The following is a 119,028-nucleotide window of genomic DNA, read 5'->3' on the forward strand; positions in this document are numbered from 1 at the left end:
GATAACGCCTACGTGAGCTGTGCGACTGTTCACCTGAAATCAGCAGGCTATTACTGAAATACATGTGCTATATCAAGAACTATGATATAAATAGGGAGGTCCTATTAACATGTTTGGTTTTAAAGGACACCTTCCTGCCTTTAGTCTCATTCATGAGCAGTATTAGTTTTCTTCTAACATCCAGAAGTCTGCACGATGTGTTTCATAGTTTGTAACAAGCCTTTGACAGGTAAACATAACATGACCGAAAAAGCAAAAAAAAAAAAAAGAGAGAGAGAGAGAGAGAGAGAGAGAGAGAGTGTGTTGACATAAGAAGAGAAAATGCTCTCAATTATGGAGACAGGCAAATGGTTCATTTATGTTTGATGTGTGTTTATTCCTCCCTAAATATCGTCGGTGAAGTTTGCCATAGAGATGGCACGATACCACTTTTTTATGTCCGATACCGATACCGATATCATAAATTTGGATATCTGCCGATACCGATATGAATCCGATATAGTGTTTTTTAATCAACAAAACTGTTTTTTAAAATATCTTGCTGCATTTTGCAAGTCTGCAAGTTCATACTCAAGTTTAAAACAACAACTACACTAAAGCTATTCTGTTATACCTGTATACAAAAAAAATATTTCATAGTTCAGCAATACTGATCAATCTAATAAACTTAGACCTACACCATCCTCCCTATTCTGGTATTTTAAAGAGTACTTAGCGTAAATATTAAGCAACCTAACTAATAGGGTTCCAACTCCCAGCAACAACAAAAATAAATAAATAAAAAATAGGGAACCACCCCTCACGCTCCACCTCATGATGCTTAATCAACGTAATCAACCTTAATTTGATGCAGTGTGAAAAAAAATGCACAGAAATCAATTATTTTTCAAGAAATATTAAATAGATTCAACATCTTTCTTCAACAAAATTGCAGACTGCACAGATGGTACCTTCCCAAAGGAAAATGTACTATAGCTTACTAGGGTATATATATTAGACTTAATAGTCACTATATACAGTAATTGACTTCTATTCATTTTACATCAAATTAAAACTTTGGGTGTCAGATAATTATTTATTAAAAGCTAGACATTTTAAATGAGAATAAGAAAGAAAAGTATGTCTTTGTGCCCCCTTTTCCCAGTTAATGCCCTATCGGCCCCCCTGGCTAAACTTTGCTAGATCCGCCCCTGCACAGTTACCAGCCGTCAGCTACGTAGAAAAAGATCCTGGTGTAGAAAGTAATATTAAATAAATTGTAACAACAGCTTATCAAGCTTAAACGTGCTGCTGTTGTTCAGCCGCTGGTTTGCTCTTTCTGGCGCAAAGTGGACCAAAAACAAACAAGAGAGACTCACGACAGAAAAGCCGATCAGCTGATCATTAGCAGTTTCACGATTGAAGTAGCAGCCGGAGAGCGAGAGGCAGTCGCTCGTTAAGCTTAACGTGGGAATGCTTTACAAACATTCAGAGATGGACTTACACACTTGCTTTACTTCTCTCGGGGATAACTTTGTCGGAGATGAAATGCCAGGTTGCTAGCGAAGCTCCAAATGCTATCCAGACCACCGACAGGTCCCGCATGCCACAGCTGCTCTATCACGTGATGCATACTGCTCCGACGTTCTGAGGCGAGTTACGGCGTGTTGCAAGTTTTGTGAGGTGCTTTCGTGATATTTAATGGATCGGATTACATTTTTTATTTTTCTCCGATATCCGATCCAGTAATTTAGGTCAGTATCGGACCGATACCGATACGTAATATCGGATCGGTCCATCTCTAGTTTGCCATGCACGTCAGATTTTCCTGCGCATTTTTATACCTCTGCCAACAGAGAGAGAAAAAAAAAAATCACATTCTAACAGACAGCTGGTGCTTAGAATACAGTTGAATAACTATTAAAAAACAGATAATATTTAGATGATAGTTCAGTCTAACACATGTGCCAGTGAACCATTAAACGTCTGTGAAACTATGCAGTTATGAAACGTAACTTTAACCTCAGCCAAACCGATTTGCTCAGTTGTAAATAAAACAGCGAAGTAAACGTGACCCGACAGACAGAACCTGAGTGAATGAAGTCCAGCGTTTAACCACTGAGAGCTAAAACTCAGCTGAGGTTTGAAAGCTGTGTGCCGGTGATTGGACATCAGCCGCTGATGAAGCTGGTTCGCCTATAAAGTGCTCTGTGAGGAAACAAGCTCCAGCAGCTCTGCGCTCGGGGAAAACACTATATTTACTTATCTTGTGCAGAAAAATGCGCTGACATTGCGTTATATCGAGCACCGGCTGCCCAGTTAAACTGTGACTATCACCAGGTAACGTAGGCGTGTTTCTTGAATTAGCAGCAGGTGTTAAACAGCTGACAGATGAGGAGGAGGATGCATGCAGGTAAACTGAGGGTCTGTTGAGCTGATCGCTGGTTTCGTGAGAAAAATGTCAGCTCGTTCTTTATGTTACAGAAGCACAGAGACACAAGACCAGGCGGAAAGAGACGATTGTTCGGTGAAAATGAGAATCTGCGAATGCAACATGTGGAACACGGAGAGTGGAATATGTAAACAAACCGGTTAACGTAACCCCCTGGGTGCACTCTGCATGCTAATTGTTAGCAGAGCTAGTGAAATCTCTGAAAACATGTGAGCACTTTTGCAAACATGTTCTATGTTGACAACCTGACCAGACATACGGCGCGACATTCGCGGCTAAAACACTGTTAAAAGTGTAGGTGGTGACAGAAAAACGGGGTATTTTAAAACTACACCACCACCATTGCTGCCTGTGATTTGATCTGCATTCTGAGATACCTGGCTGCCCCAAGTCTACACTAGCAATCGATTATCTAGGATCGACCTGTTTTGACTTACTTTGCACGGCAACCAATCAAATGTTAGAGAAGCTGCATGGGCAGCGTTAACCCCGCCCCCTGAGTTTGATGGGTGAGGCTGACAGATAATATTATTTCATGATGAGAGCCAGGCGCCAGGACTGCCAAAATGAAATAAATAAATATATCATTAAATAATTAATTACATGTGTCAATAATTAATTAATTACATTTGTCATAACTATTTATTTAATTAATTAATTCCAATTTTAATTAATTATTGCCACATTTAATTAATTATTTAATGGTGTATTTAATTAATTCATTATGGCAGTCCTGGCGCTCCATACATTATAACCTATAGCACTTTTAAATGGTAAATGGAAGGTTCTTATATAGCGCTTTTCTACTCTGAGCATTCAAAGCGCTTTATACAACTAATTCTTTCACCCAATCACACCCATTCACACATTTTTCTAAACTGTTAGGTGCTCCCTATCCAATGGCGTGTCCAGCAGGGTGGCCTGGGGGGGCACAGGCCACCCCCCCAACCAGACTGGCCACCCCAGGTGCCACCCCAAAGGCAAAACAATAAAATTCAATCAAATATCAAATGTCCGATTATGTTTTCACGGTGACGCTCAGATATCCGAGTGTAAGTGAATGCAGCATCGGCTTCTGCGCTATGTGCATCACGTTAGCAAAGGTAGGAGAGCCAAGCACGAAAGACGGCACTGCAGGAAACAATTTTTCGGTGAAAGAAAATGAGGACAGAATAAATGTCCCGGTAAGTAATATTAAGTTTGTTGAGTTTAGTAAACTTCGGTGAAATTAGAATACCAAGGAAAAAAATAACACTTAAAGAATTATTGCAGCTGATCAGCTTTTCTCTCTTGTTTATTTATCGCCCACTTTGGGCCAGAAAGAGGAAACCAGCGGATGTCACGCTAAACAACAGCAGCACGTTTAAGCTTGATCAGCTGTTGTTAGAATGTATTTAATATTAATTTCTAGTATCAGCTGATGTTTGCTGGAGCCACAGCTGTAAAGCTGCTGGTCATGATGTCAGTTTGGATATGTGGTGAGAGGGAAACATGAAACCAGGAGATGTCCTTACTGAATCATCAGAGCTGAACAGGTGATGGAGAAACAGGTTTACCTTTTAGGTGACATGAATGAGTTGAAGGGAAGTTATGAACTGTTTCTGAGAGACAAATAACACCAGGATCCTTTTCTAAGTAGCTGACAGCTGGTAACTGTGCAGGGGCGGCTCTAGCAAAGTGTTGCCAGGGGGGCATGTAGGGCATTAACAGGGAAAGGTGGGCACAAAGAAATACTTTTCTTTCTTATTCTCAATTTAAATATCTAGCTTTTATTAAATAATTATCTAAATCTTACAACCAAAGTTTTTATCTGACGTAAAATGTATAGAAATCATACATATACCAAAAAGACTGTACATCACTGTCACCACAGTGTTTGTTTTCATTCAAAGTCTTTATGGCTTTAATACCTGGTGGGCCGGTCAGTAGTCAAAATGCCCGATTTTCTGTCCCAGTCCAGCCCTGCAGGTTATACTGGCAGTGTCACCATGCCAGCTGACTGTATTTCATCATCAGCCAGTGCTGTTCTTTATCAATATTACCAAAGTTTACCATAAGGCAGCATAGAAAGTATTTACTTGCTTTCAGGTTTTATTCAAATGTTAGTCCTTTCAGTTGTTTCTCCACTTTTTTCCTGTTTCAAAATCAAACACCAGTTTGTGAGAAGATTATCTTCTTTTTTTAACAGGCAGAGAAAGTTTTACATTGGCATTGGCTAATTTGTCAATTGTTTGTTACAAATGTTCGTATTTTAATATTCAAAAATGTTTTTGCCCAAAACATATGTGCACTACATGTCAGTAAAAATACTATGCAAATATTGATGTCCTTGAATGCTGAGTAAACAATGACAAAGCACTGATTGTATCTCTTGTACTTTATCAACGCAGTATCTAAAAACTTTGCACCGTAGTGGTTAAAATCTCATTCTAATAAGAGTTAAAAGTGCATTTGGTTATTAGGTTTATAGGATTATTGAATTATGGTTAATGGTTGGTAGAATTTTTTTTTTAAAACATTATCTGCCAATTAAATCTGCCACCCTTCTCCAAATCTGTGCCCCTACCTGGCCCCCCCAACAAAAATTTTCTAGACACGCCACTGTCCCTATCTAACATTCATACACATTCACACTGGAGGCATTGGAGAGCAACATCGGGTTAGTATTCTTCCAAAGGATATCTGGAATGCAGACTGTAACAGACTGGGATCAAAACTTCCAGTTAGTAGCTGACCTGCTCTACCACCTGAGCTACAGCCACCCCTAAACCTTTAACCGTTTTAAACAACAGATGCTGACAAGTCCTTTAAAGAGAAGCACATTTACATTCCAGGTCTCCAAAAAATTATTGTACAATGTAATCACACCACTGTCTTTTGGTGGTCATTAAAATGTGTTCAGAATTTGGCAAATGCAAGATGATTCAGCTCACAAATCACATTGCTCTGCCCAAAATAAGATCCATTATAGGTTAAAAGTATCGGTACATACTGCCCTTAATTTACTTGGTGTTAAAGCCCTGTTCATTTTTTTGTTGTTTTTTTTTACAATACAATTGCAACTTGTCAGCACAAGCTTGACTGCTACCACTTGAAGATGTCTCCACACCCATTCAATCCAGGTTCAGTGGTGCTCAGGTGTGATAAGATGGGACAGTTTTTGACCATATATCGCAAAGCTCTGTCCTCCACTCTACTGTCGGACCTGCGGTTTATCCACAATGCGCATGTGAAAACCACCAGAGAAAAGCTGCTTAAAAGGGAGATGGACACACCCTCAAAACAAATAATCTCAGTTTTCAGCGACATCCAACTACGACCATATGGCAGCAATGTAAAGGATGGATCCACATGTTAATTGACGGGAGGAGATTTACGATAGCGCTGTCTGAGAAGAAAGGAAAGAGATCGCTTTACTTTAAGGTCAACGGTAAGACAGTCAAATGTCAGTGAAAGGTTAAAAAGCATAAGAAAATTAATGAAGGCTTTTCAGAGAGATTTAGACAAAACCAAAGAGTATTTTCAATATCTAAGGAGAATGAGTGTACAATTTTCAGATACTATTCATCTGTAGACATTTTTATACCTTTTTTAAAGACTCATCATGCCAAGATATGCCTGTGAAATGGTGGGATTGTTGGGATTTTTTTTAAGGTTCAGCTAGAGAAACTGGAGCAAATTATGTGTCACTGTTGAGTCATTGTTAACTGGTTTTCTGTGCATTCACACAAAAGATCCAAACTAGTCCAACTAGTCTAGTGTTACATTATATTTACTGTAATGAACCGCTGATCTGTACCATAAGTCATCCTTGCGGGGGTTGTCGGAACCAATGGCGTGTCCAGCGGGGTGGCCTGGGGGGGCACAGGCCACCCCCCCAACCAGACTGGCCACCCCAGGTGCCACCCCAAAGGCAAAACAATAAAATTCAATCAAATATCAAATGTCCGATTATGTTTTCACGGTGAAGCTCAGATATCCGATTGTAAGTGAATGCAGCATCCTTCTGCGCTATGTGCATCACGTTAGCAAAGGTAGGAGAGCCAAGCGCGAAAGACGGCACTGCAGGAAACAATTTTTCGGTGAAAGAAAATGAGGACAGAATAAATGTCCCGGTAAGTAATATTAAGTTTGTTGAGTTTAGTAAACTTCGGTGAAATTAGAATACCAAGGAAAAAATAACACTTAAAGAATTATTGCTGCTGTGGAATATTTCAGACAGTTTGCTGCTGTGGGGAGCTAACATAAGAGTTATGAGTTATAAGATATAATCTAAGTCGTAACATTGCTGTATGGAGCTGCAGATTTGGTTGCAGGTTAACATCGCTGGACTGGCCATCGGGCTTATTTGACTTATTTTTTATTTTTTTTGTAACGGCATGAACAATGAGAGGTGGTGGATTGGCCAGATGCAGGTCGATGTGTAGAAATAACTCCGTTGTTTGGTGGTGGCTATGGCGGGGCTTCCACAGAGGCCAGCAGGTGGATGAGGGAAGGGGAGGCAGGAGGAGAGCCCCGAGGCGGCCACCAGTCCGAGTGTCAGGTGAACTGAACTTCAGGTAAGAAGTTATGACCTGCAGTCTCTCTGGGTCAGATATAAACCAAGTTTAGGTGGAGTTTATTTTAGTTGTGCTGACTTTTTACCGTCAGTTGCAATAACTCATACTGCGTTCTAGCCAGCTTGATGGAGTTTTTAGGTGGGTGGGTGCTATGATGTTACTGATAGTGAACTTTATTTTATTCATAAGGTTAGTTAGTAGAGTTGCCAACGGCTCCTTAAAAAAATGGAATGGTCCCTCATTCAGAGAAAATATTACACGTTTCGTATTGAGCTGAGAAGAGACGCAGTTTGTCCCGAACTTCAGCTAGGATGGAAAAAGACACAAAGCTGGATTTATTCTGTCGTTATGCGGCACAGCTGCTTCTTCTCTCATTCTTTCCCCCTCCCTCTCCTGTTGCTACTTCAATCATGAAACTGATCAATGATCAGCTGATCAGCTTTTCTCGCTTGTTTATTTATCGCCCACTTTGCGCCAGAAAGAGGAAACCAGCGGATGTCGCGCTAAACAACAGCAGCACGTTTAAGCTTGATCAGCTGTTGTTAGAATGTATTTAATATTAATTTCTAGTATCAGCTGATGTTTGCTGGAGCCACAGCTGTAAAGCTGCTGGTCATGATGTCAGTTTGGATATGTGGTGAGAGGGAAACATGAAACCAGGAGATGTCCTTACTGAATCATCAGAGCTGAACAGGTGATGGAGAAACAGGTTTACCTTTTAGGTGACATGAATGAGTTGAAGTTATGAACTGTTTCTGAGAGACAAATAACACCAGGATCCTTTTTAATGTAGCTGACAGCTGGTAACTGTGCAGGGGCGGGTCTAGCAAAGTGTTGCCAGGGGGGCAGGTAGGGCATTAACAGGGAGAGGGGGGCACAAAGAAATACTTTTCTTTCTTATTCTCATTTAAAATATCTAGCTTTTATTAAATAATTATCTAAATCTTACAACCAAAGTTTTTATCTGACGTAAAATGTATAGAAATCATACATATACCAACAAGACTGTACATCACTGTCACCACAGCGTTTGTTTTCATTCAAAGGCTTTATGGCTTTAATACCTGGTGGGTCGGTCTGTAGTCAAAATGCCCGATTTTCTGTCCCAGTCCAGCCCTGCAGGTTATACTGGCAGTGTCACCATGCCAGCTGAATGTATTTCATCATCAGCCAGTGCTGTTCTTTATCAATATTACCAAAGTTTACCATAAGGCAGCATAGAAAGTATTTACTTGCTTTCAGGTTTTATTCAAATGTTAGTCTTTTCAGTTGTTTCTCCACTTTTTTCCTGTTTCAAAATCAAACACCAGTTTGTGAGAAGATTATCTTCTTTTTTTAACAGGCAGAGAAAGTTTTGCATTGGCATTGGCTAATTTGTCAATTGTTTGTTACAAATGTTCGTATTTTAATATTCAAAAATGTTTTTGCCCAAAACATATGTGCACTACATGTCAGTAAAAATGCTATGCAAATATTGCTGTCCTTGAATGCTGAGTAAACACTGACAAAGCACTGATTGTATCTCTTGTACTTTATCAACGCAGTATCTAAAAACTTTGCACCGTAGTGGTTAAAATCTCATTCTAATAAGAGTTAAAAGTGCATTTGGTTATTAGGTTTATAGGATTATTGAATTATGGTTAATGGTTGGTAGAATTTTTTTTTTTAAAACATTATCTGCCAATTAAATCTGCCACCCTTCTCCAAATCTGTGCCCCTACCTGGCCCCCCCAACAAAAATTTTCTAGACACGCCACTGGTCGGAACTGTATGCGCAGTCGCACTAAGGACAGATGTGCTCAGAGGCATGCCCCGTAACGTGTATAGAGCAGTCTGTCGCGGCAGGAATAAGTTGTACAAAGTCCATGTAAGTTACGATAATACTTTGATAAGTATGATAAGTGTGTTTCTAATGTAAGGTATGTTGCTGTGTTTGTATTGTGAGCTATCTGAAAACGTTTTTATTCTGTATTTACGTTACTTACATCCATGTGCTATTTTTTAGCTAGACATGTGTGTCATGCAAGCTAGCAGCACCCCATGAGAAACGGGCCGAAGTGTTTAAGTGTTCACCGGAGTTTTGCACCCTTGGCAAGCGGACTGAGGTATGTGATGAGAGATGATCTGTTGTTATATTTTATTTAACTGAACTGTGTAATCCCTTGATGCTGTTTGAAGTAACCCCTTTTGTTTTATTTAATCTGTGACTGTATATCTCAGAATTACTTGTTTGAACTTGCCTGAATTAACTTAAGCTCATTGTTGTTATTGCTCATTGTTATAGTTCAAAAGGTACTGTACGGGTATCAATTTTTTCTTATTTTATAGTTTTCACGGTGCTCAACGTCCAGAGAATGAGCCATGTGTGGTGAGGAAATAAATGGCTGCACCCGTTAGAGACTCTTCTGTCGTTCTTGATGCCAAGGGCTGCTACAGTGAAAACTCATCGCTGCCTTGCAGCCATCTACACTCATCTTGTTCTTTCGTCGAACTGTGAGTAAAGGAGTGTATCGCATCATCCAGAGACTGCTGGATCAATAAAGGAGTCAAAATAAGGACATTATAAATACAATGTCATGCACACCTTCATCTTGTAAGCTGTGTGAGCAAATGATCTTCAACATGGCAGTCTAAAGTAATGCAAGAAAGACAGACCTCTTCTGTATTTAACACAGTAGCATGTAAAGTTGTGATGCTGAATATCCCACATTTCTTGCATCAGAATGTCTAAGACTGAATCTGGGCTTATGCTATCAGTTGTACTTCTGCAAAAACTTAAGTGGCAAATTGTCTGATTTGAGGGCATCATCAGTATTATTTGGGTTTTGTTGCCAGTCTGTGAGGTTAAAGGTGTAAATATCTAAGTTGAGTGTTAATAAGTTTGAAACCACCACTCAACCCATTTAAGTTCAGATATATACACTTAAAAGGGCAGGTGCAACAACCCAAAAATAAAATTAATAATAATGTTGTCCCCTGTTGAAGAAATAGACAAATCTACAGAGGCACAAGAGGCCAGGTCCAGCTCCAGAGAGCGAAGACTAACAGAAAAGGGGCAGGAGATGCATGAACAGGAAGCCAAGAAAAATGAAAGGTCATTTAGCAAGGCATATGAGTCCTGGAAGGAGTTAGCAAGAGGAGTTAGAACAAAGCTGAAAGGTTTCTGCTCAAACGAAGACCTTGTTAGAACACAAACGGACATTAAGGCTAAAGAAGCATTAATGCATGAACTGTATGAGCCTATCCGACGTAATCATACTTCTACTCCAGATGTTGTCAAGAAAATGGATGCGTGTGTTGCCCTAACAACAGAAATTTGTGATCTCATTAGTAAACGACTAGAAGATATAGATAAGACTTTTAATGACAGGCTCGAGAAGGAGCGTGTAAGGATGATATTAAGTAAGGAGGAGTATGGATCTGTTTTTGGGAAAACTGAAACAGAAACAGTTATTTCAGAGCATTCAAAGGGCTCAGATTCATACTCTGGAGCCACCTCTACGACTTCTAGCAAACGTGTGGATGCCGAAGCTGACCTTGCAGCTAAACTAGAACAGGCGAAGGCAATGCAACGAATACATGAACAGCAAGCCAAGTTGAGTAGCTTAGAGCATGAGTGGAAAATCAAGGAAGCACAAATGATTGCAGAAATGACAGCAAAGCTAGAGGAAGAGAGAACTAAACTGCAACAGCTACAGGCAGAAAATGAGGTAAAAGTAGCAGCAGCCAGAGTGAGAGCTTACAACAACTTCGATGGATTGGAAAGCCTTAAGTATGAAGCAGATGACAAATTACAACTTGATAGCCAAATCATTGAATCTCAGAATCCATTGAATCCACAGGCTGAATCATTTCGACCTCAGTGTGCACCACCTGAGATTTTGCAAAATCAACAGGAGGTCAGCTTAACACAGGAGCTTGCAAGCTTGTTCGTCTCCAACCGTCTGCCTGCACCTGAACCCACAGTGTTCACTGGTAACACTTTAAAGTTTATAGACTGGAAGATATCCTTTATGGCATTGATTGGCCACAAACCCCTCCCTGCAGGTGAAAAAATGTTGTACTTGAAAAGTTATCTTGCTGGTGAGGCACGGAAGGCGGTCGAAGGATTCTTCTATCGAAACTCAGAAGATGCATATCAGGGTGCCTGGGAGATTCTTCAGGAGAGGTATGGAAGTTCATTTGTCGTCCAAAAGGCTTTCAGGGATAAACTGATGAAATGGCCAAAAATAGCTCCCAATGACCCAGTAGCCCTCAGAGAGTTTTCAGATTTCCTTCAAAGTTGTGCCGAGGCCATCCCTCATGTTAAAGGGCTGGCAATTCTAAATGATGGTGAAGAAAATCATAAACTTCTCAAAAAACTGCCCGAATGGCTGGTACGCAGATGGGGTCGCGTTGTTGTGGATGAACTAGACAGATGTCAAGAGTATCCACCATTTGCTCATTTCACCAGATTTCTACAAAGGGAAGCTAGAATAGCCTGCAACCCCATTGCTTCTCCCTTTTTATTAACCACTAAAGTAACAGATGAAAGGCTTCCTAAGAGAACCAAGGCACTCAGCACCAATGCTCAAGCTAAGCACTCTGCAGGTAAACCAGGGACCTTAATTTCAAAGCCAAGACCACCATGCTTCGTCTGCAACGATGAAACGCACGGTGTCGCCAAGTGCCCAACCTTTGCCACAAGGCTTCCTGATGAAAAGAGAGCTTTCATTCGTGAAAACCGTCTTTGCTTCGGCTGTTTAAGAAAGGGTCACACTAGTAAAGAATGCAAAAGAAGGCACACATGCACTATATGTGGTCGAAATCATCCAACTTGCTTGCACATAGAGAGAATTGAGGGAGCCAGTGAAATGTTAAACAGTGATTCACCATCTGCAGGAAATGAGACAAAGGAAGTCCGCAATGTCATGTCACACACATTGACAAGATACTCCTCAGCTACGTCTAGCATTGTTCCAGTTTTTGTGTCATTGGCAGAAGACCCCCACAGTGAGATTCTCACATATGCTCTGCTCGACACACAGAGCGATTCAACTTTCATCTTGGGAGATCTGGTCTCTGCACTAAATGTGAAGACTCAGCCAGTGCAATTAAGGCTCAGTACAATGACAGCAGTAGACACAGTCATAGCTAGCAAAGTGGATTGTGGATTGCAAGTTCGTGGGCTCCATAGTGAGTCGCATGATTCAATCAATCAATCAATCTTTATTTATAAAGCACTTTTCATACAAAAAATGTAGCACAAAGTGCTTTACATAGTTAAAAGCAGCCCACCCCACCCTCCAACTCACTCCCCACACTCTCATTAACATAAATGATGTGAATACACACATCTCCCCCCCCCCCCCCGCCAGGCATACACAAGGGAGCTACGCCAGGCATACACAAGGGATTTCATCCCAGTCGATAAGTCTCACATTCCTACAAAGGACACCGCACTTCAGTGGCCGCATCTGAGGCAACTGGCAAACAAGCTGCAGCCACTTCAAGACTGTGAAGTGGGATTGCTGATTGGCTATGATTGCCCATCAGCACTGGCCCCTCTAGAAGTCATTGTAGGGTCAGAAAACCATCCATTTGCTCAAAGAACCGTGCTTGGCTGGAGCATCATAGAATCAGCAAATCCATATCTTGATAGAAAGGAACATCAAAGCTTTGTACACAGAGTGGCAGTAAAGGAAATGCCATTGCCTCCGGTCAATGATGTGTTAAAGGTCCTAGAAATGGATTTCAGCAAAAGAAACTATCAAGATAAATATGTTTCTCAAGATGATGTTCATTTTGTAAAACTCCTCGGCAGCACAATCACAAAAAGGAAGGATGGACACTATGAGATGCCACTTCCTTTCAAGGGCAGCTCTCCACCCATGCTGCCAAACAACAAGCGACTGGCTGAAGCTCGTTTGCAACACCTCAAGAGGAAGTTAAGGTCCAATAGGCAGTACCATGACCATTACACAGCATTCATGGAGGAAACCATCAGCAAAGGTGTTGCAGAACCAGCCCCCCCAGCACATGAGGGAGAGACAATTTGGTACATCCCACATCATGGGGTGTACCATCCTAGGAAACCAGATAAACTTAGGGTGGTCTTCGACTGTTCAGCCAAGTTTCTGGGCATCTCTCTGAATGACACCTTATTGACTGGCCCTGATCTGATAAACTCTCTAGTAGGAGTTCTCTGCCGCTTTAGGAGGGAAGCAGTAGCCATCACCTGCGACATTGAAAAAATGTTCCATCAGTTCTATGTTCCACCCAACATGCGGAACTACCTGAGGTTCCTATGGTGGAAGGGCGGTCAGCTGGAAACAGAACCCCAAGAGTATAGAATGGCGATGCACCTTTTCGGTGCTGGTTCCTCTCCAGGGTGTGCCAATTTCGGCCTTAAATATCTTGCACAGCAATGCGAAGCCGATTATCCTTCGGCTGCTGCTTTCATTGAAAAGAACTTTTACGTTGATGATGGACTGACTAGCGTCCCATCAGTCACAGAAGCTACAGACCTGATTATCAATGCACAGCAGCTGTGTAAGACTGGAGGTTTACACTTGCACAAATTTAACTCGAACAAGGTGGAGGCGCTATGTGGTGTTCAGAAAGGGCAGTAACCACTGGACCTCTCAACCTTAGCCTGGATTCAACAGCGGAGGGTCACGTACTTGGCATTCAGTGGTCAATAGAAAGTGACACCTTCAGCTTCAACATTGACAAAAGGGACCAACCCTCAACTCGTCGTGGTATCCTGTCCGCTGTCTCCTCCCTCTACGACCCTCTTGGTCTTGTAGCTCCCTTTATCCTGAGTGGTAAATGTATTCTCCAGGAGCTGTGTCGCATGGGCATAGGTTGGGATGATCAGCTTCCCGATAGCCTACATGCACGGTGGGAGCAATGGAAAAGGGATCTACACAGGCTAAAGGAAATAGCGATACCCAGATGCTACCATCCTCCAGACTTTGGCAACATAGTGAGGGTGGAACTGCATCACTTTTCAGATGCCAGTAACATAGGTTATGGTGCATGTTCCTACCTCAGATACAAGAATGGAAAGGATGAAGTACACTGTAGCCTTGTGTTAGCCAAAGCAAGAGTTGCACCAACAAAGCTCATGAGCATCCCAAGGCTGGAGCTTTCGGCTGCAGTAATCTCTGCAAGGCTAAGCGTCATGTTAAAAACAGAGCTCGGCATGCAGATTGACGAGGAATTCTTTTGGACTGATTCCCAAGTTGTATTGGCCTACATCAGCAATGAGGCACGGCGATTCCATGTGTTTGTCGCAAATCGTGTTCAGCTAATCCGAGAAACCACAGACCCTGCTCAGTGGCACTATGTGGATACGGCAGAAAACCCAGCTGACCACGCTTCGAGAGGTCTATGTGCAGGGGACATTCTGTCAACGAACTGGTTATCGGGTCCTAAATTTCTATGGAAACCTGAGATACACCCAACACTACATTTTTCACCAGATTTGCTAGTCTGTGACCCTGAAGTTAAATCGGTGAAAACCTTTGCCACCCATGCCAATGAGCAAAATGACATTCTGAACCGTCTAAGCCGCTTTTCCAGCTGGACAACGCTCATCAGAGTAGTTGCAAGAATTAAGAGACTAGGCATGAAGTCAGATTGTGTCAGCAGCATTGTGACGGTAGAGGAAAGGAGAAAAGCTTGTGAGCTAGTAATCAGTCTGGTTCAGCGACAAGCCTTTTTGCAAGACATAAAGACACTTCAGAAGGGCAACTCTCTTCCATGGCTAGCCCCCTAAGTTGTCTTGATCCCATCTTAGATGAAGGACTTCTTCGTGTCGGTGGAAGACTGACAAAGGCAACGCTCAGTCGAGAACTAAAACACCCGGTTATCCTTCCAAAGGAAAGTCACATTACAAGACTAATACTGTCTCATTACCATGCCACCATCTGTCATCAGGGTCGCAGTCAAACCCTAGCAGAACTCAGAGCAAATGGGTTTTGGGTGCTTGGGGGAAGCAAAGCAGTTGCCAAGTTAATACATAAATGTGTGCAATGTCGAAAACTTCGGCGCCCCACCGAGGAGCAACGCATGGCAGAGCTCCCGAAAGAAAGGACTGAAGCCTCCGCTCCTTTCTCGTACTCTGGTATGGATTGCTTTGGTCCATTTTCCATCAAGCGGGGCCGTAAGGAGTACAAAAGGTATGGGCTTATCTTTACATGCCTGTCTTCACGTGCTGTTCATATCGAGATGCTAGAAGACCTATCAACAGATGCATTCATCAATGCCCTTAGATGCTTCATCAGCCTCAGAGGAGCTGTTTGCCAACTCCGCTGTGACCAAGGCACAAACTTTGTAGGAGCCAGAAATGAGTTCAGAGAGGCTCTCAAACAATGTGACATGCAGGCACTGGAGGCTTTCCTGGCAGACAAACAGTGTGAGTTTGTTTTCAATGCTCCTTCTGCAAGTCATGCTGGTGGCATCTGGGAACGCCAAATTAGGACCATTCGTAATGTGCTAAATGCCACTACTGCTCAGTGTGCAGGAAGACTAGACGATGCCTCTCTTAGAACTTTGTTTTATGAGGCCATGGCTATTGTAAATAGCCGCCCCTTGACTGTGGGCAGTATCTGTGACCCAAAGGCACCTGAACCTCTTACTCCGAACCATCTTATACTGATGAAGTCCAAAGTTGCTCTACCACCACCTGGGAAATTTGTGAGAGAAGACTTGTATGCAACGAAGAAGTGGCGTAGAGTAAAATACTTAACTGAGCAGTTCTGGGGTAGGTGGAAAAGAGAATACCTCATGAATGTCTCCACAAGACAGAAGTGGCACAAAACCCGCCGTAATCTAAAAGTGAATGACATTGTTATCATCAAGGAAGATATGTTACCAAGGTGTCAGTGGCAACTGGGGCGTATCGTTGAAACTATCGAAGGCGATGATGGTTTAGTCCGTCGGGTCAAAGTTCAAGTAGGAGTCCAAAGTCAGACCAAATAACAGGACCGTGCTTTCAAGCCCCCCATCATCGAGCGGCCTATTCAAAAACTGGTGGTTCTTGTTGAAAGAGAGTAATAACAACCATGTTATTATCTGAGAGGAACTGACATACTGACATAAACAATGTAACAGTCCAGGTGGCACCTGCTCTGTGATGTTTGTACACCTGTATATTGGTTGAAGTGGTCTCATTTTGTTGTTGTTCAAATCATGTATGATTAGCTAGTTTGTAAATCATAGCATGATTGGTGGGAGTGTAATGAACCGCTGATCTGTACCATAAGTCATCTTTGCGGGGGTTGTCGGAACTGTATGCGCAGTCGCACTAAGGACAGATGTGCTCAGAGGCATGCCCCGTAACGTGTATGGAGCAGTCTGTCGCGGCAGGAATAAGTTGTACAAAGTCCATGTAAGTTACGATAATACTTTTATAAGTATGATAAGTGTGTTTCTAATGTAAGGTATGTTGCTGCGTTTGTATTGTGAGCTATCTGAAAACGTTTTTATTCTGTATTTACGTTACTTACATCCATGTGCTATTTTTTAGCTAGACATGTGTGTCATGCAAGCTAGCAGCACCCCATGAGAAACGGGCCGAAGTGTTTAAGTGTTTACCGGAGTTTTGCACCCTTGGCAAGCGGACTGAGGTATGTGATGAGAGATGATCTGTTGTTATATTTTATTTAACTGAACTGTGTAATCCCTTGATGCTGTTTGAAGTAACCCCTTTTGTTTTATTTAATCTGTGACTGTATATCTCAGAATTACTTGTTTGAACTTGCCTGAATTAACTTAAGCTCATTGTTGTTATTGCTCATTGTTATAGTTCAAAAGGTACTGTACGGGTATCAATTTTTTCTTATTTTATAGTTTTCACGGTGCTCAACGTCCAGAGAATGAGCCATGTGTGGTGAGGAAATAAATGGCTGCACCCGTTAGAGATTCTCTTAGGGCAGGGATAGCTCAGTAGGTAGAGTGGTTGCCCCATGATCGGAAGGTCGGGGGTTCGATTCCCCTTAACAGCTACCCTGAGGTACCCCTGAGCAAGGTACCGTCCCTACACACGGCGCCCAATGGCTGCCCACTGCTTCACTGAGTGAATGGGTTAAATGCAGAGAGCAATTTCCCCACGGGGCTCAATAAAGTACAATAATGTACACACTTTCTTCTTCTTCTTTCTTCTGTCGTTCTTGATGCCAAGGGCTGCTACATTTACATTGCATTTTGATGTACTGTGCTCACGCACACACACACACACACACAGATAATTATCATTGCTGTCACTGTTGAGTCGTCGTTAACTGATTTTCTGTGCATTCATACGAGAAATCGTTACTGGTTTTTCTTGCACCAGTCTGCGGATTACGTGTGTGTGTGTGTGTGTGTGTGTGTGTGTGTGTGTGTGTGTGTGTGTGTGTGTGTGTGTGTGTGTGAAGGAAGTGGCATGGAGAAAAGAACCATGTGATTGAGCAACGTATCTTTTAAAGTAAGAGCATGTTATTTCTGTCAGGTGCAGTATACTTATTCCTGCTATGTCGGCTAGATAAGTTTTACTCTTGGTGTTAAGGCTGCGGGGAAATAGCACTGTAATTGCCTGAGTACGTTAAATGCATTTCTGTTTGCTATAAGATCTCTGTGGTATATATTTGTTTAACACATTCTTGTGATGACTACAAATTCTGAAGTACGAAACAAATATGTCTGTTAAAAGAGATGCCATCGCTTACCAGTTTAACTGAAGGACCAAAAAATTGTCCTGCAGGTTTGATGCATCAGATAACTTAAAAGAAATGCCAGAGCGCAAAACATCCCAGACAGGAGATAATCACTTTTACTTTCAATTTCAAAGCCAGTAAAAGGTGGTTCCTGTTTTAGATTCCAGATTTTAATATTTTCACAACTGTTTTTAACTGTTATGCTGGTTCTTTGGTGAGATGAAGTTGACTGACTTCCTACTTGTAACTGGGAAACCATTGACATTTTGTGATCCCAAATTAAAAATTTAGTTAGCCTTTTTTACTTTCATTTGTGATGATGATGGTGAATATTAATATTATCATGATCATTATTATTATGTCTCATGTTATCATTTATATTTATTAAGTGTTTATCAACTTATGACAAACAATGTTAAATAATATCTAGGACCAAGGTCAAACCGAACCTTTGAGATTTTTTTAAAGTTCTTCTTCTCTTTTGTTTCATTTGATCGTTAACTCTAGTTTTCTTGCTTTTTAGCTTGTATTTAAATGGTTATTTGAAATTAAATGAACTACATTAATATATAAGCAGACTACCATTGCTAATCCAGCTTAACATGGTGATAATTTAATAACCTAAAGGTAAAAAATGCAAAAGTTTAGTTTTACAGAGAAATTGATTTTGGAAACAGCAGGCAGGGGAAATTATTCAATTTCCAGCAACTCTATGGCCACAAACATAAAGCGTAACCTACCTTATTACATTAACTTGACCAAATGTTTTCTGAACTCTTTGCTCATGTGGCTTGCATAAATAAAAACAGGAAATGTGTACAGTTTAAAGATATTCTGTTCTACTCAGTTAAATGTTATTTATGTATTTACTGTATATAGCACCAAGCACTTGGATATGGAGGACCACAAGAGTCACACGCATCAAAATACAGAATTGTGTGCTTAAATAATGAATTGAAAGATAAAATACGCAATTTAAATTCATTTATTTATTCAAACATTATTAAAGTAAATTATTATCTGATAATTTAATTTAAATAAAAGCACTACTTAAAAATCAATATTTCAAAATGAATTATTAATCCATTAATAAATAATCAAAAATGAATTTCACAAAAAAATAATGAAAGTGTCAATAAAAATTTCACAAACATTTTTGAATTCCAAACTAAAAAACTGATTCTATAAATCTTTTTTAAAACACAAAAAAAGAGAAATAAGTAAGTACATTCAAAAATCAAAGATTTATTTTTGACTTTGTTAGGAATAAAATGAGCTCCTGCTCAGGCAGCGCGGACTCCTCCAGCTCACTGAGCTCCTCCGTGAGCGGGGCGGGCTCCTCCGGCTCGCTGAGGTCCTGCTCGGGCGGCGCGAGCTCCTCCGGCTTGCTGAGCTCCTCCAGCTCAGGCTGAGCAGGTCTGGGTGGCGCCGTAGCCGCAGGTGGTGGAGCAAAGAGTGGTGTGGAGACCTCAGACTGAGGCGATGCCAGCTGCACTAATGGCTGGTTTACAGAAGCGTCTGCGGCATCACCGTCCACTGTAAACAAAGAAACAGATGGTGTGAGAAATGAAAAAGTGTCCCCATTACTCACCACAGCCGGCAGTAGAGCTGTCTGGGGATCCGACTGTGGTGAGAGGCGCTGGCGGCATGAACGTCGTTTCCATGTAGACGACTGGGCCGGTGAGCAGCCTAATTCGGAGAGTGGAGGTGGAGGGTTGAGAGCAGGAAGTCCATGAAGTCCCAACCATGGGTTGAGACAGTCAACCAGCCAGGGAAATTTAAAAAACGTCTCCTGCAGCTGCCTCTCCACGGCGAGACGTGACGCAAGACTTCCCCGGGCTTCTCCCACCACAAATCACATAGTCTGTAAACTTTGTTCATTACCTCCCTCCTGAGCCTCTCCTCAGAGTCCGCTGGGCCCATGTTTGGCTGGGTCATTCTGTCACGGTTGACGCTGGCCAACCATGGGGATGTGAGGAAGGAGGACCCAGGTGGGTCGATTGTGTCCAACTTCCTGATGTACTCGTGGATGTTCGTTGTCTCATCCTGGACAGTGATTCTGACTCTCGCTAATCCTTGGCCTCCTTTCTTTTCGCTTAGCATACAGTTTCAGGGTGCTGGATTTGCATGGTCAGGAGATTCCTTGTCTTGATGTCAATGATCTGTTATCTAATGGGTTATCTGATGTTGATTTCCTGATTCTTCTTCTTTCCATCTAGCTGACTAGGAACTTGCCTCACCCACTGCAGGTATTTGGAGGCTGTGGCTTACAGAATGTCTTCAGTTTGGTCTTCCGTAACCAGTTTAGCTCAAGGAATAAAACGTGCCCCGAAGATTTGATGTATCAAAAACCTTAAAAGGAATGCCATAGATAACTATGAGAATAGAAAAAAGGATTTGCTCTGCCAATGAAAGATCCCAGGTAGGAAATAATCTCTTTTTCTCTTGATTAAGTTAGGAAAGGTACAAAACAAACTACAAAACACAGTGGTTGTGCAAAGCAGTTATTACGCAATGTATGCCTGTAGTATAATGAAGTTACATGATTTTTACCTATCAGAATGTTTCATTTAAAAACAACGGCTTTTGCTTTATTTTGCCTAAAACTATTCAATTTAAAGTTTTATGTTGGTTCTTGTTCTGAACTTTAGACGTAAGAAGTTTCACAGGCCTATACTTAAATTTCTTTTTGAAATATTCCATATATCATGTTTTTTCACTACTATCCTCATGTCATCTCTTGGTTCCAGGTTCAGTAACAGATGCACTGATCAGCATAACTCCATGAAAGGAAATTGTCTACATATCATAAAACATTAATCATTACTATTTTATAGTGCCAGAGGTTACCATAAAATAAATATAGAACATTTTTAGCAGCTCTCACACACTTTAATATTATTGTACTTGAGATTCTCCCATTACTGTAAAAAAAAATGTTTCCAAAACGAGGCTGGCAGCTATGGTTATTGCATTTCATTGCTGTACTGGGACTGCTATGGATTCTTTCACAACTTAGTCAACTGAAAACAGGCAAAAGTGCTGCCTACGTTCTCAGGTATCAGTGGCTACAGTATACCGATGATGATGAGAGCCCAGAGAAAGTTTGCAACTGCTCAGCAATCCTGCGGGGAGAGAAGGAAGAATTTCAGAAAGCCAAATTACTGACCATCAGCAAAAACTTCCAGAAGATTATTCAGATCCCTGATGAGTATTATATCAATGCAACCAAAGACTGCAGGTTTGTAGTTTTAAATCACAGGTTTTAGTAATTACTGAACTCTTAATCACGATTTACAGATATGGACTTTAAAACCAACATTGCGTCTTGAAAACTGTGAATTTTTAGGAAATTCAAAATAACCAGGAAATACATAACATTCCCATTAAGCAAGGAAGAAGAGGACTTTCCTCTGGCTTACTCTATGGTTGTACATCACAAGGTAAGCATGTTATATAATTTACTGCAACGTTTAGCAGTAGGTCTAAATATGTAAAGTTCTAAGTGATTAAATGTACAGTGCATGGTGTACAGTACAGGGAGCATGGTGTGAGCTTGATCTTTTGAAATTTCTTATCACAAAATTACTGTTTTAGGTATGATGGATATCTCACATTGGTACTTTAGTTTTGACCGTTTGTTAAATAACCATGAAAGTGCTCATTTGAACATTTTCACCAAAAACATTTAGGAAGCCAATTAAATTGTTCTTATCTTTAGGTGCAAAACTTTGAGCGACTACTGCGAGCTATCTACACACCTCAAAATATTTATTGCGTCCATGTGGACAAAAAAGCACCGGCCTCAGTCTTTATTGCCATCAATGCCATTACTTCCTGTTTCCCAAATGTGTTCATGGTCAGCAAGCCTGTGGATGTGGTCTACGCTGGATGGACACGTGTACAGGCTGATCTTAACTGTATGGCTGATCTCTATAACACCAGTACAAACTGGAAATACTTTATCAACCTCTGTGGTCAGGATTTCCCTCTAAAAACTAACTTGGAAATTGTGCAAGCTTTGCATTCACTGAAAGGAGGTAACAGTTTGGAGTCTGAAGAAATGCCTCAAGGAAAGAAGAAGAGGGTGATGAATGTTTACCAAGTAATTGATGGAAAAATGCAGGTACTTCTTTTGGATATTTTTTTCATAATGTATCATGTTGCCATTGATCAATTTACTTTGCTATTGTAAAAAAAACATTGTTTCAGACTTACTTACGATCATACTAACTTTTTAATTGTCCCAGCCAGTAGGAAAAACAAAGGATCCAACTCCCTTCAATCTCCCTATACTATCAGGAAATGCCTACATTGTGGTCAACCGAGGTTACATTCACAGTGTGTTGGAAGACAAGCGAATACAGGCCCTCATTGAGTGGGCCAAAGACACCTACAGTCCTGATGAGTTTCTGTGGGCAACAATACAACGAATGCCTGGTGTTCCAGGCTCAACATGGCCCAACCGTAAATTTGACATCACAGACATTAATGCAATTGCACGGATGGTGAAGTGGCAGGGGCACGAGGGGTCAGAGGGTTCTCTGCAAGCAGTATACCCAGAATGTAAAGGCCATCATGTCAGATCAATATGTGTGTATGGTGCTGGAGACCTGCAGTGGTTGATTGAACAGCATCACCTTTTTGCCAATAAGTTTGATGCAGACAGAGATCCCATTGCTATCTATTGCTTAGAGAAATATCTGAGACACAAGGCACTGACTGAGTTGGATTAGTTGGAGAGTTAATCATCCACTATGAAAAACAATTCAAATGGATAACCAAAAGTATAAACACATTCTTGGATAGTGTTGGATCATAACTTCATGTGGACCTAGATGTGTTATAAAAGTTGTGGAGTCTGAATTTGTACGACAGTTACTAAATGTAGCAGTGTTGTCACGCCTTTTGATTTAAGTTTTGTGATAGTGCTTTGCTTAGTCAACTGAACTCCCACCTGTAACTGGGAAACCATTTAGTTAGCTTTTTTTCATTTTGATTTGTGACAATGATGATGATTATTATTATGTCACATGTTATCATTTGTATTTCTTAAGTGTTTATCAAATTGCAGTTGTGTCAAACAGTGTAAAATAACATCTAGGAGATGGGTCACACCAAGCCTGTAGGGGTTATTCTTTTTTAAAGTTCTTCTTCTTTTTCATTCTATTTTATCATTTACTATCAGTTTTTCGGCAATTTAAGGTTGTAATTAAATGGCTATTTAAAATTATATTAAGTACATTACTATTTACATAGACTATCATTGCTAATCTAGCATGGCATGTGATAATTTCATAACCCAAGGGTAGAAAATGTAAAACTTTAGTGTTTGGCTGTGTACTATAGAAAATAGATAGAGAACCTACAGGTAAATTGATTGTGGAAACAGCAGTCTGGGAGAATGATTCAATGTCCAACAAAATGGCCGCAAACAACCCATGTAGGTCTGGATTTGGAGTCACACTCAAAATTAAGGTGGAAAAACACACTACAGGCTGATCCAACTTTGATGTAATGTCCTTAAAACAAGTCAAAATGAGGCTCAGTAGTGTGTGTGGCCTCCACGTGCCTATATGATCACCCTACAACACCTGGGCATGCTCTTGATGAGGTGGCGGATGGTCTCCTGAGGGATCTCCTCCCAGACCTGGGCTAAAACATCCACCAACTCCTGGACAGTCTGTCATGTAATGTGGTGTTGGTGGATGGAGCAAGACATGAAGTCCCAGTTGTGCTGAATTGGACTCAGGTCTGGGGAACGGGCAGGCCAATCCATAGCATCAATGCCTTCGTCTTGCAGGAACTGCTGACACACTCCAACCACATGAGGTCTAGCACTGTCTTGCATTAGGAGGAACCCAGGGCCAACTGCACCAGCATATGGTCTCACAAGGGGTCTGAGGAGCTCATCTCGGTACCTAATGGCAGTCGGGCTACCTCTGGTGAGCACATGGAGGGCTGTGCAGCCTCCACCCGAAGAAATGCCACCCAACACCATTACTGACCTACTGCCAAGCCGGTCATGCGGGAGGATGTTGCAGGCAGCAGAACATTCTTCAAAGCATCTCCAGACTCTGTCACGTGTGTCACATGTGCTCAGTCTGAACCTGCTTTCATCTATGAAGAGCACAGGGCACCAGTGGCGAATTTGTCAATCTTGGTGTTGTCTGGCAAATACCAAACATCCTGCACAGTGTTGGGCCGTAAGGACAACTCCACCTGTGTATGTTGAGCTGTCATGACACCCTCATGGAGTCTGTTTCTGACTGTTTGGACAGACAAATGCACATCTGTGGCCTGCTGGAGGTCATTTTACAGGGCTCTAGCAGTGCTCCTCTTGTTCCTCCTTGCACAAAGGTGAAGGTAGCGGTCCTACTGCTGTTTTGTTGCCCTCCCCCACGTCTCCTGTTGTACTGGCCTGTATCCTTGTAGCGCCTCCATGCTCTGAACACTAGGCTGACAGACACAGCAAACATTCTTGCCACAGCTCGCATTGATGTGCCATCCTGGATGAGCTGCACTACCTGAGCCATTTGTGTGGGTTGTAGACTCTGTCTCATGCTACCACTAGTGAAATCACCACCAGCATTCAAAAGTGATCAAAATATCAGCCAGAAAGCATAGGTACTGAGAAGTGGTCTGTGGTCACCGCCTGTAGAACCACTCCTTTATTAGGGATGTCTTACCAATTGCCTATAATTTCCACCTGTTGTCTATTCTATTTGCAAAACATCCATCCATCCATCCTCATCCGCTTTGTCCGGGGCCGGGTCGCGGGGGCAGCAGCCTAAGCAAAGAGGCCCAGACCTCCCTCTCCCCAGCCACCTCCTCCAGCTTATCCGGGGGAATACCAAGGCGTTCCCAGGCCAGCCGAGAGATATAATCTCTCCAGCATGTCCTGGGTCTGCCCCGGGGCCTCCTCCCGGTGGGACATGCCTGGAACACCTCACCCAGGAGGCGCCCAGGGGGCATCCTGAGTCTATCAAATAAAGCTGAAAAATGCCCCCAAAAACCCAATTTGAAGCAGCTAATATGTTTCTTTGCTATGTATTTAATATTAATTACCTTTAATATCACACATTATTTCTTCTATTGGTCATTGTAATAAAAAAAATGAAGGCTCTCATTTTACATATGTTAATTAACATATACATACTTATCACTTACTTTGCTGCTGTTTTTCTATACACTAGTATAGATGGTATAGACTAGCAGATGGGTAACAGTATCGAACGCTGCTCAATATTGGCTATCTTTGTTAATGCATTCTGAAAATTAATACTCAAAACTTGCCTGTATGATGAATTCATTGAATCCCAGCCTTTAACACAGTATCCTGAATCTCAGCACTGCATGTCCAGTATATGCCAATGTTACGTGTATAATTTTAGCATTCACTGCACTTACAGTCTGTACACTTAGTCAAATGTGTGGTAAAGATGCAGATAATGAAATTTAATTAATAATATTATTAATATTAAATTAATAATATATACATAATAATAAACAAAAGCTGAAATATATTTCGTTTAGTATTTTTGTCCGTATTCTCTGTGCTGTGATATACAGTATCGAGATATATAGATCTATACATCCCCTATTGCCCTTGCGGGTGGTCCTGTGTAGTATCTATGCTGTTCCTAGGACTGCGTTCTTCCGGAAAGAGATCTCTGATGTTGTTCCATGAATTTGCTGGAGCCTCCTGCCTAGCATGGGGGTCACTACACCAAGAGGTCCGATTACTGTTGCATTCACCCTCTGCATCTTCTTGAGTTCTACTCTCAGCCTTTGATATTTCTCCAGCTTCTCATGTTCTTTCTTCCTGCTGTTGCTATCTCTCGGTTAGCTACATATATCACTACATCCGTCTTCCTCTGCTTATCCATCACTACTATGTCTGGTTGGTTAGCCATCAACACTATATCCGTCTGTATGGGGAAGTCCCACAAACTCTTGGCTGGGTCATTCTCGACCACCCTAAGAGGCATCTCCCATTTTGACCTCGGGACTTCCAGCCCATACTGAGCACAGATGTTCCTGCATACTATGTGTACTATGTATACAATTGGTTATGGTGTTCCACGTATACCCTGCCTGCTAGCATACTGCACCCTGCTGTTATGTGCTGGATTATCTCCAGTGTTGGGCAAGTTACTTTGAAAAAGTAATTAACTCATTCACTGCCAGCCATTTTCAAATCAGGTAACTCCCCACTGCCAGGGTTTTTGAGCATTTTTACTCATTTTTGAAGAGCCACAGAAAACTGTGTGTTATGATCATATAAACGCTGAACCTACCAAAATGAAGAACAGACTCTCTTCTTTCATCCAAAAAAAAAGCTTGTTTGGCATTTTACACACAGTACTGGTATCTAGAAAATGTGGGAAAATACTGGCATCATATACAGTACTTAGCTACTTCTGAAGAAATTATGATGGGACCCTAAAAAAAATTACTATGTACAATTATGGATTTCTATACATTTTACATCAGATGAAAACGTTTGTTGTAAGATTCAGATAATTATTTGTTAAAAGCGAGACATTTTAAATGAGAAAAAGAAAGAAAAGTATTTCTTTTTGCCCCCCTTTCCCTGTTAATGTCCTACCTGGGCCCCTGGCAAAACTTTGCTAGACTTGCCCCTGCACAGTTACCAGCTGTCAGCTACATAAAAAAGGATTCTGGTGTTATTTGTCTCTCAGAAATGAATGAGTGTGGGAGGAGTTCGGAGAGGCCATGGAAAAAGACTTTCGGACTGCCTCGAAGAGATTCTGGCAAACCGTCAGACGTCTCAGGAGGGGAAAGCGGTGCTCTACCTGCACTGTGTATAGTGCTGGCGGAGCGCTGCTGACGTCGACTGAGAAAATTGTCAGGCGGTGGAAGGAATACTTCGAGGACCTCCTTAATCCCACTGACACGTCTTCCGAGGAGGAAGCAGAGTCTGGGGATGAGGGGAATGACCCGCCAATTTCCGGGGGCGAGGTCACTGAGGCAGTTAAACAACTCCTTGGTGGCAGAGCCCCTGGTGTTGATGAGGTCCGCCCCGAGTTCCTGAAGGCTCTGGACGTTGTAGGGCTGTCCTGGTTGACACGCCTCTGCAATGTTGCGTGGAGATCAGGGGCAGTACCTGTGGACTGGCAGACCGGGGTGGTGGTCCCCATCTTTAAGAAAGGGGACCGGAGGGTGTGTTCCAACTACAGGGGGATCACACTCCTCAGCCTCCCTGGGAAAGTCTATGCCAGGGTGCTGGAAAGGAGAGTTCGTCCGTTAGTCGAACCTCGGATACAGGAGGAACAATGCGGTTTCCGTCCTGGTCGCGGAACACTGGACCAGCTCTTTATCCTCTCCAGGATACTTGAGGGTGCATGGGAGTTTGCCCAACCAGTCTACATGTGTTTTGTGGACTTGGAGAAGGCATTCGACCGTGTCCCTCGGGGTGTCCTGTGGGAGGTGTTGCGGGAATATGGGGTGTCTGGCCCATTGCTACGGGCCATTCGATCCCTATACAACCGTTGCAAGAGCTTGGTTCGCATTGCCGGCAATAAGTCGGACTCGTTCCCGGTGGGTGATGGGCTCCGCCAGGGCTGCCCTTTGTCACCGGTTCTGTTCATAATTTTTATGGACAGGATTTCTAGGCGCAGCCAAGTGGCAGAGGGCTTTCGCTTTGGTGGCCTCAGAATCTCATCTCTGATTTTTGCAGATGATGTGGTTCTGTTGGCTTCATCGGGTGAGGGCCTCCAGCTCGCACTGGAACGGTTCGCAGCCGAGTGTGAAGCAGCGGGAATGAGGATCAGCACCTCCAAATCTGAGGCCATGGTTCTCAGCCGGAAAAGGGTGGAGTGCCCACTCCGGGTCGGGGATGAGTTCCTGCCCCAAGTGGAGGAGTTCAAGTATCTCGGGTTCTTGTTCGCGAGTGATGGGAGAAGGGAGCCGGAGATCGACAGACGGATTGGGGCTGCAGCTGCAGTAATGCGGACGCTGCACCGGTCCGTCGTGGTGAAGAGGGAGCTGAGTGTAAAAGCGAAGCTCTCAATTTACCGGTCGGTCTACGTCCCTACCCTCACCTATGGCCACGAGCTGTGGGTAGTGACCGAAAGAACGAGATCGCGGATACAAGCGGCAGAAATGAGCTTCCTCCGAAGGGTGGCTGGCCTCTCCCTTAGAGATAGGGTGAGACGTTCGGCCATCCGGGAGGGGCTCAGAGTAGAGCAGCTGCTGCTCCACATCGAAAGGAGCCAGCTGAGGTGGTTCGGGCATCTGACAAGGATGCCCCCTGGGCGCCTCCTGGGTGAGGTGTTCCAGGCATGTCCCACCGGGAGGAGGCCCCGGGGCAGACCCAGGACACGCTGGAGAGATTATATCTCTCGGCTGGCCTGGGAATGCCTTGGTATTCCCCCAGATAAGCTGGAGGAGGTGGCTGGGGAGAGGGAGGTCTGGGCCTCTTTGCTTAGGCTGCTGCCCCCGCGACCCGGCCCCGGACAAAGCGGATGAGGATGGATGAATTGCTGTGGTCCTATTTTGTATGTTGCCTAAAACTATTGAATTTAAAGTTTTATGTTGGTTCTTTTTCTTCACAGATTAGTACACAGATTTACATGTGAAAGTACTTTAAAAAATAGGTTTAAGAAGTTTCACAGGCCTATACTTAAATTTCTTTTTTAAATATTCCATACATATGTATGTGTGTTTCCCTGCTATTCTCATATCATCTCTTGGTTAATGGTGGAGTAACAGAATTTCAGAAAGCCAAATTACTGACCATCAGCAAAAACTTCCAGAAGAGTATTCAGATCCATGATTATCAATGCAACCAAAGACTGCAGGTTTTTAGTTTTAAATCACAGGTTTTAGTAATTACTCAACTCTTAATCACGATTTACAGATATGGACTTTAAAACCAACATTGCGTCTTCAAAACTGCAAATTTACAGGAAATTCAAAATAACCAGGAAATGCACAACATTCCCATTAAGCAAGGAAGAAGAGGAGTTTCCTCTGGCTTACTCTATGTACATCACAAGGTAAGCATGTTATATAATTTACTCCAACGTTTATCAGTAGGTCTAAATATGTAAAGTTCTAATTGATTAAATTTACATTGCTGCTAGTGGCAACCAATGACTGTATAAAACATGGACGACGCAACAGCTCCCCAAAAGTGAAAAGTGAAGCCAAAACATCTCTATCGCCCCCTGGTGTCTGGCTGCAGTATAGGTCATAAACTCCGCCTCCTCCATGTTAGCGGACGGGACTGGGGTCAGACTAAAATAAATTTATTCTCCTCAGATAATTTTTTTCCAAAGATTCTTTCTTTTGTTATCAATAGTTTTCATCACGCTGATTGATGTCCAAGGGGTCTTCTCGCCCATAAGTTTGATTCTAATTCCTACCGCGGTGATGTTAAATTGGGGTGAAACGTCATCATAACAGCTTTGACTGGCAGCTGCAGTCACGGAGAAACTTGCGCATCTCTGTTCGCGAATAGCAGATAGAGCGTAGGCTCTGAGAGGAGGGCCAGCGTTTACGCTACGAAGACACGACCGAGTGTTTTAACCTGACAGCCTGAGGTGTTCTTCAGTAAACTGGACTACCCGACAGAAGGACCCGAGGCCCCGCTGCACTTTTTCGGTAAGTTAAACGTGTTTGTAAGCTAATCCGTAACTACCGACCTTAGCTCGGTCCTGAGACCTAGCTAGCTAAGATGAGGACTCGGCTGTCAGGGTTCGTTTAGCTAACCCGTGCAGGTGAATGAATTTACCCTGACTAAAGAAATCAAGAGAAACGCTCCGGGCTACTCACTAATTACTGTACTTTTAGTAGTATTATACTGGAAAAGCAACAGGCTGCATCCTGCTTCAGCTCCTGTGCAGAGCTGATTATTAAATATGTGCAAACAACAGCATGTTTTCAGTCTCTTGCCACGTCTATAAAAACAGTAACTTTAAAAAAAAAAAAAGCTTGTACCTTGTAGCTCCTCATTACTCGGGAACTATGGATTAAAGTACTGTAGTGTACTGTAATACTGAAAAAAATGTAAGAGAAGAACTTCAGATCCTGAGTGTGTGAGGACAGAAGAATCAGCTTTATTTCAATTTTGAGGGATAAAATTTACATTTGAGTTTGATGGTTCTGTTCTCTTTGTGATTACAGGAGCTGCCCTCAGATTCAGACCTCAGCACCACCCAGTGACAGCAGACAGATCATCCAACATGTTAACTGCAAAATGAACTGATGAAAACAGTACAAAGGTTAACGTACCACATGTGCTGCAGTGAAAGCTGCAGCTGTTTTATTGATAAAGTTAAACACAAAAAAACAAAAGGATTAATCACCCCTGTAACTGTGTCACTATATATCAGCATTAACAGGACCTCAGTTTGTATCTCAGACCTGCACAGCTTCCATTTTAAACACTTGATGTACTCAGCTGCATGAAGAGCACGTTTGAGTTTCTCTAACACAATTAAATAAAACCTGATGAAAGTCAAAGGTCATCACTTGTATGTTGGACTACAAACTTGTCATCTGGAATTCTTTCACAGTTTTTTTTCACATAGTGGGTTATTTACCATAAAGTGATTCAGTTATTCATACCAGAGTAACCAAAGAGGATCATATATTTTTAAATATATAACTTTCTACAGGACTGAATATAATATCTTTATATAAAAGTCCGGAGCCTCTGGGGAGTATCCAAGTATTTATAACATTGCACAAACCAAAGGTCTCCATCACAGTGTTCATGAAATGCTGGGTTTATCCATCTTCTGGGGCGGGCCTACGGGGGAGCTCTGAAGATTTCCCTGTGAGGGAGCTGCTGGTGAACATCATGAGTCCTGCTTGATCAATGCGATGAGCTTCAGTGTTCCTGGTGTTTCTTAAATGATGCCTCTCTCAGTGGGTCAACAGAACTTCTGGCACAGGACAGCTGTGATGAAAGAAAGGGAAGAAGTTTCTCCAAACCTCTGGACCCAGAAACCCAGCCTGGTCCTGATGGTCTCCCTAGTTTCTCTCCAGGGTGAATGTAGCTGTTATACATAATATGGATTATTATTAAATGAAAAGAACACATTAGACTACATTACTGAAACGTTCTGCTGCTGTTTTTAAAGTTTCCATGTTACCAGGCTGTAGACTAGAGATTTAAACAGTTTTAGATCCATTACACTCAGTCTTATGTTAAAATCTCAAAGGACAGCATTATATTTTTCATATTAACAGTAACTCTGGGCCTCTGTGGAGTGTGCAGCTGATCTCATCGCTGTCTAAAAATGGATAAAAAAACATAAGTGTTGAAGACTATTAAGAGTAGCAGGTGTGTAGCATCGCTAACTAGCTAGTGTAACCGGTGTGATTCTGCGTTGTATCTGATAAAAAAGGTAAAAGAAAGAAAGACCTCCAAGTAAATAATTTGCCCACTCCAGCTCCTCTCCCACAGGGGAATTGTAGGAAAAGGGCTGGCATTTATTTTTACATTAAACATAAAATATGCATTTACACGTAACATATTTGACATAAGATAAAACAAAAACAACAACATGAAATCCGACATACCTGATAAAAAAGGTAAAAGAAAGAAAGACCTCCAAGTAAATAATTTGCCCACTCCAGCTCCTAGACCAAATACAAACAGTGGGGAAGAGGGTTAGCTCAACCCACCACAGCTCCCAAGCCAGCAAGGAGTATATATTCATGCTAGCATTTATGGCGCCTAAAACACATTTATGATACACACATACTACACACTTATAACATCTTACAAAAACAGGCTTAATAATGACAATAACTGAACTAACATCGCAATCATAAACATCAGGGTGGCTAAATATGAATTATGTGTGTTTCAAGGTGTTGGAAAGAAATGACACCCACCTCTCCCACAGGGGAATTATAGGAAAAGGGGAGAGGCAAAACGGGTACACTGTATTTATAGTATTGCACCAAAGAAGAAGAAGAAAAGAATGAGGAGGGGCTCTAACTGATAATGAACACAACTACAGGCTTGGAGGTCCTAAAAGTCAGGTATAAAAGGAGCAGTTTGGGGGTTTAGAACACATTTTGTGTAATTATAACAATGTGATTTATGACTCTGTTACACTAGCAACAAGCCTCCAACACAGTGCGTATGCTAGCGGCTAATCTAGCAAACGAATTAACAACAGAGCGATTGTAGAACTATAAGATGATAAACTGTGTGTCTTTCTTTTTTTATAACAATGACATGGTTGTATTTACCTTAATTAAACGAGTCGTCAGTCGCGGTAAACCAGCAAAAAACTCGAGCCACAGGTGCTACGTAAAAAGTGTAGGGGGGCGTGTTTGCGGTCACGTCCAGTGGGTGTGTGGGCGGGAGTGTTACACAGTCGCTCCACCTCAAGTCACTACTGCGCAGACTCTGGCTCCAAATTTGCAAGATGGCAGCCTCCACAAGCGGGATATTTTGGCTTCATTTTTACACAATGGTAGGAGGCGGTGTCGCGTCGTCCATCTTTTATACAGTCATTGGTCGCAACACATACAGGAAACTGTTTCTCACATAACATTATGACAGGGAAAACCCTGAAAAACGTCTTAAGGTTCCGGGGTGCAACGCCTCCAAACATACATTAACAACAACACTGTCTTCAGCAGTATGTATATCCTATAATTTACTGCAACGCTTAGCCGTAGGTCTAAATATGTAAAGTTCTAATTGATTAAATTTATAATGTATCATACAGGGAGCATGGTGTGAGCTAAATATTTCTATTACCAGAAAATTGGTGTTATAGGAATGATGTATATCTCACATTGGTACTTTAGTTTTGATCATTTGTTAAATAACCATGAAAGTGTTCATTTAAACAATTTCAGCAAAAACATTTAGGAAGCACTCTCCAAAAGTTGATTCTGTTCATCTGGATGTAACGTTTTGTGGGAGAAACGTTTCGTCACTCATCTAAGTGACTTCTTCAATCTCAGCTGACTGCAGGTTCCCCCAGTCTTATAAACAATACATTTGCATAATGATGGTCATGAGAATTTGCATTATTAAGAATAAGGAACTGTCCTCCCAGCCCATTGTTCCTTCAGTGGGCTGGTTTCAGTCATTATGCAAATGTACTGTTTATAAGGTTGGGGAAACCTGCAGTCAGCTGAGACTGAAGAAGTCAATTGGATGAGTGACAAAACATTTCTCCCACAAACGCTATGCCTAGAATCCACTTTTGGGGATTTACTTACCTGGATGATTGAGCATGCATCAAGACATTTAGGAAGCAAATTAGATTGTCTGTATCCATAGGTGCAGAACTTTGAAGGGCTACTGCGAACTGTCAACGCACCTCAAAATATTTATTGTGTCCATGTAGACAAAAAATCCAAAAAGTCTTTATTGCAATCAATGCCATTACTTCCTGTTTCCCAAATGTGTTCATTGTCAGCAAGGTTGTGAATGTGGTCTACACTGGATGGACACTACGAACTCTATGACCCCAGTAGGCACCCCCATACTCCGCGACCCGCCAGGGAAAGGGGGTCCAGGCCCATCCAGACCGGGGCCCAGTGCAGCAGTGCCCCCACAGAGCCCGGGACAGTCCACCCAACCCCACCACAGAGAAAACTGCACCCACCCCATCATCCACTCATCTTCCAGACTACATAAGACAATAGACTCACGCCCAGGCTGAGATCTTCCTCCACCTCTCCTGTATCTCCCCCTCCTGCAGAGAGAGTTCCTGAAGAGCGGAAAGCTCCTGCAAGATGTGACAATCTCCCCCACCAGTTGAAGAGCCCCCCAGGTGGCTCGACGCACCAGCGGCACCCTGCGCCAGGGCTGGGCCCCCATGCACCCACCCGCCCACAACCCCGGCAACACACCAACCAGGACCCAAGCCCCCGAGGCCTTGCCAGGGCCCCAGCCCAGAGACGGAGCGCCCCCAGAACCTCACGCCCATCCCGGACCCACCCAGGGGCAGCCAGGCTACCAGGTCAGTAACCCACGTCCGTCAGCACAGACCCTCCCCTAGCCCCGCTGCACGCAGCCACGAGGAAACAGTCACCTGAGAGCCAAAAGAGCCCCTAACCGGACATGACCGCTACCCCGGATTGAGCCCCCCAAGGAAGATGCCTCCGGGGAACCCCCCCACGCCCTAAGCCTGTCCCTACCCCCACACCAATCACAACAGTGAAGGCGGGACCAAACTATGACCCCCCACCCCCACTAGGTGATGGAGCTGATCAAAGGAGCCCAGAGCAATTGGTCTGATGTGGTGGCAGAGGCTGTATCAAGACTAATGTAATCTAATAGATAATTTCTATATTGGTTAGAATTAAGATTATTTTTATTTTTCCAGTTCATGAGGACTGTTTTCTTGGCTATGCATAGGGCAGTGAAAACCATATGGGCGATAATCTTTTCTGAAGTGACATTATCTAAGCTGCCCAACAAACACACTAAGGGGGAAGTTGGAATGTTACATTTCAGACACTTTGATAAGTCTTCACATATCTCGCGCCAAAACTTCTGAACTGGTGGACAGAACCAAAGAGCATGGATATAATTGTCCGGTGAATTGGTTTGGCAGTGTGAGCAGTTGTTGGTAGACGTAAAGCCCATCTTGAACATCCGATGACCTGTATAGTGCACTCTATGTAATATTTTGTATTGAATTAATTGAAGACTGGGATTTCTAATTAGATGAAAGGTTTTTAAGCAAATCTGAGACCAGAAGTTTAGGTCTAAGTTAACTGATAAATCCGCTTCCCATTTTGCAATAGGAAGTGATATTGATTCATCTGTTTTAGAAAGCATTCTGTATATTTTGGATAGTAATTTGGGGGTTTTAAGAGTAAGAAATTGAACCACACTTGGTGGTGTTTGTAGTTCAACTTGACCCGGTTTAAATTTCTTTTTTACTATGGATTTAATTTGTTGATATTCTAAAAATCTTTTCTTGTTGATCCCATATTGTGTAACTAGTCCATCAAATGAAATAAATTCTGTTCCTTCTGGTATATGTTCTAAATATTTGATTCCTTTACCACTCCAATCTGAAAAGTTTATCATATTATTGTTTTGTAATATGTCAGGGTTGTTCCAGATAGGTGTACGTTTGCATGGGATTAATGAAGACGCCGTCAATTTTAGAAACTCCCACCATGCTGTCAGAGAAGAGCTGATGTTGACGCTTTGGAAGCATTCATGTCGTTGGATGTTTGAGCTGATAAATGGTAGGTCTGAGATCTCTAGATTATTGCAAAGTGCTTGTTCTACATCTAGCCAAGGTTCATCTAAGAGGGTATGTTTTAGCCATCCTGAGATAAACTGAAGCCTGTTGGCTAAGAAGTAGTGCTGAAAGTTAGGTAGTTCTAATCCTCCTTTATCCTTGGTCTTTTATAGTGTTTTTAAGCTTATACGTGGGGGTTTATTTTTCCAAAGGAATTTGGACATACATGAATCTAGAGATCTGAACCAATCTTGTGGCGGTTTAGTTGGGATCATTGAGAATAAATAATTTATTTTTGGTAAGACCATCATTTTTATAGCGGCAACCCTTCCCATGAGTGATATGGGTAGACATTTCCACCTGGCCAGATCATCTTCTACCTTCTTTAAAAGTGGGATATGGTTTAATTTAGTTAGATCTGCAAGCTTGGGAGAAACATTAATACCTAAATATTTTATATTTCCCGATTGCAGTGGTGTAGAAGAGGAATTATGGAGGGAGCAATTAATCGGTAAGACTGTAGATTTTGACCAGTTAATTGAGTAATCTGATATTCTTGCAAAAGAGTTTATCAATTCAATCACCCCAGAGATATTGGTTTGTGAATTTTGGAGAAAGAGTAACACATCATCCGCATAAAGGCTGATTTTATGTTCCACGTTCTTGCATTTTATGCCCTTAATTACTGAATTCTGTCTAATTGCTGCTGCTAGTGGTTCAATAAAAATTGCAAACAGCGAAGGGGAGAGTGGGCATCCCTGCCTGGTGCCCCTCAAGAGACAGAAGCTGGAGGATGTCTGGTCATTTGTTCTGACACAAGCTGTTGGGGAATTATATAATATTTTTAACCAGTTGATGAAAGAGGATCCAAAACCAAATTTGTGTAAAGTTGCAAATAGAAATTTCCAGTTAACTCTGTCAAATGCTTTTTCTGCGTCTAAAGAAAATATTGTAGTTTCTAGGTTTTTACTGTATGAGTAGTCTATCAAATTAAGTAATCTGCGTGTATTTGTTGATGAGTGCCTACCTTTTATGAAACCAGTTTGGTCAGGATGAATTAAGAGGGGGTTATTTTCTCCAGTCTCTTTGAGAGAGCTTTGCAGATTATTTTAAGGTCTACATTTATAAGGGATATTGGACGATAGCTTGAGGGATATACAGGGTCTTTGCCTGGTTTTAGCATGAGATTAATGTTTGCAGAATTCATATTTGATGGAAGTCTGCCCTTTTCTTTAATTTCCAACAACGTTCTGTAGAAAACTGGTGCTAGAATCGACCAGAATTCTTTGTAGAATTCTGCAGGAAAGCCGTCTGGACCTGGAGCCTTATTATTGGGCATACTTATCAGGGCTTCCTGGAGTTCACCTGGTGTCAGTGGTGAATCCAGTGCCATTGCTTGAGTGTCTAATAATTTTGGAAGAGTTATGTTGTCCAAAAACTGATCGATTTCTTTTTTAGATGGGTTTATTTGTGGTGAATACAGCGTTTTATAGAAATCCCTGAAAATGTTGTTTATTAGTATCGGTTCATATATTGTGTTCCCAGATAAATCTTGAACAGCACATATAGTTGTTTTTTCTTTATTTATTTTTAGCTGGTTTGCTAGAAATTGACCAGATTTATTACCATGTTCATAATTTTGTAAGCGTAGTCTTTGTACTAAGAATTTTGTTTTTTTATTAATTATCTCACTTAATTCTAGTTTTGTTTTGCGTATTTTGTTCAATGTTTCCTGATCTTGGTGGGACGCGTAGGCTTCTTCTAGTGATTTGATGTTTTTTTCTAATTCCTGAATATTTTTGTTTTCTTTTTTGTTTTTATGTGATGAGAAAGAAATTATTTTACCTCTCATCACAGCTTTCCCTGCTTCCCATAGAACAGAAGCTGATGTTTCGGGAGTGTCATTATAGTCTAAATATGAAGTCCACTCTTTTTTAAAATATTTAATAAAGTCTTCATCTTTAAGTAGTGATATATTAAATCTCCAGTTTTTTCTTGGCGTAGTATTATTCTTGTGCATTAGTGTTAAAGATACAGGACCATGATCTCTGACAGCTATAGGGTGAATCTCAGTGTCTGAAATGTCGTTCAGCAGTGAGCTGCCGACCAAAAAATAATCCAGACGAGAGTAAGAGTGATGAACATGTGAGAAAAAAGTATATTCCTTACTGGTGGGGTGAAGGGAGCGCCATGCATCGCAAAGACCAAAGTCGCTCATATACTGTTTGATTATATTTGTGGACTGCCAATTACGCTGAGTTCCCGCTGTATTGAGCCTATCCATGTCTTCATTTAGTCCAAGGTTGAGGTCGCCTCCAAGAACAATTGTGCCATCTAAGTGTTCAGAGAGTGCACTGAAAAAACCGTGAAAGAATGAGGGATCATCAACATTTGGACCATATACACTTGCAATACTTTTTACTTTTTTATCACGTATAGATAGTTTAATGATTAAGAATCTGCCCTCTGGATCTATAACTGTATCGATTACTGTGAAATTAATATTTTTATGTATTAAAATTGCTACTCCCCTTTGTCTAGAATTATAACAAGCTGAGAACACATTAGGAAACTCAGGTGTTTTAAGTTCATTCGAACCTCTAAGAGGTCTGTGGGTCTCTTGTAAAAGGACAACATCTGCCTGTAGTTTTTTGAGTTGGTTAAATATTTTTAACCTCTTTTCTCTGGAGCCAGCTCCATTTATATTCCATGTAATGAACCTCAGTGTACCCATAGATGTTTGTGTATAACTAGGGATGTATGCTGTGTGCATCGCTTAGACAGGTGGAGAGAATACGTCACTTGTTCATAAATAAAGAGAGGGAGGGAGAGAAAAAATGTGTGGCGAGATGCTCCCTGAGTCTGACTATGTGTTTGCATATTTACTAATATGAGTAGGCTTGGCTTAAGTGTGTGTATCCTAAACGACTGTGTGCGCTGTCTGGCTGAAGTAAATGTGCTGCCGTTGAGCGCATGGTGCGTATGTGTCGAAATAAAGGATGTTTGTGGATGAGTTTCGAAGCAGGTGATCAAGGCAGTGAAAGGAATAAAGAAAGAAACCAAGGACAGGGGTGAGCAGCATAAAACCAAGAGGGGGAAAAGAGAGGAGGAAAAAAAACGAGAAGAAAAAACAAACAAAAACAAAACGTAAACATTCCAATTAAATCACCGACGGAGAGTGACAGTGTTAATTCTGCTATGAAATCACACTTTAAGATGCGATTTGATACCGGTAAGTTAAACAGATGTTAATGCAAGTTAGTGTGAGTGGATAGGGAAAGGGTGCAGCTGATTCTTATCTGGTGTGAGGTTAATACAGCCACGGAGTGATGTTGGGGTCGCGGTGGAGCTGTCCGGCCACGTACAGCCGGGCCACAGCGATGACAGCGCGGGAACCCTTCTGGATGAAGCCGCGTCGGATTGGGAAGAGGACCCTGCGTCGTTCCAAGATCTCTTTGGGGAACTGGTCGTTCACGCTGAAGTCCGTTCCTTTTAATTCCCTGCCGCGGCTTTTCACATGTTGCTTTTGTTTGAAGTGGCCGAATTTGGCCACGATAGGATGTGGTCTCCCGGCCGTAGCCCGAATGGGGCCGAGGCGATGTACCTGATCGAAGACAATGTTCTTCACAGTGTCCTCCGGCAGCTTCAGGTGGTTTTGATGAAGCTTTTTACCGTGGTCTCCGCGTCCTCTCCAGCGGCTTCTGGAATACCAGAAAATACCAGATTATCACGCATGCTACGAGCTTGTAGATCAATAACTGTTTCTTTTATTTTTTTATTTTCTCTATTGAGCTGTGTCGCGAAATCAATCAATGTAGAGCAGTGTCACAAACCACGGAGGCCCCAGAAAAGTGCAATCAAACGATGAGTTTATTAACACACAGGAGAAAACATCAACATATGTCTTCTGACCAAAATACATGTTGTGGATACTTATAAAGCAGTGGGGTACCCGCCCCCTCATGGCGTCAATGATAGATTAAAATAGGTTCCAGACATTAGTCACAGTTAATCGTACATCTTTAATAGCTATAAGCAGACATAGAACTTCTCTTTTCTATAACACCTTCCATACAAGGTAATAAACTTCAAGCCCTCAGGGTCTCTGAGGCTAATTATTGACTCTGATCATCTGTTACCAAGTAGAATAAAATATAGTAAGACACCAAATGAGTTGAGGCCTCAGGCCGGACACATTCCTAGATTATATGTATTATATGTACTGTAAGCATGCATTGCAGTTATCCTTCTATGTTCTAGTTTCCCTCAGCATGTATCACCTGGACAGTCACGCCAGTGAAGCTTAAGACCCTTAATGAACTGAACATCAACTCAAAATAAGCACAGATATGCAATGTGTATAAAATACTTCTAACCGTACTTGTAATAAAAGTTAACATAATGGAAGGATCCTCAAATGGACATCTTCAATAAACAACTGTAATGCAGTATTAATACTGTGAGAAATATTATTAGATGAAATAATGCTGTAAAGAATGTTATTAATGCAATTATAATGATGCAGATTATATGGCAGCAATAAAAGAATTTCTGTATCTCCACAGCTGGGTAACATTTTCTGTGAGACATTTCACCGACTCCCTTAGCGTGGCATTTTCAGCAGCAAGCGTTTTCACCTGCTGCTGGCTGAACTCCAGGGATTCTCGCAAGCATTTAAATTCTCGGTGAAGAATCTCCACCAAGGACAGCCTTGCGTCGAAACTGGACAAAAGCATTCAAATATAATAATAACCACAGCAGCCAAAAAGAGTGCCTGACAAGCCCAGTTGTATGTAAGTTAAACAAAACATACAGAGGGATGAATTAACCAAGAGGGAGGTGAAACACTGGTCTGCCCAATCAGAAGATCAGAAGCTACAGGACGCGCTCAATGATGTAGAGTGGGACATGTTCAGAGCATGCAGAGTCGACATCAACGAGTCTACGGATGTAGCAGTAAGTTTTGTTAGCATGCTGGTGGAGGAGATCATCCCAACAGTCCCAACAGTCATTTTTGCACAGCCGAGGAGCGTATCGGCACACATTTCACTGCATGTTGTACTTTTTCTTTCTTGGCTCTTGACGGAGGCAGTCGCACTTTCTCTTTCTCCCTCTCCCTTATCTTTCCTGCTTGGCTTCTCATGTCTTTTGTATAGTCTCGCTTATTCTCTAACCCTAAGAGAGTCTCCCAGACTTGTTCTCTAAAAACCTAAAGAATTATGGATTTGATCAACTGGTCCCTGAATGCAATTGACACCCTCCTCTCGACGAGAAGCCTTGGTTTGGGAGCACCTTTTCGGAACCATGATAACAGGGTTCTTGCTGATCAGCGCTGGCTTGGCCCTGGCTTATCAAAGGATAAAGAAAGCGGAAACGTGTGTTCAAATCCTCACAAGGCTGCCTGCTATGTTGATTGGAAAGATGGAGCAAGCTGTGGGTTCTCAGAATGGGCTCATCGGGTGCAGTACAGATGACATCTTGGAGAAGCTTGTGGCTGCTGTGAGTACTGTGACCATCTGACAACATCTCGGAGAGGCTCACAGCTGTCGTGAACACTCATGCCCTATGAGCAAACTGGATAACATCTCGGCATTGATGGATAACATCGTGGAGAGGCTCACAGCTCTCCAACGAGAGACTTGTGACCAGTGATGGACATTAGACAACTGTAAAATTGGAAGCAGTTTCTTCGCACTAACCAAAACAGCTACCATCTTCATTTCATGTGGCCCCCCTGGTGCCAGCTGGATGCTCAAGGCAAAAGCTGATGGGAATAACAATTCTCCCTTAAGACTGTGACTGACTGTGTTGTGACTTTCTCCCTCCTCATTCAAGGCCACCCGCATCGACCAAAGACTGTTGGCTTTTGCCTAATCGGGTGAAGGGACACTTTCTCTCGGTGGAACACGGAACACACTCACACGCACGCATATGCATGTAGACTGACACAGACCTACACTCACCCCCCATCCCATCCAAACGCCTTCTAAGCTTATATCTTCTATGTTGTGAGATGTGCTGATTCATGTGCTGTTTTTTTCTGTTCTCAAACTGATCTCCCTGTTGGAGCTCAGTCTGGGGGGAGTTATTTTTTCTCCTTGTCTTTCCTCATGTTGTGCATTTTCCATTGTTATACACCTCTGACCTGTCTTCCCCATGTGATGTTTGTGTAATGTATGTATGGTCGGAAGGGTAAGATGGCGCTGGCAAAGGTCGGCAGCCTTAACAACAAATTTCCCACGCGTGGGACTAATAAAGGTTATCTTATCTTATCTTATCTTTGTATAACTATGCATGTGACATAGTTGCTTGGCTCCGCTCAATTCCTTTTTTAAACTTTACTTTCCTAACCTTTCTTAAACCACCAGTTAGGCACATACCTGTATCCCCCTATGGTGCACTCTTATGGTTTCAAAATCGACTTCAAAGAATAAGGCAGGTAAAACAGACGACTCATCTCCTGACCTAATGGTGGACGCCATTGCTGAGCTGTTATCCCAACAAAAAGAGGAGCTAGCAGCAGAACTCAAGGCTGAATTTAAGTCTTCCTTCACCTGGCTGGAGGCAAAGTTCGATCAAGTTTGCCTAGCTGTGGATGAACATGGCCAGCATTTGTCTTCGCTCGAGCTGGCAGCGGAAGATGCAGGTCAGCGGATCAAAGAACTGGAAGAAGCATATGGTAACCTTCCAGGGTCTAACTCCAAACTGGCCATCAAAGTCATCGACCTAGAAGGCAGCAGCCGTTGGAAAAATCTACGAATACTTGGCTTAGCAGAATCCACAAAAAGCATCTGCCCAACTGACTTTTTTGGCGCTGCCCTATGTGAAATCTTTTGCAATGATATGCTGTGAATACCATGCCATAGTTATATCAGACCATTTCCCCTTTAATGGTGACTTTGTCTATTCCTGACTTACCTAGAACAGACAGGAGTTGGTGTTTTAACCCCACACTACTATCTGATAATACCTTTCTGGAATTTATAAATAACCAAATTAAACTCTTTTTTGACACCAACCTTTCCCCGAATATTTCTAGCCTTTTAGTTTGGGACTCAATGAAGGCCTATCTCTGAGGACAGATCATTTCATATACAGCTAATATGGAGAGGGTAACCTTAAAAGAAAGGCAAGAATTAGCCAATAAAATAAAAGACTTGGACCATCACTATGCACACAATAAGGACTCTGAGGTTTACAAGAAACATTTTGAACTTCAAACCAAATTTGAACTTCCTTCAACTCATGCTATGGAGAGGCAACTCTTAAAGAGTAGGAGTACATTTTTTGTGCATGGGGGGAAATCGGCCAAACTCCTAGCTAACCAAATAAGGGGTCTAAATCCACGTCAGTGTATAACCGCCATTAACTCAGATGACGGGCTCGTTACTGATCATGCCAAAATCAATGATGCGTTCAGGGAATATTATCTGAAGCTTTATTCCTCTGAATCTCACACCGACCACTCACTTATCACAAATTTTCTTAAAAGCTTGGATTTTCCTGGGCTGGCAGACACCCACAGATAGATGTTGGATGCACCATTTTCCAAAGAAGGGATTACCACTGCAATTTTCTCCTTACAGTCAGGGAAGTTCCCTGGCCCAGATGGCTTTTTGGTTTAATTTTTCAAACCATTTGCCCCAAAGCTTGTACCTCTACTCCACTTGGTTCTATCTGAATCATTCACACAGGGCAAACTGCCAACTTCCTGGTATGATGTTTCCATACCTTTAATTGTGAAAATGGGGAAAGATCCAACTGAATGTGCATCATACAGACTAATTTCGCTTTCGAATGTTAACTTTAAGATCCTAGCTAAAGCGCTGGCCTATAGGTTGGGAAGGCTCCTGCCAGCAGTCATATCTGAAGATCAGTCTGGCTTTGTTAATGGACGCTGAAGAGAAAATCTCCGTCCCGGTTTCCCTCCAAGGCGTGAGCACCGATAAGCAGAGTTTTGTCCTTTCCTTATAAGATTCCTAATTATTCAAAGTAACACTCAGGTATGCCGCTCAGCTGGGTTAGTTACGACGTCGGGAGTAGCTTGGGAGAACAAGGAAACACAGACTGCTTCAGGTTGCCTTCCCAAATCGACTCAAAGGTTTATTTAGTACATAACAGCTTATATAGAGGAAAAAAAAGGTTCGTGTGTCAGCAGGTTCTCAGTTCAAACCAGTACAGACCAAATAAGGAAACGTCTTCCTTCCTTGTGAGCAAAGAAGTATCCTTTGTGTAGTTTATCAGTTCAGCTACAATTTATGATCATCCCAGCAAAATACACTCCTAGACATAGAATACAGAGTTCTTTCATTAGTGAATTCTGAAACGAACCACCTGGCCTTTAACAAGCTCTTTTCTAAACCATAAGGAAGGGAGGATGGGAGTAAGGAAGTGGTCTCGTCTCTGTGGTATTTTCGACCTTGGGGTACCAGCCTGTGAGTCTTACACATCAATACATGGGTCAGAGAGAAAGAGAAAAACAACTTATTGAGTAACAGTTCTCCTGTATAATATTACTACAAAACAATATCCTGTAAATGCTAACCGTAGTATCAAAATATCACAACAGACGCTACCCTTTTTCAACATCAAACTTGTTCAGGGTATACAAAGAGGTCAAACTGAACACAAAGTCTCTCTCTATGCTGATGATTTATTGCTTTTTATTTCAAATCCACATACTTCCCTACCGTCTGTTTAGCCAAGTGAACTAATACTAACCCTGGAAAGGGTTTAAAAAGAGGGGATTGTGTTTTTGACTGGTTGCCTGTGTACCAGAGGTCTGTTGTAGGGTTGTCATGGTGATGATTAGACCTGGCGTTTTGGGGGTGTACTGTCCCTTTAAGAGCCCCCGTAAGCCAGAGCACGCATGCACTCAAGTTTGTGTCACACACTGGCTGTGTCCCAATTCAGGGTCTGCACGCTTGAAGTACGCACACTACGCGTACTACGTACGGTGTGTACTATAAGTACGAGAAGTGCGGAAGTGAGAGGCTTGTGAAATGGGACGGTATACGCTTCGTCGCGCTGTTCAGGTTTCCTAGCAACCATGATACTAACCGCAAGACACGTTACATACAGCATTGTTTGACAGAAATGAAGGAGGAAAATGTTTTGTTGGTCATTCATTTTTGTCATGACATCACTTTGATTAGTTGAGTATCTGAGGCTGAGACCACGGGACTGTAAAACATGATTGTTAGGCTTCATTTCTGTGCTGAACAGTTATTTAAGATTAGTTAGTAAATAACAATTAGTTAATGTTGTTCATGAGACTAAAGTCATCTCACTGTGGTAATGTAAATATAATATGGCCAATATTATTGTATTGTCAGATTATTATGATATATATATATATATATATATATATGTATATATATATATATATATATATATATATATATATATATGTATGTATGTATGTATGTATACACACATATACATATATACATATATCACTGACTTTCAGCTTGTTGTGTTTGTGGATATATGACTGACTTTAATTATTAAACATTCGCACATAAATAAGTGACGTCAAATTCAGTACTTTTGACAGTTCCAGCTGCTAACTTACTGGACGAGCTCCTTAATTTGCAACTATCAGGCAAAGGTGTAATATCTCGCATCTATAATAAACTGCAGTGTAACCCCAGCTCCCGTTTTAGGCCTCAAGTCCACATGGGAGAACGAGTTGGGTATCTGGCTATGTCAGATGACGTCTGGGACTCAGTTCTCTCTCTTGTAGATTCTGTATCACTCTGTGCCCGTCATTACCTATTACAATTCAAAGTAATCCACAGGGCACATTTGATAAAATTTGGGGTCTCTTTCTGAAAAACTTCTCTAAACTTCAACTTAAGGATGTTCCAGCTGACTAACGGATTTGCTTTTTTTTTATTTTTTATTTTTTAAATTTAATCAACCGATTTGCACTACAACCTGGGTTTGCCTCTTATCTGTAGTTAATTTTATTTAATTTAATAATGGTACAGTACTTTGTTTATAGTAACCATTGTCCTTAATGTAAACATGTAAGAAAAAAAAATGTGTATGTTTCTGTTCTGTGTCCTGGGTACTGTTTGTTTGTATACGTGTCTTTCTGGCTGCTGTTACAACCAAATTTCCCCTTGTGGGACAATTAAAGGATTCTTCTTCATTTAAGAACGGGTTTGTCACGGCTGGGAAGGCGAGCCGTGTGGTGTGGAGGAAGGAGGACCCAAGATGCAAGCAGTGGATGAAAATGCTAGTGAAGTTTATTTACAAGGTGTAGTGGCAAACAAGCAGTGGGGCAAGACAAATAACTGAACACATCTAAACTGGGAGAACTAAAATAACAGATCTGGGAGCATACGACAAAGGGATGAGAGGATGAGAGGCAGACGATGAGCAGGACACGAGGAACACAGACGGACACGGAGGAACACAGACGAACCTGCAACAGGCAGGAGAACACACAGGGCTTAAATACACACACCAGTAATCAGGGGATGAGAGACAGGAGGGCAACACAGCTGGAAGAAATCAGAGCTGACAGGACAGGGGAAATGTAAACTGAACACACTCACATCAGACAGAGACCTTCACAATAAAACAGGAAACTCAGACACGGAGAACCAAACAAGACACAGATCTAAACAGACAGCTTCACAAACAGATGGGGTGACACCATAGACAGACAGAGACACAGACGCAGACTCAAAGGCAGACCGAATATAACACATAGAACTCAAACAATAATAATCATCATCATCATAATAAACTAGAAAATGATAATAAACTAAAAGTGCTGGGTCACCGACCCAGGACCATGACAGGGTTAAAGATACCTTAAATACAATACCTTAAAAGGAAAGATAGAAGACAATAAATGAGGAAGAAATTGTTTTGAGCGAAACTGTGTTTGACGTATAGACGAAGGTGATATCAGAATAACAGGAAAGGTGGGAGGTAAATAAGGAACTTTGGAATAATATAAATGTAACAGTTCGAAGGACTGCCCTTCGAATCTGCAAGAGGCTTTATGCTGACCTGATTCCCTCCTGCGTAGGGGTTGAAATAAAGAAGTTGATTGAATTGAAGAAGTCTGTCTCGAGTCATCTGTTTTTCACCAGGTCAGAAAAAAAAGGATCAGGAGCGGCATCAGTATGCCCACATAATATATGAAATGCCCTCCATATTTATAATAGAAATAGTTTAGAGTCATGTGATTCTTTTACACTGTTTTCGGGTCCGTTTGCTCTGTGGAAACAGTGGCATTATGTGCAGAGAGGAGAACTATCCGGAAGATCAACTTATCTTTCAGAATAAAAGCATTTCATTTCTATTAGAAGTATTATCCTGCTGGCTAGATGGGTTTCACTCCCAAGGTCAGGTCTACAGGGAAATATACTTGCCTGTTCTATCCTAAATATATTTCCATTTGCTCTTACCAAGATCTGTTTGGTATATATTTATTTAACAAACTCTTGTAAGGGCTACAAATCATCAAGTGTGAAATAAATGTGTCAGTTGAAAAGATGTTTTTACTCTGAAAAATACTGACAGGATGTTTTCAGTTTGTTAATGCCTCACCTACTAAACTGATGGAAACGTGTCCTGCAGGTTACATTTGTCAGAAAGCTTAAAGGAATGCCAAAGCACACAAGGAAAGAAACTGAATAATAGAAAAATAGATTTATTGTGCCAAAACTCCAGGTAAGTTCAAACATCATTTCATGATTTATGCCTGTTTGTAGTGTAGTTCAATTACCTCATAGAATATTTTTACTTTTAAAAAAAGAACCTTTGCTTCATTTTCACAAATTCCTGCTGTCTTATTGTGCATGTTACCTTAAAAAACCTATTGAATTTAAAGTTTTATGTTGGTCCTTGATCTGAACTGCAGATTTTTATGTTTTGCTGCAGTGGCAGATTAAATACACAGAAATGTTAAATTTTAGTTCACAGATCTAATATAATCCAAATTGCCACTAGGTGTAAATGTGTGAGTGAATGTGAGTGCGAATGGTTGTCTGTCCCTGTGTGTTGGCCCTGCGACAGACTGGCGACCTGTCCAGGGTGTACCCTGCCTCTCGCCCTATGACAGCTGGGATAGGCTCCAGCGACCCTGAAAAGGATAAGCGGAAGTGAATGGATGGATGGAGATTTAAAATAAATTAGATTTTAGACATTTAACAGGCTTATACTAAAAAAAATCTTGGAAATGAAGGGAAATGAATACTTTTATCCATAAAAGGAAAAATACTTTAAAAGGGCTAGAAAGAAAAACTGACTTGGCCTTTGTTTTTAATGAATCTAAATCTTCAGTTGCCCCGTTTGTGGTTACAGTACACAGAGTGCTAGGTAACAGTGAATGGAATGTAGTTAAACAACAACAGCAGATGTGTTGTAAACCGGTTTTATTCAGCGGGAGACCTCGGTGCGAACTGTAAGGAGGCGCTATCTAACCTCTGAAGTGGCTGCAAATTTTACCAGGGTTTTAGACGAATGCCCCCCTGTGATTTTACCTGCACCCTGCGATTTGATTTTTAATCATTTCAACAGCAAACTGAAGAAAAGCATTGACTCCGTTGCTCCACTCACCACCAAAAAGATTAACGTAAAACATGCATCACCCTGGAGAAACGAAGAAGTCAAAAAACTCAAAAGAAATTGCAGGGCAGCAGAAAGGAGATGGAGGAAAAATAAAAATACTATCAACCATCAAATATTTTGCGAGCAACTTAAAATGTACAATAATACATTAAGGAACTCAAGAAATTCATACTTCGCCAAAATAATCAGTAATAACAAAAATAATCCCAAGGTCCTCTTTTCCACCATAGATCATTTATTTAACCCTGATTTTAACAGCTCCCAAAGAACCCCCACAGACTCACTCTGTGAGCAGTTTGCAGACCACTTCAGGGGAAAAATCAGCGCCATCAGATCTGATATTTTATCTAATCGCGATATGTTTGTAAACACATCTGAGGGCTCGATTGTACCTGAGGAGACACTGGACAGCTTTGTCCTGGTTAATGCTGAGAACCTTCAGAAAGTTTTCTCCACAGTGAGACCCACCACATTTCTTTTAGATCCAATCCCTTCTTCACTCTTTAAAACACTTTATGGATTTTTCGAGGCTGAGCTTTTATACATGATGAATTGCTCTCTTCAGTTGGGTGTCTTCCCTGCTGCCTTTAAAACGGCGGTGGTGAGACCCCTTCTGAAGAAGAGCAATTTGGATTGTAATGATTTTAATAACTACAGACCTGTATCCAACTTACCATTTTTAAGTAAAATCTTAGAAAAACTTGTTTTTACTCAGATTAATGACTTTTTGAATGATAGACAGATCCTGGAGATATTCCAGTCTGGATTTAGGGTGAACCACAGCACAGAGACGGCTCTCCTAAAGGTTTTAAATGATCTTAGATGTAACTGGGACTCCCAAAAGCTCTCAGTCCTGGTGCTACTGGATCTAAGCGCAGCCTTTGATACAGTAGACCACGCTATTCTTTTAAACAGACTGAAACACATGGTGGGCCTCTCTGGTGCTGTACACAACTGGTTCACTTCCTATCTCTCTGACAGAACTTTTATGGTGAGTATGGATACATGCTCCTCTAAGATCCATAAAATGACATGTGGTGTGCCTCAAGGGTCGGTTCTAGGCCCTGTACTTTTTAATTTGTATATGCTCCCTCTCGGCGGTGTCATCAGGAGGCATGGAGTGAACTTCCACAGTTACGCTGATGACATGCAGCTGTACATCTCTGTGTCTCCTGATGACACCAGACCAATGGATGCCCTTTTTAACTGTATTTTAGATATAAGATCTTGGATGGCAGAAAACTTTTTACAGCTTAACCAGGACAAAACTGAAGTTTTAATCGTCGGTCCTGAGGCTCAGAGAGAGAAACTCTTGTCTAAATTAGAGGCATTTTCACTATGTCCTTCGCTACAAGTGAAAAACCTGGGTGTTATTTTTGACTCTGAGCTTGGTTTTATCCCACATATTAAACATATAACCAAAATTGGATTTTATCATCTAAAAAATATAGCCAGAGTCCGCCCTATTCTCTCTTGGGCCAACACAGAGATGCTGATGCATGCTTTTATTACCAGTCGCATTGATTACTGTAATGCCCTGCTCTCTGGTCTTCCTAAGAAGAATATTTCAACTTTACAACTTTTGCAAAACTCGGCAGCTCGTGTGCTGACGAAAACCAGAGGGCGGGCCCACGTTACACCGGTTTTAGAATCGCTGCATTGGCTCCCCGTGTGTTTCAGGATCGATTTTAAAGTTCTTTTATTGGTTTTTAAATGTCTTAATGGTCTTGGGCCTTCTTATCTCTCAGATCTGCTTTTACCATATTGTTGCGGGAATTGCTGTCTTGTGTGTGACTGGGTGCAGTAAGGAGTGTATGTGATGTGTGTGTGAGCATGCGCGTGAAGGAAACGCGGGGAGCGAAAGAGGGAAAAGAGAGTGAGAAAGTGTGTCATGGGTAGAGAGGGCGACCGGGAGCAGCGTTCTAACGGGCTACAGGCTATGCAGTGTGTTTCCGAAGTGTGCAGTACTGTTATTAAAGCCTCATCTCTTCAGTACTCTCCGGTGCCTCGGCTGATTTCTGTCTGTCTCACTACTCCACAAAAGTGAAGGGAGTTAACCCCGAAGGAGGACAAACTTCGGCCCTGGAGGAAGCATCTCCCCTCGTGTCTCCTGACCACGGTCAGGGGACTGACGGCGAGGAACGGTTAACACTGGCGACCACGAAGGGACCCTCTCACGTTGTCAAAGGAGCCGAGTGACCGTAATTACAAGTGTATTAGCCGTAGCTAAGCTAACTAGCGATGGCCGCTGCTCGCCATTCTCGTGAAAAGTACGGACTTGAGACCAATTACTCCAACCCGTTCATATCGCTGACCAGTGTCTCCGAGGGTGCCGCGAGCATTAGGGAAGCTAACAGAGACAGAGCTGTGACTAAATGTGAACATATGAACCCATTCCTGTGTGCCGAAAGTTGTGCTAACACACACGCTAATGGAGAGTGTGTATTCGCGCCGCCCGATGGTCCTGCCCGGCCGCAGTTTTCCCGCACGAATCCCTTCGTTGATGCTGAATGCCGCAGCTACGGCCGTGAGAGAAACACAGGCAGCAGCATGAACTATTATCCAGCTCCTACTCCCCAAATGAAAATCCACTATCCAGACTCAAACCCATTTTCCTCCGCTCACATGGACAGTTTTGTACACAGCACACCGGCTCAGTTTAACGCAATGTTAAATACACCCATGCAATGTATGCCTTCCAGTAGCCTTAATGAAGCCATTAGCTATGGGGAAATCACTGCACAGCATAAACCCCGCTCGAAACCAGGCAAGACCCGCTGTGTGCCCCGACAGCCCCCATCTGACAGTGAAGAGGACGGTGACACTAGAGAGAGAGTCCCCACCCTACGTCCGGGCCAATATGACGGCACCACACCGTGGAAGGAATTTCTGCACAGGTTTGAGAGCTGCGCTGAAGCCAACTATTGGTCAGAAAAAACAATGACAACTCAGCTTAAATTCTGCCTAGTTGGAGCAGCAGGGGCCATTATCCACAGAAATCCCCGCTCATCCAAATGGGATTACCGCCGCCTGGTGGACGAACTGGAAACTGCATATGGCCCTTCTTCTGACCATGCAGCTGCTGTTGCTGTAGAACTGAGGCAGCGAGTGCGTAAACCTGGTGAGGCCCTGCATGTTTTCAGAGATGACATTTATGGGAAAGTGGCTGTTGCATATGGTAATAGAGCAGAGATTGAACAAGACTCTATAGCTGTTGAAGTTTTCACCAATGGGCTGGGTGATGCAGAAATAGTACAGAAGTTGCTAGAGAGGCACCCAGCCACACTTGCCTGTGCATACGAAATAGCCCACCGACACGAAACCACTAAAAGGGCTGCATCTTATGTAACCAGTGCCATGCAGCAAGGAGCCCGTAACGCAGCTGAACGCCGGCCCCGAGCTGCCGTCGTCAGAGAAAAAGACAGAGATGAGACTGTTGCTGAGCATGCACCTGCAGCTAGCCCCTCACCGAATCGTTTTGCCCCACACACACCCTCGACAACACCGAACAATCACAGAAACTTTAAAAGGAGTGGGGTTCGCTGCCATAACTGTCAAGGTTGGGGCCATGTCCAAAAGCAGTGCCCTTCCCCTCACAAAACCACCAAGGCCTTAACATTGAACAGTAGCCCTTGGGACAGCCCAAAACCCACTGTGCTCCACCTTAAGTGCCAAAGCCAAGAAATGAGTATCCCCATGCGCCTCTACGAAGTGGAGGTATGTGCTGTTTTGGACAGTGGAGCCCGGAGGAGCGTGCTGCCGCTGCCCTACTACAACTCCATCTACCCAGACGTGAGACCACCACTACAGCCCTCAGTTGTTGAGACCTTGCTTGGTGTGGGACCTGGGGACGTGCCGGTGCTAGGTGAAGCCCAGATACCTGTCAATATCAACAATCGACAGGTGGATGTTGATTTCTTGGTGGCAGATATAGCAGGAAATGAGGTGCTGCTTGGGCATCCCTTCCTCACTCAAGCTGAAGCACGTCTTGATTTTGGCAAACGCCGCATCATCCTTTTCGGTGAAGAGGTACTCTACTACCAAACCGAAGCCAGTACAAAGTCACACGCAGTGAGAATAGCTAGAACTGTGGTGGTGGAACCGGGGGCAAGAGCAATGTGCATCCTGGTGCAGCAGCTCGAGGTGACATGATGCTTAGTCCCACCAAAGGTTTTGTTGAGAAGCACAAAGTACTTATCGCCAGAGTCCTAGTCAACGCACAGCCTTCTAAAGCTGTCCCACTTCGCCTTTTTAACCTTGGCAATAAAGCAGTAACAATTAAGGCGGGATCCATTGCCGGGCTCCTCCAGCCAGCTGAGGCCGTGGAACCCTCCATGGTCTCCCCAGCTGCAGACTCTCTGACCAGCCCTCCTGTGGTTCCTCTGCACCTGCAGGAGCTCTATGCCCAGAGCTCCACAGACCTCAATGACTATGAACAGCTCCAACTGAAACGCTTGCTTTGCACTTATGGACATGTGTTTTCTACAGGGCCTGCTGACCTGGGCCGAACCAGCCTTGTGCAGCATGACATCATAACCCGTCCTGGTGCCCCAGTCAAACAAAATCCGCGAAGAATGGCAGGGGAAAAGCAGCAAAATGCTGATCAGCAGATCTACGACAGTCTACAGAGCGGTCTCGCCCAACGCAGCTGCAGCAGCTGGGCCTCGCCCATCGTTATGGTGCATAAGAAAGATGGGACATACCGTCTCTGCATTGACTACAGGGCTCTCAACGACCGCACCATAACAGACGCCTACCCGCTGCCCCGCATCCAGGACACGCTGGACACACTCTCAACTGCCAGATGGTTCAGCACATTAGACCTCGCATCAGGCTACTGGCAGGTTGAGCTGACGCCTAGAGCACGCAGGGCCGCCGCTTTCTGCACTAGGACAGGCCTCTTTGAGTGGAACGTCATGCCATTTGGACTATGCAATGCCCCGGCAACGTTCCAGCGGCTGATGGACCGCGTCCTGGCTGGCATGCAGTGGGAGACCTGCCTGGTCTACTTGGACGACATCATCGTGCTGGCTAAGGACGTGTCGGGGATGCTGCAACGGCTTGGCCAGGTATTCTATAGACTTCAACAAGCTAACTTGAAACTGAAACCTGCCAAATGCTGCCTCTTTCGCCGCGAAGTTGCTTATCTTGGCCATGTGGTATCCGAGCATGGTGTGGCTACCGACCCCAGCAAAGTTCAAAAAGTTCAGACGTGGCCCACACCTACGTCCATCCAGGAGGTCAGACGCTTCATCGGCCTGGCCTCATATTACCGCCGGTTTGTGAAAGATTTTGCCTCTATAGCCGAACCCCTGCACAACCTGACCAAGAAGAATGCACATTTTCAGTGGCATGCTGAGCACCAAGCAGCTTTCGACAAGCTGAAGTGTCGACTCACCTCTGCCCCTGTTCTTGGCTATCCACTTGACCATGGAGAAATGACACTAGACACTGATGCCAGCGACACTGGCATCGGCGCGGTGCTGTCACAGATGCAACAGGGCGTGGAACGTGTGCTGGCATATGGCAGTCGTAAGCTATCAAGAACTGAACAAAACTACTGCACCACACGACGTGAACTACTAGCCGTCGTGGATTTCACGTCCCACTTTCGCCAGTATCTCCTTGGACGGCCTTTCAAAGTGCGCACAGACCATAGCAGTCTACGGTGGCTAACAAAAATGAAAGAGCCAGAGGGACCATTTGTCAGGGCTCTGTGTGCGGGCAGGCGGAGAGGAGGATCCAAACGCAGGACTCAGACACAAACGTGAAACTCAAAACCTCAGCTTTATTGCTGGTACAAAAACAAAACCTGAAGTGAACACGGAATATGGAGAACAGAAACACACAGGCATAATCTGAGGGTACGACGTGACACTGACACAGAGAAACACAGGGCTTAAATACACAGATGGCAGTAATCAAGGGATAAGAGACAGGAGGGGAACACACCTGGGAGAAATCACAGCTGACGAGACAGGGGAAACGTAAACTGAGCACACTCACATACGACACAGACCTTCACAATAAAACAGGAAACTCAGACACATGGAACCAGACAAGACATTGAACTAAACAGACAGATTCACAAACAGACGGGGTGACACCATAGACAGACAGATACAGACGCAGACCGAATATAACACGTAGAACTCAAACAATAATAATAATCATGATAATAAATTGGAAAATGCTAATAATAAACTTAAAGCGCTGGGTCACCGACCCAGGACCATGACACAATTAGCTCGATGGCTCGAGAAGCTTGCCGAGTACAACTTTGAGATCATCCACCGTCCAGGTCGAGTGCACACCAATGCTGATAGCCTCTCCAGAAGACCCTGTCGCCAGTCCTGTCCATGCAGAGTGCAGGACCCCCCCAAGCATCTCGGGGGGGCCAGTCATCAGGCAGTTCAATGCGAGTTGGACTCTGACACCAGCTCCCTGTTGCTGAGTCCGGTGAGGGTGGAGGGACAACCGACTACTACAGCGGTGTGTCTAGTGGGGGTAAGTCATAACACCACCACACCAGAAACAAAGACTTTAGACCAAACTGCTCTTACAAAGTCAGACATTTTATGTCAAAACACTCCTATCAACACAGACATCTCAGAACAGACAATTCACACTAGAACAGACATATCACACCAGAACATGTCCACTAATACACACACTGTAAAGCTGACTGAGAAAGTATATGTGGCTAAAACCCTTGATACTGCTTCTCTGTTTCATGGCTGGACCATGGGGGAGCTGAGCCAAGCCCAGGACGCTGATGCAGACATTGCACCCATACGCGCCTGGATGGAGGCCAGCAGTGAGCGCCCCCCATGGACTATCGTTTCACCATGCAGCCCAGCCACTAAGACATACTGGGCTCAATGGAATCGGCTCTACTTCAGAGATGGAGTTCTGGTCCGTCGCTTCTACTGCCTTGACGAGACCCAGTTCTATCCCCAAATCGTACTGCCACGCAAGCTACAACCAGAAGTGATGGGCCAGATGCACGAAGGGCCAGTGGGTGGACATTTTGGTGTCGAGAGGACTGTGGCCAGACTACGAACCCGATTCTATTGGTATCACATGAGGGAAGACGTCGCTCTTTGGTGCCGTACTTGTACCAGCTGTGCATGGGGTGTAACAGTTTGGGGGGGGGGGGGATATGTGTGTATTCACATCATTTATGTTAATGAGAGTGTGGGGAGTGAGTTGGAGGGTGGGGTGGGCTGCTTTTAACTATGTAAAGCACTTTGTGCTACATTTTTTGTATGAAAAGTGCTTTATAAATAAAGACTGATTGATTGATTGATTGATTGATTGATTGATAGAACAAATAAGTCTAGAGAGTTTTATGGTGTTAAAACTACAGAGATTCTCACATATATGGTGTTGCCTGATATTTCAACATGTCATTATTATTTTCTAAAGTTCTTAAAATTTTAGAAGGCAGAGTTTGCAGAAGGGATTTCAGATCAAACAAAAAAAAATATCGACCTTGCAGAAAGTGTTAGAGGTGCTCTTTAACATATTTAGATTTTCTTATCGCTTTATGTTGGTTTGAATTTGATAGGGATACTACAGCTAAAAAAAAGTTAGCGATTGCTAATTTCTTACTCTTGTTACTACTTTAAAATGTTTTAAAATGGCCAAAAATATAAAAATTACAGGTGCATTTTAAAAAAGCAACAAAAAACCCCAAAACAAACATGTTGTAAAGGCTCACCTTTCAGCACATTCACTTCACCAGATGCACCTTGTTTCTTTCCTCACCTTTGATTGGGTCTGGTGCTTGGCCTTAAGGACTGCACTCACCTGCAGCTCACTCTTTCCTCACTCCCACATGGGGCGGCAGCTGAGAGATAGCAGTCCATGTGTGTCTTTCCTTTACCCATTATTCAATAAAACGACAAAACCTGCAAATGATTGATGACTGCTTATTCTCATTCTAATCGGATGAGCCCATGATGATGACTACTTAAACCCTGAGCCTTCTTTCCTCCAAAACAAAACATATATTTCTTTCCTACTAACTCATGTTCTCTCATCGTTCCAGGTGCAGTGATGGACAGACTAACCAGCATACCTTCGTGAAAGTAAACTTATCTATGCATTATTAAATATTGTTCATTATTATTTTATGGCACCAGAAGTGTCTGTCAGACATTTTAGCAGCTCTCACACACTTTAATTTTATTATATTCGAGATTTGATTACTGTAAATAATGTGGTTTCCAAAACGAGGCTGGCGGCTACAATTATTGCAGTTCATTGCTGTACTGGGATCACTGTGGATGTTTATCCTACTTAGTCAATTGAAAACAGGCAGAAGTGCTGCCTACATCCTCAGGTATCAATGGCTAGAGTATACCGATGATGATGAGAGCCCAGAGAAAGTTTGCAACTGCTCAGCAATCCTGCAGGGAGAGAAGGATGAAATACAGCAAGCCAAATTACTGACCATCACCAAAGACTTTCAGAAGAGTACTCAGATTCCTGATGAGTATTATATCAATGCAACCAAAGACTGCAGGTTTGTGCTTTAAATCACAGGTTTCACTAATTACCTCTTAGTAACGATTTAAATATATGGAATTTAAAAGCAACATTGCGTCTTCAAAATTTTGAATTTACAGTGAATTCAAGATGAGGAGGAAATATATAACTTTCCCATTAAGCAAGGAAGAAGAGGACTTTCCACTAGCTTACTCTATGGTTGTCCATCACAAGGTATGTATTTTCTATATTCAAAGTTTACTGAAAAGCTCAGCAGCAGGTGTAAAAATTTTTAAATTACTAATTGATACATTCAATTAAATTCTTTTTATTCATAGGTTCATAGCTTTGAACGACTACTGCGAGCTATCTACGCACCTCAAAATATTTATTGCGTCCATGTGGACAAAAAAGCACCGGCCTCAGTCTTTATTGCCATCAATGCCATTACTTCCTGTTTCCCAAATGTGTTCATGGTCAGCAAGACTGTGGATGTGGTCTACGCTGGATGGACACGTGTACAGGCTGATCTTAACTGCATGGCTGATCTCTATAACACCAGTACAACATGGAAATACTTCATCAACCTCTGTGGTCAGGATTTCCCTCTAAAAACTAATTTGGAAATTGTGCAAGCTTTGCGTTCACTAAAAGGAGGTAACAGTTTGGAGTCGGAAGAAATGTCTCAAGGAAAGAAGAAGAGGGTGATGAATGTTTACCAAGTAGTTGATGGAAAAATGCAGGTACTTCTTTTGGATATTTTTTATAAGGTATGATGTAGCTATTATCAATTCTCTTTGCTATTCTAAAAACCTTCAACTCAGACTGACTCCCCATCATGTTAACCTTTCAATTGTCCCAGCCAATAGGAAAAACAAAGGATCCAACTCCCTTCAATCTCCCTATACTATCAGGAAATGCCTACATTGTGGTCAACCGAGGTTACATTCGCAGTGTGTTGGAAGACAAGCGAATACAGGCCCTCATTGAGTGGGCCAAAGACACCTACAGTCCTGATGAGTTTCTGTGGGCAACAATACAACGAATGCCTGGTGTTCCTGGTTCAACATGGCCCAACCGTAAATTTGACATGACAGACATGAATGCAATTGCACGGATGGTGAAGTGGCAGTGGCACGAGGGGTCAGAGGGTTCTCTGCAAGCAGTATACCCAGAATGTAAAGGCCACCATGTCAGATCAATATGTGTGTATGGTGCTGGAGACCTGCAGTGGTTGACTGAACAGCATCACCTTTTTGCCAATAAGTTTGATGCAGACAGAGATCTCATTGCTATCTACTGCTTGGAGAAATATCTGAGATACAAGGCACTGACTGAGTTAGTTTAGGTGAAGTGTTTATTAATTATTATGAAAGACAATACTAAAAGATAAACTATAAACAGATTCTTCGGTAGTGTTGGGTCATGATTGTCAAAGATGTGTTATAGGTGTTGAGGAGATTTTAGGAATGTACAACAGTTTCTTTATATCTGTTGCTTTAAATGTGGTGTCAGTGCTTTCCTGAGTTGAGGATAAATGGGGTTGGCTGCCCCTATCTCCGTCGGCTGCTGGGGATTGTTATTGTGATTTCCCACCCACATTATCAAGTACATTTTGTTACAAAGATACATACAAAAACACTTACACATAACAGGATTTGTTGATTTGTGTATCTATCCTTTTTCACTTTTTTTTTTCCTGTTTCAGGTGCTGTATGTTTTTTTTCCTTACATGTGCAGCAGTTGACAATCCATCACACTTTTCTATTTGTGGTCTATCCTTTTATATTTTTGTCTATTTTCTCCCCTGTTCATTTCTTTTCCTTCTTTTTTTTCTCTCCTGCATTTTAAACATTGTCATATTACACATACACTGTAATAGCAGAAATAGCACTAATAGAAATACATAAATAAAAGAAACACACGAACAAGAAGAGCCTATAGAGTATTTATAGACCTCACCCTGCAAAAGCCTATGTGTTTGAAATTCAAATCATAAGTTTATACTGGTGTTTTTAAAAGTTATGTTTGAGTTTATGACTTTCTGTGTTGTTTCTGGGATGCTTAGTACTCATATTGCACTGCTGGAAATAGTTTGTTTTGATCCACATGCTGGTTTTTTTTGCAAATTTGCATTATAATGTTTATTTTCGTTTTTCCTGCAGTATATAAAAATTGGTGTATTTCAAAAATAAAAACTATGAAGACACTTAAAATAAATTTCCTGTGGTGGGAAACTATTTTGTGCAACTTTTTTGTATTTACAGTTTTGAGGGATAAGCCTCTTAAATTTCTCTAACTAGAAATATATGTTAAAAAAACAAAAACGATTTTAAATTTTTTTTGTAGTTTATTGCACTTTTTTGCAATTTATGTAATTACTATGCACTTAATGCAGACATATTATTAAAATTTGGGCTATAATGGTTGTATTGATGTATATCAACTTGAAATGCTCCCAAAAATGGCACTACAGCATGTAAAAATATAATTTAAGCTCTGGTGGACTTGGTTCTGTGGTAGGTCTTAAAGGGTTAAGTTCACTTTCATAGCATTTGTTTTGTGTCTCACTATCGGAGAAATACTGACTCCCGGATTGCCAGACATGCCTGTTAAGAAGACAACTGTCCCCAACATCACTTCACAGGGGAGAAGCTCCCACCTGGGAAGAACCTGCACTGAGGACTGAATGCGCTAGGTTAGGTGCTGTTACATCTAACCTGTAAAACCTAGCAAATGTGTGAGGTGAGGCCCAGCATGCAGCTGCACACACCTCCTGAATAGAAACTCCCCTAAAGAGAGCCCATGAGGTCGCCAGACTTCTAGTGGAATGCGCACGCAAGCCAGCAGGAGGCTGAAGGCCCCTGCTACTATAGGCAGGGCAATTGTTCCTACTATCCAATGGGAGAGGCGCTGTTTAGACACAGGCTTTCCCATGTGTGGTTGAGCCCAAGACACGAACAGCTGGTCACTTTATCTGACACTCTGGGTTCTGTCCATATAAATGCGCAGAGCATAAATGTTTACAGAGTCTTTTGTTAACATGAATGTTCAAGATGTTCAATAAAAATGTTAAGTGCGTATATTCTCCCATTTTCTGTTTGCTCATGCAAAATAAAATGCGATTAATATAGAATAAAAATGAATGATATTTAATCCTGATTAATCAAAATTAATCCACAATAACCCTGTGATGAATCTGATTAAAAATTGTAAGCCATGTGGCTCACATAGATAAAAACAGTGGGAAGAAAACATTTCCTTTTAACAATAAGAAACTTCTGAAAAGAGGGGGTGGTAGAACATTCCAGGGAGAAATGCTCCTGCACTGAAAAAATGGGAATTGGGAGGCTTTTGAATTTGCACAAATGAATTTAGTTAATGCTACACAAGCCTTTCATGTTTCTCTTATTTACGTGATTAAATAAAGTACTATTTACTTGATTATAAACAATACTGAGACTACTCATTTTTCTTGCATTGATTTAAAGTGACTAAATTAGAATACTAAAACCATTGTAATCATGTTTGACCACAACCGGAAATGATGCAATATATTCAAAGACAACAACTAAATATGATTGGATAATAAGACCTAGAGTCTTATCCAATAAGACAACAACATAATTTAAGGAGAGCGCAATTGATCGCCAGATTCTGGAAGACTGTTTAGCCACATGCAACCTTTGGCACCGAGTCAGGCATACTGAGAAGGTAAGTAATTTAAATACATTTGTTTTAGTTCGGTACGTTTTCACAGAATTGTTGTAGTGCATGCATGCTATATAAAAAGTAGTCTGTAATGCATCTACATGTTGTTTTTACAGTGCTAGCTAAAGTTGGTATTAGCTTTGTGGCTAAAGCTGAAAAATAGTAACAAATTGCACATAGTCGGGAGAAAGCAGCTGTTGTCGGTCAGATATGGAATTTATGCATGTGACAGAGAGCACTGACGTTTTTGATGGCTTAGCAAGTTAAAACGTCACTGAGAGAGCGCAATAGTGTTTGTGTTACTCGTGCTAGCTATGGCTACAGTGGGTAATTAGTCTGGCTGTAACCGTCAGAGTTTAAGAAGCTGGGAGCACAGTGCCATACCTTAATTCTTGCTGAGGACACACACTCAAGTTATAATAAGGATCCTGCCACCTTAGACGTGGGTTTAAGAACCTGTGCCCATAAATGCCAAATCATTTTTCCATTTAGTCATTGTTTTAGGTGTAGTGTCACTTGACTATTCTATCGGTCATGCCCAAATAATACAGCAGATATCTACAAGGAGATAAGTTTGTTCAACAGAGTATGTCTTATTAAGTGATGTATTGTGAATTTTCCAACATTGTCCTAACAAAAATTAGGACCCTTTCCCCCGCTTTTTTTCTACTTTGTGTAGAACATATGTGAGCTGCTTCTCAAAACATTATGTATAAATGAGAGAAAGATTGGTACTTTAAAGAAACCATTGATGCTCTTCTGGACTGGAATATCTTTTTTCAATTAAAATGAATGTTTTTTGTGATGGTGGAATTTTTACCTTTATGATTACAGAAGTCAAAACATCAGATGATGATAGCTTACCATCTAAACTCCCCATCTCTTGGCAAGTCTGAATTAGAGGTCTCAGCTGTATCTGCCTCTCTAGTAGATTTGCTTAAAGAGGAGATAGCTTATTATTATTAGGTACATATTCCCTGACATTCTAGAGGTCAACCTTGCACAGTGTGTGACATTAAAGGGCATAACTTATAGAAATGGAATGGTACTGGCCCAAAGGGCAGCAGGTGGATTGCCAGAATACTGAAAAACCATATCTGCATTGTACCACAGCATATTCTACATTGTCAGAGAGCTTGGTGGCTGGTACAGAGAGCACGACACAGCTTTTGAGCTCAGCCCAGTATCCACAAGAATATACACTCTGTGAACTCCTTGATACTTATCCATTGGTTGGCTATGAGATTGGATCAGTCCACATTGTAACTTTAAAAAGGCATATAGAATTAAAAGGTGTTCATATAAGTGTAATAGCTTCAGTAGCATGTATTTCATTAAATAAATTCTTCTTTTTTTTATGTCTGATCTTTATAACTTTGAGTATTGGGTATGGATAGCTTTATGAAAACTAAACTGAAATGATTCTTTCTGAATGTCTGATATTTAATTCTTTTTTTCCTACAGAGTCCTATGGGGAGTCCTATGGTCCTAAAGACTGTTTTGGCTGACGGAACCTGTCGAAGGCTCGCTCTCTAATGGAGCGCCTGAATCAACTGAGGATCTCATCGTTGAAGTCAAGAGACAGTGTTGTCTTCAGGGCAGTTTCAGACTTCAGTTTATGGATTTCTTGCTTGGGAATGAGTTTCCTAACCTCACCTCAGTTTCAGAAGTAGCAGACAAAGGGACTCTTAAAGCTATTGACATGTCAAAGCCCACCACATGGACATAAAAAAAGAGTAACAGAGTTGGTGAAACTCAAGATGGAAAAGACTTTTTCATACAGAAGACATGAAGTTGTTCGTGATGCACCAATGGTGGAGGCTTTCATGGCAAGATGGCCTGCTCTAATTGATTTCCATGAGGTAAGGTTTGCCTCATACACGGTGTTCTTGTGGTATTAGCCTAAAATGGTTAAGGCACAGTTGTTATTTGACAGCCCATTTCTTCAGCATGAGTGATTGCAGCCTTCTTCCAGGTATTAAACCTTTGAAGCTCATTCCTCTGTGCTCATGTTTTCAGATCAACGCTGAGTTTAAGAGAATTGCCACCATCCCCCCTCAGACAAAGTTCGTGGCTCAGCTGGCTCTCCACTTGGACAACCTGGTGAAGTTGGTCAACAGAAGATGAGAGCTTGGACTAATACTGAAAATAATTGTGGCATAAATGGATAATGTAAGTGATAAAGCCTCAACATTCACTTAACATGATCCTCTTTGGATGAAACTTTACAATTGTGGAAGATTTCAAATGTTTTCCCATGATAAATTCTCTCATTTTGTATTTTTACATCTGCTTGTTTTTTTAACCTTCACTTTGTCAACTTATTATTAATTGCCAGTAAACCTATTATTAATTTGTGTGCCTTTACTTTAAAAACATTTATGTAAAGTACACTAGTAAAACTTAAATGAAGGACAAGGGCTGAATGAAGATGCTAATTACATACATTTCATTTCAGTGTGAAGATGTTGATGCTGAGTGTGTATCTACATGGGTGAAGACGCTGGCTTATCCAGGAGTATGTGGTATGTACTTGTCTTTTTTTTCCTCTTTTTTCGGACTTTCCACAGTGTCATATTACTTACTTGGCATGAAATGACTAACATGGCTTCTTTTTTACAGGGCATGGAAGAACGTGCCATCAGTGAGATTGTTGAAGACACCACTGTTTGAATTTATCTTCTTAAAGAGCAAGCTTCAGCAGATAAACAAGAGTTGTCCTTTCAGGCATCAGGGTGGCGAAGAATTTGGATAATGTAGCATTTGCTGTGATAATGCTATTTGGACTCATGTATGCATTAAACCTTGCCTACCCTGCGGACCTTCGCTACAACTTTGATGTTTTCCAGAAGGTTTTCATGGAACTGGATGGAGCTAAACTCTCTAAAGTTCTTGCTTTAAAAAACCCATCTGTTTCATTGAGAAGTCAAAGACTGCACTTCTGCAATTCTTTGCAGTTTTTCATTTTGTGTTCAGTAACGTTATACTGCTTATGTTTTTATTGCTTTCCCCTCATGTGACTGCAATGCAGGATGATTTTTCCTTTTGGTATCGTGTTGTAAGAAATTTTTACTGACGATTTTTAGCAATATGTTCTAAATCAACCTTAATGTCCTGCTTACATGTTTAAAATGAACTTAGTTGAAATCTTGTACAGGTAAATACTTGTACAGAAGCTGAAACTGTTGTCAAATAACACACAAGTTATATTTGTGTAAATCTGTTTATTCATAAAAGCGTGTTGCTTTTTTTCAGGTAGTCTTAATTTAGTTTACATTTTCAATTGTGTAATTAATACAAATGTTATATGTAAGAGATGACAGGATCATCTATAAGCACTTTCTTTTATTTGCTGCTAAGGTCAGTTTTTTGTGAAACATTTGCAAATATATTCTCAAACTAACTTTTTCTTTTAGTTATTTCTGCAGGCTATCTTTAAAAATGTGTTAACAAGTTTATATGGATGCGATTTTGGACTTGTTCATGGCAGAATTGCTGCTTTCACTGCTGTTACAGTTTAATAAAGGTGTATTGTTCAGTAGCACTCAGTCTTTGCCTTTTTTGTCAATAATGATCAGTTAATATTTCAATTGAAAAAATTAAGTAGGATTTAAAGCCATAATTTGTCTTGCAAGAACATAATTGTAATTGCAATGTGTTTACATTACGTAATATCATTGCGTACCACTGGCAAATAAAAATAAGTTGGTGTTAAATATTAAAATATATTGACATTATGCAATACATTGATATTATGATAATAGATTAATATTAGTACATCAAACATGATTTTTTAAAGTAATCTGATGTAAATAAAATACTTTGATGTGACAAGCATTAATTACTTGAGGGAAAGTGGAAAATTGGCCCTGGGTGAGGGACCAGACAAAGAGCGATTCATAAGACCCTTATGAAAAGGAAACCGAGGGAACAGTTTACCCTGCCCGGGATAGGGTTACCGGGGCCCCGCCCTGGAGCCAGGCCCGGGGAGGGTGCCCGAGGGCGAGCGTCTGGTGGCCGGGCCTTAGTCCATGGGGCCCGGCCGGGCACAGCCCGAAGAGGAGACATGGGCCCATCCTCCCGCAGGCCCACCACCCGCAGGAGGCGCCATAGGGGTCGGGTGCATTGTGTGCCGGGTGGTGGCCAGGAGCGGAGGCCCTGGCGGACTGACCCCCGGCTGCCAAGACTGGCAATAGGGACATGGAATGTCACCTCTCTGGTGGGGAAGGAGCCTGAGTTAGTGCGTGAGGTTGAGAGGTACCGGCTAGATATAGTCGGGCTCACCTCTACACATGGCTTGGGCTCTGGAACCAGTCTCCTGGAGAGGGGCTGGACTGTCTCAGTCTGGAGTTGCCCCTGGTGAGAGACGGCGGGCTGGGGTGGGTATCCTAATATCCCCTCGGCTTGCTGCCGGTGCATTGGGGTTTTTCCCGGTGGACGAGAGGGTTTGTTCCCTGCGCCTTAGGGTCGGGGAACGGGTCCTGACTGTCATCTGCGCTTATGCGCCGAGTGGCAGTTCAGAGTACCCCGCCTTCTTAGAGTCCCTGGGGGGGGGGGGGGGGGTGCTGGAGGGTGCTCCACCTGGAGACTCTGTTGTCCTGCTGGGAGACTTCAATGCTCACGTGGGTAGCGACAGCGAGACCTGGAGGGGCGTGATTGGGAGGAACGGCCTCCCTGATCTGAACCCGAGCGGTGCTCTGTTATTGGACTTCTGTGCTAATCACAGTTTGGCCATAACGAACACACTGTTCGAACATAAGAGTGTCCATAAGTGCACGTGGCACCAGGACACTCTAGGCCGTAGGTCGATGATCGATTTTGTAATCGTATCAGCAGACCTGCGACCATATGTTCTGGACACTCGGGTAAAGAGAGGGGCTGAGCTGTCAACTGATCACCACCTGGTGGTGAGTTGGATCAGGTGGCGGGGGAGGTCGCTGGACAGACCTGGTGCACCTAAACGCGTAGTGAGGGTGTGCTGGGAACGTCTAGCAGAGGCCCCAGTCCGCGAGATCTTCAACGCACACCTCCGGCAGAGCTTCAACAGCATTCCGAGGGAGACTGGGGACATTGAGTCCGAATGGACCATGTTCAGCGTCTCCATTGCCGAAGCTGCTGCATTGAGCTGCGGCCGCAAGGTGGTTGGTGCCTGCCGTGGTGGTAATCCCCGAACCAAATGGTGGACACCAGAGGTGAAGGGAGCCACCAGGCTGAAGAAGGAGAACTATCGGGCTTGGTTAGCCTGTGGGACTCCGGAGGCAGCCGACAGGTATCGACAGGCCAAGCGGAATGCGGCTCGGGCAGTGGCTGAAGCAAAAACTCGGGTGTGGGAGGAGTTCGGAGAGGCCATGGAAAAAGACTTTCGGACTGCCTCGAAGAGATTCTGGCAAACCGTCAGACGTCTCAGGAGGGGAAAGCGGTGCTCTACCTGCACTGTGAATAGTGCTGGCGGAGCGCTGCTGACGTCGACTGAGAAAATTGTCAGGCGGTGGAAGGAATACTTCGAGGACCTCCTTAATCCCACTGACACGTCTTCCGAGGAGGAAGCAGAGTCTGGGGATGAGGGGAATGACCCGCCAATTTCCGGGTGCGAGGTCACTGAGGCAGTTAAACAACTCCTTGGTGGCAGAGCCCCTGGTGTTGATGAGGTCCGCCCCGAGTTCCTGAAGGCTCTGGACGTTGTAGGGCTGTCCTGGTTGACACGCCTCTGCAATGTTGCGTGGAGATCAGGGGCAGTACCTGTGGACTGGCAGATCGGGGTGGTGGTCCCCATCTTTAAGAAAGGGGACCGGAGGGTGTGTTCCAACTACAGGGGGATCACACTCCTCAGCCTCCCTGGGAAAGTCTATGCCAGGGTGCTGGAAAGGAGAGTTCGTCCGTTAGTCGAACCTCGGATACAGGAGGAACAATGCGGTTTTCGTCCTGGTCGCGGAACACTGGACCAGCTCTTTATCCTCTCCAGGATACTTGAGGGTGCATGGGAGTTTGCCCAACCAGTCTACATGTGTTTTGTGGACTTGGAGAAGGCATTCGACCGTGTCCCTCGGGGTGTCCTGTGGGAGGTGTTGCGGGAATATGGGGTGTCTGGCCCATTGCTACGGGCCATTCGATCCCTATACAACCGTTGCAAGAGCTTGGTTCGCATTGCCGGCAATAAGTCGGACTCATTCCTGGTGGGTGATGGGCTCCGCCAGGGCTGCCCTTTGTCTCCGGTTCTGTTCATAATTTTTATGGACAGGATTTCTAGGCGCAGCCAAGTGGCGGAGGGCTTTCGCTTTGGTGGCCTCAGAATCTCATCTCTGATTTTTGCAGATGATGTGGTTCTGTTGGCTTCATCGGGTGAGGGCCTCCAGCTCGCACTGGAACGGTTCGCAGCCGAGTGTGAAGCAGCGGGAATGAGGATCAGCACCTCCAAATCTGAGGCCATGGTTCTCAGCCGGAAAAGGGTGGAGTGCCCACTCCGGGTCGGGGATGAGTTCCTGCCCCAAGTGGAGGAGTTCAAGTATCTCGGGGTCTTGTTCGCGAGTGATGGAAGAAGGGAGCCGGAGATCGACAGATGGATTGGGGCTGCAGCTGCAGTAATGCGGACGCTGCACCGGTCCGTCGTGGTGAAGAGGGAGCTGAGTGTAAAAGCGAAGCTCTCAATTTACCGGTCGATCTACGTCCCTACCCTCACCTATGGCCACGAGCTGTGGGTAGTGACCGAAAGAACGAGATCGCGGATACAAGCGGCAGAAATGAGCTTCCTCCGAAGGGTGGCTGGCCTCTCCCTTAGAGATAGGGTGAGAAGTTCGGCCATCCGGGAGGGGCTCAGAGTAGAGCAGCTGCTGCTCCACATCGAAAGGAGCCAGCTGAGGTGGTTCGGGCATCTGACAAGGATGCCCCCTGGGCGCCTCCTGGGTGAGGTGTTCCAGGCATGTCCCACCGGGAGGAGGCCCCGGGGCAGACCCAGGACACGCTGGAGAGATTATATCTCTCGGCTGGCCTGGGAACGCCTTGGTATTCCCCCGGATAAGCTGGAGGAGGTGGCTGGGGAGAGGGAGGTCTGGGCCTTTTTGCTTAGGCTGCTGCCCCCGCGACCCGGCCCCGGACAAAGCGGATGAAGATGGATGGATGGATGGATGAAAGTGGAAAATTAAGTCAGTCATACTTATTCATATTATGTGGGACCGATGTACACAATAAAATCAAGTAAATTGAAAGAACTTTTTTTTTCAGTGTGTAAAACATGTTAAATCAGCCAGCAAAATTCTTTTACGTGGCTTTTACGGGGCGATCGTGGCTCAAGAGTTGGGAGTTCGCCTTGTAATCGGAAGGTTGCTGGTTCGAGCCCCGGCTTGGACAGTCTCGGTCGTTGTGTCCTTGGGCAAGACACCTCACCCGTTGCCTACTGGTGGTGGTCAGAGGGCCCGGTGGCGCCAGTGTCCGGCAGCCTCGCCTCTGTCAGTGCGCCCCAGGGTGGCTGTGGCTACAATGTAGCTTGTAGCCACCAGTGTGTGAATGTGTGCGTGAATGGGTGGATGACTGGATATGTAAAGCGCTTTGGGGTCCTTAGGGACTAGTAAAGCGCTATATAAATACAGGCCATTTACCATTTACATGTAATTAATACCAATTTCCTTTAATATCACTGTTTTCTTTTATTGATCATTTTAATTATTAGTAAATTATTAGAAAAATTAGAGAAAACACTGTTTGAGAGGAACATATTTTTAATGAACTAAGTAATTTTACATATTTTACAACACATGAGTACCATGCAAGCCACAAATAAACAAACATGTACAAATAAATAAAGCGATATGGTCTAACTTGCACAGTGGACACTTTCTACAAAGTATCTCATTAAGTAATATAGACGGTATTTCCTCACCAGCACCCAAGAATATTTGTCTGTCTCACACACACACACACACACACACACACACACACACACACACACACACACACACATAAATGTACTGTACCAGCACAGTGCTCCGCTTTTGGGTGTGTGTGCATGTGTCAGAGTAATTTCAAGCTAAAAGCATGCAACACACAACTTCTGTTACAGCACAGCTCTTCTACTTTATTCTCACAGTGACACATGGGTTGTAAACATTTCATATAAAGATTGACTGAGGTGCTAAATGAGATGTTGACATAATGTCAATCCTTGCTTTAAATGGAGCGGCCCAGACCTTTGAAAACTATTACAAATTGGGTTGGCCCTTCTATTTCCTGTCAGTGTGGACAGGAGGGATTTATGTGTGCAAACAAAAATGTTAGCAAACAGACGGGATGTTGAAGCATTAACTGAAATAACATGCAGAATTCATGTTTTCTACTCATTTTAGGACTACATGTATAAAGACAAATACTTCATGTGTACTGAATATTGATTAGCAAGTGGCATCCCGTGCCAGAACGCAGATCTAGTGTCTAACACAGACTGCTGCGTTAGCTTCGTTTTACCTACTGTGACATAATTTAATTTGAAAATACTTCAATAAATGTCTTTAAAGTAAATTACATCTCCTGTAAGCTTAGTGTGCCTTCGCCTCATTTTTGTGGCTTTTTTTAGATGGGATGCTAGTACTACTCAAAAACATCACTGTGGCTTTTGAAAATACGCTACTACAATAACCCAGAGTTAATTATCAATACATGATTGTTGTTAATACATGTAAGTTACAAGCCAATAACAAGTACCCTTAAAGGCAATCTATAATATGAGTTGCATGGTAAACAAAAAAGTTGAAGTAAAAGAAAACAAATGGAGAACATAATGAAGTGCTGAGAGTACTGTATTATAGTATAAAGCATTTCCCTTCAGCACACCACAGTACAGTCTCTGCACCACAACCACAGTATTACTGTATATTCGGAACCCTCAGATCTGAATTAGATTTTTCCTGATGTATTGCACCACAGCATCATTCTCTCTGAGTTACATGTTGTTGTAACAGCTCAGCATGTTTTATACTACAGGCTGGCTTCAAATTCAGAGATGCTGTCCTCAAGTACAGCATAACACGGGGAGGAGAAGAAGGGCAGCAGCCAATTATCTCGTCACACAGCAGAGTTCCCCTTGTTGACTCTAAGGGGAGAGATAAGAAGGAAAAGAAATGATTGCAACATATCCACTTTACAGTAAAACATTTACAGTAAAATAATAGCACAAAAACTACATCCAACTTCCATGTCACAGGTCAGTAGTGTAGAGACGTACTACCTCAGACTAACCAGAGGTGGAAGGAACAGTTTATCTTTGAGAAAATGTGGTGTTTTTAAAAAATTCACCTCCCCCAAATTTCTGATTTTGCAAAAACTAGGTTTTATAACACAGGTCAGAAACAACCATGATATTTAATCAAAATACAGAAGCCTAACCCGTTGTGTTTGGATGTTCTACCACATTTCTACCATACTTGAGGTTTTGCATATACTAGCATTGGAATATTTCAATAAATTTCCCCTTGTTTGTCTCTAACAGTAGTTAGAGACAAATCAGTACTTTCTCAAAAGGACCTGGGCAGGTTTAAAAGCTAACAGCCTAGTTGATCATTCTGGGAAGGATCTGCAAGGCTGGTTCTGGAGGAGGAACTACTTCAAAAGCGTTTTGGCAATCTGTTTGACTGGAATGTTTGTGAATGGAGTGAACTGGGGTGGGTTATTTTTTTTCAAACATTTCCTGTTAAGATAAGATAACTCTTTATTGTCATTGCACAGTCATACATAGTACAGTAGTACAATGAAATTGGAAAACTGTCCTACGTCGGCACTACATATAACACAACACGACACGATATGACACATCACAACGCAACACAAACAACACAACACAGTATATTAACTTAGTAATAAAAAAAGAAGAAGAAGTGTATGTGTATTGCACACTGTTATTATTGCACAAACGGTTAAACGGGAGCAGCAGAGTACTTACCACTTACTCTGCTGCTGTGTCCTGCAATTCTGTGTCCAGTCTGGTTTAGCATTAGGTTGAAAGTCAGAAAGCAAAAGTAAGTGACGGATGTTAACTGAGCAACTATACTGTCAGTAGACATGCAAAAGCTGGGGATCAGTAGCCTATATCGACACTTGCACTGACAAATGAATTGATAAAAATAAAAACAAGCACTGGTGCTCAAAGGTGAGAGTATTCAAGGTCAAAGCAATGTACTGCAATGCATGGGGTGTAACAGTTTGCCTCAACATGAGTCAATATTTCAATCATCAAAATGCTTTTTTTTTTAAAATGTGCCTTTGTATTGGATAAGAAGACAGTCAAAGGTTAGTCTCAGCATGAGAAAATTAATGAAGGATTTTCAGGGAGAATTAGACATAACCAACTCATAGAAAGAGGCAGATTAAGTGGTTTACCTCGTGCATGCAAATTTGTTCAAACTCCTCTCCTGGTCATACCTTTGGGCAGAAAAATTTGTAAACATGCCTAAAGCACTTAAGATGACAATCTGCACTGATTGGTTTAAATTTTTAAGGAAATTCAGTGAATTTCCTGAGTAGATTTGCAAAAAACAATTTGTCTCTAAAATGCAATTACAGAAGTAAGAGTATTTGAAGACTTAGATAAATATTCAAACATAGTTGCAACTACAATAATGGTTGTAAAATGCCACATGCACCACACATTAAATATATCGTTGAGGACTTTTATTCTGCACTAGGGGTGTCAAACTCATTTCAGGCTGTGGGCCACAGAACATCCAATTTAACCTAAAGAAGTCAAAATTGCTTAACAACCAAAAAAAAACCAAACCAAACCTGTAAATTGTTTCCCTTTCTTTTTATTTAATGAAGTTTAACTACAAATTAATTAAACGATCTAGTTTTAAAAGTGATGATTAGCAACTTGAGGTACCTGAAGAAAAAAGAAGTGCAATCAATTTTTCCAGAAAATCTGGTATACACTAGTAAATCAAAGGAACCCGTCAAAACAGCTCTCTGGTCTTACACATTAACAAACAAAGGCATGAGTACAGAAAAAAATAAATCATACAATTAAAACAGAGTAATATCTTTGTTTTTAAGAAGGCTTTAAAACTTCTGATTTTTTACTGTATCCAATAGGCTGGAGTGGATTCGTTTCAAGGCCAGTTTTGGGAAAAAGTTTGATTGACTTGTTTAGAACAGGAATGTCAGAAACCAACGGGCTTTCGGTTTTCACTAGATGAAAGAAAGGTAAATTTAATTACATAGGGCTGAACACCAGTCAGGTAAGTTTAACACCCAGAAACTTCACAACAATGTATTATGTGCAAGATGTGGTTCGGTTGTGGTTTGTTTCCCCCGAAGTCCTTGGCTAAATGCCATGATCAACCATGATCAACAACCAATGGCATTTATATTAATGACAGGCTGGCTCACCTGACAATGCTGTGAGGTATATGCACATACTCCATAGGAATGATTTCTCCGAGCTCCTGCAGACTATGCACATACTTGATCTTACTGCTGAACTTGGAACTGAAGGAAATAGAAATCAAAAAGAGTTACAGTAAAAAATGGTTTTGCTAAATGCTACATGATAATCCTTTCTAATGAAGATCTCCATGACTTTGACTGCAATTAAATTATAAATGAATCTGAATGAATTTCAATAGCTGGGAGAGTCGTGCAAATAGCAATTACAACTCTGAGACCTTATGAAGGGTCTGGTAATTCCTAGCAAAGTCCGTATGAACCAGGATGGATGAACAATGATGAACATCTTTAGGTTTTTCTTCAGTCTGCGGGACAAAACAGTCAGGAGTTACACAAAAGAGGAGTACAATTGCACTGATGACTATAGCTTATCATTGATATCTACTGATACAATACTTTTCAGACCAGAGTCACAAAGCGTTTTAAAGAAAGTAATCTAAGATTATACAAAATACAAGAAAACAAAGACAAAACAAACATTTTGAAAGAAGAAAATGGAGTACATTAGCAACAGGATTAACAGCAGGAAGATCAGACTGTTTCTTTCACATTTGCGCAGCGTTTTACATTTTTTCTTTTGCTGTTTCTTTTAATGGCCGGAACACGAAAAGAGAGAAAAGCCATGTTCTGCAATAATAAATCATATTACTCACATGCGGGTTTGCTCAGAGAGCCTCCTTATTATATAAAGTTTATTTACACTACTGAACTTATAGTCCACCATTTTATTTGAGTTTGAAATATTTGCATCAACAAAGCTACCTTCTTACAACATTTAGATTTGGGAATGAAAACTGCATTCTCCTTAGAGTATACACAACTAGAAATACCGTAGAGCAGGGGTGGCCAACACCAGGCCTCGAGAGCCAGTGTCCTGCAGGTTTTAGATATCACCCTGGGTCATTACCAGGCCTCTGGAGAACTTCAAGAAATGTTGAGGAGGTAATTTAACCACTGAAATCAGCTGTGATGGATCAAAGATACATCTAAAACCTACAGGACACCGGCTCTCGAGGCCTGGACCGCTCGAGATTCACGTGAACACGCAGAATCTCGAGGCATGGACGGAGAATCGTTGGCTGTCACCCCCAATGGTTACGTCACCAAATCATAGCCAGTGCATTTCCAGATTGGAAAACCTCCACGTTCAATATAATTATACAGAACTAAACTGATTACAGCACATAGGTTATTTCAATATGGGAAATATTAAAGTAGTGGCTGTTTTGCAGCAGTGAACTTTCATGGTTTACAGCCAACTACCTAATCACACTAAACTACTTGGTCCTTACATCTATGACTGCATTTTTTGTCGTTTTCATTTTTCTTTTATAATACGTTTATTGTCAAGACAGATAACAAAAGAAACCAGAAAAGGTAGATTATAAAAAAAAACCCTCTAACATCTATTCGACATGACTTTGGCTTAAAAAGGCTTTTAAAATGTTGTTAAAAAGGCTTTTAAAAATGTTTTTGTCTGTGTGTGTGGTTTGTTTTGGTTTCGCTATGATCGAAAATGTCCAAGCTTGAGTAGTGCGCTGCCAAAGTGTAAAGGTTAATGACGCCAGAAAAATGGTTGCTGCACTGCGGGGATTTTAAACTAAACTACACTAAACCAGACTGAATTGAAGTTTCAATTTAATCAGTTCACTATATTTTAAAGGTGTTTTTTAGGGTCAAGTGAGTTTTTTTTTTTTAGAAATCATAATACACACTATCAATGAAAACTTAACATGCATATAATCTGTAATGAAATCACATGGTACATATACTACGGCATTACATTTGCAATAAACATATCTGTGTTAATATTACCTTCTGTCTATCATTTGGTAGCACCTTTTCATCCAGGTAAAACCAGGCATTCTCCTGCGAGGTGTGGCACCATTTAGATATACAATTATGTAATCCTCAGCCACCATTAATTCCAGTGTACTTATCACATATCTACAAAGAGAAGGAGAACAAAATACAGTGGATTAGACATGTTTATTTATTTTAGACATTGTGACTGTAGCAAAGTTTTCTTTTCGTCACTTCAATGACATGTGAGAAGCTTTGGTTAAGAGATGAAACACGGGCGTGATGTACATAAAAACAGAGCTACACACAGAGAGCAGCGGCAGAAAGACACGCCAGCGTACGCTAACCCAGAAGCACGGTCATTTTTGAATGTACTTACAGAAAAAGGTTTTCCATGACATAATTGTAATTGTCACAGTTGCTCTCTGGTAGGAAACATGCAGCAAACACAATGATGGCTTTCTGTTCAGCGTAATAACCTGAAACATGAGAGACACAAACATGACTATCACGTTACATATCAATCATAATACAAATCATTTTTCTAACATTCTTGTCCGGTTTATAACTAATTCAAGGCCTATCAGTTAAAAAAGCAATTACTATTATTATTTTTGTGGTTGACACATGGGTCAATGTGAGTGGGACTTTACCCTCACTATTAAACATTCAGTCCCATCAATAAGAAAGAGTCCTCTACTTAACCCCATCACATATTTATACTTCTCACACTTTATATACTTTTTCAGTCTCAGCCAAACAAGAGTCTAGTCTGACATCTGATAAACTCTGATTACACAGCAAAGTTTTTGGTAATCATCAGAAACCCCAACACACTTTTCTAAACTAGTTTTCATTCTGATTTCAGATCTGATTTTAGTTTTCTTTTCAGTTACATCAACTTTTTAATTATGTGTAATATGAGTTTGCAACGGACTTGCATGCGGTTTTTATTAAACGGCATGCACCAATCAAGTAATTGTTTCAATATTTTCAGTGCGAAGTCAGATAGACACACACTGTGGCATAGATATAATGATCCGCGTCAGTCGGCTACCACTTTTTCTTAGGTTTTTGCTGTCAACAGAAAGACTGATAAAACAACAGCATTTTTTTATCAGTCTTTATCAGTTTTTATCAGTTTTATAGTTTAATTAATTAAATGATATTAAAATGAAGACAGAATCTTTTTTGCCTCCACAGACAAGTAAAACTATGCATTATTAACATTATTTATTAACATCTACACCATCATAACGTCTGTTTTATTCAGCAGAAAAAGTTGTATCAAAGCACAGGGGAAACTTCAGAGAGGGCTGATATTCTCGCTTTTCGTCATTGCAGCCACCACACACACACACACACACACACACACACACACACACACACACACACACACACACACACACACAGTTTAGTTGTATGATTCAACTAAAAAGATGAGAAACAGCAAGATAACTGCAAGGGAGGCTCATCCAATGCTATCAACTGAAAGCTGTCGTAGCTGTGTTTACGTACCTCCATGAGAAATGACTCTTTTGTAGGGTTCAATGCACTTCATATCAATGCGGTGCTCCTGCTCTCCGATCACCACGCTCCTCCACAGCCTGCTTTCCTCTGCTGCTCTGTGGCCTGGATCTCTTGATGCCGCTCCGCCACCCAAAACGGACTCCTCTGAGTCCCCTGAGGTGACATAAGATCGAATCAAATACATATTAACAGTTTGATTTTAATTTAATAGACAACATATAGTGGAGAGCTGATGGGCCAGTAGTTTTGACACGAGGCTGACAAGCTGTGTCTTTACTTTTTTCACAATTTACCCTTAACTCCTATCTGTAAAAATTGCATGCTGTAAAAAACCTGTAAAATAGTCTTTGTATTTTTTAATTGTGGCTGTTCCAATGAGAATGTGTCTGCTGTCACCATGTTTATTAAGTTCCAGTGAGTCGGCCTCGTCAGGTGTGTCCAACTCATCTAAGTTGACATCCAGGTCATCCCCAGTATCCAAGCCGTCATCCTCTGTATCCAGGGTGTCTTCTGAAAGAAGAGACCCCTCACTGTGGTCCAGGGACACGTTCATTGGTGGAGCTGCCAGCTTTCTTCTTTGATTGGACCCGCCAGATATATCAGCTGAGGAGGGCTGGTCTGTGCAGAGAAAGTCATTTGTTTATAACTTTTTTTTTCCACTTTCATTTTTTGATCATTTAAAGATTATCATATGAACACCTTATGAAAATAAATGTTTTTATTTATTTATTTTAAATCAACAAAAAATTCATTTTAAGGATCTTTGGTAAATCCTCCTAAATGAAGAATCCTTTTGATTAAAGTGTCTGTCTGTCCATCCATCTGAATGGGCACTCTCTTCAGGCTGAGAACCATGGTCTTATTGATGGCAATGCTTTGGTTGAAAGTGATTAAATGGCTTTTAGCATTGAGCCAGATACTCTATACTCCTGAAACACCCCAAAAGGATATTGCGTGGGACGCAGTTAAATGCCTTTTCTGAGTCAACAGAACACATAGATTGACGAGGAAGAATGCGGTGCTCATTGTGGGGGTGGAACACTGAACTAGCTCTTAAACGCCTCGACAATATTTGAGTGTGTGAGAAATTTTTTCCCAAGCAGTCTGAGGTTTGACTAACCGACATACTCTCCTCTCTAGTACCACGTCATTTAACAGGTTATAAGTGATTCACCTTGCTGGCACAGAATACCATTTTAAGCCCGTCAAACTTTGTTATTTAAAGAAATGGGGGCAGATTATGTACCTCTGTGACAGGGCTGCTAGTAACAAAGTAATGAAGACATCATTTAAATTGAATGATTCAGTCAGTGTTAAGTGTTAACAAACAAACAGTTCCTGTGAAAATGATGAGGTACAATGAGGGGACTGAAATTAAGTGAAAGTGCAGTGAATGTCCACAGATGTTTTCAGAACTACTGTTTGTCTCCGCAGAAGTAAAATATAAAGAAATGCAATTGTGCACAGTACAATCAAATTTATAGAAAATCACGCAAACAATGCAAACGTTTAACTTTGTGTTTAATTACCTTCTTTGTTTTCCTTGTCATCTGTAGCGTCTTCATTGGATGCCATCTTCATCATCATCCCAGCTGCACCAACTTCCTGTTGGGAGTGTCTGCTCACAGGCTCAGAAATACAATAGTGAGCCACAACATAAATTATCATTGCTACAACCACTGACACCAGAGGCACAACTACACAAAGTATTGGGCCAAACAAGCCAAATACAATCATCTATATAGTGAAAAGCACTAACTGTTCCCATGACACTGAATCCGAGCGAGTGTAAAATGTGTTTGTTTGACTCAGGACATGAAATAATTTAGAAGTGACAAAGCAGACAGAGAGAAACGCACTCACTGCTTCATTCCCAAGCTGCACGTGTGGGCTGAAGAAACAATGCTGAGCAGTGTTGGAAGCTCCCCCCTCCCTAAACTAAAGCCCCTCTAACTGACCCTGATTTGAATAAGGCCTCTAACAATAGAGAGAAGCAACATAGAGAGAGCACTTACATATGATTATATGCACAGATGTGCAAAAGGTTTTCTTTTTCCCTTTAAAAAAACCTCCATCTTATGGGCTTCTACCTTTCTCTCAACCTGTCTTCTCTGAACACGAGTGGCTGAACCTCTCTCCCCACTATCAAGTCACATGACCACTTGATTATTGAAAAGCCTATTGTGTGTGTATGGAAACTCACAGGCACACAAACCAGATGAAAGACAGGGGAGAGCTGTGTATCCCAAAGAGGCCGCACATTATCAGAATTACAAAGTGGAGCAAAACACAAACCATTATGAAAAATCTGACCTGCAATAATCACACACATACTCAAATGAACAGGATGCATGCACAGCCACATGTGAAACACATGCATACAACCTAGAGACTGATTACACAACTTGACTTTTGTTTTTTTAAAAACATCACATCAAAAACCCTTGCAGGTATATTTATCTACATATTCACTACTATATGTACATAAAGGACTATATTTTGCTAACTGTACATTAGAAATGACCCCATTTCTGCTTATATAATCATTTTTTTAAATGTATAAAAATCTATAATATGGTGCAGTCCCTCTTTACATTGGAACTATTATGCTTTCCGTCCTATGGATAATACAATGCAATGTCCTTGATCCTTGTAATGCCTTATACAAGTGCAGTGGAGTCAGATTTGGGTTCTACGTAGTAAACAAAATTTGAGACCACTGGACCATTTTCATTTTCCAGTTCTTATGGTTTTTAGTGCAAAAACACATTTAGCCTAAAACATGAGTAAAGAGAATGATGAGAAGAATATGAGCCTTGCTGCTTTGACCACTAAAAAAAGAACTACAAGATTGATCTATGCTGCCACCTTGTGGTTCAAAACAACATTGCATGTGATTTTTTTCTAGTCTGTTTAAAAAGACCAGTGATAGAAAATCTTTACTAAGCAAGGGGTAGACATAAGAAGGGTCTGACTCTTAGCTAATGAAAGTAGTACAGCTTAAATTCCAGAAAAGAGTAAAAACTGAGGTTTTACACAGTGAATAACCTGCTGTGCTGACTGAGTCTATATAAATGAAAGCTCACCTTGACAGGGGAAAATGAACATATCCCTCCAGCACATACCGTGCATGATCCTCTGTCTCAGTGTGGACATCTGATTGATAGAAAGGCTTCCCTTCAGACTGATAATGAGCATGGTCTGACTGAGACTCATACTGACCCTGGCTGTTAGCTGGATATTGAGAGTATTGGAAGTCAGAAGTGCACAAAGAAGTGGAGGCAACTATATACTGACTTTCAGCTGTGTCCTGACACCTGAAGTGTGTGTCACTCAAGTGGTTTGGAGATTTATCTCCAGCTTCAAAACAGTTCTGAGTCTGCTCGTATCTGTATTTTGTAGCCGTGGCATCAGTTGTAAACTCGGCATAGACGTCAGTGGCATCCTGCTGTCGGCTGGATTTGCTCTCTACAAAGGCTGGATAGGTGCACTGGTTTTCAGTTCTTTGATCGATGTGATGATAGTTATAGCCATACTGGGTTTGACCCTGAGTTGTGTTCTGTTGTCCGGACCACTGGTATGCAGCATTTTCTTGAGCAGGGTGGGACGACACTTGTGATGTTATGTCTTGGTGTCTTCTTTTAAAGGAAAAAGGGGATAATTGAAGAGAGAGTGGAAAAATATTCAGAATTAATACACACAGAGTCACAGTTATACTTTTTTATCTCTACAATGTTTTTAGTCTGTCCATTCATAAACCAAACACCTAAAAAGTGGAGTGATAATATATCATTAAGAAAATTTGGGGCCCTTGAAGGCTACATTACCCTTTTTTTGTTTGTTTATTTTTCTCTAAACGTGCAAAGACACAAATGCATGTTCATGGGTACCAGGGTGACAAGATTTAAAATTCAGCCATTTTTCTACCAATCAACAGGTGGCGGTAATGTGCCAAAAAACACAAATATGTCTCTGGAAAAGGAAGGAAGCAAAGATGACAATAAAAACTATAGAATAAGCAGAGAAAAATCCAGTTGTTCTTTTTTTAAGATGTATATTTGCATACATTGATTAGCGCTTAAGAACATTTACATTGTGTTTTGTGAAACTAAACCTAACCCAACAGGACTATTTCATCAGTGTTTAAAATCAGCAATAAAGAGAATGAAATAAAATGTCTTCAACATTGTAGGCCAAAGATATATTTGTAATTCTCTGAAATACAGAACAGGCTCCACTTCATAGACAGTATATTCTATTGATTTATTTACTAAAGAACTATTGAAGCTAAAGGTACCAGTGCATGAATGAACACACGCACACACACACACGCACAATGCCAACACCTTGCAAGAGAGCTAAGGGAGCTGTTTCCATTAGCTGTGGTGGGTCTGCAGCTGTAATGAGGCAGGTAATGCATATCTAATGAGGCATAAACAGATTTATAAACACACTCAAAAACACACAGAGCTGCAGATCAAACCAGGCTGCTAAACACATGAGATATGCATCCATTCACACGCAAGGCTTGCTTCTTTCTCACTCACACTCACATATTATAAACAAACATAGTCCCTTCAGGCTCTTATCCTCTGTCAGTCACTCATCCTTCCATCCGTCCATACACACACCAGACTCTGGTGCTTAGGTGTTCCTTCTGGCTCGTGAGTTCAGTTATGTTCAGTTATCTATATCTAAAAGACTTCATTGAGAAAACTTTTGAAACTAAAAGAATTAAGGCAAAGTGAAAGGAAGGAGGGCTGCCTGTGTGTGAGTTGCGTGTGTGTGAATGAGAGAGAGATACAGGTCGGTGTGCGCAGGCATTTTCATTTATTTGCCATTAGCAGCCTGAGAATAGAAAAGTCTATCAAGTAAAGAAGACAGAGTGCTGCAGAATTACTTCTATATCTTCTCTACTCAACACAAATGAAGTCACCACTAACTCCGGAGTATTTGGAAAGCATATGCATTTGGATTGTGTTTCTTACCTTAAATCAGGTAAATAATTATCTTGTGAAGCTCCAGTGTCTCCAGGCTGTTGTCCAATAGACCATTTATCCCAATCTTCAGTCCTTATAGGTCGTCCATCACGGTAATCCACTCTGCTCAGTGGAAACCCATCTCTCTTTGGCTCATGTGTTTGTAATCCTGCTTGCTGAAATGAAGACCCTCCAATTAAGTCATCACTAAAGCTCAGCAGGTCTGAAGATGCAAACTCTTGTCTTTCTTCCCTCTCTCTTTGCACTTCTGAAGTCCATTTTGGAAGGACAGCATTCTCTAGTGTGTTGGTTTCCTCATCCTGCTCCTCAACGTCATTTTCCTCTTCCATTAAATCTCCAGAAAATGGTAATCCTAGTCTTTTGTCAATGCAAACACTTGTTTCATTTACTGGGGTGCCAATCAGAGAGCTGGCATGAGAGGCCGAACTGTTGGTAAGCACAGGGGATTGTGGCTCCGACGTGGTTTGGGACGTGTCCTTTCTCCTTAACTGAGCCCCCCAGACTTGGAAGTCACCCAAGGAAGCAGGACATGGAGAAGGAGCGGGTGGCGTCTCCCCGCCTTCGTCTGAATCTTCCATTGAGATCTGTGAGTGGACATAAACCTCCTCTCTGGTTTTCAAGAAGTGATCTGATGGATATCTTAATGATGGAGACACACTGCGGGGCACAATGCTTGACTCACTGTCATAATTTCCCTCTGACTGACTGGAGCTTGTTGGTCTTGAATCAGACTGATGAAAAGCTTCCGAGTCATTTTTCGATTGGCTGGGACTGATAATTTCTGGAACCACGTGACAGTCAGTTGCACTATCATGAGTTGCTTCGTAGGGAGTTGATTCGACAGGTTGATTTTGGTCTGCATTGGGAGCACTGTCAGTTCCTCTGACTTGGTGTAACTTACTTGGCAGTGTTTCTTTGTTATAATTTTGTTTTGCAGCTTGGGCCTGACGTTGCAGTACCGAGGCTGCATATGACAGCATGCTAAATGTCTCCAGGGACTTTTTTGTTGCCTTTGATTGCCTTTCACTCCGTTTAGGTCTGTCAAGGCACTCTCTTGTAGCTTCTTTTACCGTGCCAGATACGATGATGTATTCCATTTCTAGGCCAAGTTCATCTGGACTATCTGTGCAACCACTGTCTGGGTTTTCCATTAGGTCCTTCTCTCCACCAGGACTGGAGCTCAGAGATACAGTTTCTGTTGTTTTTCCATCTACATGTCTTCTGCTCCCATCTGTAGCTCCCACCTGACTTTCTGTGGCATGCTCACCTTCATTGGTCGTCACATAGGCTGGGAATAATGTTTGGTCAGCCTGGATTTGTGGTTCAGCAGCTTCCTCTGGATACTGTGAAATTTGCCGAGTGCCAGTGGAGCAGTTGACCAGAAGAAATGGGGAATGATCTCTGGGTTGCTCTATCCACTCAGTCTCCTCTGATCCTTCTCTGCTTCGGCCACCCATCTCACTGGCTGCCTCAAACAGAAACACTTGGTCGTCTGGCTGTTCTTTATTTGTGATATCTACTCTCTGATCTGTCAGAATGGGTTTGCTCACAGCTATAAAAGGGCTAGACTGCTCCTCAAGGTGTATCATGTCTGCTACAGGGCAGCCAGAGGTGTCAGGGGAGGATGCCAGGCTCCATGTACCTGCTCCTACGTTGTCATATTCAGAGGTGGAGGTCACCATGCCACAGATGGATAACTGCCACACGTCAGTGCCCTCATAGGTGGATGTGTCATCGTCATCATCTGCAGAGTTCTTGCGACTCTGAGCACCTTGTACATCGATGCCTTCTGTTTCTTCACTCTGCATTGTGCCCTCTGCAGCCTCGATGACTATTTTCACAACTTCAGGCGTCTGCTTAAATGCTTCACATGGATCACTCTTCTCTTCTAAATTGTCTTCTTCTTCCTTTTTGTTGGCATGTGTCCCAACAGTGTCAGTGGCATCCACTGAATCCATGTGACTAAGGTCCTTTCCATTTTCAGGTGCTTCTGGAGTCGTCATTGCGGAAGAGCTGTCTTCCTGTATGGTGGTGTTCCACATCTCCATTCCACCATCTGAGTATCCCAGTGGATTTTCTACAGATGTTCCACCCTTGATATTGGTGTTCAGTCCACAGAAAGAACCAGAGTTTTGAGATAAGTTCTCAGGGGTTGTGAGAGGTGATAAACTGTCATCCCGGATTGTCATATTCCACATATCCAGCGATTCGGGGTAAGACGTGGTGGTCCCGCTATCAGATTTAAGAAATCCTTTCTGTGCAGAGTACGTCCAGAAGTCTAAAAGCTCCATCTGTTGCTCCCTTTTTTTTCTGTGGACCCCCTCGTCCTCTTCTTTAGATGTGTCCGGTGTTAAAGTGTTCAGGATTGTTTTCTTTGTGGCCAAAGCTGCTCTTTCTTGTGCTCCAATAATAGCAGGTTTGCCTCTTCCAGTTAAGTCTTCCTCTGGTGGCGTCAGTTGGAGATCATCCAAAGTAATAGGTTTCCACTCATCCTTCCAGTTTTCATAGCATTCAGTCTGCTCTGTGATCAAACTAAGATGAGGTTCAAGACTTTTCCCTTTGTGGTGGGAATTCTCTGACTTTAAGATCTCTTGTCTGCTTTCCTTTTCTGTCATGTTACCCACTAAGTCTTTGCCTCCAACTTCTTCTAAAATATTAGGTGGGCTCTCAGAATCTTTGGGTCTATTCCACATGTTATTATCACTTGAGGACAATGCTCCTTGTGTGTCAAAGCCCAGTTCATCCCAGGTCTCCGACAAAGAAGATGACACACTGTCTTTATGCTGTAGGCAATTGATCCTTTCAACAACATCTTCTGGAAAGAACCTGACGCCACAACTGCTGGGTGGGCGGCTACCAACCAGGCTGTTGACCGGGGTTGGAGGGACCACGGTGTCAATCATCTCGTTCCCATGGCTTGAACCGCGGCGATCAATTGAACAATTTCCACTTTCCAGACCTCCCACTGAGTTGGGAGCAGAGAAATCAAGAAAGCTTAGCTCATCGAGCTCTGACAGACTAGAGCTCCCTGCTCTTCTTTCATCTTCATATCCTGTTTCTCCAGAATTTGCCACTTCTCCTCCTACTGGCGTAGACTGGTCACTGCTATGCAGCGGGTCAAAATGAAACAGGTCAAAGTTATCGCTCCTGTGTCTGCTCGAGCGGTGTTTCTTCCTCTCTGGTGGGACAGGAGGGGAAAGAGATAACAACCCCAAAGGAGAGGGGTTTCTCAGAAAGAGTCCTCCTGGCCCTGCTGCTGGACCACCACCAGCTATCACCTCACCCACCGGACTGTCATCACTAAGGAAAATCGAACTCTCTTTGGAGGAGCGGCTGCTACGAATGGTGGTCATTCCGCTGTCAGGGCTCACTAGCTCCCCACCGACATTGACTCCTGCACCTCCTGCGTCCTCTTCACCATCTCCCATTACCCTGTTTGCAGGAGATAAAACAAAAGTATGAGTGAACATAATGTTTTCTCTAAAAACTGTAGACATTCAGACATTCTACCTTGCTATTGCCACTGTGTCGCCATTGCCTCCTTCTGCTCTCTCTATATCAGAACCATCCATGTCATTGATGCCAGACGATCCCTGGGAGAACTCCACACTGCCTGCTACTCCGTCTGTGGAAGAAGTCCTACTGCTGGGGTGGCAGGCTAAAACAGAACTACGCCGGTCGACAAAGTCCTTAAGGATGCCCTGGATCTCCTCCGCGAGCAGTGGTGGACAACCAGAGGATGCAGAGGTGTTCAGTGGAATATGATAAACCTGAAGACTCTCCAGAGCCTCCAGTTCACCAGAAAGAGACCAGCTGGAGGATTCTTCAAGCTCGGAGCAGATCTGCAATGAGAAGCTTGTTTAAATATACCACCTAATCCTTATTTGATTTAGTTCATCTTTTTGAATGGTTTGATTACTAGAGTGAGGCCATATCTTACATATCTGTCTAGTTTCTAGAACAAGCAGTTTGACTACTATGCTTTTCAGTGTTGCTGTTGTATGAAGGAGTATTAGGGCCACATTAAGAAAAAAAAGCATTATTAAAGCATTATTGGTCCTTCTGACCAGATGCAGTTTTAAGCACCCTTATACTTACCCACGCTGTGTTTATGTGCTAAAAGAGAAATCATTTCCTTACAACTAAAGCCGAGTCATTAAATCTTCTACACAAGGCATTTTGTAGAGGGTATAGGAGCCGTGGCAGTTTGCCTTGAAACAACTGTAATCTCCACATTTTGACTTTAGCTTAGTTCAATGTATATGACATAAAACATATCCTAGCGTAATAAGAAAAGTAAAAACAAAACAGGCATTTTTGGACCAGCAAAATTAAAAGGATGAGATGCCAGGTGATTATACACTAATGCTGCACACATTTTAGTTAATAAAAAACTTGTTTCCGGTCTCCTTCATAAGGTATTTCTTTTGACACATTATTTTCAGAGTCAGGGAAATATTTAAAAAGAAATTAATATTTATTCAATTTACTAAAGACACCATTACAGAGCTGTGAGTATTTAAGAAGCACTTTATGCTTCATTCCTGACATATGATTGTTTGTTGCTTCTGATGAATATTTTACCTGTTTCAGGATATCTGTGTTGTTTGAGTAGACAGCCACCTGCTGGCGGGGATGGTGAACTGAATCACTGATGGATAAGAGAACCACAATACCATCGAACCTATGGTGGTGACTGAACGATTTAAGCACATCCAGATAATCATGCCAGTCCTGAAAGTGACAAAAAAGGACAAACATAAAATTTTTACTACTATGTAGAAAAAAAAAAGTGTTCAAATTAATGATGAACCTTTTCTATTTTTATATACAGCCACATAGGAAACTTTGTAAGACTCTGCCTTTTATTGCACATATGATTTAATGTAATTTAGTAAAACTTGAGTGGTTTCAGAAAAAAAAGCCCTTTATCTGTAGCAATGAGAGACGAAGCTGTCAAAGCACACAGAGGGGTAGAGAGACACTTTGTGATTTATTGTTTGGAAATTAACTGTTTGCTCTTAAAACAGCCACCATGCACAGATTATGGTAATTCAGTGACACACACAGTGATTGATGGATGGAAAGTTGCATTAATTAATTGTTTTGTTTGTCAAGGGAACTTGTTTTTTTTCTTTCTCTCTGGAATGATTAACAACAATGTTATGGGAACCGTAATTTGCTATGCTATAAAGTGTGCAAAGTGATACTTTTGAAAACATATTTGCTTGATTAATCTAGATTTGCTGTACAACTGTTTGTTTTGTAAAGTTCTCAAAATTGTTGCCGTGCTTATTTAAGTAGAACTTTTTAAACAAAAGAGATATTTAGAGTAAAACTAATAAAGGAAGTTTGACTTTCGTGTGTGTGTCTGCTGCAGACATGAAAACCTATTTCTTCTCGTGTTGCCAGATCGTGTCAGTCCAATGACGTTTCAGCATATGCATTTCTTTGCTGTGCAGTCGGCAGTGTGTGTGTGTGTGTGTGTGTGTGTGGTCCGTCTCACTACTTAAGCCTGTGCGCGCGAGTGTGTGTATTTGTATCGGACCACTGAAAGTGATTGATGAGAGCTTCTGGCGCTGTATCTGCCCAGGCTGTGTCAATATTAACCTGTGAGGATGAGGGGGCCACAATACTCCTCCCACTGTTCCTCCCTCCATCCCTCCATCCTTCTCTCGCTCCACAATATGGCTGCTGTCAGACTCGGGCTCATCAATCCTCACACACACACACAACTGTCACTTCACTGACACTGCCATTTCTCAACACTGATATCCTGATGAGTGCAATGAAGCCTCCCAAGATTCGTTAAAACACACATATTCACTCACATAAGTACAAACACACAAGCAAACGCGCACGTGGCACGAACGCATGCAGACGCACACATGAGTTCACCTGCGCTCGTGTGCTGTGATGCAAGTTTAGGAGCCGACATGAACTGGTGTACGCACATGTGAGATCTAGGAGAGCAATAAAGGCTTCATCATTTATGGTACAATATACACAGAAATGATCAGATGATGCTAGTGAAGCTAAGAGCCAACTGTGTGCATATGCACTCAAAACTACACACACACACACAGACACACACACACGGAAATATAGTCAGAAAACGAGCAGAGTGCGAATCTCTGCGATAACACGCAGGGCGACAGTCTGTCTGCCATTTGGCTCTTAACTGAGTAAATTACTACTCATATTGCCTGCCCCTCCTCTTTCTCCCTCTGCCACCTCCAGATACACAGATTGCCTTTTCTTATAAATTATCAACATGTTAGATATAAAAACCACTTGCTAACTATCTCCATGAACCTTAGGATATGGACACAGAAACCTGTATTTCATTTGTTGCACTTACCGGTGGCCGCCTTACCTCGAGAAACCTAGTTACTTTAAATCCTTCACTTGACTTGCTTTTAATTTGACTTTTTAGTAACGTGTTTACCAAAAGGTGAAAGTCCTTGTTCTTGTATAGATAGTTTAAATTCACAGTCCTTGCTGTCACTTAGCATCAGTGAGAAAACTTACTTTACATTCTGAAATGTGAGGTGATCTTAAAATGATGAGCTTGGAAAGTCAGCAGGCACTGAGATATTTAACTGATATTTACGGCCAGTGTTGTGGCTTTTTACTACATGCTTCACTGCAGTTCATTGGGTCATTTTGTATGCTCCTTATTCTTAAGTTCCAGCAATAGACAATTGCACTCAGTGGCACTAAAAGCTCAATGGACTACAACTTAAGAAAATATAAAGCAAAGGCAAACTAAGAAAACTCCAAGCAAAACTCCAATTCTGCAAAAGGAGAAAATACAACAAAATACCATAAACGTGCAGGAAGCACAGAGGGCTATTAGGAGGCACAATAAAGTGATGAAGATAGCTGGGAAAGGACTAATTGTTGCCAAAGTGCAAAATGAGCTTAAGTGGGTTGAATGCTGTTATTTTCCTTCATTCATTATTATTTCATTTAGGCTTCTGTGCTGTTAACTCTGAAGCGTTTCGCAGTGGAGTTTTCTGTATTTGCAGCATGATGCTTTTTTGTGTTTTCCCTAAATGCTGATTATATTCTGTGATGCCGGCAGATCTTTTTGATTATGATTTGTCTATTTGCCAGCATCGCATCGAGCTCTTAAGCGCAGAAGAAAGAAAGAAGGCAAACAACACTTACACCGACAACTGAAGGAAAAATTATGTTGGCGATTGTGTGGTGTCAGCGTAAGCTGTGTGAGCTCCTTTTTTGGTTTAGACCAGCTGTAACATCAAAACTTTGATGACTACTTGTCACACCGTTGACCTGCAACCATTACTATGAATAGCCAAAATAGGGTTGAACCCACGGTTGACACAACATTTTTGAGTACAATTTCTATGCTTTTTTAAAAAAAAATAAAAATACTTTTTCAATAAACTCAAATGTGTTTTTCTCTCTTTCAACTGTCCTCTTACTTTTTTTGCATCTTAACTCTTTACATCTTCTTCTCAAACTGTTTATAGGCATCTGTTTCTCAGACTAGGCCTTTATCCACACACACACACACACACACGTTCTCTCTCTCATTGGCTGTCTTTGCTCCACAGGTAGCAAGTCTTTAGCGGCTGCTTGCAGTTCTCCCAACCTGCCGTCATTATGCACAATAGCCTTAGGTACAAAACTCAGGCCTCATAACTCACGCCCCGCGTGCGTAAATTCCCGTGCAAACACAGTCAAAGCAAAAACACATTTCCTGCTGTCGCCAACATCTCCGGCAAAGAATTAATCAAGCGTTCATCCATTTAGGCTCTTTGCATACCCTTTCCGTCAGAACACAGAATGCTAAGAGAGTTGCGAGTTCTTCTCAGGCGATCGTTTCGCCACCCTGATGAATCCATCAAGCGAGGTTTGATTTATACATCTGTCTGTGATCACAGCGGTACAGCTACAGTAAATGGGGTGGCAAGGAGCGAGCTGACACCTCCCTGCTCAAACACACACATGCAAATGCACGCACACATGTGCAGTATATACCACTTGCCAAACACACACGCATTGCTGAACTCACACACACACACACACGTACACACACACACGCATGTACTTGCATACTAACAGCCATTCACTCTTATTCACACTCCTGCTCACACATGCGTACACAAGAGTATTACTGCTTATGAAGTTTTTGGAAAGACAGAGGGGAAAGGGGAGGGTGGTATGAAAGTTTGCAGAGGAAGAAACCCAAATGTCTTTCAGTCTATCTCATATGGGCCTTCTCCGCATGCTTCATTCACTCAGCTCTAAGTGCGGGGATTTGGGGGCCAAGATGCGAGCACTGAGTCTATAAATGTTTTGTTTTGTTTATTTGTTTGCCCTCAAAGCCTGAGGAAGCCACAGGGGGAGAATGAAAATGGGGAAGAGAAAGATTCAGAAGATTCTTCTTCAGCAGAGATGAGGAAGAAACATCAGTGTAAGATGCTGAAGATGGAGCGGAGACTCTTGTGCAGCATCAAAATGGTTTCAATAAATGCCATATTTTTGTACATGACACAAACAGTATAATGTGCACTGTAGCCAAACAAATTTACATCAAAATATGTATCTTGGAATCTTGTTGATGTGTTTATACCACAAGAGTATTTTTACTATGTAAGAAGATGCAATCTAACACTTAAACTAGTTGGGGGAAAAAACAAAAAAACCATCAAGAAATCCCAGGATACTGTAAATAGAATGCAATCTTTATGCATTCCTTCTTAATATAGGGATGTTTCACATGGCTACAGCACTATGTGCTTTATGAGTCTGCTCACCCAGAAAATCACTACAGCGCAAGAAAGAAAGACACAGAATCCCAGAGAGTAATAGAAAAATAGAGGGGGTGGAGGGGCGGGGCACCCTGGCTTCCTGGTCTTCAATCTTAGTCCCTGGGAGGCCCACCCTGCACCTGCTGTCTCCTAGTGCGTCTCATCAGAAAGGCATTTACTGAGTGCCGTGGCTGCGGGCCCCTTCATTAGCGAGCATAATTATTTGTGCAAGTGGCGTAGGGCAAAACTGGCCCTGCATAAACAAACAGAAGGGCCGGAGGACTGCGAACAAACAACACATTAGAGACAATCAACGTTGCCAAAATGAAACCTAAAGCGCAGCTCAGATGGAGATGGACACGTACGCAAACACAATCAGATAGAACAGAACAAACAAATCTACCTCAACAACACAAAACATCGCATAAATGAAAACAGGAAAAGTAAACAACATCCAAAATAATGCTAACTCATCGGCACTACTGTGTCAGCTTCTGCGGATGTGAGGCGCTGAGCTGACATCTCGCCATGTTTTTGTTGTTCATGCATTTTTAATTGCAAGTATCTGACAAATAATAACAATGACAACAATAAAATGGCTTTCTGTGTTAATACTAAAGACAAATTCAAATATCTTATTCATATGCTGCACTAATAAGCAGATATCTGTGTATGAAGCATCCAACGGGCCTATGGATGCTACTGGTGTTTTCTGATGAGTCATCATGACACCCTTTCTTCCAAATATGGTCACACCCAAGATGGCATCAGCTACAATACTTAAAAATCGAGGCTTCAAATCAAGAGTTAAAAAATAGTGGGTGATAGCCCGGTAGTTATGTCCATCTTTTATATACAGCCTTTTCAGGGCACACTGTGCTGACTGTGGAGCTGCTGTGATGAGAGTCCATGGTTCTGTTCTGATTAACCCCACATTGCCCACTTCAGGTATAAGTGAGTTGCTGTCCCCAGTTAACCCTATAAGGTCTAACCACCTCTTCTCTGAACATAACAACAGCCTGATGGCTTAACCAGAGATTTTATCAACCAGTCTAGCATCTTTTACTAACCCCAACCACAGGAGACGCATCAAAACAATTTTGTTTCACTTTATTTTCCCATCAAAACCAAAAAAGTACATTCTCCAAAATACAGGGTTTGAGGACTCATACCTCAAACCTTGTTCATAAGTTAAGGTAACCTGGAATTAGTGAAACTCTTACCCATGGTTACAGATATACACTGTAAAGACTAACTTACTGAACCTTCTGCCACTGCAGGTTGGAAAAATGACAGAAAACAAATAGAGATATAGACATCAACACAATAACAAACACACACACACACAGTTAGAGTGGTCACGCGCACACAGAGCATAAGATGAATGATTTTGTTTGCCGCACAGAGAAAACAAATACCATCAAAATAGTTATTGTATCTTGGTGTAACATTAAATTACTGAACTAACATGCAAACTTTTCCTGATCCTCCGAGAAGCGGAAACAGCTTTAAAAAAAAAAAAGAAAAGAAAAGAAAGAAAAAGAGAAAAAAAGACGAGGAACTCTAAAACACATTGTACTTCTTAGATATCCATATTAACATATGAAAAAAAAAATCACATTATTCGCATATTCTCTGAGCGAGTGTACGTCTGTGTGTGGCTGTGGGCTCCTGTCCTTCCCACAGTTCATCAACTCCACAGCATGACAACTCTTCATCTGACCGAAGCTTCATCTGCCAGCGCTAATTTCTGAGCTGTGAAAAGCTCAAACACACACGTGCTGGCATGAATATGCGAATAATGCGTCTTTAGTGGGGGGGTTTTGTGTTCATCAATTTGAGGTCAATGTAAGTGTTACACAAAACTTTTCAAATGATCAAGGTGATGATGCACAACAGCGACGTGCCCTTGAGCAACGCCCTTGACCCCTATGGTGCTGCACTGCTGTGGTGCTTTTTTTACTAGTTGATACAATGCATCTACCACAGAGCATGGAAGCTGTAATGGATGCAAACACAGCATCTCATAAGGAATCTGTACAGCAGGGGTTCTCAAAAATTTGGGGGCTATGGACCTCATACAGGGGAGAAGATTTTCCAAAGACTCCTTCACAACGATCTTGGTAGTCTGAGCTCAGAGTCACTTTATGTTGTGAACTGACTCAAATGTTAATGCTCATCAGCTAACTAGCTGTCTAATAAAGCAAGCTACTGAACAGCTGGAACATCTCGCTATTTTGCAAAAGAAGTGAGTGACAGAAGTGACTGATGTGGTGCATCTGGATCAGATCTGATTTTTTTTTAATAGTCTTCAAACAACACCAGAGGGAGTAATGGACACAATATGCTCTTTTTATTAGGGTTAATGGTTCCTATTAGAAGTTAGTAAGGGTTTTGCTAAGACCTTTGCTACTGACTGTACACCCCACTCAGAACTATTGTGTTATGTGGGATTTATTGGTGTTCAGTTGTGCAGGTCTTTGGCTGCATAATGAGAGAGACTGTGGGAATTTAACTAACGTAGAGGCTCCAAAGCATGTAGCCCTCTAAAAAGCCTACAGAGCAGGAAGAAGCACAAAAATGTCACATCATAAAGAAAAAACAAACAAACAATGGCAGTGGAAAGTTTTAACTGTTTTTAGCACTTGATTCACACTTGGTTCCAGTGGTTGGTGGTGGTTTTCTCACCAGTACTACCAGAGATGTCTTTCTGTTAAAAGGGAGTTTTTCCTTCCCACTGTCACCAAAGCTCTTGCTCGTTGGGGGTCATCTGATTGTTGGAGTTTTCTCGGTTTTCCCTGCATTATTGTCAGGTCGTTATCTTACAATATAAAGTGCCTTGAGGTAACTGTTGCTGTGATTTGGTCCTATATGAATATAAATGAACTAAATTTAACTTTAGTATAATTTTTTTTTCCTATTGTGTCATCCATGTTCTCCACAGAACGGGCTGAGCTAGTTTTTTTATTTATTTTTGTTTTGGTGCTGACCACTAGTGACAGTACACAGCTATAACATGGGGGGGTTTTCAAAGATTTACATTGCTCCTCCTGATTCCCAGAGCAGCACCATGCTTGGTGCTTTATAGTACACATCACGAAGAAACTTGCTGTCATGCAGAAAACTAACTCTAATGTCAAAAATATTTAAATAAGGTCGCGCTGCGGCATTTAAATGTAACGTTGCTTCTGTAAGGTGAAGCACTGAAAAATTCAGATAATTGTTGCTCTTGTGCAGGAGCAGCAGCAGTATTTTATTCTTCTATAGTCAAACACAATAACAGTGTTTGAGAAACCGACAGAAATATTTGCCTTTGCAGTTTCAACTGTAGTGACTCTGAAGGGAGGAAGCTCATTTCGTTTGTACTTTTCTCTTCCTGTAATAGAGGAGCACCCAGACTGACTAATGTATGTTTGTACAGTATACAAAAATACATTAGTCAGTATATACGATGTGTCCGTATCGTTACACCACACACTGCAAGCTTTTTCTTCTGCTAACTAGGCAATCACAGACATCTTTTTTTTTTTTTTTAAACAAAAATCTAACTCTGCCCTCTTTAACCATCCAACACACACACACACACACACACACACACACACACACACACACACACACACACACACACACACACACACACACACACACACACACAGACACAGAGAACACTTTGACAAACACATAGCACATAAACCATTAAAGACTAATTGAATCTAATTTATTTAGTTTTCTGGAAAGAATCATTTAAGGCAGAACTTCCCTAAGCCCCCCTCAATAAATGACTCTCATACCGTTTTACTCTCTTTTCAAACACAATTAAAAAATAATATATAAATATATACACACTGCAAATGACATGCATATAAGGAGTTCATTTTGGAGCCCGATCTCAGGTCATTAGTAACCCACCATGACGCTGTGGAGTTGGGGTCCGCTGGCGACACACAAGCCCCTGGCCATTTATTCTATATTAAGTCTTTAATGGGCCCTCTCTCTCTTTCTCTCTCTCTCTCTCTCTCTCCCCCTCCTGACACACAGCATGCAGGCTCAGCGCTGGTAAAATATGCACAGAAAGTCCGGTGCGCAAACACAGACAAAGCCATTCAAATGAATGGTTATTTATTCGCTAAACGAGGATCTGGGTGTTTAATGTTCCTTGGACGTTAGGTAGTTTTCTGGGGGAGGCAGAGCCATACCCCTACGGCTACAGACATCATTTATTTTACACATAGCCTAATACTGCACGCTAGGCAGCCGCTGAGAAAAATGGGCTTTGGAAGTGAGAAGGAGATATAAAAGAAATAATGAATAATTTTTTATTTTGGTGGTGGGGGGGTGCTTTTGGGTGGGGGGGGTGAACACATTAGCAGGGAGAAAAGCAAGGGGTAAACTTAAAGGCTTAAAGCACCCTGTTTGCGTGTATGTGCGTGTATGTGCGTGTGTGTGTGTTGTTTGCAAATGTGAAGAGGAAGAAAAAGAGTGACAGAGCTAGAGAAGTCATCACCAGCATTACACAAATGTTTCAATATGTGTGTGTGTGTGTGTGTCACATTTTTGGAATCAGTGGGGAGGAAGGTGATACATGATTGTGTGCGAGGCTCTCGAGCTTCCATCTACATCTCATCCAAATGCAGAACATCACAACAGCAGAGGGGCTCCTCTTCTACACTACAGCACCTCCCAAATTTGACACAGCGAAGGTGCGATGTATCCATCAAAAGTAACTTTTTAACAAATGAAACATTATCTCTTTCTCTTTTGTCGCTTAATAGACAACAGAAGTTTTCTGAGCTTCTCTGAAAACATTACAACCCACGAAACACTAAAAAGAAGACTAATGGGATAGTAAAAAATAATAAGGACATTAATCCAATATTCCATTATCAGCACACTTTATGTATTACTCTGTACAATAAATAAAGTACACATAACCATTGATTTTGATTTGTGTTGTGTACGGTTCATAGGAGTATATCAGAAAACTGTGCATAAGTCTTGAGCCACCACTCATTGCTTTATATTTTGATAGGAAAACAGGAAGTAGGCACGCATTCACACGTTTCCATGCATGGAAACACAGCATATAGGGCAAAAAGAGAGTTTGTACAATTATAGCAAACTTGGAAGTCAGTATTTGGCACTTTTATTCTTCAACACAGCTTGAACTCTTTCAGGAGTAGTCCTTCAGGCTTCTTGAAAGACGTTAGTTCCATCGTGTTTTACAAATGGCTGAAGAAACTCACTGTTTTATCTCTCACATGACCTCCTCTTGGATTCATCACTACATAGACCCTGTTGGTACTGATTTTCAGTCCAGTTCTTGTGTAGGTTGGCATACCGCAGCCTTTTTCTCCACATTTCCCTTCCTTAAGAATGACTTTTTGACAGCCATCCTTCCACTGAGACCATTTCTGATGTGGCTTCAGTGATCAGTAGATGGATCAGCTGCAGGGTCTGATGGAAAACTGCTTTCAAAATTCATCTGTCAGCATCATAAAAATATATATATATATTTCTCTTATGAGTGAAAAAGCAGTTAATGTGCAAAGAGAAACTTTAAAAGACCTTCAGAAAGCCTGGAGAACTTCTCCTAAACACCACTATGAAGCTTTACAAGAAAGTCTGCCTACTTGGAAGCAAAATATAAACAAATGAGTGGTGGCTCAAAACTTTTTAAAAAGTACTTTTCATAGATCCTGTGATGTGATTTTTGGCATAAGACTGGTACTTTATTTAATAAGAATTTACCTCCTTATCTGTAGCCATCGAAGTGAGTACTACGGTCATCTCTCCATCCGAAAACTCCTTTACCTCCAGAGTCAGCTGCTGCATCAAGTCTACATCCAGTCAGCACATATACAAACAGACTAACAGTTATATGAAACACACACATATAAGGATCCAAAACGGTTTCACAACAAATAACAGAAAAAAATATATAAAGCATGAATTCCCTCTCCAGATGTGAAAGGTAAGTAAAACGATGTTACAATGCTGCAACAAATGGAATTTTTGCATTCATGCAAACACAATGCTGTCAGGAACAACACAGCCCTGTTATCTAATTAGACCTTATGTTAATACTGCAACGTGCACAGACTGTGCTCCACTGACAGCTCCCTCACTGTCCTGTTAGCTTTACTGCTCCTGCTAGGGAAAGATTATTTATACTGGTTTTACTGCTATTAGAGTTGATGTTGACACATGATTACAACCTGACTACAGATTTACTTGACAGAGAGATCAGGGTGGACTTTCATCAGTCCTCTAATACAAATTACATGGACAGTATTTCTGCTATGCGATGGTAGGAGAAGCAGGGCTTGTTAATAACACACTTCATGGTTCGGTGGTGAAGGGAGACTGATTCATCTTAAAGTAAAAGTCAGTAGCAAGAAAAAAAAAAAGCAGTTTCGCAAATAATTATTACCTGACACTAACCTGCATAGTAGGTAGGTTTAACAGTCTAATTGTTACAAACCTAAAGACTGAGTTTATTAACAAAACTAAGTTACCTTTTTGTAAAATAACACAAAATACAGTGGTTAACAAATTTATTATAAGTTTGCTGGGGTAAGTTACCAGTATTTATAATCACACAAATCATTTTTTATGTTTCAGTACCCATCACTAGTATGCGCAAAGTCTTTAACTGAAAGAGCTTTTAAATTAATAGTTTTAATGCTAAATTATAATTATTGTTGTTGAATTTTAAAATTTACTGTTTTCCAAAAGAATAGAAAAAAGGTGATGATGAAGAATATTATTCTTTTTTTTATTCAGAGGATTATATTTACTTCAAAAATTATATTTATTGCATTCCTGAAAAGGAAAAAATGTTGTAATGGTTGAATGTAATGATTAATTGATTTTCTGATTTCTCAGAGAACTCATATATATACATGGTCTCATAAATTTGTTAAGCACTGTACATGACATTGAAAACTGTTATATGAATATATGGCCAAATAGCACTGACTGGGTAAACAGTGCAGCGGTGGGCAATTAATTTTCCCAAGGGGCCGACGTGAGAAACTTGGACTGTTGTGGAGAGCTGCACCAATAAGCTTTTAACGAGATAAAATAAATATTAAGCAGAACCGGGTTTGGCTTATTGTGGAGGGTCTCAGTTTCTCGTGTGGCCCCTTAGGAAAATTAATCACACGCCCTTATGCTAATGGGTGTATTAAGTAAGCTGGACACGACACAGCACTGACACTCAGCCTCATGACCAGTTTGTTCCCATGGCCCCAAAAAGCAACATTTTCCCACAACAAGGTCAGCTCTGACTCTTACACTTAAACTGATGTATTTTCAAATAATGAAGTCTCTCTGTCAGAGATTAAGAAAAACTTTTTTTTTCCTTCAAGAAATGCGATGCTATCTATGAGTCTAGTATTTGAGTGGTACAGACACTGGTTTGCACATTTTACTGGATTGATCTTTGTAGTGACAATCAATTTATACATCACTGATACACTTCCAAGATAAGATGCTGAATGCAACCCAATATGATAACCCACTGGTCTGAAACTAGCTCACAGTTAAACTCAAAGTAATGGAATCATTGTTTCTTGCATTGGTTATACTTCCTCCCATAAAGTGCTATGAAATACGATGCACCTGCCGCTGTGTTGCTTTGATGAGCATATAAGAACAAAGCTATATCAGACTCTCTACTCCAGCCAGTCTCTCTGTTTAGATTCACTTTGTGATCGAACGCACACCTTGTAACTTCACTTCATTGTGCTCACCAACAGTGACTTCCCCCCATTGCTCCAAGGATTTCACGAGCTCCTCCAGCTGTGCTGAATGACGGCCATGTTTCATCCAAAAGGCTTCTGTCTGGAGTCGCAGGGCCTCTGTAGACACACAAAACAAGTGCAGAGTGCAATCGTCATGCTAACTCTGGCTCTCTTTCACAAGTTCATATACACAATCCGCGTAATGGTAGGTTGCCCCACGAATTAAGAGTGAAAAAATAAATCGCTAAAAGTAAATAATTACTGACAATTTACACTTCTGTTTTCCTACATTTCAGTATGATTAGTTACAAGGTTGTGCACTTGCTTGGGCAGGTTTACACTTAATACTGTTTGTACATCACAAAGACAACACAGCACACAGAGAACGATTAACTCCTAATAAAATGAGACAGTAAGAATAATATTTAGGACATGATTTTGTTAGTGTATAAATAATATTAGGTGTTTGTGCTATTATTTTCTCCTTTTCATCAAGCGGACACTGAAAGACATTTTCTAAGAGAAAAGAAATCAGTGCAAGCAATAATTTTCTTTTATGCTTATGAAAAAAGTAAGTTTGGCTTTTTGGAAGCCGCTTGCACCACTGTGTGATCTCTCTAAATCATATTTGAGGATATCAGTGAATGAGTCTGATTTATCAGTCAACCAGTTATGTAAAAACAGCCTTAAAGTGTGAATTGTCTGTTTGGGATGTATACCCAGACCCCACCTCCATGATAACTGTCTTCTCAAAGACCTTATGTTATTTAGGGAAAGAGCTGAGTTCCTGTAGGAATCAATGAACCTGTACAAAGAACTCTCCCAGAGAAATATGAGCAGTGGACTACTCACAGCACATGATTCTCCTGTTCTATTCATCTTTCTTTTCTGTCTCTGCACTTTACTCCTCTCTCTCTGCCGTTTCCCTCCATTCTCCACCTTAATTCACTTTTCCTCTGTCTGTCTCTCTGTAAATCTCAGTGAAAGTTGATGTAGAGCATTATCGAACAAGGATCAGATGCTTTCTGCAACCTAACCTCCACACAGGTGCCTAGCATCGACGTCTGGAGTACCTGTTTGGCAGGCTGTTTTACTGGCTTAACAACATGTGCACGGAAAGCATCTCAATTAAAGTTTTATGGGGAGTTATGGAGTTATTTTGTTATTGACGGCATAAAATATCATTACATGCAAAGAATATTTTACTCTAGCTTACACAGAAACTAGAAAGTTTTGTCTCTAATAGAGTTCACACGCGTAGTTTACACACATTTTTGTTCTCTGCTCATCTACTTTTTTTCATTTCACGTTGATTTGTTGTGATAACTTTTGTTACTTTAGGAGGAAAATACAACTACCTGACAAAAGAGGAAAACAGACTAAGCTAAATTAAAAAGAAAAAAAGTCACATTACGGGACTCTGTGTGTCTCTCCGAGCTCTTACTTACTCACATTCACCACCCTTCATCTTTCTCGTTCTCGATCTCTCCTGGTGAGTGTTAAGCGAGTCATGTCAGGGGATTTGTGTGTGTCCTCCTTCATCGCCCCATTACTCCCCCTGGGGGGAGGGCGCCTGTGCTTCTCTCACCTCCAAGAATCTCCCCCAGCGTTGCTCTGATGTGCTCTGCTGCCTCTTGAAGAATCTCTTTGGTGACTGTCGTCACCGCGGACAATGCCCCATCATCCCCCGCGTCCTGCTGCCCGTCATGATAGACCACTCGCTGGATGCTGGACTCCAGAGTGCGGCACTCAGAGCTAGAAGAGGGAGAGGACGGGGGTGAAGGGGATATGGATGGCTGCCGGGGTAGGAGCAATGATCATGATTCATTTGCATAAATACAACACTCTTTTTTGTGTCATGTGGGATGAACACACACACACACACACACACACACACACACACACACACACACACACACACACACACACACACACACCTAAATGATCTTCCAAAATAATCTAGACATCAACAAATGGTCTTCGCTGCCAAAGCCCATTGCACCTGTGTATATTTGTGGTTTTGCGTGCACATGTACGTAAGTTTCCTAAATTTGAGCTGAACTGATCTGCAGACTGACCTGGTTCTGCTGGTCTGAATCTGAATTGCATTCACCTGTCTAGCAGTCCATTTCTCAGCAGTGTGAGCGAGAGCCTTTTGGCGCGATGTAGTCTCATGAGGTCTACATCGTCTCTCCAAAGCAGCAAGCTCTCACAAAGCTTCACCCTCTTCAGATACCTCGCCGTCTCCTCGGGCAACACGGTGTCACATCTGCAGCCACACAGCACCGGCACACACACTCCACCTGATGATTCTCTCTTCAGATGCCCAAAGACACACAGAAAGCACATGAAGCCAAAAAGAAGTTGAAAGTACATCATGTTTGGATAAAAGTGTAGAATCTGAATGCAGCATTTCAAGAAGTGTCTGGTATCATAATTTCACCGAGTTAGTGGAATGCATATAGTGGAAATTACTGCACTTGATTCTACAGTGAGGCAATATTTTGTTTGATGTCGAAGTGAAAAATGGACATTTTATGCCCTGCTGCCACTCATCGGTTACATTTTTACCAAGGTAGTGTTTCAGCTTATACAAGCTGAGAGCGTTTTTTGGGGGGGGGGGGTTTCATAAGCATAAAAGAAAATTATTCCACGAAAACATAATTTGACATGGGGGAGAGAGAGAAACAGCCATAGCAAAGTTCTCAGTTTTAATTGGCAGTCTGAAAGGTTTGGGGCAATGGTCGAGTTTTGTGAACTAAGCAAAGGAGAAAATTTGCACAAAAACTAGAGCTGTATATGACACATTAACACAAATCAAACAACAATATGCCAAAATGGATATGTAGAAGGCATACTAAATGTGGTTAGTTTTTGAATGTGCTGTCAGTAGAAACATTGTCCTACTGCATGCTGCACACAAATGGAGGAGCTGGAAATTAATTAAACACATTGTGTATATATATATATATATATATATATATATATATACACACACACACACACACACACACACATATATATATATATACACACACACACATATATATATATATACACACACATATATATATATATATATACACACACACACATATATATATATATACACACACACACATATATATATACACACACACACACACACATATATATACACACACACACACACACATATATATACACACACACACACACACACACACACATATACATATATATATATATATATATATATATATATATAGCTTGTAATTTTACGAATAGTTCTCCAAGCTTCTTTAAGGACACTCAAAGTTCTTCTATGGATGTCCTCAAAGTTGTGTTTTGTTCTGTTTTTGTCTCAGATGATGCTCCACTACTTCAGTAATATGAAGGTTTGTGTTCTGGGGAGGCCAATCCATGACTGATAGCGTTCCACTGTGTGTTTTTCTATCCAGGTTTTTTGTTTGTTTGTTTTTTTACTGCACTGGCAGTGTGTTTGTGACCATTGTCAAGCTAAAAACAATGTTGCTGCCAACCACGTTTCACAGATTCAGTTAAATAAATGGGAACATAGTATGTGTTTTTGCGACAGGCTGCTAGTAACAAAGTTCAATTTAAAACCAATTCTTTGCTGAGTTGTTCATTATGCGTAGACACAATTCACGTAGGTGCCTTATTTATGCTTGAAGGATTCATAGGTCACTATGAGGTCCTGGAGAACTAATGCTCAAGACCACTTTCGAAGTTACAAGGAAGTCTGGCTCCTTGGAAACAAGATAGAAATAATGAGGGGCAACTCTAAAATTTTTCAGGGTAATATATAAACATGCAACACAAAGCACATGAACACAAACAGGTAGATATTGAAGTTACCTGGCTGAGGTGTAGAGCTAAGCACAGTGTTGCTGCTACAGTGTCAACATCTGGCTCAGGTCCACCTAAAACAGCATGGACGGGACCCTCTGATGCCTAAAAGAACAAAACGACCAATTTATTGTATCAGTATCTTTTCATTTCAGTATGATTGGAAGGACATTATTGTCTCTTTATGTCCCAACCAAACAAAAGAACTGTGAAGCACTTTGATCTGCTAGCTGATGTACAGTATATAATGTACCAGCATCAAGCCAGCATGATTATGTTAGATGACTGCAGCATTTTGAAACCCAACCTGATGCATTAATAATGAAGTCACGGTGCTGCAAGGCTTAGCTCATGCTTGAAAGAAAATGCTTGTAAATACGCACTACACTACTGGCAAAATCCATCATGGGAGCAAAGGATCAGTCGAAATTAGCAAGAATAACTTTTTCACTTCTAACTCAGAGTAACACGGTTTATCAGAGAAGTGATGACTTCCATTAATTTCTGCAAACAATGAGAACAAACACTCCTCATTTAGGTTAAGTGGACGCTAATGACAGCTCCATTACAGACATTAAACATTCATCTCAGGGTGAAAAAGGCAGAAAATTATTTTTCCCCCTTCATTTGTTGACTGGGACTCTTAGTAGAAGATCTTAATACGGCAGATGATTCATGAACTTATCTCTGGACATTTATGTATTTTTGTTAAAATTTGAAAAAAGACACTCTTATTTAGCTGATTTAGCAGGAGACAATACAGCCTATTCACCTTTACTTTTTTTTAACAAAATCATCCTCAACCATTGAGTGCCCTCACTGGGTGCTCTTTCTATACCAGTCTTTAACATTTTATCTAAACATCAGTTAAGTGCAGATAATCTGAATCACCACTAGTGCAAGACACACCTGCACCCTACTCCAAAAGGACTAGCAGGGCTACAAGTACCTTTACAACAACGTCACTGGGAGCATGACAGTCTATCAAAGATCAGTAACCTTGAGGCCACCGTACCCTCCTCCCAACTTAACCTCCATTCCACACATCTGCTCTTATATTTTTATGCTTTTACATTAGCAGGCTGATACTGATCTTTATAATTAAAAACTGCTGCATGCCTTTTAGTAGACTTCCAGTCTCTGTGTTATATGATAGTCAACGGCTGTCCTGGAATCAGTTAACACACTTACATTGTGATGGATTGACACCCTCTTACTTTTCTGAGCTTTTAACTATGCATTCTTCTAATAGATGATCAGATGCTTCTGGATGTTCCAAGAAGCAGAATAAAGCACAGAAGAGACCAGGCCTTTGCTGTAGTTACAGTTAAACTTTAAAGTTTAAATTAAGACCTCACCCAAAACTCAACGCTTTTGCTTTGTTTCTTGTTTGTTTTATGTTTTTTTTGCTGCATATTTCTGCTCTGTTTTATCCATTTTAGTTGTACAGCACTTTAGTTAAACCTTGTTTTGTTTTTAAATGTACTTGTAATGTAAAAAATTGACTTGACTTTAGAAAATGGTCAGCACAAACAAACTCTCAAAGCACGTTAACTTGTTACTTTATCTGGTAATCCTGCTTTCATCTTGCAAGCCTTACAAACACTCAGCAAATCTGTTGACTTATCAAATACATAATGGAGTCCGGTAATTTAAGGGAGCTAAATGCCATAGTTAGACACATAAAGCACTGGTAATAGTGCATAAGGAATTGAGCCAGTGTCTTGTTTCTGTTCTTATGGCCTCGCCGCTCAGGCCAGAGGGATAAATGAAATGAGGGGTGAGGTAATAAAGAGCAAAGCGCTCAGAGGGAGCGCAGAAAAAAAGATTTGAGGCTGCCTGATCATAAGAACGGAAGGAGTCTGGTTATACTGGAGGAAGGAGGCCAAGGAGTTCAAGAAAGGCTTATCAAAATGAGGAGCTGTAATATAGTTGGTGAGTCAGAGGTGTAGAAGAGGTGCAGGAAAGGAGAAAAGGAAAAAATGGAAGCCAAACAGGTAGAAAATGTGACAGGAAAGACAGAGAGGGGAGGGGCAGCGGGGAGGGCAATTTAAGAGGTAAAGCGGACGGGGGAAGTATCACAAAGAGGAAATAAAATAAGAAGCAGAAAGAGTACAGAATGTGTGCGAGGCAGAGAAGGATGGGGGACGGGCTCTCCTGCCCGTTCCTTCATAGCAGGGAGGGCAGCAAAATAAATCAATAGTAGATAGCCAGAGAAAAGGAAGTGATGCATTAGCAGGAGAAAAGGCCAATGTCTGTTCGACTGCAATAGGAGAACACTGGTGTGCGCGCACATGTGTACTGGCCACCTGATACCTTTCAATCTGAGTGCTCTCTTTCTCTCCTCCTCGCCTTTCTGAGCTGCCATATTCAAATCCTCTCCCCTCGTTTAGGTTTAGGACAGTTTTGTGAAATACATGAACAGCTGCTCTGATTTTATTTTTTATTTTTGCTTAGATAAATAAAGATTAAATGTAAAAACTACAAAATTTATTATTGTATTTGCTCTCAGCAAAAACTGAAATAGATTAATTTAAAAAAAAAAAAAATCACTCCCTCTCTAACAGTTGTGAGACACTTAAACAACCTAATTCAACCTAAAATAATTAAAAATATTTACACCTGTGGTTTTGCAATCATTGGACCACCCGGTTCTTCATTGTGCTAAATTAGAAATATCTATTAATCATTATTGGAGTCTCAGCTTCCACCTGAATCGTGCGTCTGTAGAACACACTGCAGAACCGCTATGATGATTTCCTCTTAATATAGAAATAATATAAAAAGTACACACAGAGAACAGCTGCTTCCTGGTGTGAGGTCATACCAATGTGCCGTAGTGATGTTTACATGATGTACACCCCTAAATTTCCATACACGCGCTTCATCTCAACCTGACATCTTGGTCATATAGCTGAGGAACATATTGCAGCAGAATTCACACAATTTCTGCTGGGAAAAAAAAGGAAAATAACAGAAATATTTTGGTGTAACAAATTAAAATGCTCACTAGAAAAAGAGAAAATAAGATCACAAACCTAATTAAAAAGTTCCAGTTCACGAGATATTGGATTTCAATGCTAATTTTCAATTAGGAGTTTCTATATAACCTTAAAAGTTACTCATTTTTGATTGAAGCTGTGGTCTCTCATCCATCCGTCCATCGGCTTATCTAAGTGAGAATCACAGAGTTTATCCCAGCTGTCATTGGGCAAGACATCAGTACACTCTGTTCAGGTCACCACTCCATCACACGAGTAACACAGAGAGACAGTCACACTCAAATTCACACCTAATCACCTGTTAACCTGACAAGTGTGCTTTTACACTGTGGGAGGAAGCCGGAGTACCTGGAGAGAAGCCTCAAAGCACAACAAGGACATGCAAACTCCACACAGAAAGGCCCCTGTAGTGATGACCGATTAATTGTATCATCTTCGCCACCAAACAATGTATATGCTCAATAAAACACTGCAAAAGGCAGCCTGAGTTGCAATGAATAAGAAAAGTCAATTTATGCATGGACCATGCATTCACGCAGACACGCTGGTGAGCATTAGGCTACTATGCTCACAGAAAAATCTGCTTTTTTGCAAATATATCCTCATTCCAATGCTTAAAAGTGTTATCACGCATTAATTTTTCTGACATCACATAGGTCTAGCAGTTTATTTAATTAGATAGATAGATGTCTCAACAACAAAATCTATGTGATGCTCTAAATAATTCTAAATAATTAAAGAGAGAAAAATGACAAATGTTAGAACATCCCAACATACAAAGTTTTAAAATGACCTGTTTCTGAATGAAGGCGCAAACAAAGCCAATTAAAGCAGTCCTACGACTCTGTTTTTTTGTGTTTGCATGTGTGATAGTGTACAGATTGAGAAAGACAGATGCGCGAAGCGCACTCAGCATGCCGCTTTAGCTCGATGCCAAATGTCGTAAGAGTGAAGGAGTTAGAGCCGTGGAGCTACACAGAGCAAATCTGAGTGAGAAGGAAAGATGGCTTCAGTAAGTTCTAAGAGCCAACATAATTAGAGGTATTGCTGTTCTGGACCATAGCCATGCAGAGAGTGGAGAGAAAGCGGGATGAGGAGAATGACAGAGACGAGAGCGTGGTCAGCAAAAGAGTGAATCATCAAAGTTTACATTAGAGAGCTACGGGAGAGAGAGGGATAAAGTGCCCTCGCACACAATTTGTACGTGTGTGTGCATTTGTGTGCGAGAGAGAACTGAGGAATGGCTGTTAATCGTGACATGTGTTACACCTTATCTGGATCTGACATGACATGACACTCATCAGTCGTCCCCTCTTATCACTCAATTACCTTGCTGTGCTCTGATCTGCAGATTTGCCTCTTTGAGCTTTTCTTCTCCCCAGATAAAAGGTCTTAAACTCGCCTAAAAATTTAATCCCAGACAGGTTTGCATTGTGCTGACAGACAGCCGTTTACACAGATAAGTGAAATATTGTATTGTAAGTATATTAATTATTGTAAGTATTGTACGGTGGGTAAGAAATGCTGCAACCCTGCATGTTGGGTTACAACAACAATCGGTGTCCATAACAACATATTTTCCCTGGTATTCCCTTAACTAGAAATCACTTTGTTCATATCATTTTATTACGGCCTATCGCAGACACCTATATGCAATTACTGTAATAACCGGGCAATATCAAGACAGAGATTTTTCTCTGAAATATTTATCTCAGCTTTGACGTGCATCAGCAAGCTCAGGCAATTATGTACATTACCCTGTTACACTACTCCTTAAGACACACACACGCACACACACACACAGCCTTTATCTGCTGATGAAAAATATGCTTGAGGGCAGCTACTAAATGGGCCATGATGTGAGGCTGATTTCTCAATGTATAGGATGTTTAAGAGAGGGTTGTGAGAAGAAAAAATATTAACTTTAAGACTAAAAAAACTGCTCTGTTTTGGTTTAGTATGTGCTCATGTGTGAACGCCAATCAAGTCCTCTCAGACTGTGTGGTGGGTGTTTTCCTTCCCCTCCAAAGAAAATAAGGAGCAACATAGCAAAACTAAAACTATTAAAGTCATATTTCAGTACATGGTGTACAGTAGAGCATCTGACACAGACAGATATTTCTGATCATCCCCTTCCTGGACATTGTAAAGAAATGATGCTAAGCCTTGCCAAAATATGATGTCCCAAATACGACAGAGACAGTATTAACAGGAAATGAATACCCTTTTTGTTTAGTGTGTTTGTGTGTAAAGGGGGATGGCGACACACACATACAGACACTAGGGTCTCTCAAGCACATGCCCAAAAAGCAGTTTTAGGGTCCTCCATGAACTCAAGGCATGTAGACCACATATCTGCTACAACATAGGCTGGATGTGCTGGATGTGCCCCTGAACGCAACATAATGCTTCACAGATGCTCTACGTTCATTTGATCCGTATAAATTAAGCTGTTTAGTATTTGCATGAGGCTTTTTTGACAGTGTGCGAAGAGATATTCAGCTCTGGATCAAATGCAAATTATGAGTCAGTATCTGCAGAGCAGCCAGATAGCAGGGAAGGACAGCCTCCAGCTAAACTTGTTGATGTCACGCCTTCCCCTCATTAGAAATCTCCTCATTCAAATTCACACACTGGTGTTCCTGTAAACACAACGTGCTTATTGTATTGGACCAAACACGCCGTTCTTTTCCTTTTGTGCGGTCATACTGGCGATCTACAGGTGCTTTGGGGGGTGGGCATGGGGGGCGGGAAGACCGAGGGGACGTGAGAGGCGTTTGCCGTGCGCTTTTCCAGCAACAGGAACGCAGCCTGTAGCACAGCAGTAGCAGCTTTCCCGTCATGGTCTCATTCATTATACCCGCAACCTGGTGTTAACGCCGCTGAAGGCTCTTAACTCACCCCGAGTCTGCTCTGGACCCTCCGCAAATACTCTTCCATGTCGGCCTGCGTCGCTACGGCGCTGTTGCAGATCTCTCCATAGACCAAGTTTCGGCAATAAGGCAGCTGATGTGGGCTTGTGTTTTTTCTCCCCCCTCTCTCCTCGCTTCCGAGTCCCCCGCTGCGCTCGCACTGCAGCACTCGCTGCTGCCGCGAGAGACGTCGGTCCTCCCCTTCTCAACGGGGCGAACCCACAACACCGAGCAGTGGGTGTGACGGTAGGAAGAGAAGATCCGACGGAGGCGCGCTCGGTGATTCAGCCGCGCACCCTGCGGTGGTAGGAGGCCCCCTCCCCGCCCTTCGTCCTTCTCCCCCGCTCAACCCCTCCTCCCCGTGCACATTAACACATCCCTATCCTATCCCATACAGCCTCAGATGAGACCATACTGAATTTAGTGAGTGATGAGTGCAGCCTAGCGCTCCAGCTTTACGTTACAGCACGCTGCTGGTTTGGCTCTATTCTTAATTTGAGGATATTCACACTTGTGGTGCACAGGGGAGGAAAAATGCCGCAATATGATAACAACCACAGCCAAAGAGCACCGCAGTACCTTTCTGGTACGGGCGTGCTTTCACAGGAAGCACTTTAATTAACCTGAAAGATGTCCCTGTGAGGAACAGTAACACACACACACATAGGAAGTCAGCCAATCCTGAAACTTTAATATTTAAAAGAGGTCGTTTATCATTGGTTCATTGTGCCACTGGGTTTAACTCTTTAACCCCCCCCCGCCCATTTGGTTTCTGATAAGTCGACTACACTCAGATTAATTATAAAGTAAAAGTAATAAAGGGTCACGTCAATTAACATGAAGCTTTGGCTTCATTTGCCAGTTCGTGAAAAACAACTGAAAACTCATGCTATACTGTACCAATGCCAAATCTTGTTTGTGATAAGAATAACGAAAATGGAATGATAACCAAATAAATCAGCATGGACTGTGGTTATTTTCTTATAACAGGCCATTAAAGGACAAAAAGCAAACTGGCTGGTGTATCACTACATTAGAGACAATCCCCCATATAATGCACAAATGTTTGTGTGTGTGTGTGTGTGTGTGTGTGTGTGTGTGTGTGTGTGTGTGTGTGTGTGTGTGTGTGTGTGTGTGTGTGTGTGAAAGAGAGAGAGAGAGAGAGAGAGAGAGAGAGAGAGAGAGTGTGTGTGTCTTTTTCACATGGCTTTTAGCTCAAATACCACATTTATTGGAATCCATGGTTGCCTAACTGTATTAATGCAGCAGGCACTATGAGCACTACTGTGAGCATCTTGCTTCTCCATTTGTGGTGAAAGCAGTAATACTCTGCTCTAAATGCGAGCTCTGTTAGAGCACTGTCCCTGCAGAAAGCCAAGAGGGCTCTTACAATATTCAGACCAGATCTAATCAGTTCAAAATAAAAGTTATTGTTTCCTGAGAAACAAAAAGTGATAGACAGTTTGTTAATGACTATCTATCTATCTATCTATCTATCTATCTATCTATCTATCTATCTATCTATCTATCTATCTGTCTATCTCTCTCTCTCTCTCTCTCTATCTCTCTCTCTCTCTCTCTCTATCTCTCTCTCTCTCTATATATATATATATATATATATATATATATTTATTTATTTATTTATTTATTATTATTTTTTTCAAACAATATGGGAAGGGTTACTTCCCTTCAAGGCTTTTCTACATGAAGTCACTCAAAATTAGTAAGACACTCTAACAAGGTGGATATGTGAAATACAATGAAGGGTAAGGTGCAAAAGGTCACCAAAAGCCTTAAATATCGAGTTTCCCCTGTTGCTATATTGTCAGTGGAAATAGATTTTCTTTATATATTTTTTTACATTTGCATATACATAACGTTACCCCCTTCATTGTGAACAAGCTGTAATGGTAGATTTAGTGTGTTCCTGTGTCTGGGAATGTCCAAGGAATTACAGTAACTTTCACAATAACAGAGAAGCGTGAGCAGGCACAGACTACACCTGAGCAATATATTGTCACTGTCCTGCTCTAGCCTGTAACTACTATCTGTATTTGCAGGAACATTTTAGAATATTCCTTCAAAGAATGCCTAACGACTGCCAGAAATTCTTTTGCAGGTTTTCTATATCAACAGCAAAGAGGATACATTTGCATATGCTCATCATAACACAGGTTCATTCCAGGTTTATTCACTTGTTTATTTATGATGTGCAAAGTAATTAAATCCATCCTGAAAACAAGGTGACCCCATGGAATCAAAACCAGTTTGCTGCTGCAATGTTTGGGCCCCTTCAATGAAATGAATTTAAAGATTATGATTTTGTTTTGTTAAAATTGTCTCATTTTTCTACACTTTATATCTCAATTTCATAATAAGAGCGTCACAAACACTGAACACTGAAAAAAGCATTACTGCAAGTCCTGATTTGGATTTCTGCAACATTTCCAGTGTAACATTATGACAGACAGCACCACTTGATGCTGGCTCATACTCAAAAAGATGCTGCAAATTCGGTATTTAGTTTGTAGACTCTACAAAGTGAAAGCACGCATATGTTTGGGGAAAGTAAATGACCGATTACAAAGCTTTTAGACTAAAACGTTTGCTTTTAATTGCTGTGACAGTTTTTATCCTGTCGCTGTGTGGTCGAAGTTTCACGACGAGATTTCGGGGAAGAATTCTGGTTCTTTGCACCTAATCAGTTTCTGTGAAACGGGAACTCAAGACAGTTTTACCTGAGGTGACTGAAAGATTCTTGAAGGCCAACAGGAAGGCAACAGGCGGACCATCCTAGCTGTGATCCATTAATGCTCCCCTGGCTCGCTCTTTTATGGGCAAATTGTAAGATCTGTCGTATTTTGCCACTAAATAATTCCCCATCACGCAAGTGAGCCTTACAGCGTCTGCACTACAGTCCTAAACCGGCTTAATTTTCCATTGAAAACAATAGGCCGCGCTAATTGATTTTAATGGCTCTCTCCGCGACGATGCGCCCCTTATGACTTGGAGAGAGGTCTTTAAGATTATTATTATTAGTATAATTGCCATTACCCCCACACTTTCCCTTTGCGAATGGGAGACAGAGAAAGAATATCTTTGCCCTTAAGCTGAACAAATAATTATTAGAGACTGGAAACAAACAGACGACCGTCATTCACACGCGCGCCCACTTGCGCGCACGCACGAACACACACATGTCTCTCCACCTTAGAGGGGACCCCCTCCTGGCGACCCTCATTCCCTCCGCCGCCCTCTTCGTGCAGCGTGCCGCTTGTAATTTATGCAAAATTAATTGATACATCTTTTATAATTGATGTGCTGTAAACTTAATGAGTAATTTATGTAATTAGTCAATTAAGGATAATTCCAGCATATGTTCCATATGCCCAGAAGGTGTGCTTTACAACTAGTTATTTGTCCAGGAGTTGGGTGCAAGCGAACGCTGCCGTAGACTACCTAATTAATTTTGTTATGCAGATCAGCTACGGTGTCTATTTAACGGCCCCCTTTGTGAAAACAGATTTAATATTGATCTTTCCCGGGCGTTTTAAGAGGATGCTTTTACCCGCCCTGGCCTCGGAGGGCCTCGGTGTTTCAAATCTCATTTTTCAGGCGCAGGGAAAATAGTTATTCGGAGAAAACAAAAAAACACAAGCGCAGCATCAACTGTCTTTTAAAATGTTCCCTCCTCGTCAAGCAAAGTGGCACTAAAAAGTCATTTTCTTTGCAATTACATAATGTCTTTAAAATATGCTCTCCGTTGACACGGTTGACCTTTTGAGTGGGCTTGAAGGACCGGGACATAACGGGAGTGATACACCGGCTAATTAATTGACACAGTTTTGAATATTCATACCTAATACAGCGAGCTTGCCCTTAATTACATTGTTGGACTTCTCTCTTAGGAGGCTAAATCACGGAAGGCTTAATTATTGTAATGTATTCGAGGGCCCACCGGGGCACCGCGGAAGACAGGAGCCGTCAAGGACCCAGTCATGACACCTGGCCAGAGGAGAAAAAACTACGAGGAGGGAGGGGGGCTTTTTGCGGTTCTCCGCTGAACAGAATTCAGAGCAGGGGATGAAGTTTGTTTACATCCTTGTAGGATTCACCAGAGAGTGTTTGAACAGACAGACAGCCGCCGGACTCCCCTCTCAGCAATTAATCAACAACAGCGCCTCTCTCTCTCTCTCTCTCTCTCTCTCAGTGTGTTTTTGTGTGTTTCTGTGCGAACGAGCTGGTGTAATTGAGAGCAGAAGAGAAGCGCACTGATGATTGTGCGCAAAGGAAGACATGATTTATTGTTGGCAAAGTCTGAAAGTGCAATCGAGCAAATTTAACAAAGATGCTGTATTTATATATTCTATTCTTTACTATTTGTTTCCTCGACTCGAATGGGGGAGATTTCAACGCAAATCCACGCTCTCCGTCACAGTTCTTTCACCGCAGACACACAGATGACAAGGCAGTCTTTATATGTGAAGCAACTGAACACTTTAATACTATAACATTACATGACTTCTGGTGCTGTTTAAAAAATTGCAGGAGAGGTCAAAGGTCAAGTTTATTCGCAGAGAAAATGCCACAAAACCTTTGGTGATTTTGTTGTCTTGCTCCAAGACATTTCAGGAGATTCGCCACTTTAAACGAAGATTAGATGTTAAAATCGGTCCAAAAGTGTCAATTTTGTCCTCGTGTACTTTACGTGGGAGTCTTTGATTGGTAAACAGCAAATTAGACGCAAAGGCATGTGCTGAACGCACATCCTCTCATGTTTATCCCCCCCCCCCCCCCCTACACACACACACACACACACACACACACACACACACACACACACACACACACACACACACACACAACACACACAGCCCTCTGCTCTCTCATGACGTGTCCCCTGAGTGTCTGGATAATAGATAATAGAGCTGGCGACCTGCGGGGGTCTTACAAAAACGGCGCTCATTGAGTGTGAGCGTCGCACAAGAGGAGAGGAGCCACATCACACACAGACAGCAAAGCAAACCGGCCTCTCATATCATCATTCAGCCGCCGTGGAAACAAGAGCAACTCGGAGGACTTCTCAACTTTTACGCACGGAAATTTGACATTTACGCACGATTTCAAAAGCATAATTTGACGAAGACACGGACAAAACCAACTTATTTACGGACGTGAGAGACTCTCGAGGATCTTACCTGAGCGGCGGGCCTTTGGGTTTCACTATTAATCGATAAAGCAGGTAATATAATCTGATGGCTCAAAGCTTTGGAGCAGATCAGTCAGATGGAGACTGATATGAAGACTGGCAAGTGAACTCGTAAAACAAAAACAAAAAAACGTTAAAAAAAACTTTAAAAGCATTTTTGTTCAAGAATTTAAACTTCAAGAAAAGAGTAACCAGCTATGCCTCGTCCAGGGAAAAACTCATACAGCGACCAGAAGCCTCCGTACTCCTACATATCACTCACAGCGATGGCTATTCAGAACTCAGCTGAAAAGATGCTGCCTCTGAGTGACATTTATAAGTTCATCATGGATCGCTTTCCATATTATCGAGAGAATACCCAGAGATGGCAGAATTCCCTGCGACACAACCTCTCATTTAACGACTGCTTCATCAAGATACCCCGTCGGCCTGATCAGCCGGGGAAAGGCAGCTTCTGGGCTCTTCATCCGGACTGCGGTGACATGTTTGAGAACGGCAGCTTCCTGAGGAGACGGAAGCGCTTCAAGGTGCTGCGTGCCGAGCATATGACCTGCAAGAGTTCCCCCATGATGCACTATTTCCACCATCACCACCATCACCCTGGCAGCAAGTTGGGCACTGCATCCAGCCACCACGACCACTCAGCCGCCCCTCCAAACGTGGGTCGCCTTCCTCACTTTCAGGGTTACGGGGGCATCACTTGCGCACAGCCCGGTGGGTTTAAACACCCATTTGCCATAGAGAACATTATAGGAAGGGACTACAAGGGTGTGATGGCCAGTGGGCTTCCCCTTACCTCGGTTATGCACCATCTGGGTTACCCGGTGCCCCCCCAGCTCAGCAGCATGGTCAATTCTATGTGGCCGCACGTCGGCATGCTCTCAGAGTCTATGGGTGGCGTATCCGTGCCAGCATCATCCGAGTACGCACCATTCAGCGTGTCAGCCAAGGGCCTGTACCACAACGCCAACGGGCAAACCCTGCCAGCCGTTCCAGTGCCAATAAAACCCACCCCGTCCCTGGGCCCCGTGCCGGGTTTGACGGGTCTGCAGTCCGGCCCGGCCCAGATCTGCTCACCGTCCTCACTGATGGAGAAAAGTGATCTGCTAGAGGGAAAAGGGAACCCTCTACACCCGGCCCTCCTGCTGTCCTAACCGGGTAAATTGCAGGCTATTTTTGAAAGAAAAGAAAAAAAATAAAGCGAGAAAGACATTGAGATTACCCGAAATAAGACTTATCAGAGACGACAAATAGATTACGTGCAGCTGTAAGAGCGTTGTAAAATTAAGTTTAACATTGTGCTGTGTAATGGATTTTTCATTAGACTCATGTTGATTGAAATCATGATTTATTTGCACAATTTGTGAGGGCATTTACCACATACTGTAATGTGGCACTGATAAATACAATCAGACTGGTAGAGATGCTAATCCCAAAGAAAGCTTTGATTTAGGAGACAAACAGTCCGAAATGATTTCAAATGCAAATCAACTGCTCTGTTTTTTGATTTTTGCTGTTATTCTACTTATTTTACTTCAATCATTGGCAGGCCTACCGGCTAAAGACAAGTAGACCTTCGTAATTTTTAATTAGGCCTGTTGCACTTTTTTGTGTATTCTCTAGCAGTGCATTAAAAATGTTATGCTTGTATTATAACACTATTTATCTGAAGATATTTATAAAGAACTTAAAACCAAATCCTTCGTGTTGTAGTTATTTAAATAACTGTTTACATTTGCACATCCTTTCAGGGACGACTGTGTTTGAAAAGCTGAGGAAAAAAATTCCAATAGACTCGGACATTCTTTTACATCAGTGGAAACAGACATTCAGGTCCCGACTTTTATCTATCAATTCCTCAGATGTGTAAATAAAGAAATACGTCTCTACCCTTATTAAATATTTTGATACTCTACAACAAGAAGTAATAACAAAAAGATCACTTCACATGCCACCTGTAGTTCTGTTTAATGCATAATAAATGGTCAGAATAATGAATTTATATTCCAGCTGTTTTTCTTTAAAAACATTATTTTCAATTATTGATTACAACTGATTACAGAAATAATATTAAATATATATTTGGCTCTAACTATGAGATATGGAGTACGAACTGTGAGAGTTAATATTTTTCACTGAACCAACATACGATGACATAAAAGTAATTTTTTACTTTTCTTCACTCTGGAGTCATCCAAGGAAGATCTAAACCCTCTTTGAACATCCAGTTCAAAAACAGAGCTGAATATCATATTACATGGTGTAACTGTTATATTTTAAGAGGATAATTTTAAGAATACTTATTATTCTATTTAAGAACAAAGATAGCAAAAAAAAAAATCTTGCTATCACCTTCCATAATTCATACTTAAGTGCACGCAATTGTCCACATTTGAGCATGTGTACATGTGCTGATGCACGCTGTGTTCAAGTGTGTGTATGATCTTCCAAAAGATGGATATGAGCAGCCAACATTTTGGACAGCAGCTCCACAACTTCAAAAGCAGGATCAAGTTTGCTCTTTTGTTTGTTCTGTTTAAGTCAAGCTTTGAAGCTTCTCCTCAACGGCAGCACAAAGCCCCAGGTTCAGCCCACTAAAAATGACTTATATTTAACCTCCTATCCCCTGTTTAGCATCCCAAAGGCTCTCACAGCCGACACTATTGTCACACCAGCCTCTGAACAAATAATTGAGATGCACCAGTGGAGGAGAGGCGTGGGAGTAAAAAATTAAAACCTATTCGGGTGTCATTGCTAACGAGCAGAATCTCCCTAATAGTGATGACCCTTATCTTTTCCTTTCTCATTCAATCCTTTTTATTTATTGTTATTTTATCACCATCATTTTGTTGTGTTATGCCTGACTTTTATTTATTTTATTTTATTTCTTTAGCATTTCTCTTTAGTTTTTTCTATCATGCCACCTCCTCTTTACTTTCTGTTCCATCTACACACACACATACACACTTTCTCTGCAGGGTGTCTGTAATTTCTAGTTAAAGGGAACTGAGATTTCTACAGCACACCCAAACTGTCTGTGTGAAAAGTGTGCCTGTGCCTGTAGGTGTGTGTGTATGTGTGTGTATGTGTGTATGTGTGTTGCTTTAATTCCCTGATCAGCAGGCCTCAATGTCTTTAATAGTCCTCACTGCATTAGTGCATAATTAAATGCCACTAATTAAGACACAATAAGAGGAGTAATAATGCAGCCATTACTACCCTCCATGATCCTCTGTCTTCACAACACCGGAGTTGGATGCCTCTGGAATCATAATATCACATGAGCTCCCCTAATGTGCACATGTGTTTATGTGGAGGGGTAATAGGTGGTATTTTTGCTGTTCGGTCTTATAAGTAGGAACTGTGCTGGTTGTGTCAAAGCATTTAAAAGAATATGTTAAATGATTTTCAGCCTCAAGAGCAGGTAGTAAAATAGAGAAACAAAATGCTTTGGATGTCAGCTGAGTATGTATACCGGTTATAATTTAGATTACAAACAAAAATCTGTTCTGGCTGTGTGTTTTTGTTTTATATGGTAATAAAAAAACATATTTTTGATAGACTTTCTTAGTTTTCTCAAAAGAAGCAAGTGCACTGCAAATATCTCTCCACTCTGCTGTGATGGTTTAGCAGATATAAATTTGAACCTGATGCTTAATGTCAATAAACTGCAGAGTAATTTCATTAAATAAATTTTAAAAATTAATATGGTTTACCTCTTTCTCCAAAATGAAAATGTAATAACCACTGAGTCTCCTGTTTCCCGAGAGCATTAAAGAAATTTGTCTGCTGTGTGCAAATCCACTTACTTCAATTGGAAAAACATAAACTAATTATAAAAGCATAGAAAAATTGTAATTAACGACTCTTCTGCAAATAAAACTACATATGGAAGAGCTGAAACCTGGAGCTTTTTTCTCTTTAGACACTTAAATCAGCACAGGTGCACACTCCAGTGTAACACAGCCATTCCCAAAAGCTGAGGCATAAATAAAAGGCATAAAAGGCAATTAAAGAAGGAAAACAACTTATAAATATGTCCTAAAACACTGATCACTTACGACAAAGACCATATTCATACCCTGTATATTTTTATTATTTTTTTTGGAATTTGATTTAATTTGAACAACACAGTACGACGCTACATGAATTAATTTTAGCACTGATAAAAACATACCTGGAATTAATATGGGCCAACTCTTAACTCGGGACAAATGGTTCGACGTGTGAAATGTGAGTGTAAAAGAATAAAATGAGTCCTGTGAATGAATAAAACATTTAGGTCAGAGGTGGTTCACAGTCAACCCTCTGAAACATAACGTTGCGATCTTGAATAGAAGATGATGCATTAGTGGTAATTACCCGCACTTGATAGGGGCCAGGGTGACAAATTCTACATGCATTTTTCCTAATGATCAGTGAGGACAGGCCATCATGATGAGCAGCTTAATTCATCTGATCTGATGTGCTATTTCTTACTCATGCACACTGGCACACGCGCAAACCTTAAATATTATTCTTTGTTCCAGACAGCAGTCTTTTATTCAATATATCAGAACATCAGATGATTTAGAAATTTGCTCCAATTTCTTTAAACCTATAATTGTCATACAAGGATTCATTGTTCATCCACAGCTTGACTGACCATTAAAAACATCAGCAGAGCCATTCTAACTATAGATGGAGGTATGAAAATACATTACAGCAAACTCCTTGTTAAAAAGGTCTTTTTAATCACAGAGATAGGAAATCACATAAATGTCATGAAGATGTTATTATTAAATGTTAAAATTCAGTGATTTGTTTCGGAGTTTGCAGAAATGGGCTTCAATGATGGGGAAAAAATTGTCTCAAGCCTGCTACGTTTTCTTACTACACTTTTACCTGACGGTAAATGGAAACAAGAAAGAAAGAAAGAACGAAAGAAAGGCTATGAGAGATGTACACTGAACTTGTCAGTGGTAATATTATGACTTCTGATGCAATCTGAAGAGAGCTGTATCTGAAAATTAATCAGCTGCTCCTGGCATTCCCTAAAACCCGACTGAAAACCATTGACAACCGAGCCTTTCCAGCTATCGTTCCCAAACTGTGGAATGATCTCTCTGCCCATGTTAGGATGGCCTCCTCATTGCCTCTTTTTTAAGACATGCTGGTAAACTCATCTTTATTCTTTGGCTTTTAACTCAAAGTGAGGTTGGTGTGCTCTTACTTTCTATTTATTATCAATACTGTTGTTGTTGCTGATTTGTTGTGTGGTGTTTTGTGCCTTCTATAACACTTTGTCCAATTTGTGTGTGCTTTGTAAATAAATTGGTAATGGTAAAATATATGGATTACATATATTCTGTATATGCCACTGAAAGATAGGGGTACAACAATGGGAATGTACAAGGAGTCTTTGGAGGCATTTATTGCACTACTAACATACGCATACAGATCAATCTGGCTGCACAGAGCACTCACACTCACACACACTTGCAATCTTCACAAGAAAGAATACAAAGTGAAGTTTTAACTCTTTCATTACAGAAAAGATTAAATACTGTTACAAAAGAGAAGGAAAAGACTTTCACCTGAAACAAACTCATTGCGTGGCATCTCATCGTATCTCTTATTTCCTCCCCGAAACTGATTTCTGATTTGTGTTGTGAGAGTGAACACATAGGCTTTGTCACAGGAGAGAAGATTATCAAATATCATGATCACCAAGGTTCAACTGGTCGTCATACCAGCTTATCCAATTCAGGGTCGGGAGGGAGGCTGGAGCATATTCCAACTGCTGTAGGGTGAGACATGTTCGTCAGCATATAGACACTACATGAAATAATATTCAACACTTGCAAGAAAGGAAACATACCAGTGATAAGAAAAATGAGATTTCCACACAGAGTAATACATTTGTGAACACATCATACCGTTTATTAAAATATATTCAAATTAAATATACTGAAGTAAAGTAAATTGCAAAGGAGTTCCTTATGGATGACTAAATGAAGTTATTAATTTCATAATTACACTGAAGCTGCTAAACTTGTCTTTTGCATTAACAAATATAAAATTTGGATTCATAAAAAAGTAGATCTGATCTGTCAGCATCTAACAACCCAGAGAGCTCTTCTTAAAGCACGAGAAATTATGTCAGGTGTAATTGATCATGCTTAATTTGATTCAGTCTTAATTGATTGATTCATAATTCTTGTAATTAACTTAACTGTGAGTAAACTGTGAGTGAATCAATAGGGGCCATGAATAAAACCATAATTAAATCTTTATAATTTTCTATTTGAGAAATTTTATTTTATTTTTTAATGTCACTTTCTCTTGTATGACAACAAGATTATATAATTTACTATTCAGTCTTTTTATGTATTACTTTAATAGAATGAGCAAACGATCTGTTCTCTGAAGTAGTTTTTTGTTAAGTTTACTACATTGACTGTACTGTATAGTTGTGGTCCGTGTGATAACTCAGTATAACAGTGTATGTGATTCACTGCAATCAGGCAGCTGGCATACGGATTTTTTCTGCTCTTATCTTAATCAAACGATCGGCTTGCCATATTCATTGCTGTGGTATTTAATAGGGGGACAAGGGGACAGTCATCTGGCACGTGTCGACAGGAGTCAGCGTGAACCAATGAAAAGACCATCTGAGGGGAATTAGCATACTGGCATCAGGCCTGGAGACAGAGAGAAGCTGTCAGGGGAAATAGTCCTAACGACAGGTCACTCTGGACCGCTGCACATTACTATAACTCTTGTCCTTTCTCTGTAATGTATTGCATTCCCTCTCCAACTTGTCTCTTTTACTGTCTCTCTTTTTTTTCCATCGTCACTACTCCTCCATCATTCTTCTTTGTCATTCTATTATGTTGGGTGTGATGTACCCAAAGAGAATCTTTGGGTTTTTTTCTTTTATCAAAAACAGTTTCTACGTCATCCCCCAGCCATATCTCCATCATTCAGCCTCTACAACCCACCACTCCTCTTTCTCCTTAATAATTACCCGATGATTCACTGATCCAGGGTCAAATTTAATCCACCCCCGTGGTTGAAGTGTATTGTCTCTGTTCTGTCGTCAGAGCAAGGTCATCTGACGCAGCTCATATCATCATCATCAATCTGCCAACTTTCTTTATTGGCCCAAATTATTACAGCTTATTAGCCATTATTACCCTTAATTATCAATTCAAAATAGGTCAGTGGTTCACCTTCTCTGGCCTGCTTCCCATTGTTTCTCCTCTCTGACTTCCCCGCTTCTTCACTTTCTCTAAAGAGTTCGGACAAAGAAGTTCTGTGGCCAAAAGAACTTCAGCAGTTTGTCAGAGGTTAAGTGCTTTGTAAGAAAATGAGTGCTCGTATGGGCCCATTTGAATCGCCAGTAATAGAGATTAAAGTGAAATGGAAATGAACAAGTGTGTCATCAGCTCTCTCCCTGCTGAGTTTGTACTTGAAATTTTCAATCTCATTACACAATGTCAAAACATGATGACTGGTAGTGTTTCAGTGAAAACCCTATAACAAAGGTTTGAATTAATACAACTGCCAGGACTCGATTATTAGTTTATTGGTGCAAGAATAAGCAAAGATGTAATTTGATGGTTTCTCATAGAGTTCCTTTAAAATTTAAAGAAATAAAATATGATACAAATATTACAGATTTTGCCTTTTTTGTGTTGTGACTAATGTCATATGTCTTTTCTGTATGTCCCTAAACAATTTCTTTTTGTATTTTGTATATGTATCGATTAATACATCCATTTAATTACAAAAGTGTAATCGAAAAAAAACTTTCTTTGTTTCACTTCATATTGGAAAGTTCTCCTCTTTGTAACACATGTTATTCATTGTTAGGTACACAGCTTTACAATATAAGGCAAAATTACTGAATCATTACAACTCAGTTCAGCTGCAAAGACATTAAATTGATTTATTCTTTAAAAAAATGGAAAAAGACTTGCTTTGAAGAACTGGTAGAACAAACATGTCTGATTGATCTTTGATCACCAGGCACCAGAAGTCTTTTCTGCCGCATTGAGCAACTGAACTGAATCAGCAAGACTATAACCATTTTTCTTACTGAGCATG

General features: G+C 41.6%; 5 protein-coding genes, 1 long non-coding RNA gene and 1 pseudogene across 14 annotated transcripts; 5 read left to right on the top strand and 2 right to left on the bottom strand.

Annotated features, from left to right (window-relative positions):
* The first annotated feature begins 14,667 nt into the window (after positions 1-14,667).
* LOC147317484 (uncharacterized) lies at positions 14,668-16,857 on the top strand. 2 transcript variants are annotated; one of them, XM_086312921.1, is made up of 3 exons: positions 14,668-16,366; positions 16,505-16,604; positions 16,828-16,857. In XM_086312921.1, the coding sequence occupies exon 1, from the start codon at positions 14,737-14,739 to the stop codon at positions 15,955-15,957; it is 1,221 nt and encodes a 406-aa protein (XP_086169047.1). In that variant the 5' UTR covers positions 14,668-14,736; the 3' UTR covers positions 15,958-16,366; positions 16,505-16,604; positions 16,828-16,857. The 2 variants fall into 2 exon arrangements, with proteins under 2 accessions (XP_086169047.1, XP_086169046.1); XM_086312920.1 differs by lacking the exon at positions 16,828-16,857 and having other exon boundaries at positions 16,505-16,809.
* Positions 16,858-20,608: 3,751 nt separating this feature from the next.
* Positions 20,609-22,408, top strand: LOC147317485 (beta-1,3-galactosyl-O-glycosyl-glycoprotein beta-1,6-N-acetylglucosaminyltransferase-like). Its single transcript, XM_086257958.1, has 4 exons — positions 20,609-20,913; positions 21,022-21,115; positions 21,394-21,798; positions 21,923-22,408. Exons 1-4 carry the CDS (start codon positions 20,609-20,611, stop codon positions 22,406-22,408), a joined length of 1,290 nt encoding a protein of 429 aa, XP_086114084.1.
* A 7,352-nt stretch (positions 22,409-29,760) lies between these two features.
* On the bottom strand, positions 29,761-32,013 carry LOC147317486 (uncharacterized). The gene is made up of 3 exons (XR_015131672.1): positions 31,911-32,013; positions 31,230-31,289; positions 29,761-30,703 (listed from the first exon to the last, which is right to left on the bottom strand). It is a non-coding gene; the product is annotated as an uncharacterized LOC147317486 (long non-coding RNA).
* A 14,475-nt stretch (positions 32,014-46,488) lies between these two features.
* LOC147317487 (beta-1,3-galactosyl-O-glycosyl-glycoprotein beta-1,6-N-acetylglucosaminyltransferase-like) lies at positions 46,489-58,392 on the top strand. Of its 2 annotated transcripts, none has more exons than XM_086312922.1 (5): positions 46,489-46,576; positions 55,530-56,006; positions 56,110-56,203; positions 56,308-56,739; positions 56,832-58,392. In XM_086312922.1, the coding sequence occupies exons 2-5, from the start codon at positions 55,699-55,701 to the stop codon at positions 57,315-57,317; spliced, it is 1,320 nt and encodes a 439-aa protein (XP_086169048.1). In that variant the 5' UTR covers positions 46,489-46,576; positions 55,530-55,698; the 3' UTR covers positions 57,318-58,392. The 2 variants fall into 2 exon arrangements, with proteins under 2 accessions (XP_086169048.1, XP_086169050.1); XM_086312924.1 differs by having other exon boundaries at positions 56,308-56,712.
* Positions 58,393-60,717: 2,325 nt separating this feature from the next.
* Positions 60,718-62,716, top strand: LOC147317488 (uncharacterized; annotated as a pseudogene).
* Positions 62,717-67,383: 4,667 nt separating this feature from the next.
* On the bottom strand, positions 67,384-106,025 carry LOC147317489 (uncharacterized). 7 transcript variants are annotated; one of them, XM_086314474.1, is made up of 20 exons: positions 105,718-106,025; positions 99,824-99,919; positions 98,079-98,281; positions 97,554-97,720; positions 95,975-96,082; positions 93,969-94,057; positions 84,022-84,171; positions 82,948-83,279; positions 79,426-82,869; positions 77,524-78,075; positions 75,967-76,055; positions 74,834-75,055; positions 74,426-74,590; positions 73,287-73,386; positions 72,920-73,051; positions 71,323-71,409; positions 71,048-71,146; positions 70,043-70,084; positions 69,606-69,645; positions 67,384-68,759 (listed from the first exon to the last, which is right to left on the bottom strand). In XM_086314474.1, the coding sequence occupies exons 1-19, from the start codon at positions 105,754-105,756 to the stop codon at positions 69,609-69,611; spliced, it is 6,153 nt and encodes a 2,050-aa protein (XP_086170600.1). In that variant the 5' UTR covers positions 105,757-106,025; the 3' UTR covers positions 67,384-68,759; positions 69,606-69,608. The 7 variants fall into 7 exon arrangements, 6 of the variants coding, with proteins under 6 accessions (XP_086170600.1, XP_086170598.1, XP_086170597.1 ...); XM_086314472.1 differs by having other exon boundaries at positions 77,524-78,072; positions 95,948-96,082; XM_086314471.1 differs by having other exon boundaries at positions 95,948-96,082.
* A 4,712-nt stretch (positions 106,026-110,737) lies between these two features.
* On the top strand, positions 110,738-112,557 carry foxb2 (forkhead box B2). Its single transcript, XM_086312925.1, has one exon. The coding sequence runs from the start codon at positions 111,135-111,137 to the stop codon at positions 112,089-112,091; it is 957 nt and encodes a 318-aa protein (XP_086169051.1). The 5' UTR covers positions 110,738-111,134; the 3' UTR covers positions 112,092-112,557.
* Positions 112,558-119,028: the final 6,471 nt, after the last annotated feature.

The sequence above is a fragment of the Aulonocara sp. 'chitande type north' Nkhata Bay genome, linkage group LG12, assembly GCF_057382095.1.
Source record: "Aulonocara sp. 'chitande type north' Nkhata Bay isolate Kocher_YH1m ecotype deep benthic linkage group LG12, A_spYH_male_GT1.1, whole genome shotgun sequence".
NCBI classification, from domain to species: Eukaryota; Metazoa; Chordata; class Actinopteri; order Cichliformes; family Cichlidae; genus Aulonocara; species Aulonocara sp. 'chitande type north' Nkhata Bay.

What these genes read in the sequence shown, in the direction of transcription:
- foxb2 (XM_086312925.1), top strand. Translation starts at nt 111,135, where the DNA reads ATGCCTCGTCCAGGGAAAAACTCATACAGCGACCAGAAGCCTCCGTAC.
- LOC147317487 (XM_086312922.1), top strand. Translation starts at nt 55,699, where the DNA reads ATGTGGTTTCCAAAACGAGGCTGGCGGCTACAATTATTGCAGTTCATT. An exon ending in CTATGGTTGTCCATCACAAG is followed by an intron (nt 56,204 to 56,307) that starts GTATGTATTTTC and finishes TTTTATTCATAG; the next exon opens with GTTCATAGCTTTGAACGACT. An exon ending in TTTTGGATATTTTTTATAAG is followed by an intron (nt 56,740 to 56,831) that starts GTATGATGTAGC and finishes CAATTGTCCCAG; the next exon opens with CCAATAGGAAAAACAAAGGA.
- LOC147317489 (XM_086314471.1), bottom strand. Translation starts at nt 105,756, where the DNA reads ATGGAAGAGTATTTGCGGAGGGTCCAGAGCAGACTCGGG. An exon ending in CGATGGCTACAGATAAGGAG is followed by an intron (nt 84,172 to 93,968) that starts GTAAATTCTTAT and finishes TGTCACTTTCAG; the next exon opens with GACTGGCATGATTATCTGGA. An exon ending in AACAAATTTGCATGCACGAG is followed by an intron (nt 69,646 to 70,042) that starts GTAAACCACTTA and finishes ATGCTAAACCAG; the next exon opens with ACTGGACACAGAATTGCAGG.
- LOC147317484 (XM_086312921.1), top strand. Translation starts at nt 14,737, where the DNA reads ATGGCTAGCCCCCTAAGTTGTCTTGATCCCATCTTAGATGAAGGACTT.
- LOC147317485 (XM_086257958.1), top strand. Translation starts at nt 20,609, where the DNA reads ATGTTTCCAAAACGAGGCTGGCAGCTATGGTTATTGCATTTCATTGCT. An exon ending in CTATGGTTGTACATCACAAG is followed by an intron (nt 21,116 to 21,393) that starts GTAAGCATGTTA and finishes TCTTATCTTTAG; the next exon opens with GTGCAAAACTTTGAGCGACT. An exon ending in TAATTGATGGAAAAATGCAG is followed by an intron (nt 21,799 to 21,922) that starts GTACTTCTTTTG and finishes TAATTGTCCCAG; the next exon opens with CCAGTAGGAAAAACAAAGGA.